The sequence below is a fragment of the Trachinotus anak genome, unplaced genomic scaffold, assembly GCF_046630095.1.
Source record: "Trachinotus anak isolate AG129_WGS33_773 ecotype Australia unplaced genomic scaffold, CSIRO_AGI_Tana_v1 ptg000014l, whole genome shotgun sequence".
NCBI lineage: Eukaryota > Metazoa > Chordata > Actinopteri > Carangiformes > Carangidae > Trachinotus > Trachinotus anak.
In genome coordinates this window covers 14,449,199-14,556,482 of record NW_027273865.1, presented here as the reverse complement: position 1 = coordinate 14,556,482, position 107,284 = coordinate 14,449,199, and the positions used below count along the sequence as shown (strand labels likewise).

The following is a 107,284-nucleotide window of genomic DNA, read 5'->3' as shown; positions in this document are numbered from 1 at the left end:
TTTCTTTTTATCTCCTTCTACTTGTTTAGTTCAGGCAGCCCCTCCCCACACCCCCACCCCCTCCCTCCTTCTACCTCTCACGGTTGCCTCATTTCACTCCCCCTTTCTTCCTCTTCACCCACTCCCTCCCTCTTCTTTCCCCCCACTATCTCACCCTCTCTCACTCTATCACTTTCTCACTAGATTACCCCATCTCTCCCTCTCTCCCTCTCCCAGCCTCACCTACTCGATATTCCAGCCTTGTTCTCCTGCAGTCTCCAGCACAACTTTCTGACCCACTTCCTCTCCCCTCCCTCGCCCCCTGATCAAAGCCTGCAGGACGGCATTGCCTTGGGCAGAGGAGAGGGAGAGTGCGAGATGGGGGGATGAAGGGATCCGCGCCGAGAGAAGAGAGGAAGAGACAGATAGAGGAGGGATAGAGCGGCACGAGAGAGAGGGAACAGAGAGATCACAAGGACGGGAAGAGGAGCCAGGTGCCCTCTCAGCCCAAGGACAAAAGCTCTTCCTGGCTGATCACACACACACACACACACACACACACACACACACAGCGAGTCCTGTCAGCGCCGTCATTCCTGGTCATGTACGTTATGTGTGACGACGGCGTTGACATTAATGTGGTGTGATAAAAAATATCATTTTTTTCCTGCAGCTCGATCCCCGAAAACAGCTCAACTTTACAAGTGATGGCTATTAAAATTCAACAGGATGTTTAATAAATTACACTTTCAGATTACATGTTGTCCCATCTTGTTATTCTGTTTTGCATCCAGACGTTGCACAGGTGAGCGCACTGACATTGTGTATCTGTATCTCGGCAGGTGTCACTCAGGGTGTAAACCCTCTTTATTATTAAGTCAATTTTGTCTTGAAGTTTTATTTTCTTAAAACAAGTGAATGAATCTATATGTGAAGTAGGATTTTTTTTTTAACTTTGTTTCAAGTAAGCTGCATTTTTCTTGATTGTAGTGCAGAAAACAAACACTCACCTTTAGAAAATTACTACAGTTCATTACGAAATGATTTGCACTGACATGTTCTAAGGTATATAGCTTGTGTGTTTTAGGACTCAGTTACAGACAGAAGTAACTTGCTAAGATGGAGTTTTTTTGCAGTGTACAGCCTTCCTCTCAGTGGAGTCGTTATAATTTTAAGAGTCTGTGTCTGGGTTGGGGATGTAGGATCTGTCCATCCCAGTGGCCGTGTCGGTTGGGCAGTCAGGGCGGGCAGAGAGGATAGAGGAACACCAGCCCATTTGTACCCAGAGCGAGGTGGCGTGTAGCTTAACATTCCCAGCGCATCCCGACAAAGAGCACTAATTATAAATAAATTAGGGACACGACACGGTGTGCCACAGGGGGACCAGCCAGAGCAGTCACAGAATAGAGAGACTGATAGAGAGAGAAGAGGGTGTGTAAAAGAAACAGAAAGAGGTTGGAGGGAGGGAGAGGAGAAGACAGAGAAGAGCAGACAGGAGAGATTTGGCAATGACATAGAGGAGCAAGTAGGAGAAGAAAGTAGATAAGAAAATAGAGGAATGGAGCATGGGGAGGCCTGGGGATAGAGGGAGTGGGGGGTGGGGGGTGTAAGCGAGCGGGTATACAAGCCCTGAATCCTCAAAATATAGCCTGAACAAACATCTACTGCCAAAAAACTGACAAGATTCTCTCTAGATGACAGAGGCAGTGCAATATGTTTGAACAGAGATAGAAAAAGGTGGCAGGGAAATTAACAACCAAAATGAAACACGGAGGCAGCGTCCCAAAAAAAAATATAGACCCGATACAAGATGAACTCTACAGGAAAAGCAAAATGGAGCAAATGAATCTGCTCCGTATCTGTTATAAATACATTCCTGTTATTTTAGAGGTAAATAATAAAAATTGGATTAAATAAATACTACACAATAATCATAAGGTAGCGATATCTAGCAAAGTGTTCTACACACACTAGTAGTCAACACTTCCTACCTGTCACTCAAGCTTATCTGAGATGACTTGTCAACCAAGCAAGTGCATGCCAAGAGACTGCCGTGTGTGTGTGTGTGTGTGTGTGTGTGGGTGTGTGTGTGTGTGGGAAAGGAACAGAGATCTGTTTCTGTGTCTTCAAGTTCATGTACGCACTGGTGTGTGTGTGTGTGTGTGTGTGTGTGTGTGTGTGTGTGTGTGTGTGTTTGCAAGCACACAAGTGCTCTCGCCTGTGTTTGTTTGTTGTACGGTGTGTGTTTGGAGGAGGTGTTCATGCATGTGTACGTGTGCGCAGGGAGAGCACCTCACTGCTATCTAAATGGATCACACTTCAGAGTGTGCCACCATTTTTCAGAAGCTGCCATCTGACAGACAGACAGACTTGGGAAGGGGGGAGGGTAGTGGGTGTAGGGTGGAGGATGGAGGGGTGGGGGGGCAGGCTCAGCCGACTTGCTCCACTCAAGGTTATGTCCTGCCTGAAGTTGAGAACTGATGACTGTCGCCACAGTAGGAAAATGTGTTCAAGAGGAAAAATAACCGTTGTCTTTACTTGGGGGCATTTCTCCGTGGGATGCGATGTGATGTGAATGTCTTAAATGATGGAAGAACAACCTGCCAGGACGATAAAGCCTGGGGACATTTATCGTCACCAAACAACTGCTTTGTGTCTCCTGGTCGGGCTGTGGCTCAGAGCTGGGGGTCAGAGGTCAGCTGACTGTGACACAGACAGAGAAAGGTCAACTGACTGACCTGTGATTGGCCCCTGACATGGCGACCCCCCACTGACATCATGGTAGCCATGGCTACTGAGCTGCAGACAAACATGATGTCAGTATGAGACTTGGGGTGGAGGGTTGGGAGGGGCCAGGCGAGGATACACACGCATTCACACAACTAACCTCCCATTAAAATCATTATCTTGCATTGAGAAGGACACTTGCGGCACCTGATTTGCAGAACCAACATGCGCAGACACATCTGCAAAGTGCAAATAATATAAAAGCGTCAGGGTCCCCATTATCAAAGTCTATGCTTGTGTGTATAGTCTCTAAACTTTCTGCACAGAGGAGAGTTAAAGAAGAAGAAAGGTAAAGAAGGGAGGGAAGACAAGAGAGGAGCAGCTTGTTGCATTAGCATTCCACCAGCAGAGAGGCTGTCTGTTTGCCTCTGGCAGCAGCCGAGAGAGGGGGACACTCTCTGCATCCTCACACAGCCCGTCTATCTCTCCCTCTGTCACTGTCTATCTCTCCCTCTGTCTGTCTCTGCCTGTCTCTCTCCCTCGCTCTCCCTGAGACTGTCTGTTACATTTCTCCCTCCACTCTGCCACTGCCTGTCACTGTTTTTCTCCACTCTGGACAATTTTCTCTGCAGTCTTCTTGTATCTCCCTATCACTCTATCTCAGACTGTCATCTTTCCGTTTAGCTTTCTCTCTACTAATTTCTATTTTGGCCCCTTTTTCTTCACCTTTTCTTTTTAATTCATGACCTCATGTGCCCCCAACAGAATCTCCTTGAAATGATGCCATTCGCTCCTGAGACAACCAAACAGCTTGAGTGAGTCATGAAGCTATAAACTGTATCATGAGGTTGGCACTTCAAACAAGTTTTCCATAATAAGTAACGTACACACAGATGTATCTATTAATAAAGGCAGACAGCAAATAAATTAATACATATTCACACGTACACAAATAAGCATTTTGTGCATAGTCTGCTGATATCAAACACACACTCCTACAGAGTGTTATTATCACCTCATTAGATGATTCCATTAAAATGCTAAATTTCATGAAGAATTTGGATTTAAAATTAAATTACATGACAATGTCGTCGAGACACACAAGTGTAAATACAGTCATTCAGGTGAGTGTATCAGGACGTCAGTCAAGTGCAAAGACGACCTCCCCCCTCTGTTGCCATGGTGATTTTCATCAACACAAGCCTTGACCATTCCACGCATGCAGATACATCAAAAGCAATCCATTAAATAGTATCATGTTCGTTTTCAATTATTCATTGAATGTATTAAAGGCTGTATTTTTGCATTCATTATTAAATAGAATTCCTGATGTAAATGAATACAAGGAGGACAAATGGAGGAGCAAAGCCAAACCAAACTGTTCAATTTCATCTTCTGTACAACAGCCTGAAGAAAAAAAAAGATGTTCACTCACTGCCTTATCTTTATTGGACGATGACAGCGTGGGGATAAATGTACTGTGCAGTCCATAAGTAGTAGGTCAGTGATTACATTGTTTTGGTTCTCTACTCACAATTGGATCTGAAATGAGGTTCAACTGCTGACCTTCAGCTTTTAGCTTCAAGTTTGTTTGAAGGTGTTTACATCTATATTAAATGAATAGTCCAGCAATCGTAACCATAATACCACAGCAACAAGACTAAACAAACAGACAATGCAAAGTTTGTTAAGGCAAACAGTAGTGATTTTTTTAGTTTCCCTTGCTGAAGACCAGAGGCCTGTACTATGAAACAAGTTCAACATACGCAGGATATCTTTTCATTATCTGGCTTTACTAAGCCTAACAACCACAATCATGCTAAGCGGTCACACGACATAACTGCCCCATCACTAGGGCACAAGCAGATCTGACTATAATTACATCTGTGTATTCCATTAAATGAATGTTAGATGTTAATGCTTAGATGTATTCTCTTGGTGTGAATGACAATTTTAGGCTCATTCTTTCAGCTGAGCAAATAAAAAACAAGCCATAAATGGGCTCAACTTTCATATTGTGTAAGTACATCAATGCCTCAATCAGTCTCTGTTGCAGAATGATATAAGTGTACAAAAGCACAATGAAATGGCTTTGACATTGCTTGTAGCCAACAGGAAAGAAAATGAAACGAAGGAGACAGGAGGAGGTCCTCTAACACAGGAGTACGCTCCTGCTGAGGAGCTGGCCCTCTGCAATAATGAGGGTCGCGCGTATAAAAAAATCGTCAGGGAAAGCCAAAGGGGTCCACCGGTGTCTGAACACTCTTGCCCTCCTAAAAGATCCTCTCACAATCTGTGCAATGAGCTTCAAGCGATCCTCTATGAATGGTGATGCTGTTTTCCAAGAGAAGTGATTGGTCAGTAGTCTGCGCTTTTATACGAGTTGATCTGTTATAATATAAACTCCAGAGGAGGTTAGGTGTGCGGCATAAGTCACCATGGTGATGCAGCCCAGTAGGAAGTGAACCAGCGTCATAACCCTGAAAATCAAGGGTTAAACCTGAAGTTACTTCACTATCCCCCAAATCCTGCTTCGTAGTAGAGGCCTCAGACTGAAATCCGAAACCTCTGAGACGAGCAAAGTGAAGGTGGATGCAGTAAATTTGTTAAATATGATGATTTTATTCACATTTATTTTAAAGTCTCCCACCACTCAAAAATGTGTTTCGCTTACTTCACTTGAATATTTAACCTTCATGGTGCAGAATGATATATTTGCTGAGATTTTTTTGTTTGTTTGTTTGTTTGTTTTCTGTGCTTAAGGCGTGTGCCGTACAAGATAATTTTGTGGCAACACAACTAGTTTGGAAGTGGTCCAATAGGCAGCTTGAACCCTCCAGTGCACAAACAATGAGAACAGAATATTCACAAATTCTAGGGAGGGAAGATGCAGTTTTAAGAGTTTTTCACTGAACTTTTTGTTGAAAAACTGCATCTGTACATCTTAAATCATGTCTACAGGGGATCTTTAACTTGAACTTCTGTCCACCACTAAACAACTACAGTATGTTCAAGAAGGGATACAGCTGTTGCACACCTAAACACTCAAAATAGCTTTGATCAGATAGTAGAAAGATTTAAAAAAAAAAGAGAATTAAATCCAATTTGCTGTATTAAGTAAGAAAGTGAGTTTAAAACAGTACCTTTCTAGATCAGTGTCACCAGATGCTTTGCAATAGAAGTAAGAGAAAAAGACATATAACTCAGACACAGCATAAGAAAGAAATATAAACAAAAAACAAAAACAGTGCAGAGCCCAAACAACAAAAATATGTCACTGTCCTACAACTTACAGACTGAGCTGTTTGTACAAGCGTGTGCACCCATTTGACTTGAATTGTCAAGAGAGGAAAAGTGCTTTTCAACTTGTCAAGATCCAGCCTGTCTTCTCTGCCATGAAAGAAGTCAAACACTTGGAGAACTCAACTTTTGTCAGCATTTTCTACCGGCATGTGCAAGAGTTGTGAAAATCCAGCAGTTTACTGTCATCCTCCTCCTGTTTTGCGATCAACCGCACACTGCAACAAAGTGAATGCAACTTAAAACACATTCAGACATGAATGAATGCAAAAAAAAAAAAAAAAAAAAAAAAAAAACCCTTAATGAAAACATTCAATTGTGACAGAACAAAATCACCATATCAGTATGATGAGTACTCGCCCTAATACTCTGATGATTACTCTGCTTTATCAAATTTAATTGGATTATAAAGGCTAAGCCTCCAAATAGCTGTGGGTAAGTAAATCACATGCCGTTCAGGGGCTGAGCTAAAGCCAAGCCAACTTTGTACTGTAGCCACCGAGACAAAATGCATTCAAACAAATTAATAGTCCATTAAATAAAAGCAAAACTCTGGAGACTAATAGTGCCTTAAAAGCATATTAGCATTAGAACAGAATAGAGACTCATTTGTCTCATAGGAGAACGTTTTAGCAGTGAGAAACGCAGGGATGAGCTAGCAGCCTTGTGATTCTTTCTTTACATATATGAGACATCTGGTGGAGGTCTTTGGCCCAACAATGCTGTGACTGATGGTTCGACCTAACCCTGACACAATCAATTCCTTCTTTTTTCCCCTCTTTCTTTCCTTTTCCTGCATTGTCACTGAAACTCATCCTTCTCATTTAAAAGGTACTGTATTTCCCTTGTCTCAATTAATCTCGCTCTCTCCCTCTGTTTGCCCTTCTGCTTTTCCTCTCCCCGCATCCCTGCATCCATCTTGTTCCTGCCCTCCCCCTTCCCTCAGGCCCAGCCACCACTCTGGTATTCCCAAAGTCATCTGCAATCAGACATCTTCAGTGGATTAATTACACTGTCCTCACACAGCTTGATTGAGCATCTAACATCTACACCCCACCTCCTCAGACCCCGATGCTCCCTCCTCACCTCCACCCACTTACAGACCTCGAATACTTTCTTCTCACCCTCTTTTCATCTCTTCAATGCCTCCGTTCCCTCCCTTTTTCCACATTCTCCTCTAAACCTCTACCTTCAACTCCAGACCCCACCCCAACCTCCTGTTCTCTAAAATGACCACAGCGGTCGTCCCCCTGTTCTCCGGGCTACGGAGGCTTGCTAATTGGACATCGATTGGCGGGGCCCTCTCCATGATCTCTCCTGAATATCGGGATCACGCTAATTGAAGAATTAACTTAGGTGAGAGTTGGGCCTGGAAAAAGGAAGAGGGAGAAAGGCAAAGACAGACAAAATGCTTCAGCTTAAAGAAATACGATATGAGACACACAGGGGTGTTTCCAGGCACATGCACAGGCACTGACGTACAAAATGAGGAAAAGACGTGTAAGGAATCGGAGCTCCTTCAGAGATAAATAGGTATAGACATTTTGCCACATGGCAGGACTCACTGATCATTATTGTCTGATTCAGAGTAAGTTTAGCCAGCGGGGAGATCCCATTAGCTTCCTTAACAAAGGAGGAACAGTTTAACTACCAGCCTATCTTTACTTATCTTTAGCACACAAATACACACTCTTTTTCACTCCCCCCTCCAACACACACACATTCACTTCACATCAATCATGGATCCTAGACCATAACCCCAAAAGCAGAGTGCTGCTTTGAGTCATTCTAAAATCATGATGGATGACAACTTCCCAAAGCAATCCCTCTGCGTGCCAGCATCATTTAACTAAAGGCATCAACCTGCCCCAGCCAATACCACTCCTCTGTTTCCCCAGCCTGTGAGCGCCGGACTCTGCCTTTCAAACCCCCGACATGATTCTGAAAAAAAGTCCTCCTGAGGAGACATATGACGGCTGCCACAGAAGAATGAGCTTCACCTATATTCCCGATCATGAATCTGTATTGTTTCCGCCCCCAGCATCCCTCTTTGGCAAGCAGTAAAGATGACGAGAGATGGGACTGCGAGGAGGTAAAGCTGACCCCAGGCTCACGCTTTGGAGCAGGCTTACCCTGGAGTGTGAGATGACAAAACATTTAGCCCGATCTCACTTGCAGCTCACTGACAGGCTGAAACAAAAGAAAAGCCTCGGAGGAATTCAAAATCATTGAATGAATGTCAATTAATTTCACAGGACGGAGTTGAATTGATTAGAATATAAAACAATCTTTCTTGAAAGCAAAAGGGAATTGAGGTCCAAGGCCTTCAAACAGTGAGAGTGGGAAAACAGAAAAAACGACTAAATGAAAGAAAGACGGCTGATTTTGCGTGTATATGTGCATGTGCTTAACAGTGTGTTGTGCCCAGGTGTGTGTGTGTGAGCTCAGCAGTTGTGTTGCACGCTTGGTTGGCGGGGTGTGTGTAAAGTAATTAACATGATAGCCTCCCTCTCAGCCTGATAGCCTGTTCCCTGCAGCGAGGTCGTTCAACAGACACCAACAGACACCTGAGCTGCGTCTTAGACACAACCCTGGAGCGCATCTCTAATGCAAACACACACACACAAACATGTGCAACCTACATATGCCTGGCCCCAACAAATACCGTGAACATACAGCTATCAGCAGAAATGACATGGTACAGTCGCATATTGCTTGATAGCTGACAAGCAGTTTATTCAAAATAAACTGACATTTATTAATTCACCTTGACAACCATAAAGATGCAGTGTAAAAGATATATTTAAGAGACAGTGTGGAAGCAGGAAATAGAGATAACTGCTTATTCAGTGACTTCATACCACTACCAAGGCTGCACAATGCTCTAAATATTTTATTTTAATAACAATGTTAGGATGTTTTTAAATGTGCATCTGGATCTAAAAAACATTATGATACATGTCTTGGCTATAATAGACATTTTTATTATAACATAATGTATCAAACGTATCAAACGACATTGTGGAAACTATGTGACAGTGTGAAACAGGTCGCTCATAGTGATGAACCTACAGAGAAATAGCACATGAATTTGCTTCCTTCAGCTTTACAGCTTTACAGTGAGTTCACTGTCCGCCCCAAAACTTTACTGTTTGGGTTCACTTTCACCCCTCTGATAGCAGCAGGCAGCTGTTTTCAAATTAAAAAAAAGAAAAAAATTTAAGGTAAAAAAATTTTGCAGCTGAACAGCCAGATCACAATCAGTACATAGTGAAAGGGGAGGGACCACCAACATAGTTTTACACTTGTAAAAACAGCAACCAAGGAAGGAGAATAAATCGTCAGTGCTGATGGCGGCTTAATTTACATGTCCCATGACACTGTGGGCATAGATAGGTAGTAAAATGCTTAATTTAAGTCAAGTGAGCAAAGGAAACCAACAGGAGTGCTGTGTACACATTGTACTACATGTGAGTGTATTGACTGAAATATCTGATTTGAGACACGGCAAAAACCAAAAGGGTGGGAGCCAAGGGAGAGAGAGAGAGAGACAGGCTGACTGCCACAAGCTTATATAGTGCAGCCGGACCAGGTGAGAGAATCTCCTTGACGACTGAACTCCGCCCATCAGGCTCCTACAGGTGGACGTCTGCTCAGGGAGGGTCACCACTATATTTACATCAGGAGTTAGTGGATAGCAAATGGCCAGACACACGACTCCAGACTAATAGTGTTGTTTGGCAACTCCTGAGTGTCTAAATAAGCAACTGTTTAACAAGTTAAAACTTGCTGAAACTTATTAACTTGTTAAAGTGAACTTCTGCACTCACAACTTGTTTGTTCTTTTATTTCAGCTTTAAAACATGAGGATTTTTAGAGATTAGGCTACCTAAACTGTGCTTTACTGGGGCTTTGTACAAGGATGAATTATGCCAAGTCGCACTCATGACCGGTGAGTTATTGATGGTTAACATTAATTTTCCTTAAGAGCCAGCTACAGATGATATCATCAAATTGTGCAGCATTGCTAAGGGTTGAGATGTTCACATTTTATCCAAATGTGGTTGCAAAAGAACGATGGGGTCAAAACGTTCAATAAATGTCTACAAAAAACTAATTCGGCATTGTAATAAATATGAAATAAAAGGAATAAACTAATCACTTTTTAAGCATATATCATGCTCTAAACCTGCTGAAAACTGTGTTCTGTTCAGGTTCAATACAGAAACCTTTGTCTTGTACCAAAGGAAAATAAGAATTTTGCTTGTTCACTTCAGGGTTCTGTACTAAGGTTACAGTAGTTTATAAATGGCCATGTAGTGGACACCAAAACACAATAATTCTTTTTTTGGACTACAATATAACTACCAGTGTTGTTGAAATCTATAAGGTATATTTTAATCTTTCTAACTAAAAAAACAAACAAAAATGAGGGGACTAAAAACATGCCTTGTTAACTCTTTGGTAGAGGTAATAAGACATCTCATATGACCAACCACTGGTGGCCAACAGAGACCTGACAATATCCTTTCTTTTCTCTCCCGTACAATCTATTGTTTTCCTCTTCTTCATCCTTTATAACCCTAAGACCTTCACTCTGGTCCTCTAATCCTAAAACTGTGGCTTTGCAAGACCCCCAAATACCCCCTTCAGCCCCACACAGCCCTCATTTGCTAAAGGATTAGAGTGGGGGCACCAAGGTCAAAGTAAGGCCACCACCAGAGACCCTCAAAAAGAAGAAATGCACACACACCGGGGACCACAGAGCCAGGGATACACAGGCAAACACACGCACATTAGCATTATGTGAACCCTGCACACACAACACTGCTTTAAAGCACACACAGTTTGAGGAGCAGAACTGCATTATGTATTCACATACTGTAGGTGTGTAGGCAGGACCCACATCGCCAGACACGAACAGAAACAGAGACACAAATTTGCATGAGCATGTGCAGAACTAAATAAATTGACCTTAACTCTCTAACTCAAAAAAATACGAATACATATTTGTGCGACTTTAAAAAACCAGGGTCAAATAACAACTTCAGAGAGAGTGGGAGGGTGCTGATAAATCGTAGCAGCTCCAAGGCGGCATGAAGCACACCTTCGAAAGAAGTTTAAGTGAGAGAGAAAGACAGGAGGGAGAGTTAGCGGGAGAAGAAAAGTGATTGTCAGGGAGAGAAGAAACATCACTCTGAAAACTTCTAAAGAAGGCCCTGCTCTGGGTTTTAAATGCTCTCCTCCCTCTATCACTCCCTCTCTCTTCCCACTTTCCTCTCATCCCTTTCATGAATTAAAAGCACGGCCGGTCTGTGGGGAGAAGCATAGTTAATTCCGATCAGATCTCCTCCTCCCCTCTCTCCGCCTCCCCCAACCCTCCTCCTCTCCTCCCTGGGCGACGGTTGCCGTGCAGTCTGACAGACGGAGATGGGATCTGACAGTAAACAGGCGTGTGGATGCCCGGCGCGTGATTGACACGTAGGCAGGTCGGCGGGGGCCCGCCCCCCTCCTAATCCTGCCCTGTCAGCTCTAATTGGGGAGGTGGGGCTCTATGTCACCAAGGTGACTGATTGACAGGACCCCAGCTTTGCATAGATATGAGGGAAAGGTGGGGAGGTTCACACAAGGCATAACACTGTTAACACTGCTATACTGCTAATAGAGATATGTGTGTGTGTGTGTGTGTGTGTGTGTGTGTGTGTGTATGTGTGTGTAGCTGCTGATGCCCAGATGCAGGTGAACACACTCAAGAACATGGCTGAGCACACAAATAAACTGACAGCAATAACCATGAGCAAAATCAACATGCATACAAGATGTCTGAATGAAATGTGCATCTACAAACACACACACACACACAATCTCTTGACATGCTGTGATGAAGAGCAGAGGTTGTAAAAGCTACAAGTGTTGAGATACAGGATGCAGGATTCAAAGGTCTTCACTGTGTCGAGGCCCATGAGCGACAGGGCAGGGGTTAAACACTGTGCAATAACACTTCAAACTGTGAAAATGCAAATGTGCGTGAAAAACTTTGAGTATATTTGTGCATGTATGTGTTGGGGTAACGCATTTTGGACACATTTGATGTTCTGTAAGACAGTGGCTCCCATCTTGGGGGTGATAATATGATTAACAATTATTATTAACAAGACAGAAAGTAGAAACAAGCCATGTTATTACTCTCAGTGACAATTTTAACATGCTGACATTTAGCAGGTATAATGTTTTTACCAGATCTACGCTACTTTGGTGAGTTAGCATGTTGACATTCGCGAGTTAGAACCAAACACTAAGTACAGCTAAGGCTGATGGGAATGTCAGTTTTGCAGTTTTTAGTCATAAACAAAATTATTGGACAAATTGAAATGCTGACCTGGTGATGGTGCAAGAGGGAGAGTCAGGAGTCTTTTCATCCTCTGGGCACAGTGAGTGTTTGTGCAAAGCAATCTGTCCAGTAGTTGTTGAGATACTTCAGTATGGATCATTACATAATACTTCTGTTTACCAATTTAAAAGAAGAGTTCATTCAAACTAATGTGGTCTCATACAACAGCCTTGCAATGAATTCTACTTTCATGGGTATAATGTTTTAGAGATGTGTTAATTTGACTTTACGAAAATTTTTGAAGCAACTGAATTGTATTGAGTTATATTTCTATTGTCTGTTGTGTTTTATAGCACACTGTCTTACTGAAAGAAAGAGGGTAGACTTAATGGATAACAAGGTGTGCCTAATAATCTGACTTATTTCTTCTTCTCAAAATTCAGTTTATTTTTTTAGACTTTTCTCTTTGCTGTTTTCTTTACATCCTCAAGCCTCTAAAAATGAAAATTTTAAAATCTGAGAAGGAGAAGTCGCTCTGGTTAAGCTCCTCACAATCTCACAGACAAGTACAACTTATGATGAGTGGTCCCAAGTGCACATTGTTTCATTTTAATTGATAAAGGTTGGGAACCTCTGCTGTAAGAGACTGTAAAGTGATCTGCTCCAAGGCATATGAATTTGTTTCTAATTATAAATTGTTAATTGTAACACAGCTGTTATCTTTATGTATGAATTTATGTTAGTGTTAGTGTGTGTGAGTGCATGCGTGCACGTGAAAGTGCACGTGCATGTATGTGTTTTGTGTGTTTTGATTGACAGCTGCCACTGACCTGTGCCAGCCAGAGTGCCATGCTGCGGGGCGGTGGGGTCGATCGCTACAGAGACGACCTTCGCCCTCATCTGCATCCTGCCTTCATTAGCAGAGCCAGGCAAGGAGCATAACAACCCAATAAATTAATAAAGAGAAAGAGGGAGAGAGGGGAGGTGGAGGGGAAGGAGGAAAGGAGGGAGGGAGCGGACAAGAAGAGAGCAGGGAGAGCAAGGGTAAAAGGGAAGAGAGCGCGAGGGAAGGAAAGAAGCAGGCATGAGGAAAGGGCAGGGAAAGAGCGGTATGAGAGAAAAGAGCGACGCACTGAAGTATAGAGGGCTGGGAGCGAGGACATGGAGAGGAAAGCTGCAAAAATAATGTGTGTGCACACATTAAGGCTAAGGGTATGCGGTCAGCTCAGGTAGAAAAAAAGCTAATGAACAAGAAGTATAAAGAGACTGAGGAAGATGGGCAGAGCGAGTAAAAGGTACATAAGTATTTCATTTATCCTTAACGTTAAAATCAAAATGTGGATAAAAGAGGAATCCACAGTACTACAAACTGCGATGAACCACAAGTCAACTAAATTTGCAAATTTACCCAAGAAGGGCTAAAAACTGATATTGCCAAAAATATCTCTGGGGCTGATTTCGAAATGTGGCTCTGAGCCCTGTTTAAACAGAGTATTGATACATTACCATCTGTACTGGCTCTTAAATGCCAGTATAGACAGAGATGCTCTAACTAGTCCACAGACCAGCATTTTGATGGGGCCAAATGTTCCAGATTTCCCCACTCTCATTCATGATTGGCTTGAATTCACCATGCCAACCACATAACAAATGTTTTAATCAAGTATGAGATTTAATCATCTACTACTGTATTGAAAGCATGGCGTTGCAACAGACAGAGGTGGAGGAAAATACCTCTCAAATACCTCTACACTTGCAGTAAAACACACACAGCAGAGTCCAGGGGAAGCTTGCAGTGTAAATAAATTATGAACAAGTATGTTACGCAGGATAGACTGTTGGTTGGGAGCTTTCCCAGGAGGAATCTAGTAATGATGCTTTCTCATCTTCCAGCAGAGTTGTATAGCATACATCGCTTCCCATTACTCCATCTTCATCACCATGATGGGTGGAAATATGGCCTATCCTTAAATGCCAGGAGATCTGTGTTTTCCTTTGATCAAATAGGAGTTATTTCCAACAATGAATGATAGATTTCAAACTTATCTGATGTTCTGCACAACAGAGCAGTGGTGCTTTAGATTTTTTTCTCTGATGTGTCCCCACAGACTTCTAAGATCAGTTCCAGTACCCTCACACTGACACTACCAGTCTTGTTCTAAATGTTTATTTTAATTCACCTTAAAGTGATTATTTAACACTATTGACTATATAAAATTGGATAATGTAGCAATTATTTTTCATGCAATTTCATTTTAACGTTTAGTTTGATGTTACCGTCTGGACTGAAACGGGAAGAAGTTTCAACCACCTCTCCATTACTTAGCTTTTTTAACTGTTTAGACTTGCTTGCTAACTGCAGTAGGTTTCCCACACTCTTAATCACACCATGTTGTGTTCAGGTGTAAATTCTATTGTTCCAAATTATTTGAACCACTCTGCAATCTTTCCATCTACCCCCTGGCAACTGCAGAAGCACCTCCTGGGGTAATACCCCTGGTTGGGAATTGCAACAGTAGTGGAAGAATACAACAACACAGAGATCTAGACCAGCTCTGACTGCACCTTGTGTTAGAAAAGACTTTATAGACCGCTCAGTTTGAAACATTGAGAGATGTTCGCTGAGCCGATCCCAGCCAAGTCAATCTGAATTTGGAGGGGCAACAACACCAGCACTCTCAGGAGCGACGTGCAGCCCACTATAACCACCTAATAACACACATCGCATGGACATGACCCATCTGTTGAGAAGACACAGGTAATGCGCCCGGCCCTGTTTTTTTCTGTCTCTCGAACTGAGAAGTGCTGGCTGTTCAGGGTTGAGGAGCGTGAGCGCAGAGGAGCAGGGCCTGCTGTGCTGGGGAGAAAATTCTCAGGGCGATCGATGAGGAGGATTAGGGCCGGCTTTGGGGCTCAGAGGCCTGGATCTGAGCAGTATTCTCAGTGGGGCCCCTGGGAGAACTGGAGAGGAGCGCTGGAGGGGAGAGAAGAGGAGGGCCAGGAGAGAGAGGAGAGAGGGCTAACCTGGAACTGTCAGGAGGCTGAGACAGGGTTGGCCAGGTTGGGAATAGAAGAACGGCCGGGGTCCCAGTTGACATTATGAATGGCACTGAATTCCTGCCACCCACGCAGATAAACACACGCTGGCCAGTCAGATTGGATGAGCTGCAGAGCACAAGGGAGAGAAGGGGAGATTTAATGTAACAAGAGACAGAAAACAAATTTGACAAACATGGATGAAATTGGTTATTTTGCCTCCTTACACATCATCTTTTAATTTTCTTCAGGCCAAATCGGTAGTTGTCTTCTAACTTGATGAGTGCAGCGCACAACAAAAGGCTCCCTCCGTCTGTGTGTCTGCCTCTGATGCTCATGATTGGTCAGCCCATTCGCCAGCTCGCCGCTCTCCCCCGGGTACAGACGGTTGGATCCATGATTCATTTTGCAATGAGGAAAAAAAAAAGGAGAGAGCGCATGTGAGAGAAGAAACAGCCAAGACCACTGGGAAATTATACGGTGGAGCGGCGTGGTGGATCTGGAATTAAACGGCATAATTAATCAAGCAAAAAAACAAGCACGTTGCTCATACATTTATTATTTGCATTTTTTCCACTTCAGGAGATGTAATCAGCAGATATACGTTGGGGCCCCTGATCCCCGTCATGGGGACCTGGAGGCCGAGCGCCCATTTCGACCACTGACCCTAAAAGCGTAAAGTGGGATCAGTTCTGCTCAAAGCTTTACTTTTTTCTGACTGACTATTATCTCCACACAATGCCCTCTGCCTCCAAAGTAATCTCCACAACAAGCAGAACAAGTCCCACAGAATCATGTTGTTGTCTCCCTGTCCTTTAAATTAGGGTGTCTGCAAAATTGGGTTCACAACTCTCTGCTCTCTGTGGAGTTGTTCTGCATTATGCAGTGTGTGCACTTGACCCATTGAAAAAAAAAAAAAAAAAAATCACCAGCCGCTTTTAGAAAGATACCACAGAAATATCACAGAGATATGATCAGACAGAAGTAGAAGGGGGCTGACAAAACCATGTAAAGACCCCAGGGAAACCTTTATAATAACTAAATCATCAGTGCTAACACAGCTACAAAGGTCACATTAGGTTGCATGTCAAACCCCAGAACACATACTGGATCTGTATGACGGCTGTTCATCCTTTTGGTTGCCATGTTTCTGTGCTTGGCATACAGTAGTGATCATTTTTGTGTGTGGTTCACTCTTAATATTTTTACATTTTCTTTAACAATGTGAAAGTTGGGCACAGATGATTTCATTTGGCTTATTTGAAGCTCTGTTAGCTGCCTCAAGTTGCTTTGAAAACCCATTTATCAAAGCACAGATTGCCAGGTCTGGTTTGTAGAGTTTTGATCTGAAGCTGGCAAATGCTGCTGTTCGACATGCAAAATATCCGACCTGATATTTGTAGTTTTGATGTTTTGACTACTTCAAAGTTTTAAAGTCCCTTTTCATGTGGTGTTTGTGTGGCTCTGAGTGTCCTTGTGGTCATTTATGCTGTGATGCTTTAAAGGTATTGTAACAAAAAGTGCATAAAAGCACAGTCAACTACTTTAAGGAAACCCGTTAAACACCTTTAACGCCCAGTATCCCTCTTTACATGTTAAGGATAAATCAATGAGCAGAAAATAAGTATAACTGTGCGCTTGCTGTGTCTTTCGTTTTCCTACCTTTCTGATCATCTCCCATCCTCATAGATTTGTGTTGTGACACATCAAGGGTTCAATCAGAGACCTAAAAGACAAGGACTCTTTTTACACGAGGCATTAAGTAAATCCTGTAGAAACAGTTTATGCACACTACACATCTAGCTTTCCAACTTTGACTTATTAGTAGTTAGTTGCAGCATATGTTGTTTTTTTTTTTTCTACGAATCTTGGCCTATATTAGACCCTCCTCACTGGTCTGTTTTTGTGCTGCTGTCATACTTAATACTTAAGTACATACTTAATTTTCATCTTCTTTTAATGTCTGTGCAGCAATCACACCATCTTGTTATAATAAGCAGGAATTATCTAAATTGGCAATGGCAGCAGTAAGAGTCACAGGTTGCTCTTATTGGAGGAATAGTGATATGATTTTCCCCTCATTTCTGAATTTACTCGTAGATTATATTTGCTCATCATGCACTGCATCTTTCACCAAGATCTCTGCTTCCCGCTACATGTGTCTAACCCTCATTATGTCCATTATGCATAAATGCATCCGCCAAAACGGTGTAAAAACCTATCACTTTCCAGCTGGTCAATATGGCTTGTTCCTGGAGCGCCGTCATCAATCGAGGTATCAATATGGAAATACCACTGTGACCCAGACATTAATCAATGGGCTCCTTCGGGAGGAAAGGGAGGGCAGGGGCACCTAAAATCATCAATGAGACGGATCAGCCCGCAGTCAGACTCGGACAGTCCGTATTGATAAGAGCATTTCCACCTGTAGCGGCCGGAGCGGAGAGACGGGGCGCATCTGAATTCAATACCCGCCGCCGCAGCTGCGAGCTCGAAGCCCAGAAAGACACGGTTGAGCGGAGATACGTGCCTCGACTCATCATAAGACCGCTCTCTTTTTCTCCACATATGCCCCCCCCCCCCCCCCCCCTCCCCTCTCCTCCGTCTACCTCACAACTTTCTTTTCTATTTTTTTGGTCATGCCTTGCACTAAAGAAGCACATCACGCCTTTAACACTGAGCAACAATGACTTCAAATTAAGTTCTTTGTCTTTATTCGGCGGCTTACTTTGCCGAGCGCACCCCCCCCCCCCCCCCCCCTCCACTCCGCCCGGCACAATCTCTGGAGTTTAGTCAAACCTATTTCCTCCTCCAACTTCAAACTGTGAGAGGGGGAAGTGGAGCTCGACATCAATGAGAAAAGTCCTCAGATGCATTCATCTCTCTGTGAGCGCAGGATTAAAGCGTCGCCTCACTGCTGACATCCAAATCTTGACCCAATCAATTAGGTCCATGCTCTGCGTTTGCCTCCTTTACCCAGATACAGCACAGCAGCGGCTGCTGGGTAATGTGGGATAAGTCAGCCCCCTAGTGGCGTGATCGTGTGTGCACAAGGAAAAGCAGCGAGGTGCATGTGGAGAAAACATTTAATGAAATAAAAAAAAAAAAAAAAACGGGGACTGAGTTGTGATTTAGATGGATTCATAGGCGCAGCTGTTTCACTTTGCAAATTGTGCATATTTTCTTCATGCTTGTGACTAATCCTGGCCTTCCTGATTGGTTTTTATGCACCACATTGGCCAATGAAGCAATGTTAACTATCCCCATATTTGACTTCCAATGACTTCCAGTCAAACCCCGCTCCATTCTGTCCCCCATGACACTTCTTAAAGGTTAGAGTTCAAGGGTCGTGTGTCCTGTGTGCACACAGGCCTGCCCTTTTCGTTCCCAATCAGCTGCTCTTCTTTTTTTTTTTTTTTCTTCCTGTGCCAGAATGGAGAGATGCACCACAAAGGTCATGGACATGGATTTCCTTTGGTTTGACTCAATGAAAAGGTCAGATTAGGGCACTATTAAATGGCAGTGAGGCCTTCACGTCGCCCTCACAGGGACCAGAGTCCTTACATCACCCTGAAATGGCACAGGCTGGGCCCAGGAGGGTCTCGTGGGCTGCTGTGACCTCGTCTGGTCCCCCCTGTGGCTTCGGTGTCCCTCAGCAGTGTGAAGAGAGAACAGAGCAACAAAGCGTGGCACAAAGATTATCACGTGTGAAACTTTTCGGAGCACAGTGTGTGTATTAATGAACACAGCTTCTCATGTTAATATTTCTATCTACTGTACATTATGTACATTAAAATACAAGATACTTCACTAACAACAGTGTCATACAAACTGTACTAAACGATTATGGAAATTGCTCTTAACCTTCTTTTCTAGTATCCATTATATGTGTGTGTTTGTGTGTCATAGCTTTTGGGTTGGTTATACGCAGATTGGCCATTAATTGTAAGGTCTGAAGGGATCCCGCTTTCCTGTGTGGAAGTGTCCTCGAGCAAGACAAGGAACTCCAAATTGCGCCCAGCATACAGTGGCTTTCGAAAGTCTTGAGACCCCTTCACTTTTTACACAACTTTATTTTGTTGTGGATTTATTTGTCATTTTGCCCATCATTCTGCACTCAATAACCCATAGTGACCAAGTAAAAACTTTATCTAAAATCAAAAACTGAAATCTCTCTTTTACAAAAGTATTCAGACCTTTAATTCAGTACTTTGGCAGCAATTACAGCTTCAAGTCTTCTTGCATTAGTGTTTACACACTTTGCCCAGTCAAACTCTATCAGATGGGATAGGAGGCGTCTGTGAGCTGCCATCTTGAGGTCTCTCCCCAGATGTTGTGTGGGGTTTGAGTCTGGTCTTCTGGCTGGGCCACTGAGAGACAGTCAGAGACTTGTCCCAAGGCCGCTCCAGCATTGTTTTGGCTGCATGCTCCAGGTCATTGTCGTGCTTAAATGTGAACCTTTACCCCGTTCTCAGGTTAAATGCACTCTGGAGCAGGTTTTCATTAAGGACTCCCTATATTTTGCTGTATACATCCCTCCCTCAACTCTGACCAGTCTCCCTGAGCCTGCCACTGAGAAACACCTCCATAGCATGATGTTGCCACCACCATGCTTCACTGTAGGAAGTATCATGGTATAAGCTCTGTGATGAGCAGTGCCTTGTGTTAGGCAGAGATAGTGTTTGGAGTTCTGATAGATGGGTTCAGTTTTTGTCTCACCAGACCAGAGGATTATTTTTCTCATGCTCTCTGAGTCTTTTGATTGCTGTTTGGCAAACTCCAAGCGCACTGTCATATGCCTTTTTCTCAAAGTGGCTCCCATCTAGCCACTCTACCATAAAGATCTGATTGATGGAGGAGATGGTCGTCCTTCTGGCAGGTTCTCTAATCTCTGCAGAGGACCTCTAAAGCTCTGTTAGTGACTTTTGGGTTCCTGGGCACCTCCCTGACCAAGGCCAGACAACCAACCCTGGGAAAAGTAGGTGGTTCGAAAATTCTTCCATTTCACAATTATTGAAGCCACTGGAGTCTGTGAAACACCCAAAGCTTTAGAAATGGTTTTATACCTGCCTCACCACAATTTTGATTTCAGAGGTCTACAGAGAGTTCCTTAGACTTTGTGGTTTGACCCCATAAGGGGTCACATTATAAAACTGAGGGGTTGCAAGACAGGACAGGAATAAGAAAAACATATTATGTTAAACTTAAAAAATAAGTGTTATAAGAATTTCCTCTAATTGTTAGTTTCTTTCTAGTGAATAGCTGGATAATTTTACTTCTTTCGGTCGTGAGAATATTCAAAAAGTGAACAAAACAAGGAAAAACACACTTTGGTTAAACTGGTAACAAATAGACATCACAGGCAGAGGAGATGCATGTCAACATCTAACTATTATTAAGAAACTGTCTACAGTTACTGGAATGAATGACGAAGAATTAATTCCAGAAACTGCAAACTGTGTCTGGTACATTCACTTTTCTCCTCAAACTTGATCAGGATTTCCGTATCTGTTCCACATGTCAGCAGGTAATCACATGTAAGAAGAAGACAAGAAAAGCAGGAGTTTTACAAGATTTGATTTATTAACTATGATACAGATCACATAAGGCCTTGCTGTATACACCATTCCCATTTAGACAAATTACCATACTCAGCAAATAATGACAGTTTTTTTTTTTTGTTTGATGTTATCTTTTCAGTTTACAGTACTTCATTTATTATTTTTTTTAATATTTTCTCCCCCCCTCCCCCATCATTTCTTAATATTTTTTTTTATCATCTCTTTAAATAATGAGAGTGGTGGAGCCCTCTTCCTTGATTGGGAAGAAATCATGCACTATACTGGGCTGGTCTCTCAGTCGTTCACAAAGAAATTGTTAAAAAAAAATGCTTTGTATTTTTTTAATTATTAAAATAAAACATAAAAAGAAACTTTTTTTTTCTATCACCACTGACTAAAGGGCAAAGTGTTAGACCCCCTAACATACCAATAAACAACCATTTGAATATAGTTTTGCTTGTTTCTCATTTTAACTTAACAGACATCTGTCACCATTGTTGCAAAAAAAGAAAAAAAAAAGAAAAAAAAAAAAGAAAAGCAATGCAGCCACATATTATCGCTGAACCAAAGTCACATTTTTAATTCAATTGTTCTTCTAAACTGTCACTTTGCTTCCCATCTTTACCTCGACCCTTTTTTCCACAGTCTTTGGCTGCCTCACAGTCAGTTCAGTATTAACACATTGATATACACAGGGAACGCCACTGGCCGACGTTCACACACAAGTACCAGTGGTACCCTCCCTTCTCCCTCCGTCTCCCAAATAATGATCCCATTCACCCATTTGCTGTCTGTCTGTCTTCCCTCCCTCTCACTCTCCCCCTTCTCTCCCACACTTTCTCAGAGGATCAGTGTGTGTAATCTGGACGAGCTAACAGGGTTACACAGTGGGGTAATGACCGCAAGGAGAACTGCATTCCTCTCCTTCACGTTTGTTTGGATCACGCTGGTGTCTGGCCGTCTGCCAAGCACCGCTTGCTAGCATGTTAGCTCAAACCCACCTAAACACTCACTCTTAATTCCTCTATTACACACACACACACACACACATACATATATAAGGTAAATAGGTAGTTTAGACTGATGAAAGCTCATTTAAGAGTTCAGTAATTGGTTAAAAGGTTTTTTTTCTTTCCTTTTGGGCAGAGAGGGCAGTCTGAGAAGACATGCAGAGATACAATTTAGTGTCAAACAGAATAAGTGACCTTGGTGAGCATCTGCTTAACATTAACACACGTAAGTTCACATGCGAACACTCTTTCTCGAGCTCAAACAAACACAGAGACACATATGCGTGCACACACACTCTTCAAAAAGCTTCGATCAGGGCTCAGCAATTCTCCTCCAGTCCCATCTTGCTGGTTTCTATGGTAACCACAGGCCGGGCCGAGGAATTCTGTGATGCTCCATTCCAGTCATGCAGACGGATGAATGGACTGTCTGTTCTGTCTGCTGTCTCTCCCAGACCCAACTGTCTCTCTTGGACAGGGAATGACTAGGGGGGAATCTGGTGTAGTGGTTACACGCTTGCAAATTATATTTCGAGTCCGCTGAGAGCAGGTTTGACTCTCCTTTCCAGAGGCATAACGCTGTGTCCTAAGAGGACAGCATGCTGAGGCCTAGAGTGGTGGTTGCCAATTATTTCCAACGATAAAAAGCCTCCTACCTGTCAAGACTTGAGCCTCTTTTCCAGCTCTTACTTTCTGGCCTGTAATGCTACATTGTGCCACAATCTTGTAAGCCATAATTTCCTCATCTTGGAGGTGGTATGCATTCCTTTGCAAATGACTGGGTGCTTTGGTGCACACAGGGAAGTGGAAACTAATAACAAATGACAGAGAGGCAATTTCATTCACTGCATGTCTAACCAACTGCATTGTGGCCACATGCTTTGCGGCAACAGAGCCCGGATGTATACAATCTCAGCTGATGTGCACCAAATTTAAAACTGCTGTTTTTTTGTTTTTTTTTTATTTACACTCTTACACCTCATGAGCTCTAAATTTAATTTTATCAGACATACAACGAAGATGAATCTTGACAATTACACCTATAAGAGAATCTGATGCTACAAAAACCACAGTAGGAAAATGGTGCTACGCCCATGCAGCAGTGGAAGTGAGGTTATGGCTGCAATATTAATTTCTTCCTCTAGATGTCAGTGGTGTGCTCCCAGAGAGAGAGAGAGAGAGAGAGAGAGAGAGAGAGAGAGAGAGAGAGAGAGAGAGAGAGAGGGTAGGGTGGACTGACAATAAAGTGAACTGTGGCTGTCATGTTATGGCAGCTCCAATTTTAAATGTGCCTTCAAAGTGCTCAGAAAAGTGCTTTTTGAACAAGGTCCTTGCTATGAAAACTGCAGCATTGACTCGCTTGTAAAACCACCACAGCGTGAGTGAAGCAACATGACAGGTGAAGGTCCAACACTGGAATTATTCCCACTATCTGCCTAATACAGGTAAATTCAGGAAAACAAAAAGGTATGGATACAAGTGCAGACAGACAGATCGTCAGCCAGCCAGACACTTACACACAAGTCCATTCATTGACAGAAAGGCTCGGGTTTCTGTGTTTTCTCAAATGAAGAACATAACAGAAAATACATGTGGGAATGTGAATGTAGAATCAAGATTTAGACCAATTAAAAAATCCACTTTTTAAGCTGCTTTCCTTGTTTGTTTATAAAGACAGGGCATGAGGTCAAAGTTCAAACTAAAAGAGATGGAAGGAGTCAAGGGTGTGAGGGTACCCATAATCCTTTGTTCCAATTTGCTGCCCAGCAGATCCGGTCGGTTAAGATTTTTGTTTTCTGTGCTTGGCATACTACGTCAACTGAAACTGATTTTGTCTGAGTGTGTGTGTGTGTGTGTGTGCGCGTGTGTGCGTGTGTGTGTGGAGGGTTGACAGATAGGAATGTGAGAGTCGTGGAGGACAGAACATCCTGTTGGGTGAGTAGTAACACATGTTTCTTGCTCAAGTCCTCTCTGTACAGTGGTGAAATAAACAAACATTTTCAGGACCCGCTCTCTGCCTCCACTTTGTCTGAGCCACGGCCTCCAGGTAAGTACAGCAGGTAGGTCCGTTTGCAAAAAAAAAAAAAAAAAGTGTCCCGGCCAACAAAATTCCCAGTACAGTTAGAGGCTAAGGGATTGAGGAGAATGGTTGTTGGAGGCACAATGGCCACTGGATGTTTGTGTCAAGTGTGCGGCTGTTTGTGTGTGTGTGGCAAAGCAATCCCAACATGTCACAGTTCACATTCTCCCTGCTCCTTACTTCAGAGTCCCTCCCTGAGTCCCTTGAGCAGTTACTGGCAACATCTCACTCTTCATTAGTGTGTTTGTGTGTAGGTTCTCTATAAGGCAAGGAGGGCAGGTCTAGATGAAGTGAGACTGAGAGACAAAGGGATAAAGTGGCTAGGAGGGAGAAAGATCATACTGCCAGTTCAGAGGCTCTTCAGTGTTCCCCTTTCCTACCTTGTGTGTGTCTGTGTCCATTTTTCTAAAAGCAACGGAGGCTCAAACACCCCCTTCTTCTCCCAAACATGTAGATTTCTCCCTGTACATACTGCAGCTCACTCAATCCCCCCAACTTCTCCTCCTACCTCCTGTTCTCATTACAATTTATCTTCTTCAGTCCCCTCTCAAACTTCAAGATCTCTTATTCTGAACCCTTAAACCTTTCTGAATCTTGTTATCTTCTTCGTTTTTTTTCTTCTTCTCTTTCCCTTGATCCCTGGTTCACAGCGTGTGTTGTTCCGTAGGGGGGTGATGAGGATGCAGAGAGGGCGGCAGCAGGGCTGGGATTGGGGACTGGGGAGTTGGAGGTGGGGAGTGGGGTGGGGACTGATGTTGATGAAGTTGATGGTGATGGTGGTGGTGGTGGTGGTGGTGGTGGATAGGGGGCCCATAGTGTGGAATGACAGGAGGGGTGGCAGGGAGGACGTAGGGAGTCGGGGACGGAGTCGGTGAGGATGAGTAGCCTCCAGCCATGCAGGAATAGGCAGAGGTTCCTCCCCCGGAGGAGAGCGTAGAGGTGGGGGAGCCGGGGAGGCCGTCTGCCAGAGGCTGATTGTAGAAGAAGTACGTGCACTGGTGGATGAAGCTCTCGATGATTGTCTGATAGGTGCGGGTGGCCGTCAGGGCGTCCATGGTGGTGAAGTCTGGTCTCATCAGTGTGGGCCAGAAACAGATGGACAGGTTTTCACTGGTCATCAGGTTCACCTTGTTGTTCTGACTCACCCTGGCAAACAGAGAAATCAAAAAGTGAAATTAAGTGGCCACAATTCATTTCTTCAGTTTCCACAGGAAACTTCAGAAAGTGATGCTTCAAATGATCTGCTGCCAAGAAAACCTGAAGGCGTCCTCTAAATCTCCACATAAACCAATTTACAGAACATGCAATCAAAACAGCAGGGCTCTTTTCTATGACTGTCAGAAGAATCTACTGAGGTGGGTACTGTGTACTGTGGGGCTGCAATCAACAATTTTCATTATTGATTAATCACCCTAGCTGATCATCATCTTGTTTTGTCAGTCCAAAGATATTGGGTTTACAATGAAGCAGAGGGGAGCAGAAAATCTTTACAGTAGAGAAGCTGTAACCAGAACTTTTTTGCACTTTTGCTTAAAAATTACTTGACTATTAAAATAGATATGTATTAATTTCTTTGCAAGTGACTAATTGATTATTGCGGCTCCACTGGCTCTACTTTGGTACAGCAGTGCTGTAAGCTAAATGCTAACGCCAGCATGCTAGCATGCTCCCAATGTTTATGTTGATATTTAGCAAGTGCAATGTTCTCTTAGTTTAGCTGGTTAGCGTGTTAACATTTGCTAATTAGCACTAAACACAAAGTACAGCTGAGTCTGACAGGAGAATAACTAGTTTTGCAGGTATTTGGTCATAAACCTAGTCTGGACTAAAGCAGTGGACCAGCTGACCAACACTGCCATTCCCAGAGCAATGTCCTAACCTGGCAAAAAATGTCCACTGCTTAAGATATCAAGTGCTTTTTTTTTACCTTTGGTGTCTCCCCAAAGTTCACACTTTCATCCTGAAAAGAAGACTATAAACTGTACTATATTTAATCTGTTACTGTGTTTTCCAGTCTTTTTGGTTTGGGGCACCTTAAGATGACGCAATATCTTTTTATTGTAGACATAAGTTGTGAGCAGCTGAATTGTCTAATAATTGCTGAATTTTATTAGACAATTTAAAAAGCAAAAAAAAAAACAAATGTGTAACATTTTTTTCTCTTTTCTCTTTCATGTGAGCATTCAGATTTATCTTAGGACCTCTTGGGGGTCCTGGACCTCAGGTTGTGAACCACTGATTTATACCATTTCCTTACGTTTCGGAAGCGCAGTAGTCAATTTGTCATACCTAAGTTGACATAACTAATAACAGAGAACATCCAGATACAAATAGAGATTGAATAACCACTGCATTGCCACAGATCATGACTCAACCTCTATTCAGTCAGTGTGCTGGTTTCGGTGATGTCACTGCTAGGTCACTTGACCGGCGGTATAGTCAGCACGGCTGTGAGAGGCCGTCTATGACCACATCACTCACTCACTTGTTCAAGTGGCTGATGACATATTTGAAGACCTCGTAATTCTCCTTGGGGAAGCGGCGTAGAATGTCCTTCATCGTCTGGAAGCGCTGCTCCCTATCGTTGATCTCTGAACGGTGGCAGAGAGAGAGAGAGAGAGAGAGAGAGAGAGAGAGAGAGAGAGAAGACAGGTTAGAGGAGGGAAGAAAAGTGCCTGAAAGAAAAGATTATGGGAATCTGAGGAAAAGATGTCAGGGGAGTAAGAGTGGAGAGTAAAGAAAGATGAGGGACGGAGGGTGAGTACAGTGGAGAAGAGGAGAGTTTGAAGAGCATAGTATGGAGCATAGAGCATAGTGAAAGCAATTGGATTCAGCTCTCACAAAAATCAGTGCAGGACACAGTGATTTGATTCTACAATAGTATGAGTTTCACACATCCCAGTGACGAAAACACACAGACACACACACACACACACACAGACACACACGATTCAAAATGACTCCATACTACAGCTCTCAGAAAAAAAACAATCAAACAAAGACCACACACATTCCAGACGAGAAACATACTAAGCATCCGCCCATCACAGTGTCCTGCAGATTACAGCAACTCACACACAAACACACACATCCACTGGGTGTGTTAAGCCTGATGGCAGCGAGGAGTGAGTCAGAAGAGCTGACGTCACCCGCTAACACAGTCCATCCTGTGTGTATGCGAGCGAGGCAGAGAGCAGCAGTGAGAACAGCAGATGTTCTCCTCCACATCACAAACATGATTTACAATCAGAGAATTTGAGTTTGTTTCCCCACAATGAGGTCAGTGTGGATCAAAAACAGATTTGAGGCTGAATGACTTCACCCAGCCTCAAGTCCCCCCCCCCTGCTGTACGTCCATCATCAGTAATCAAAACTTAACTTCCTACAGCTTATTTAAAGTAATGTCACCATGACAACAGCTTCCAAAATCCAACTACCCAGCTTCTCCTAAACCTCCCTTTTTCCTCCACGTCTCAGCCTGGTAACAGTAAAATAAATAAATAAATAATTAAAATAAATACAATTCTGAAATGCCATGCCCAATTTGCTATTTCCTACCAAATGAAAGCTTTCTTGTCTCTAACTCCACCTCACTTTTCTTTTTCACTCTCTCTTTTTTTCCTCTGTTGCAGCGCAGACTGCAGGAGCTTTATCAGGTCTCTGTCACGGCTGAAAGGTCTCGCTGGGGCCGTTAAAAACACACACACACACTCACGCACACACGCCTAGCTCGATGAGTGACAACCTCACAGCCCAAGGGTAAATCTCTCTGGCAAGATGCAAGACTAAGCTATGCCTTAAATCTCCATTCCGACAGATTACAGGACACAAAAAGAAAAAGAGAGGAGGTGAAGAGCGCAGGAGCACCCTCATTTATCTAAAATATGACTGTTTTCTCAAGACTTCATTCAGACCGCTGTTATCCATAGCGCTCCTGCATCCCTCCATCATGTGCAATCATCCCTACATCCTCCTTCTTGTCCTTAAAGCCTTAAACCCTGAAATATTCTCTCCTCCTTCCCTTTCTCCTCCCTTCCCCAAGTGGCAAATCCAATTCTCCCCATGGATGGATTTGGATTGCAAGAGTTTTGCTTGTTAGGTTAAAGAAAAGTTACAATGAAGGGAAAAGGATTTCAGGCAAAATCCAATACACCTCGGGTTTTATTGAACAACTCTGCCCCCGTCCCTGTGCCCCCTCGTCCCCTCACACCAGAGCCCCAGGACTTACTGAAGGCCTCCACCAGCTCTCCCTGCATGCTGTAGGGCACCAGAGGCTCCGGGAGCTCTGAGAAGAAGGCCTTCATGGCTCCTGCTACTGTGTTGATGGTGAAGTCTTTCTCTACCAGGTCCAGGTTGTGGTCTAGGAAAAAAAAAAAAAATGAAAAGGACATTTGAATCACACATCACAATTTTACACACATGCAGTGTATAAGAGAGGAGGCCAAAATAAACACCTTATAAACACTTTCCACAATAACAGCCCCGTAAAAATACTGCTGTTGTGAAGCTTGCTTTGAAAATGTTGAGTCACCCACAGACTGGGCTATAAATTGATACAAAAAGGGACAATATACATTTGTCAACCATTAGAAATTGTGTTGTACTGTTGCAACTCAAACTTTTTTATTTTATGTCCACTCAGGTGGATAATGTCCCCAAAGTTGGACCAATACAAAGGTTAACAGAAACTTCAGATGGCAGGGAGAACTCACCCGTTCTCCCTCCCTTGACTTTTCTTTCATATTTTCTCCTTTTTTGTGTCGCAAAGTGTCACAGTTTACCTGAACCTGGGTATGGTGGTAGGCCTTGCTTTAATATCTCTGGTTTTATTAGGCCATCATAGGCAATGTTGCAAATCAATGAACAGGAGTGTTTTATGCAAATAATGGACTATATCATTTATGAATCACGGTGATAAAGTACTTATTTATTTGTCAGGTACTACATTGTATTTTCTGGTTCAAAAACAAGACTATCTGGTAATTGATTTTCCAGAAAATGTACTTAATCATGATATATGGAGACATTACAATGTAAAATTACATTTACAGTGTTAGAGGGTTTATCCAACATTTATCTATATTTCGCCTATTTATAATTCACTGTTTGAGGTCGTTTTGGATGGTGCGCACAACTTTTATACAAGCCTGCACGAACAGGTCTGCCCTAGACTTCTCAATTAATCATTGAATCAAAATGAATAAATAAAAATAGCATCTTTGCTGATGTACCATTGGAACATTTCTGTTTCTTAAATAAAAGTAGAATGAACTGTAGATAAACAGAAAGTGCATCTGAGCAGAGAGACACAGCAGAGCCTAAGACAGCAAAACCACGAGAGCACCACTCTTGTGGAAAGAGTATGATCGTGTGTGAGAGGCCTAATTAACTTTTTTCTTTCCAAAGGTAGTATGTGCAGAAAGAAAAAAGTAATACAGATACGGTTAGAGAGATCTCCTCTTGTCTGAGGAGTGCTCCCACGTTGAGAGTTTCCAAAGTGCGGTGCTTCTGCTGCTGCTTTCTCCTGCAATGAGTTACCTGAATCTTCAGGGAACTTATAAAGTGCCGTTTTCAGTACATCGATGAGACACCTGTGCTGTAGTTTCACCTGTAATTGTCTTGTCCCATTGGCCTGAGGCTCAGAATGATTCAACCCAGGGCTTCAACTCTGATTACCTGAGCTGGATTTAACCTCAACCGTGCGTGGACACACACGTACACACACGCGCACACACAGGCCATCGGGCTCTGCTATCTATCTCGGCAGCGACATGCTTCATTAACCAAACCAATCTGGAGGTAATTAACTGCCCGCACCAGACAGACACACGCATGGAGACACACATTGAGAGCACGTGTGAACACGTGCACGTGTGAACATGCACACGCACACAGGAGCAGGTAGACGATTGAGGAGGCAGCTCTACTGTCTAAAAGGAAGCAGAGGCCAATTCCCTGGCTAGAATGAATGCTCCCTGGTTAATCAAGGGGATACAGGCTTGTTATAGATAGGAGCAGACATACACACACTCGCTGCTTTTTCTTCACACCCAGACTGTTAAGTGTGCTGCTGAAGCAAGAACAAGCACATGTACACATGTATGTGTGAGTACTATAAGTAGAGAGTAACACACCTTGGTCAAATTGGCGCTGCATGCTCTCCATCTCTGCCTTGTTCCCGCTGACCCTGTAGATGCCCTCTGTGCTCAAGCCTGGGGGAGAGAGAGAGAGACATGAGAGGAATGTTATGAGCATGTTATTAGCTATTATTGCATTTCATTTGCCAAAAGTATCAAGTATTCATAGTAGCTGGTGAAGTCTAACATATATCCCTTTGATAAATCATTATGGAGGTATACAGGTTCATTCTGAAGGGCTGACAAAGAAGAGCTACTGCCGGCTGCTCTAATGGCTTCTCCCTATGTCCTCCTCCATCTAAACACAGTATTAGCACTATTTATTAAACCTATAAAGCACTCCTACAGGCCTGCTAAGAGCCCGCTGCTGCACTGGGACAAACTGAGGATTTCTTAATGCCACACACTTTAAAAACGGAGTGGAGAGACCATCTGGTAACAACTTCAATCTTAGGAGGTTATTTACTTAGGATCTGCAGCTTTTCTTTAGACACTCAGACAGTCAAACTGCATGCATATTTACTGAAGTGTCACACCCAGGTTTTGTGCCAGAAAAGAGAGGAAAGGCAGAACCACTAAAATTTGCATGTTTGAGCTCTTGTAACATGCATTTAACGCATTTCTTTTTTAGAGGTACAAAATACACCCACTGAGAGCAGCAGAGCAGAAGAGACTGTTTGAAATGTGACTTCTGAGGTGTAAAGTCTGTTTTACGGAACACACACATAGGGAGTCCATCACCACATTTATAGATGAGTTTATAGATAACTTTGGTCCATCGAACTTTAGCAACAGCAATAAAGAACAACACAGCAAATTCAAAGATGCATACAAGATGATTAACGAGGGCCCTCCATTCATCACTACTACGGTACAAGACAGAAGAGCAGGAATGGAACAGTCTGCTGTTTTTACTTGCATATCATGCCACTTACATATGTAGTCTTAATAAATAGCCCACAAACTGAATCAAGTGAATTGCGGTTGTGAAGAATCGTGCACCCTTGATAGTAATTTGCAAGTAAACTTGGTAATGATCCCCTTCAGTCTTGTATTTTAGCAGTGCATCCACGTACTCAGGCAGCAGTGCATCCACGTACTCAGGCATGAAAAACACAAGCAACCGAGTCAAAGCAGGACAGTGACAGAAAGGAAAGGCACACAGGTAAGTGGTGTGACACACAGCTCACTTCATTTTGGTTCATTAATACTTTTTTTCCAGTCTACAAAAAAGATTAGATTTCCCCTCCCATCCTTGATTCCCTCTTCGTTCACACTTTGCTAGCGATTCAGCGAGACAAAGAGCAATCCAGAGGGAGAGAGGGAGATAGGGAGTGGCAGAAAAAGAGGGAGAGATAGAGAGAGGCACGGAGGAAATGAGAGAGCTCTCAGTCAAGGCATACGGCATCGATCTCCTCCTTCTACCAATCAATTATCCACAAAAGCTTTTCTAGCCAGACACTAGGAAAACAGGGATGGGAGGACAGATAGGGAGAGGGAGAGTAGTGTAGCAGTGCTGGGGGGAGAGAGAGAGACAGAGAGAGAGAGAGACAGAGAGAGATAGATAGTGGCGAAGAGGAAAAGCACCCAAAGATGAGAAAAGATAGTGGGGGAGTGAGAGGACACATAGGAGTCAGGGTAAGACCAATGAAAGAAAGAATGAGAAAAAATAAAGGGATTAAGATAAGGTGGGATATATAGAAGGGTGGGATATGTGCTTGAAACAACACACAGAAAAGATAGAGGTTACAGGAGAGTAAAAAGAATGGAAGAGGAGCCTCAAAGCAGTAGGAGTGGAAGAACAGTCAGTGGATAAAGAGTTTTACATGATAGCTTGGAAAGGTGAGCTCTCCAAAACAGACAGCAGCATCCTCTTCCTCTGGGGTCAAACAAAGCACTAGCACTTCCTGGGGTCAATGTAAATACGAGCACTTCCTGCAACAAACAAATGTTTCATCTGCATCCTCCTCTTTAGCCCTGATGAAAAAACGTATACAACTTCTACTGATAACTTTCCATTCCTGTAGGTTATCATCAACGCATACACCAGCACATATTAGGACCAGTGATTCAGCGTTTGATGCATTTATCCTCATGGACTGCATACATACATAGGAACCTAAAAAGATACCCCATCTATGGTGACTTCAGAGCATCCAGGAACACTAAAGTGGCCAGAAAGACACTTGTGAACCTGCAATCACACAAAATATAAGAGTGCGATAAATGCTCCAGCAGTTAGCAGCTGTGCTCCTGTCTGACAACACTCCAGCTGATCCCACATCAGCCCAGAGCCCAGCGTTTCTCTGGGTTCAGCAGCCCAGAGGCTGATTTCATAGTTCACCATGGAGACAGGCAGTTGCTGGGTGCTGCCCTTTACGTCGCTATGGAGGCTCCTACGGCCAGCAGATATGCCCGCACACGCTAACACACATTCATCACCTCGGCACCCAAGAGCAGAGCGCACTGCGGCTACCACGCTGGGGGAAAGACAGAGCTGAGGAGAGATAACAGCAGTCACTGTGGATTGATTTTATATAGCTGCTTTTCCACAAGCTCAGAATGCATGAAAATAACACAAAATACCACATCCACTCCCATTATTGTCAAGGACAAAGGGAGTGAGCTATGAAGCATGAATAAGAGAAGAAGAAAAATACTGAAAGACTTTTGAAAGCAGAAAAGAGAATTTCTCTTTGGTACATTACACATGTACTGCCAAAATGTAGATCACGTGTGCATCTAAACACATTCAGAATTTCACAACTGGTATTTTAACAGTTTGACTTGGGACACAACATCGACATCTGGACAGATAAGAATAAAGACAGGATTTAAGTTAGCTGTGTGTATTTTTGTCTGAGGTAGAGGTTAAAGGGAAGGATGTAGGTCAAAGTTGCAGGTCCAGAGTCAGCCTCACAACGTCACTCATTATCAGCTCACACTATAGTGACAAACACAGTGTCAGCGCTGTGTGGTCATTTCCTGTGTGTGTCATTATATGCACAGATTGTAGACGCAGATACAGGATAAGTAACGTCTGACTTACAGAAACTACAATCGACGCTCAGTAACACACTGTAACTCATTTCCCCTTCCAGTCACAGTGATTCTCTGTCTGGGTCTGCCATTCTGCACCACATGTGTTAGCATGTAAACAAAATAGTTCTGCGCGCGTACTCCTACTGGATCTGACTGTAAGATGTGTGAGCCTGCACTACTCGCACTTGCATACACACACAAAGAACACAAGCACAAGCTAAACACACATAGAAAAGAGCTGAGCCCAAACGTTCATCCAATTTCCTACCTTGTGATATTGATCGGACAGAGGGAGCTATGGGGCAGAACATTACCTGGCAACCCCCTGGCTAAAACACACGAGGACACACACACACACAGCATGGTGACAAGAGGAAGAAGAGAAAGCAATGAGGGGGGGGGGGGGGGGGGGGGGGGGGGGGGGGGTGACGATAGGACAGGAGAAGAAATAGAAATATAGGTTAGGAGGATGATGAAAGAAATCACATCTGACAAGTGAAGGTACTGAGAGAGACAGAGGGCAAAGAATGAGCGGATCAGGAGAAACAAGGACACACAAAGAGAGGAGGGGAAAGGAAACAGGATTAGGAGAAATACTGAAGGAGTGAGTGAGGGTAAAAAGTGGAAAAACACCTCTGAAGGAGCAGTGCATTCATCTCTCTGTGCACATATGCACACACACACACACACACACACATACACAGGGTGTATGTATAAAAATGCATATTCAACCAGTTCTTCTCCTTCATCCAGAAGTAACTGCTATGACTGCTCCAGTTAACATCTGAACAGGCTGTGGTGAAATCTAACGTGATGCCTTGTTATCTAGAGCTTTGCCCCTACACTCCTACACAGAGGAAGGCAGTGGATGTTTTGCAAGGCTGCAGTAACCCGCAAATACTGGCTCTGTAATCAGGACAGAGATTACACTGGAATGCAATGGCATGTCAGTAAGCAACAGGGATGTTTTGACAAACTCACTCACTCAGATGCAGCTCACATCATGGAAGGTAATAAACTGAGACTTAAATGCAATGAGTGTGGACATTTTTATCAAACATTAATTAGATGTATGCTAAAGCCACATTAACCACATTAAGTTAGCTTTAAGACATGCAAACCCAAATACCAGGATAGTAACCACCACTCATGTCATGTCCTCTGTATTTTTCCTGGGAATATGGGGGGTTTAGGAACCATGGGGAGATTTACATTTTACAGATAAACTTGTAAATTTTGATAGGCCGATTTCAGTATTTTTAGACCAAATATTATTTCCAAAGTTGTAATTAAAAAATCCAGTTCACATTGTCTAACTTGGAATAAGCAATTTGTTTGTTTATATGTGTTTAAGTGCTAGATCTTCATCAGACAAATTGTTTTTGACAATTAAACCTGCAAACAATTACATCACCACACGAGCAATAGAAAGTTGTAATTATCATCATTTCAATTCACTATATAACAGTCTCCAATATCATACAAAGTGGTAGAAAGTGTACCCTTACATTTTTTCCGCACTGAATAGGTAAATTACTGTAAAATGATAAATTAATGCTTAAGGTGCATAAATTACATACTCAAAAAATATATTTATATAAAGATCCATCCCCAAATGTTACAGGTTACATTTGTAGATAAACCTGTGTGGATTAGTAAATGTTATGTTATCAAATATACCTCGACTGAATCATGTCTGCAAGCGGGTCCTCATAAAAAGAAACCAAGTGTGTCTTCCTGCTCCTACAGACCGGCCTCACTAAATAGATGTGAGACCCAATATCTTTGAAACCAATCTAAATGACAAAATAAATAAGCAATTCAGTATTACTACATATGTTCTCTAATAGTAGGTATAGGTAAAATTGAAAATATCTGGGACAGGTCTTTTAGATAGGTATTAGTTCGTTGTGTTGAGTTTATAAAGTGTTGTTGATTTCCAGGGGAACTGAAGAACACATACAAATCCCCACCTTAAGTAAAAAAAAGCAGAAAATACAATTATATTTGGGGGGGGAGATGTTTGAGGGGTGGGAGACTGACTCACGACATCACTATTTCTACAATCCTGGTTAGAGCCCAGCCAAGAATAAAGAGACGTGTGCTAACATCTACACACATACATTGACCCTTCACTAAGTCGCTTCTGGTTTAGTGTAACAGCTGGTGGAAGGGTGAGGGGTAAGCTGGCAGTCCTGGGGCAGTGGGCCACCAGACCAGCCTGGCAGGGGGTTTGGCATCTGGGCAATAGGGTGCCAAGGCACATCTGTGCTCCCAGTACTCCCAGTGAGGAGAGGAGAGGAGAGGAGAGGAGAGGAGAGGAGGGCAGAGGAGGAAACAAGAGAGGAAATGAGAGGAGAGGAGAGGAGAGGAGAGGAGAGGAGAGGAGAGGAGAGGAGAGGAGAGGAGAGGAGAGGGGGTTGTTGATGGTTGGTGGCAACAGACCTGTTGGCTAAACACAGCAAACCACCAGCTAATAGACAGGTTAAGGTTAAGCTACAGTATTTCAGTTAAATACATACAACCACTCTAACATTACACTCCATGACAAACGTATTTGTTGCTTCAAATCCTCCTTGGCTTTTCTCATCATCCCATTCATCTGAATGTGGCTCTGATGACTCACTCTGAAGCTAGCACAAATTACTTTGACTGTAACCACCGGAGACAGTCAGCCACCATGAACGGCTATTACTTAGACTTGGAGTTGAGGAGTTTCCACACAAACCCTAGGTAATGACATTTATGTAATATGCAAATGCAAACAAGGACTTTGCTTTATCACACTTCATTTTGCTTTCATTGACTATTAAGGTTATTGAGACGTAAACTAACACCCAAAACCTGGTTCATGTCCCTGGATGTGCCAACCTGTAAAGCCTACAGCTCAGCCAAACACTACCACTTATCAAACCTGAACAAAGATGGTAGGTACAGTAGGTAACAATCCCACCTGGGAGCAGGATTAAGATAAGAAAAAAATGCAGCTAAAAGAGAGTAAATACGGGAGGCAGGTACAGCACACACAGAGGCAGACAGGTAATTCTTGAATGACTGCAAACAACAGTCTGTGCTGTGTATGACTGCACGGCATTAAGCATCTGTGCGCCTTAATATGTAAAGTAGAATAGATTCTTACCTGTTGTTTCAATGAAACGGATGCACTTCTCAATGAAGACTGGGATTGGCCTCTCAGGGGTGACCACGGTGGCCAGTTGCATGCCGAAGTAGTTGCTTTCATTGGGCTTTGAGATGGAATGCCTTGGTTTCGGTCGTGGTTTCTGGGACAAAAAAAAATAAAATAAAAGACAGACCAGATTGGTGGGAGCGCTCAGAGAAAAACATCAACATTATTTGAGCCTGATTGACATCGATGCTGCTGACACAGGCACACATTTCCAAAATGACACTGAGCCTAGAGGCATTGTTATTGGCATGACTTGATTTAGATGGAGAAGACCATGACCTTATTTTAAGGTGACTGTTATTATGTTTGAATCTACTTAAACAAAAAGGCAAACACTCACATGCACTCACACCCATCCCGCACATTCTTTCAAACCTTGAACTGACAAGTAATCATACATTCCTGTTTTGAGCCCTGTTGCATGCATCAGTGAGATATATATCAGTTCATGCATCACTCCAGTCTCTTCATCCTTGCCCTGCTACCTTTAGCAGTCAGTGTTTCTCTTCCGCTCTCTCTCCATTGCACTGCAGCTATTAGATAATCAAACTCTCTTATTCATTGTGAAATTACTTTCTAATTCGTTATCCTCCTGTTAAGAGATCTCCAATACACTCCTGCAACATTTTCTGCCTGCTTCCATATGGCTGAGGCATCAGCCGTAATTGTACTGTTTTAATGGTGTTCAGTGGGAATGTTTTAAAGGCCCCTGAGGCCTGGATCTCTAGTAAGTCTGTCAGCCCCCCGAGGTTCTGCCCTGGCAGGTTGGGTGGTGAGGGAAGGATGTATGGTTGGCTGGGCACATAGACTGTGGGTGCAGTGCAGGGCTGACAGACAGACACAGGAAAGGAGCAGGAGTGCTCATTAGAGAGAGGGGGAGCCTGGCGTGCCCTCTGCTCCAGATACTGGCCTCACTGCACTCCACCAAACATGTTTGATAACACATATACACACACTCACTTGCAGCACTACTCAAGGAAATAAGCAGGGAAACACTAATTAAAACTCAGCAGATCCACAAGGGCTCATCTGGGCTTTTTCTGCACTGTCTGAGAACTACTGTTATTTTACTTGTCTTTCAGTCAGCTCAATATTGCCAAGTTATCATCTTTTATTAAATGTCGACCTAATAGAGCCTGTAGGATACATCCGCAGGCCTATATTATTGGCTAGTATGTGCAGATATATAAATATATGGCTGTGAATCATATGTCATATCTTCTTTATCTCCAATCGAAAGATCAAGTGTCACATTTGGGAGGTGGTATTCTTCCACTGGCCACTGAGGTCGGTCAATTCAAAAATGTCCAGGAGAACTGGACATTTCTATTGAGGGAGTTTTTCAATAATAAGCTGTAGATAAAAGGGCAGTGTCACTGTGTCACCTGTCAAAGAGATAACTCAACAACACTGACTGGCTTACTGGAAGAGTCTGCACCTCATTCAACAGCGCCAACAAAAGACCCAGTACTGAGATGTGTAAGTTAAATAACTAAAGGCTTTCCCAGCAAGTCAGTTACTGTTGCCCGGTTATCTTTCAAGTATAACCCCACATGAGCAAATTCCTAACTGGAAACTCCATCACTTATCGTTACCTCCCCCAATGCCCGGCCCGATCCCTCTGTGACACCCCCTTTCTCACATACAGACATCTTTACACTAATTTTAGCTGAAGATATGTGCATATAGGCCTATGGTACCTGTGAAGTGTGCACTCATGTGTTCACACATGCACAAAAAATCTCACATCACTATGTAACTGAATGAAAAGGGGTAGTAATAATAGACACAACGCTACAAGACTCACTGGCAGCTTGGTTTTTAGCTCCAAAGTAGCAGCTCATAATCTATTTGTGTCCTGTCACACTGACTGTGCTGTGTATCTGTGCCCTATCTCAGTTTAGCAGACTGTCTCTATATACCCCCCCCCCCCCCCGCCCTCCCCTTCCTACTCTCTCTTTTCCACCCACTTTTCTGTCTTACTGTCTTCTCCCCCTGCAGTTTTGCCTTCTGGCCACTCCTTTTAGTTGCTGACTGAGACAGGATATGTTGCCAGCGCTGAGAAGACAAAACAGACCTCTACCACAAAAGACAAACAAAACAAATCCTTAATAATAACATACAGACACCATGGTGAGCATTTATATACACTGCACACTGTAGGACACTGAAACAAGAAGCCACAATCCATTAAAAAAAAAAAAAAGTCATTTCTAACATATCTCTAGTTTCTCTCCAGCTCCATTTTTCTTTCTGAGGTTGTGTTTTCTACTTTTTCTTGATTGTCGCCCTCCCTCTTATTTCTTGCATGAGGACACTAGACTGGAACTAGGTGACTGAGGAATTTGAAGCATTCCTCTTGCTGGCTGAGGAGGTTTGAAAAAAGCTGCAGGAGAGAGAGAGGAAACATTTCCGGCCTCTCGTGGGGGGCGGGGGGCAGAGACACAGTTGGTCATTGCCTGAGGTAAAGCGGTTTTAAAATGGGCTCAGACTTTCAATTATTTGTCCCTACCTGCCATGACTCAGATTGGTTGACAGTGCCCTAAGGTTCCAACCAAGACAATGTTTACACTGCATAAACCCATACCTCCACTCTAAAGCCAACTGAAAATCAGACTTTGCATTTACTGTGACAAACCACTAACAAACGCTTGCTTCTATACCAACCCCTGGTCACTGCTACAATACATCTCCCTTAGATGACCAAATAACTCAATAACATGTCATCCTGAGGGGATTTCCGGCTGCAGCAGACTGAAAATGGGCTCTTATCTTTGAGACAGCTGCTTAGAAAACAGGTGATGGAACTCGATCACTTTGTTACAACCACAATTAAGCCATAATGGCTTGTAATATGGATATCCAGATCCCAACCTGCTGTAGGGCACAAATCAGAGGCACTAATTAGAGTAATGATGACGACACTGATCTAAATTCTGCTGGCTTTCATTTTCTTGGGGATTTGTTCTGAAACATCTAGGCTTATAATGTGTCATGTGATACTTTATTGATCCCCCTTCGACTAGCCCCCCTCTGAGTACAGGGTCAGAGCACGGGGTCAGGTAAAAGTCAGTGAAACTGGAGCTTGTGTACTTACTAACATGGGGCTTGGACTGGACTGGTAGTAAGTTTGACCAATAAAATACCCTGCTGCCTGGCTTTTTTTACACACTTTTTTTCGGAAAGACAAATGAATGCACTATGAGCTAAGTCGGTTAATGCATAAAGGAAATAACATAATTTAGGCAGTAAGGAGCTATGCAAGATGACAGCCTTCACACAGGTACTTGGACATCACAGCTGTGTGTGTGAAAACATTAATCATCCCACTCCTGTTCCACCCTACTGACAGCCATGGTAATTATCACAGACACACGAGCACGGCATACACAGCTGTAAGTCCTTTTCAGCTGGCACTTCTGTGCCACGCCATGTGTTTGAATGAACAGCATGCCAGACTGATAAGCCTAACAGTGTAAGGTCAAAAGTATCACCACAACACATGTGAGAGACAAGCACAGAAATGAATGAAGAGAGGGGTAGGCAGAGGCTGGGAACAACTGAAGTGGGAATGTGCAAAAAAAAAAAAAAAAAAAAAAAAAAAAAAAAGCCTCCAGCAGAAAAATAGAGAGGAAAGATAGATATGAGGAGAACATAATGGGAACAGAGAGTAAGAGTGTGACAGGAATATGAGAAGCAGAAAGTATGAATCAGCAAGAAGGGAAGACAAACACTGTGAATATGAGAGAATAAAAGGAAGGAAGCAAAGAAAGCCAAGCTGACATGGAAGAATCGGGAGGCACATACTTCACTGCAACACCCTAACAGTGAACAGTAAACAACACTGCCTTAACTAGATGATCCTGATGTTGATCATTAGGTCACTACTGGTATATGTACTGCATCCTTTGGCAGTTATGTTGTCAGTGCATGTGTCATCCAGATCATAGGCCATTCTACAAGTGAGGCTGAAGGCAAGGTGGTTCCACAATCAGGCTTTGTAAATTACAATTAAAGAGTGAAGGTTTCATTTCTGAACACGTGACTCGTGCTTTTTATTACTGTTAACAGTTAATGTGCTGAGTTATGACATTAAGTTTAATTTCTCTTCATGTGCCGCTATAATAAGAATTGTAGGACGGCTAGTGATGCTTTCAAAATCTTGGTGAAATAAATGTCAAACATTATTATGTCAGCTCTCGTATATTGGGAAACCCGATGCAACCAAGCAGACATACACATGTGCATGAGCAAAATAGCACCGTGTATACTGTGGCTCTGTCCCTATTCATTAAGAGTTTCTGCCTTCTGGTATAGAAGTTTAGTGACTGGAATTTGTCTCTTTTTCCTCTGATGATCTGGCTAGTTTAAAGGGCTCCCACAGAGCAGTCAGGGAAAAAAATGTGGCAGAGATGCTTTCAGAGGAACCCCTTCAGTAAGGCTTCTCTGAGCTAAACTGGAGAAAGTAGAGTGATTATAGTGAACTCATTTGGTATTCCTCAAACTTAGTAAAACACATAGTTATCCACCAAAGCAAACAGGTGTTGAATCTCAGCCAAGGACCAATTATACTGAGGATTTTGGACATCATAGCCATTCTGTCCACAAACAAATACATGTGCATACATATTGCAGATAAAGCGGTACAATATCCTGTATCACTGAAGTAGTTGCTAACTTGAGTTATTCATTGGTTAGATACAATTTGCACAAAATGTTTGGCTCAAAACTCAAATTTCTGCTATTAAAACAAATGATATTTTCCCTGCCAAAATATTTAACTATGGCGTGGTACTTTTCAGTTGGGAGATTATTTTGAGCTTTAGGTAAGAAAACACTTAAATTTTTTAATTACTAAGTGATATACTTGGGCAATGGGTGTGTTCCAAAACAAATATGCAACATTTGGAAAACACTTGTTAATTGTTGTGCTCAGAAATAGTTAAATCAAGTAATTCATTTTAGATGTTCTCAATTTGAGATTTAAAACTTTTTTAGTTACTTCACATAGTTTAGGCATATTTAACCCATATATCATTCATATTTAATATAAATATATGGAAGCATAAAGACTAACCTTCGTATTTCTGCGCAGGCTCTTAAGGATATTTCTCCTTTTGGGGTCCTCACTCTCCTCAATGGAGTTGTCCTTTTGGGCTCCTCCATCATCCTGGCTAGCCTTGGGTGGACCCCCCATCTCATCATCACTGCCTATAGAGAAGCTTGTCCTAAAACTGCTGAACTTGCCAAGCCGTTTGGATCTGTCTCTGTAAAGCTTAGGCTTCACCCCAATGGCGGACAACTTTCTCCTGCGCTCCAGTGAGCTGCTATCAGCCTCACTGTCTGACCCATTCCCCCCAGCACTCCCATTGGAGTGACCTTTGTTAGCGTTGCGTATGGTGATAATCTTTCCTTGTGTGCTGTCATGAGGGACAGAGTAAATATTCTCCTCTTCTGTGGGTCGAGGTTTGCTCACAGCATCCATGGGCTCTGCATAGTCTGAGGGGTCATAGCCACCATCGCTACCTGGAGCCCAGGTGACAGCTTGAGGCAAAGAGCGGCGGTTAGTGCCCCCTTGCTGATCCATGTAGGGGCTGAGATTAACTTTACGAACAGGCTTGGGCTTCACTTGAGGAGGAACCTTGTTGTTAAGCTTGCTCTCAAAGGTGCTAAGTTCAGAAATGACAGAAAAGGTATCGCTTGAATCCAGATCTGGCAGCTTGAAGCCTCCAAGGTGAGAACTCAGACTACCATCCTCCCTCAAGGTAGGGTAAGGAGGTGATGGGTCGATATCATCCTCTGAGTCCATAAGAATGTTAACTGGACTAGGAGAGCCACAGCGAGGGCTGATGCTCTCATTGGTACATGCCTCAGCCACATGATCATACATGTGTGTGGCCTCAACAATAGTGCGCTTATCTACCACCTCTTTCAGGAAAGGTTGGAAAAGGTCTATCTTATGAAGCCCCCCTACTACCCCACCATGTCCACATATTACTGTGTTAAACCTGGCCTCTATTTCATGGGCCAGTTCATCTCCCTGACTGACCTGCTCCTTAGCTGACTCCGAGTCTGACAACTCCATCTGGCTCTCTCCTACTGCTAGCAACTGGACTGGGATGATGTCTTGGACCTCACACAGGAAAGCACACAATGTCTCCATAGAGGCCTTGCGGCGAGCAGAGTAAACTGCAATGTAGCCGTGGACCAGCCTGGTCTTGCGGAGGGAGAATGAGGAATGGAAAGAGAGTATTGACAGCTCAATATTCTGCCTTTGACCTCCTATACTGAGCTCCAGCAGAACTGAGGTGCCACTGCTGAGAGTAGAGGCAGGGCGACAATGCTGGGGCAACAGGAAGGGAGCAAGGAGCTGGTCTAGGTCGTATGTGTCTCCACACATCAAGCACATGACTATCCTCAGGTCTGCCTCTAGCACTGGCTGGGACTGAGAGTCTCTGAAGGCAGAGGATGGAGGGGGCAAGGGAGGGGAGCTGCTCCCTATGCTTCTCCGTGCTTCTAAGAGTCCCTTCAGCATCTGGTTGATCTGCTTCTCACTGACATTGCGAGTATAACCCATACCCGGAGAGGCAGGGTCTAGGTATGCACACTGAAGCTTTCCAGCCACCTGCTGCCCTTGTTGGATAAGAGTTTGAGCTGTCTCCCCCCCAATATCTCCTATGGATCCCACCCCCCGCTTGGTAACCAGAAGGAGGGACAGTGGGAGTTGGGCTAAGCTGTTTTCCCTTTCCCTTCTGCTTATAGTTGACTCTCTAAGCTTCTCTATACTCTCAACAACATACGAGAGGGATTCCTTTGAGTTGTACAAACACAGGCAACCATGGGGTGTAAAGGTTGGTGTGTGGAAGGAATTGACTGGCAGACGTACATTGCCCTCAATGGGACGAAGGGTTAACTCATATATCTTGCCATCTAACACGTACCGGTCATCACTGGTGCACAAGGCCCTTATCTCATTTGCCATCTCTCTGGCTAGCCCATCTTTCCCTAGGATGACAAGATTTATCCGTTCAGCCCTCCCTCCATCCAGTCTTGAACTGTCTGATGATGGGTAGCGGGTAGGGAATCTGGAGGCCAGTATCTGCTCTATCTTACTGTCCACACAGTGGGGGCTGTTGGGACAAGTGTCCTTTGTGGGGTGGTAGACAAAGTGGATATGTTTCAACACCAGCGCATCCCTTTCTGCCTGCAGCTTCTGCAGGGCTTTAAACCTTTGCTCCTCCCCCAACACCTCCTGAATGGCTCCCATTTTCTCTTTACTTGGCTTTGCATCCACTTCTAGCTCATAAAAGAGCTCAGAGTATTCAAGAAGCAGTTCCTGAAAGTCCTCTTTGGCTCTGTCAATTATTTCCTTCTGGTGTTTATTGTAGATATCCAGATATTCAGCCTCATCCAGCCACTGGTAGAAGTCTTCATTCATGATGAAACTTCGGGCCTCCTCCCAGGGTTTCCCTGGGGTGATGAAAGGAGAGACACTTAGCTTCTCCTTGAACTCCCATCTCATCTCAGCCCGTTTGCGATCATCCCTTAGCTGCTCCAGGTGGGTCTCATAGATAGTTTCAGCTGCAGGGGTCTCCAGGAGGTCCTGGGGGATTCGGTCATCCTCCATGTTATCAATGTGTGGTGTGGTCTCCCAAGGGGTGTCATCTAGCACTACAAACCATTGGGAGAAATCTCTCTTTGTCTCAAGGACTTTCTGAACTCCAGACCAGCTCAGATGGTCTATCTCATCCAACTCTGGTAACAGTACAGATAGGGCCTGTGGTAGAGTAGTTAGATAGGCCTTCCTGCGTTTCTCTATATGCTCTTGTTTAAGTCTATGCACATGCTGCTGGAAGAGCTTCTTGGCTTTAGCTGTCCCCTCAAGGAAAACATAGTCCTTGTACTCTGGGGCAAGCTGCATGCGGCGACTGACAGTGGGCCATGTCTCATTGTGGTTCTTCACAATTCGGTTGACCAGCCATTCATAGCGGTCTTTGGCTGAGGCAATTTGTTGACTCTGCTGTTTCAGTGCCTCAAAGTAAGGGATAATTTTGGGCTTTCCCCTACTCTTGTCTATTAGCTGAACCAGTGTAAGAAATGCTAGGTCAACATTGACATTAGAGCGTGCTGATGTTTCTACCACCTGTAGGTTCTTCTTGGCTAGGGCAAAGGTGTGTGAGTCTTTAATATAACGCTCAACTCCTTCATCACATTTGGTAAGAACCAGTACCACAGGTTTCTTCGTTTTGGCTAGTTGGTTGTACAGGTTGGTGACAAACTTCATCTGGTCTTCAAAGCTACGGTTCATACCCCTGCTAACATCCACACAGAGTAAGAAGCCATCTACCATAAGCTTGCCTTCAGGCATCTGTTTCTGCTCAAAGTCCTGCTCCAGCCCCAGCTGATCTGTGCAAAAGTACATCAGCTTCTCAGCCGAAGCCAGCTTGGTGGAAGCTGCCCTCTTGATGTAGGGCTGGAGTGCTGTGCTTCGGTGTGGCTGGAACGTCTGATCATCAATGAACTCTGTCTGCTCCACCACATTCATACGGCATTCTGGCCCCTCCTCCATCGCCCGCCCGGCCTCTCCCCAGAACAGGAAGTGGTCATTATTCACCACACGGCCTCCAAAGTCACTGGTGCTGAGAACGGAGGTGTGGTCTAGGTAGAAGTCATCTGCACTTGGCCGGACAAAGCGGTTACACAGGCAGGACTTGCCCACACCACACTGGCCTTTCTCCTTCTCCGTGCCGGACAGCCCAACCACGACCAGGTTGTAGGTGGGTGCCCGGACATCTTGCTTTTTGGCCATCATCATCGCTGGCAGAGGCTCATCCTGCCATGCTGGCCACTAGCTCTAGGGAGAGGAGGAGGCTGCCAAGGAAGGAGGGTTTCCATGCAAGGGGAGCTCAATGGGCTGGGGTCTGGCCCTGCAGGGAGAAAGAAAGAGAGAGAGAGAGAGAGAGAGAGAGAGAGAGAGAGAGAGAGAGAGAGAGAGAGAGAGAGAGAGAGAGAGAGAGAGAGAGAGAGAGAGAGAGAGAGAGAGAGAGAGAGAGGAGATATAATTAATCTAGAGAAACACAGAAAAAACATTCCATTCCAATGACAGGCTTTATTATTAGAGAGCTATTGTGTCTCTCATCTAAATTCCTACTGTGTGCCTATGTGCTGTTAATAATGTTTAATCTGTGATCCTATTTCTCCACTGAATGTTTCCTGAAAAGATTGAGGTCAGAGGCAAAGCTGCTGGAATGCTGCACATTACTTAACCCAGCTGTAGCTGCGTAAAAGGCAATATTTCCCCATTTAACTCATTTAGTTTTTAGACTGCCAGGACTGCACTGCTTACACTGGGCCCTTCCACATTTCATTCCCACGTTATTTGAGACTCGATATGTGTTTTGGCTTATTATCTGACATCTAACAGTATGGTTTGTCGTCTCACTGCCAGCAGCAGCAGAATAAAGTTATGAAGGGTTTTCACTATCGCAGAAAACAGGCACATGAATGTGCAAACACATGCGCACAGGCACCATCACATACTTTTGAAAACAGGCACACTAAGCACCCTGCACCCCAAATGAAAGACACACACAAGAAGATGAAAGCAGATAAGTGTTCCAGAGCTAAAGTTACTAATTGGCCAACTAGGGAAAGCCATCTGCATTTAAAAAGGCTGCACTGCCTGTTGGCAGACTCGTCTCCATCAAAAACATGTTTTCCTATGTTCCTCACCCAATAGCACTCTGCAAACAGATCAGAGTTGGCTGATGTACCATCACTAATGCCTCAACATATTTACTTACAATAGATGCAACAATTTGGTGCCATGCTATCAAAAAATAGCACATATACCTAAGACCAAACATAGAGGCTTAGTTGACCAGTAACAATATAATTTATTCCATTAGTAGATCAGACCTATAAATAAATTATTGAGATAGAAGACAAGGGGTGGGGGGTGCTCTTTATGGAATGGCCCTCTTTGACAGCACAATTTGTAAGGAACAAAAATCTTCTTGCAGTATGAGACCACCCCCTCCCTGTCATAACTGAGGCGTTAATGTAGTAAAACAGACATTAAAACCACTATTAATCATGAATAGCTCTTTTGACAGAGCGCACAAAAGCAGACAAAGCCTTCATTGCTGCTGAATTGAGTTTGTCAGACAACAGAGAACTGTGGATGTGCAAAGATGAACTTCAAAGTCTAACACTGCTACACCAGGGGGCTAGACAGCGAAAAGGAAGCAGTAGGAGGAGAAAGAAACTCACTGCAACACATCGTAGATAAAAATCAATCCCACACCTAACATGTATCAACTATTGCATATAGTGTATATTTCTGAGTTTTATTTGAGAAGCTTAGTGCAACTAATTGAAGTTCAAAGCTGACGGTCATAGCAAAGCTTTGAAACACTGAGTTTCTCTAAAGCATATTCAAATCAGGCTATGAATTAACACTACAGAGACAAGACCTTCCCAGCATTTCACCAGGTGTAACACCAAGTGCCAGCAGAAAGGGGAGTCAATATCAAAAAGAATGTCTTGTTTTTTGATATTTGTAGAGGAAACATGCATGAAAAATGTATCAAGGTGCAGAGACACGGAGACCTAGTCCCTGTAATAATAAGGTGTGGTGTGTGTTGTTCTCAGCCTGACTTGCCGGTCGATACACTTGAATAGGTGTATGACCTGGAAAATACGGTTCATGCGTGGCCTTCTCCTTCTGGACTCTCTTGTAAGTATTTTTACTGTGTATATGTGTATTAGCTTGTCTGTAAATAGTTAAAGCAGTGCAGTGTATATACAGCCTTGACTGGATGAGAAAACTGCAGGTGCGGAATCTATAGCGCTAGAGTCAGCAGGTTAAAAGCGCACACCTGTGTCCTGACCTAGTCATGTTCACATTACAGAGCAGACAGCCTCTACTACAATCAGCCATAAAAAAAAAACATGACCTGCTGTCCCTGGATATGGTCCACTGGCTAAACAGAACATGTATCCAGCCTGCTAATCATCTTTTTTTTTTTTATACTGTATCTGCATGATCCCCTACTGCACTACCCAGTGACCCTGCTTCACCCAGCTTCACAAACATAATAATCAAAGGTCACATGTTGAATACCTTCAATAAGAAGTCCACTGATAGCCAGTAACAATTCTCTAATAAATGCTGTCTTTTCAATTTTGTGCTATTATGATTAATAGGGCAGGTGTCATTTACCTTATTCTCAACTGTATATATTTTCTTTTCCATATATATTCCATATGGAAATATATACTCTTTCCCAAAAGAGATTGTAGGTAGGTTTGTGAGCTTTGCTCTTGCAAAGGTTGCTGTGAACTGCATCTCCATGAGCTGTTGTGACATGCTTGAAGTAGCTGCCTGCTGAGCTGACAGAGGGTGTTACATTAACAGATAAGTATAGAACTCATGGTGCAGACCCACATTAGCACCTATGACCTATACTGTATGAGCTTACACATAGAAATGCACACACACATGTGCACACACACACTGACTACTCACATTCTATCCTATCCACCATCCTGGTGATCACCGTGTCATGTGTTAAATAGGTCATTTGTGACCATTTGTGAGGGTGTCTGGATTAAATAAAGTCAAGGACTCTTAAAGTCCCTATGGAGCTGGAGGCAAGCCAGGCTCAGTGCTCTCACAGATGCATTGCTAACATCTGCTTCAATGACCCCACCTATCTTTTTCTGAGAATGTCCTGATGTGTGCACTGTGTATGTGAATCTACAAGTTCATACACATTTTGTGAAAGTCAACTAGTGCTGTACTGCACTAGAGTGCAGGTTAGGTGTGTGGGTACATGACAAAGAGCTGTGGCATGTTTGCAATAACCTCAAAGGGGATTGCAAACAAAAGAGACATATTGCAGTTTTTTTTTCCTGGTTTGTCCGAGTGGCATGCCACAGCAAGAGGCAAACAAACAGCTCAGAAAGTGATGTGAGGATGCAGTGGAAGCAGATGATAATGGAGGAAAATAAAATGCCTCATGCTGTGCCCAAGCAAAACTGGCAGAAACATAGAATATACAACCACACAATTCAGCTTGTTGCAACAGCCTGTCTACTGGCAGTCTAAGTGCAGCATTTCATACACAATAGATCTAGTCATTTAGGGAATACACTTCCTCTTTCCGCAGACCTATAAAGACACCGCTGCCTGTGCTTGACTAGCCTCAGTGCAGCAGTCCAGTTGCAGAGCAGTCAGGCAGCCAGTCTCCCAGTTTACCCTGAGGCCTGGTGTCTGGTGCGCATGTCCAGCCACATACCATTGTCTCAAGGCCCAGGGCTGTTTAGGGCTGAGGCAGTGATAGGTTAGGGCCTGCGTTGCATCTGCCTCTGAACCCTGAAACATGAGGATAAGCAGAAAAGGAGAGGGATAGAGAATAGGAGGAGGTGGAAGAAATGCAGGAAGGAGTGGAAGGCATTGGGGGAGGAGACAGGGGGTGGGAAGTTAGTGAACACAGAGAGGATGGGGGTATAGAGAAGAATGGGTACGAGGGGAGGGGGAGAGAGGTCAGTGGCCTGGGTCATGTGAGCTGCACATTGGAATCCCCTCAGGCAAGAGGGGCAGGGTGTGGTGAGGCCTGGATGAGTTGTCCTGATGAGAAGATAGGATGCATCTGTGGGGTACTGGAGTGCAGGCTGAAGCTAACGCTGGGGCTGCAGGGCGTGAAGTTCATCATAACACGTGCTAAAAAGGGCAGCAGGGAAGAGGCTGTGTTCACTGCCCATGAAGAGAGACCATGTAGCTTTCACGGGGTGGTTGCATTCCTTTCATTACAGAGTTAAGAAGAGCTAGCAAGGGAGCATTGCCCAGGAGTTTTAAGTATTGTCAGTCAGGCCTGTTTTGATATACCAAAAAAAAAAATCCTTACTGCTTTGATGCATTAGACATGTGATGTAAAAGATAAGCAGTTTGAAGATTATATGAATATTATGTGCAGACAACAAAGAGTTTTTGTAATACAATGCAAATGAGGGAGTGAATCTGACTCTAATATTGAAGGGGGTACTTTGGATATGCTCTTTATGGCTTTCCTTAACAAAGTGCAAAATGTATCAAATATTTCTAACTGACTGCCACACAGTTCATAATGAAAACTGCTAAACAGGGATAAACAAGGAAGCCCGCTTGCATGGTTTCCCAGCAAGCTCTTTGGTTGTACAGTATTATACAGTCAGGAAGACTGGGAGTTGACAGAAACAAAGGTCATGAAATAGTCATGAAGCAGTGTAATGGTGATGATGATGACAGAAAGGCAGCAGGGAAAAACTCTTTCTCTCCCTTATTCTCTAAGATACAAGATTGGCTGTCCCTCCCTTAGCTTCAGTACAAAAATATAAATGTTTTCCCTCTCTTTTTCACTCCTTTTGCCAGATGTTATGTCTGCAACCAGTCGTAGTTCCGCTCTCTCCTTTTCTCTCTCTCCTGCTCTCGCCCACAACATAATCGTCATCATACAGATTTCCCATCCCCATCTGTCAAGATTTTTTTTTCAATTTTAACACTGTCTCCATCAGTGTCTCCCACACTCCTCTTCCCTCCCATCTTCTCACTCTCTCTGGAGACTTGTTGTCCATTAGTAAGAAACTGGGGTCGTGGGCAGAGTACTGAGTTGTGGGTGGGTGGAGGCAGTCCCTGCACTGATACCACTTCCTGTCAAGCTCTCTCACTGGACACTGGATGAATACACTGAATAAAAAGGTGGTAGATGGGGACGCTGATGAAGAACCCGAAACAACGTAATGCAAATATATAGTGCGTGAGAAAAGATGCACACATAGATATGTGTTAAACAATTACTCAAATAAATTTATCATCATATACAAATGCCGCCACCCATCACTGTCAACGCACTTTACATGAAGTGCTCCGTGGTTCAGTGTATGAAACACATTCACTAAAAAAGAAGTAAATTGTCTCTTCCATGAATGCGGCACATCTATCACTCACAAAACAGGAAATAAAAATTTCCTTGCTCTTTCCACCCACTGTTTGTGTTCACACACCAACAGAAAACACTACAATCACACCATTGCTAATGCACTTCACATGTGGCCAGGCACACAAAATACACCAACCAAACTGAACAAGCAAATCCAACAGTCATGAATTATTCCTACAAGAAGAAAACACATAGACTAACCACAAAAGCTCAGCACGGTCTGAACCAATCCACCTACATCTCCGTTATAAACAGTGTTAAAAATCTCATCTTTATAACACACACACAAAAAAAACCCATCTGTGTACAGTATTAATGCAGCAACCAACCAGCCATCACATATCCAGGTCCTGATCCGGCAGGGCTGGTCAGTTGTGACAGGGATTATGGACACTCTCTGGATTAGCTGCGGCTATTTGCATCTTTCCATTTGCAAGATCACAAGTGGTGGTGCCTGTGCATTAGCATGATCTGATGGCATGGTGATATAACCACATGAAAAAAGACCTGAGATGCACATAACAAATCCTCCTACGGGTGCTCTATCACACTGCACATTTGCACACTGACACATGTGCACAGGCGCACAGTCATGCTGACACAGAAACACACATTCTGTATGGGCATGAATGAAATGATTCGAGATTCCATATCCTCTAATACTGCACAATTGTACATATGATACACATTACTTGGCCTACATTTATTGCTCCTATGTTCCAGGTGTTCAGTGTATTATAGCCTTCAGTCAGCTATTGCCCTGTAGTATCACACTAGGCTCTCAGCTTTAAGTTCACTTCCACTTCCTCCCTCTGCCTGGCACTGCGGAGATAGAGAGCTAGCTACTGATAGACCCCCTAAGGAGGGAGTCAAACGGACAGACAGAGGGAGGAAGGATGCAGGATAAGAGCAGAAATAAGCCACAAGAGAGACAAAGACCATAAACAAACACCCGACAATTGAGAATGAGAGATATCAGTGTAAGAATAAGACAGAAGGAAGAGGGCAGAGAAGACCATATTCACAGGGCAATTTGAAATTCAGGACTATAACTGAACAGTTCAAGGAGCGAAGACAGAGAAAAGAGCAAGGTTTAAGTCAGATAAAGAAAGGATCTCAAAAGAATGGACAGTCTATTTAGAGAGTGGAAGGAGAGAGCGAGGAGGGCAGAGAAGAGTGTGTAACTGTGGTTTAACCTCTTCAACTGCGCCAGAAGGCCTCACTGATAGCACAGCTAAATATAAAGTGCTGGAAACATGGACAATGACAGCTATAAATTTGAACTACTACCACATAAATCCGCTCCCACGTGTGCACATACACACAAGCACAAATACTCACAGTGTGGTACCTTCTTCAATGATAAGGTCATTTCTCCCAAAGCTGACAGCGAAGCGAGTGAAAAGTGAGAGGCTACAGTGTTTCTCCAACACTGGCTCTGTGACCTTCAAATATGTTTGCTATGAAGTTTCCTTTAACTTCAGTCCCTTTAATTCATTTATCCAGCAAAAACTCCAAACACTCTGATTTATGTTTCTGTTTATGTGCTGCTTCTCTCCATTTTATGTCATTGTAATTTGAATCCATCATCTGCTTTTGAACTGTCTGGTCAGACAAAAACAAGCTTTTTGAAAGCTTCACCTTAGGCTCTAGGATCACAAAAAAAAAAACTGAATGAAAATAATCTTTAGTAATGACAGAACTGACAGGGACTTTAGGGACCAAGCACTAAAACCTTTGCACTCAAAGGAGACACTGTGGTACATGGAGACATTTGTTCCAGAAATTCCCTGTTCATCAGGTTACATGACATTATCAACAACAACAACAACAACAATAACTGTTGCTCTACATGCAAGGGCAGACAAACAGACAAGCCAGTGTTTTTCTTTGACACAAAGGCTCATCTGTGGGCCTCTCCTCTCCCTCCCTCTTAATTCCCTTTGCCAGGCATGAACTGACTTACTCCTCATTTCGTTCAGTGCCCCCGGCCCTTGTCTAACTCTCCCAATATTTCCCTCTCTCTCTATCTCAGCAGTCTCCCTCTCGCTCTCTCCCTCAGCCGTCTTCTCCTGCAGTAGCACCTAACCTCGCAGCCCAGCCCCTGTCAGACTAGCAGACTGTCTGCTGGTGATATTAGCATGCATCTGATCCCTGCTCCCCCTGCCAGAAGGCTTGTCAGCATCAGCACAACTGTATACACACATTCAGACACCCAATACAGCTGTCCTGTCCTCCCAGCCAAACTGGATGCAACAGCACAAACAAACAGCTACAACACAGGCAGATATAGACTGTACGCAAATATGTTCAACACAATCAGCAGGAGCAGGTATTAAATGCAGACGGGGCATGGACATACATACACACACAGTATGTAGCAGTGCTGTGGTTAAATATGACAGCATTTTGCTCTCTTCTTTAAGGAGGAGGATTGGGAGGAGGCTCTTCAAACCCAGCTGCTAATCTTCCACCTGAATAAGCCTCTAATTCTAACTGCTAGTGTAACTGGTTTGGCAAATTGTGTGTTTGTATGTGCGTGCGTGTGCGTGTATGTGTGTGTGTGTTTGTCTCATTTCAGAAATGGGGACACCCTTCAATACTGAGGGCTGGGTATCATTTGAAGAACATTTTCATACCTCTGCTAGTTTCTCAAGCAAATCAAATATCCTACATTTGTCTGTGCTGGACTTGTTCACGTCTTGGTGTATTAGTGTAAACTGAAAATTGTTTCCAGCACATCCTCACTGTTTACAAATAAAATCAGGCTGTGCATTATAGATTTCCTCAATAAAAAGAGCCCATAAACCAGAGAAGCAGTTGTTGGAGGAACAGTACAGCTGAACAGTTGCTGAACAGAACTTTCTCCTCTTTATTTCCAGAATAACTACCACAGATCACTCTGCACCCTGACCTCTGAGTAGAGAGGCTTCATGCTGGAAGATCACATCTTGATAGAACAAATATTACGGTTCTACATCTCTTTGGTTTTCAATAACTCGACTCAGTGACTCATGCTCCTTCAAAACCGCAGTCCCTGTCCCAGGCAGAGAAAGTATCCACATAAAACACTAGGATTTGTGAATGACAGACCAACTGCAGACATTACCTTCAATGTAATTGTCATTATTAACCCATTTTCAGTGGAGCACTCATCCTTAGCTAGAGTGGCTTCCTAATAGATGTGCTGGGTGTGTTTTCCAGATGGTGAACGTGATGGGAAAGCTGTGCACACTCACAGAGCAATGCTGCTGCCACCAGAGTTTAATTTTTATCACTTTATCTACTGCTGCGAAGATTGTGACGGCCAGACTAAACTCATGGCAGTCTTGATTGCAACAATTGCTTGATTGCAGCCACACAGCCTGCACTGTTTTGCCTTACTATGACAAAGTTTCCATCTGGCAGCATATGGGCTGCATTCACCTGTGTCTTTCATATCCCCTGCTTCCTCCTTCAGATGGGTAGAGGAGGGGGGGGGGGGGGGGGGGGGGGCAAAATGGCTGCTGCTGGGAGATTTGATTTCAAAAACCATATTTCACTTTCATTCATTGGCTAGCTGGAGAAGTTCTCTATGTGGTATCAATATGTATTGTTATATATCAAATAGAGGGCCATTAAGAAACTGCAGCACTGACTGAAACTCATCATCACACAGGATTCAGAAATACGTAGCTGCCAAGACTTTTACATTTGAATATTTTTCACAACACAATAGTTTTCCCTCTGATCAGCCCTCAGACTACGAGGATAAAGCTGCTAAACTCTTCCCATCTGGACGTGTAACCTGCAGGCATTGTATATAATCAGGTGCTATGATCCCAACAGGGAGAGCTTACATCAACCAGAGATCACCCAAACTGTTACTAGGTGACAGCTGGTCTTCACACACACAAAAACAGCCACCCAACACCTACGCCATATGCTCCTACATAGATACGGCACGTTCTCATCTCACACAAACACATGCCCTCTAACTCGCCCTGCACTCTGCTTAAATAGCGAAAGTTTAAATAAATTGTGTTTTTAAAGTCGTTTTTTTTCTCTTCCTGGCCAAGAGAAATGTTCACGCGCTGCTGAATCTTGAGACCAATTAAATCTGAAAATGACAGAAATGAAGGAACAAGGATGGGCCGAGAGGGAAATGCAGGATGATATAAACCAGTTTCTGCAGAATGCTGGAAAGTCTCAGAAACATAAAGTGCTGGCTGTGAAAGTGCCGCATGCAAGCAGCGACGGTATATCTCTGCAAGGCTTTGAATGCCAAGCTCCTGTCATGTTCTCATGTGTGGAGCCTACGTGCTAATGGGCTGTCCCGGGCAGCAGCATCCTTAACAGCATCATCGCACCCTGCCAGTAGCACAAGAGGACAAACTAGTCAATAGGTGCCACTTCCACTCACATCTCCAGTCAATCCTCTCAATCCTTCCCTGCTCCGTGAAAGGCTAATAAAGCAACCAGCAGTAATAAAAGGTACGCCTGGACTCTGCACTGCCAACTGGTTTTGACAAGCTCTCTGATAGTCAGAGGCACAACCCAGATTCAAACAACAGATGTAGACAGAACACCCGAATACTGGCTTTGTTTGTGTAATTATTTTTTCATTGAACTGGACACTTTTTGCACACACAAACTGATCGACTTTAGGTAGTGATGGTGGTGAAAAACACCTTGTAATTATAAAATGGATTTGAGAGCTACAAATGGTTTTTCAAGACTTTTATTGTTTGTCGACAACGAAGCAAAACTGTGTTTTTCATTTTGAGTGGCTCGGAGAAAAATTAATTCGTTTCCATCAGCAAATGCAAACTTTCAAAACCTCGGGTGTTCCACGCTATAAAAGAGAGATGAAATAAAACCAAACAAAAGAACAAAAGTTTGTTGGCTGCGGATGTGTTGCGAGGGGTAGATGAGTGAGTGGGGCAAAGTGAGGTAAGATAGGGGGAGGGGGAGGGAGAGAGAGCTAGTGTTGGGGGTGGAGAGGAGGAGGTTAACACAAGCAGCTTCTGGTAAGTGCTTAGCACTTGTGGTGGGCTAATGGTACACAGACAGGGCTACTTTACGATCGCTCATCTGCACTTCTTGCTGCCGCTGTGACAAGCCTCAACACGAAAAAAATAAGCCCCTGTTAAGGAGGATGGACAACCACTTTCTCTACCTCTTCGCCCTCTCCACCTTCCACACAGGTGTCTCCGCTGCCGTTCAGCTTTTATGTTTTTGTCATTTTCCTCTTTAATTTGTTCTCTCGTCACCTTTTACTCTTTCTGTCACCATGTCATCTGTCCATACACCTCACCATCTGAAAGCACAGTAGCATCATGCTGCAAGTCCTAGGAACGGGGAAACCTTACGGAGGGAGACAAGTGCTTGAGATCACACACACACACACACACACACTAAATCACCCACTAAGGAAGCTAAAAGAAAGGTACACAGCAAAGTAAAAGAAGAAGAAGAACGACACAGAGGGGGGAAAAAAAAAATGAAGAGCCCCAGAATGAAGTGGAGGACCAGTGCCAAAGATGGGTGAGTCACTGCAGAGAGAAAAAAACTAATGATACAATTGAAAACACCTGAACCTGCCACAGTGTCAATTAAAGATAATGACTTTTTATTGGTTGCCACAGAAACTAACTGTTGGCACGAAGGCAGTTGGCCGCCCAGGCTTCCCCACCCCCCTTAACGTTCCTCCCCACCCTCTATCACTTTCATTCTTTCCAAGAGCTCCCCCCTCTCTTTCTGCCCTCCCACGAGCTCCGCCAAAGTGCAATTCATGCAGGGGCAATAGACAGCCAAACAAATAAACCATTTCCACGCTTTAATAACTCCTCACTAAAATACCCTCTGCTTTGTCTGTTCGGTGACAAGAAATGAACCAGATTCAGGTGCAGAGATGAATAAATGAGATGGAAACGTGGTGAGCAGGGCTAACTAGAGTAAATCTCCTGCAGTCTAATGTAGCTCTGACAGAGTATGCATATGTAAACACATCATCTTTTAGTGCTCTTCTCGCAGTGCTTGTGTGTGCACATGTGGGAGTGTCACCTCTGAGCTCCTTCTGCAGTCTGAGCGGAGGAAGCTGTCAGGCTCTAGGGCAGCTAGTCCAGGGGTTACAGGGGTTATGCTTGGTCATCCATTTTAAATCAGTCTCCAGACAGACACTAGAGCGCCATTACAGCTCAAGACTTTGCTGCTCTGCACTGATCTGCCTGCAGCTGCAGCATTATTAGTGCCCAAGGCCAAGCTCTGCCTGCCGAGGCTCACTTACTTGTGTTCACTGTGCAGTTGGTCCTGTCTACAGCACAGCTAGAGGAGTGTAGCCTCTCTGAGTGAGGGTCAGCTATAACCATAGTGAGATAAACACTTTGCAGCGAGGTAGAGTGTTTTGTAATTGTCTCTTTGTGTATGTTGAACCACAAAACAGCTTCTTTAACCACTGTCTTATTTTATATTCTAGTACATACATGACTGTGACAACTGTGGTCACTGTGGTCACTCTTTGTGGTTATCACGTTATCACTACAGGTCTTTATGCAGTAACGTGATTTGTACATGAGGGCAGAACTGAGTGGAACACAGCAGAAGTGGAATTTGTAACAAGACATCACTGATGACACTTTTTATTGTTACAAAATCTCATTTTCTGGAGGTATATGTGATTGTTTAGTGTGTTTTTTTACTATCTTGTGTTAATGCTAAAATATCCGTTATGAATAAGAACAACATGTAAGGAAGTTTTTCCACCACATAGCACCGACTCGACATGACTACACTTGCTGTTGGTATCAGGTACTTCTCTTTCCACTGCAGATAGTACTCCCTTGATGCAGTGTCATTACTATAACGATGCTGCACAGAGCTATTGTGACCTCATCTTCAGTGCGATACACACAAACAATGGAGGACATCAAAGGGATAACAAACATCTACACCTCCTGAATTGGTTTTGCAAGTTGCCATACCTATAGTATAGCACTATAACTAACAGAAATGTAACAGGCTATCATGAGCAGTGTACAGTTGCTTGGCTGTTTACAGTCTACTGCGCTTTCACATCACCTCTTGGTGTCGCCTCAACTTACTTGGAACCTTGGTGGAGGTGAAAAAAAACAGTACCAGGTACAAGGTACTATCCACAACTTTTCCCGAATGGGTAAACAAAAAAGGCGAGTAGAGTCAAGTTGATCTGGAACCATGCAGTGGAAAAGGCCTATAAGACACTGCATAACTACAACATTATGCCACTTGTAGCCAATGCATCCAATAGAGGTGCAGAAATCCATTCATAATTTACAAATTCTACTCGTGTCTGTTTGTTAATTACAGAGATCGAGTCTTATCTTAGCTTAACACAAGAACTGGAGGTAGGAGAAACAGGTAGTTTGTCTCACTCTTAAAACCACAGTTTGTCATTTTTTTACATTTATGTTTGTGTACATGTTAAACAAAGAAGAAGCAATATGTTAATTATGAACTTTAGAGGTCAGTGGGAATATTTTTGAACTTTGGACAGTCAGGCTAGCTGCTTCCCCATGCTACCATTCTTTATGCTAATTTAATCTAATCGCCCTCTGGCTCCAGCTCCATGGTTAGTGCACAGACATGAGTATCAATCCTCTCTGCTAGAAAGCAAATAAGGGTAATTCCAAAAATGTCAAGCTACTCATTTAATACTGCATATATTTCATATTTCTTCCTGGGCTGGGGGGGCTGCCCCTCCCAGAAATCTTTGCTTGTGTTGAGAGTGGCAGATGGAGGCTACAAGGGGTCTACAAGTGTGGATCTGTTAAGACAGGTTGCAGAGTAGATTTGCAGACTGGAAGATAAGTCTGAAGCTACACTCTGCAATGCTCTACAGCACAGATGCAGCAATATAGAAGAAGAAAAATCGATCTTGACTCTGTTGACCTCAACCTCCTCCTCATTTCTAAAAGCTACACATGTTCTATATTGTTTATTATTCTTAATATTATTTATTTATTCTTCAAACTAGTTTCGATGCACTGCTCCTTCTCCAGGCCCACAGGAAGAAAATGTCTCAGGAAAAGGCAGGGGGTGAGAATTACACCATTCTCTCTGCTTAAACAGGAAAGGAACCAGGTTGGATTTTACAGCAGTTCTCCTGGCTCTAATCCAAGTGTTAACCCCCAACCTCCCACCCCGTGAACACACACACACACACACACACACACACACACACTATTAAATTCCCATACATAGTGATGATGCCAAGACTGCTTTCCACTATTCCCCTCCTCTCTCCACCCATCCCTTCTTTTCCCTCTGATTGGCACTGTTGCTCCACACTACCTCATATCCCAGGGCTCTCGTATGAGCCCACTGGCCAATCACGTTACCTGATACTGTTCCAAGTTCTCCAGGAAGGCAGAGCAAGGATACCAGGATGAAAAAGTGTGCAGTCATTCATGCTGTGTTTTGGTCTAATACCTCTCTCTTCTTAAAAATACACAGGTTAAACTAAACCTGAATCTTCTGGTAATACTTTTATAAATGGATTGAACTGATAAACACTGAAAAACTACTACATTGTCTGCTATAAACAATTTTTTAAGTATGTATATTTTCCTCAGAAATGCTAAAGAGGAGGTTTAAAATAAAGTGTTTCCAATTTGGTCAAAAAAAAAAGGGGGAAAAAAAACAATCCTGTTTTCAAAGTTGTGTCGACACCACGTGAGACTATCATGACTTGCAGAAACGAAACCAAATATGTTCTGGTCAAAACTTCCCATTCGCAGTACTGTGCCAGTATTACAGCAGCCTCTGCACTTGAGAGTGTTTCAGATGCAACACCATTCTCTTTCAGTGCCGACGTCATCTTAGATAATACTCACCTCACACAGACACACAAATGCATGCACCCAGCTAGGCGTACCATCTTTAAGCCTTTCTAATCCTTGATCTCAGACAAAGGAGGGGGGGAGGGCACTCCCCCTCCCCCTCCCCAAGATGCAAGTCTGCCTATTGATGAACGCAGGCTAAGGTCATTACTGTGATTGTCAAGTTAAGGTAAAGAGGGATTATTTTGCCAGTGCCCACTCAACACACATCAGGGGACTTAAGGTTCTCTCTTTTGTATTTATCTCTCACTTTCTCTTACAAATCTCTCAAGCTCACTTTTCTTCTTTTTCCTCCTCTCCTGTCTCCATGGGGATTTGAGCGGGGGGCGGGGGGTGAGAAAGGGGAGGGGAGGATGTACAAGCCAGTCAACAAGTTTCAGCTTTTTGTTTTTTTGTTTTTTCTTTTTATATCAAGAGATAGAGGAAGTATGTGCGAGCTGCATTTGCAAAGCCGTGACAGGCACAGTGACCAAATGACCTTGAGTGGGCTCGTTCATAAAGCCGACCTACATAGCAGGGGGGCACAACTAAACATTTAAAGGCGATACAATCTTCTGGAAAGGGTAGGGGGTGGTTGGGGGTAGGGGGGCCGGAAAGAAAGGAATAAACGAATTAAGCCAGATAAAGCCTTGTTCCTATTGCACTCTGGAGACTTGCAGCCATGGCAGTAGAAAGGGAGGAAGAGAAACCTTTAGAAGCCGCTTGGATGTTAAAGAAAGGGAAAGTTGTTGACTGAAACCTGCTACTACAGCTATTCACAACTTCAGCACAGGAAAAAAGAAAAGTTCTTTTAGATTAGCCAATACAGCAGCCACAAACATTTCTTCAACTTTTCAATTAATAAACCACACTGATTTAAAAGAATGTACCTACATATTAGTTCTTGCCTCCAATAACCTTTAAAATCCTTCAGTGGCTGCGGCACACGGCAGCGGACTGCTCCTGGCTTCCATCCCACAATCCACTCTGATGTTTAGGTTTCCAAGTGAGGCTCTTGCCTCAGTAGAAACAACCTATGATGGAAGCTAAATCAAACTCTTGGCACAATCAGGGGAGTATGATAATCAATGAGCAGAACTAAATGAGAAGAATTTAAAGACAAATGATACGCTGAGGAACGGCGAGGACAATTTAAACACAATCTGACATTGTCCAGACTGGTAAATATTGCCCTGTTAAAATAAATCTACTATTCTTTCTCAGCTGCCTATTAAACCCTATCCCTTCATCTCTCCATTAACTGCCCTGTCAGATTGTCTGTTTGCCAGGCTGCTCAACACAATGACATGTTTACCCCCAGTCAGATTCCCATTTAGATCCTTGATGAAGCAGAAGGAGGTGAGAGTGTGTCTGTGTGTCCAACAATAACATAAAACCCTGCTGTAATTTTGCCATCACCTCCTGCGTTTCTAAATGCTTTTCAAAATAAACAGTGGAGTGAGTTAGTTTAGTCTGACTCCTCCTGTCTTGTGCCAGAATATTATCGCTGAAAATAAAATAAGCTAAAATGAATTAGGAATGAAAACAACAGTGGTTTGACAGAGTAAAATGACAAGTATCCTGTTTTGTGATCGGTCTAGCAGGTGTGGCCCCTACACACCGGCTACACTTACACCATGCAAATTACCCTGCTCCACATCTATTGAGCAATCCTCCACCTACTCCAATGACACCAGCATATTCAAATCCAAGGGCATTAACACAATGTTGAAGAACCTGGAACACTGTGAGACCAGTGTTTCCACTATACGCACTTCATAATGGCGGCCTGCAGTGATTTCCAGAGAGTTTGAACTGTAGGCTGTAGCACATACTTTATGTGTCATATGACCAAGGAGCAGAAAAGTCTGCATCATAGCATCCAACATCAAACTTTTTAAGTCTGCGCTGGTCAGTAACATCTCTATCACGGCCAGACAGAGGGCGGATGCACAGCAGAGAATAGCTGGAAACCCTGCAGAGCATGAATCCACAGAAATAAGGAGTCTCGCTGAACTGGAGGAGACTCTAACCCTAAACAGAAACATTTAACCTAGAGTATCCATAGTCAAATCGTCCTGTTGTCACCCTGTGAAATTGCGATATGATTGCACGAGGGGGATGACAAATACATTTTATGGCTGTGTTAAAACTAAGCAAAACTGTCATCACAAACAAAGCATTAAGTATTTACATTTCATAATCGGAGCATTCACAATAGTCAGTCAAAATCAGCAGGGGGAGGCACATAGAAACAGCTGTTTATGACTTGCAGTTCTTCTATTTACAACCATTGAAAGCAGCAGAATAAGACACCAAACTATAGGACAGGTTTTGTCTGTCTGTCTATTGAGCTCCTGTTTAATCACAGCATGGCACCTACACAGAACAACTCACCACTGCCCCTAGACACTCAGAGCGACGCCTTCCAGACAGTAAATCCAAGCATCTATGCATAGAAATGCAATATTATAATTGACTCTCCTAGATATTACAAGTCATTACTGGAACACAGTTTCCTATAGCACTGTCGGTACACAGCTCAGCAGCCATAGAAAATGTTACCAGTGATGTTACAGACAACGGCTCTGACCAGACTGCCTTACTGCAGAGAAAAAGGCAGTATATGATCAGCCATGATGGAGGAAAATGTGTATGGTGCTCAGAGTTATCGAGAAGTCATACCTGCCATGATAAATGTTTGATCAAAATAGTAACATATCAGTCTTAGATGGCACTCTGTTAACTTCTTGCTTCCACATCCACTCAAGAGAAATCACAGTCTTATTCATCTGCATAAAGCAAGTTCTCTACTCTCCATGAAAAAGTGTGTGTTCGTGTGTGTGTGTGTGTGTGTGTGTGTGTGTGTGTGTGTGTGTGTGTGTGTGGTGTCTCTTCCAAGAGAGAGCCCAGTGGGACCAATATCCATGTGTAGACCAGCAGGGAAAAAAAGCCCTCTACACTCAGCTATGGATTTTCTCATATCACACACAATCTGTAAGTCATACAGCCAGTCTACTGGAAGGCAAATTTATGCACACACATCACCGTATCATGAATGTGTCTGCAGGCAAATTTTTTAGCTTCTGCTTTGACAGCATTTTCTCAGAGCCCACTACTCACACACTGACATATCAACATGCTGGCACAGGAGACACCTTCTCTTAACGGCTCCAAGCCAAAGACACACACACGCTCTCATAATTATCCATGCAATGTGTGTGTGGTGCAATCACGCGTCCACACAGGTGCATGTCTGGTGTTCTACACATGGCTTACACACATCACTCAAACATCCTAACTGTTAACACTTTGTTCACACACGGCACGCCAACATCTTGACACCCTCACACGAAAGAATTGTTTAATCCAAGCTACATTAACACGAAACCCACCCACGCTCGCTCCAATGTGCAGACACACTAAACATGCAGTGCTCGTGGTATAATAGGAGAACATGCAGCATAAAGACAGCACAAAGAGCTGGACCTGACTAGTGACAACACTCCCATTCATCACCATGCCCCTGGAGACTCTACATCGCTTCACACTGACAGCAGTCAGCAGAGCACGCACACACGCGCACACACACACGCGGTTGTGTTACCAAGAGCACAGCACAACGGCCCATGTCAGCATCACCACCAATCGAACAGGGTTACTTGTGTATGTGTGTGTGTACGTGCTTGTATTCACATATATTATTCATCTGCATGCGAGCACATGAACGAAGTGTCTCTGCTAGGAGAGATAAGGGGCTTCTTTATTTCAGCCCTTTGCTTGTGCGTGAATGAATGTGTGCATGTGTGTGCTCTTCCAATCGTCTATTAAACAGACCATTTGTAAAAAAAAAAAAAAAAAAAAAAAAAAGGGAGGAGTGGAAACATACAGAGATACTAAGGAAGGAAGCAGGAGGGTTTCTAGGACAAGGAAAAATAAGAGGAGGCAGAAAAGAGGGATCAATTATCCGACAGAGGAATACGAGAAAGTGACAAGAGAAAGGCAAAGACAGAGGAAGTGAGGCTTGGAGATGGCAAAGAAGGAGCTCAAGGGGGCTTATCGTCATCAAATTTTCATTTTAGTGTACAACCTTGAATTTATCAAAAGAGATTTGCAGAATTCAGACCCATACAGTACACAAAAACACTGCCTTCCCATTCTAGCCCACAGTACTCAGCATTCATCCACCCCATCGGCGCTAACAAGCCAACGCTGTCAACACTCACAGTGGGCTTTATTCCATCTACAATGCAGTCTACTTTCACAAAATCAAACATACACACTGGCACAGGCATACGGACTTGCACACATATTCTCACACAAAAACATCTCAGGAAGAAAGGCCTGGAAAGCACAAAAATCATTCTTTTTCTTACTGAAATGAAAAAAAATAACCCCAAATTTTCTGGGCTCTCTAATCATCCTCCATCTCTCTTTCCCCGGATAATCTACTGAGTCTAGTCATCAGACTGGCAACAGACAAGGGACGGTATGAGCTAGTTTTTGAGGCTTTAAACCCTCTCCTCACACAGATACAGATACATGCAATCGAAAGCAAGGGCCCAGAACGGCAACTGAATCCTCAACTGTGCTCCAAGTTTCACCCAGGGACCTGTTGGAACAACTTGGCTGGGCTGAATGACAAATTGATTTTATATTGAAATTGTGAAAGACTGCAATTTTTAATTCACAAGAGCCGAAGTTTTAATTATAACTTACATAATTAACAGCGTCTTAACAAGCTGTTGGAAATTCAAAGTTTAAGCCAACAACTGTTGATTACAACGGCTATAATGACAACAGTTATTGGCACATTTACTCAGCTGTAACTAATTCATGCTAATTGAGTTACCCTATGATACACTGTTGTGTCATTATAACTGTCTCATTATAATTATAAAAGGCGCTCTATACTTTTCACCAGGTTGTCGAAGAGGAATCTGTCTGTTTAATGTAAAAAATCAGGGAAGGGGTGTTTTCAACACTAGCAGCTAGCTGGACAGTGGTTGAGTGTAAATGACAGACAGCTGGTAAAGGGAGGCATCGGACTGCTCTGCTGCTGCAACGTTTTTCCGGCACATCGCATCATGTCTTTAAGCTTCTCAGTTTAAAAGCTCTCCCGAACTCAGAGCTGTGAAGCAGCAGCTCGACCTGTCAAGTCCATGAGGCCAACGTTAGCTAAAGCGGCTACAGTGCAGGGTTAATTATAGCATTAAGCATAGTCTGTTATTACCACGACGGGCCAGCAATGCAGCTGTTAAATCCGAATATTATTGAATAATGTCAAACATATCACTTGCACTGTTTCATTTGATTCTGAAAACAGAACAAAAGAAGTTTATGCTGATGTGAGCTACAATCATTACTGTTCAATATTTTGTCGACGGCAAGTAGAGGCCTGTATTTTCATTTATAGAAAATTGTTGCAGCGGGGCCCCTCAGCGACCACACCCGCCACCTACAGGACCTGCAGTGTGACTATCAGAGCGTTCAATCTGACTTCTTTAAGAGCTCAATGGTCCTGGTGCCTCAGGTTTACAGAGGAGCTACATTTGGTGTATGTGTGTACGGACATCGAAGGAGAAACTACCGCACACAATTCCTTCCACATTTTACAAGAAAAGCTATTAAAGCCCACCATGCATGTATCAAAGCATTGCAGTGCAGGGATTCAGGGATTTGTCGTGTCTGAGTATTAACATTTTCAAGCACAGAAATCTCATGCTATCTTATGGGCTGAAACAAAAATGGTACACTAACTATATGCATAATAATGCGTGTGCACAGCGACACAGCTACTCAATCTCACACACACACACACACACACACACACACACACACACACACACACACAGGTAGAAAAACACACACATAAGCACACAAACACCCACAGCAGAAAGTCGGTCAATGAATGGGAGGGGGCAGGCAGACTAGCAGGTGCTGTGTTGGTAGAAGATATGGCTTCTGTCCACCTCAGCATTTCTAAACACTCACAGTTATCTTCCCTCTCCACAGGAGGAGAGGTCATTTCTTTTTTCTTTTCTCCCCTGCATCACCGTCCTCTCCTCAGTTCTGCTTTCCCCCTCTGCGCCTGCCTTTTCTCCTGTCTCATTTATCTACTCCCCACCTCTTCTTTTATATCCTTCCTCCTTTGGCTTTTCTCTCTTTTTTCTTTAAAGCATTCTCCTGCTTTTCCTTTTCCACTCCACCCTTCTCCTCTCCATCCCCTCTTTCCTCCACTGCTCTTCGTCATCTTCCGTGCTCTCAGTGGAACAGCCCATTCAGCAGCAAAACAAAGCTGCCTAAAGCATCACATACTGGCTAATCAAGCGAGACCAGAATGCTGCAACCCTCAGATCCACTAAACAGCACCATGATACTGGACAGCACTGGGACCCAGCAGGGGGAAGGACGGATGTTTGTCACATAAGGGGGAGAGGCAGTGGGAGACAGAGACTAGACTTTGAGGAGAATAAACATGCACAGGACAATATTACCTGTTAAGTGTTTGCCGCTGATAAGAGTTAAAAAGCTATTTTCATTCCAAAGGTTCAGGCTGCGTTTATATGTGCCTCATCTAAATGAATTTAAATACACACGAACACATGCAAGACACAGTGAGGAGAATGAGTTTGACAGTACAAAAGGCTGTTAGCGCTACAGGTAAAGGCGAGGTGGGAAGGAGGGCAGAGGGAGGGCACTGAGGAGAGGCAGGAAGATAATGGGGTGAAGAAAATTCTCTGACAGGCCATCACCAGTGAGGCAGGGCATTCATGACGATGATGAAACCCAACAATGGTCAGCTGCAATCTCCTCCTGGACAGAGGATGAGCGTTTACAAGCTAGCATGCCAGCCGTTTCTCTGCGGAGGAAAATAACTGCTGTTCAGCTTCAGGGAAAACTCAAAACATGACAAAGAAGCTGGTCCTGCCAGATACTGAGATAGGAGAGATATGTAAACACGCCACAGCAACAACAGGGGGGCCCATCAAAAGCTGGTGTAGGAACAAAGCGTACTGTAAGCTGGCGAAATCTCTCATCCATCTACAGATGCATAGTCGGGACACAGATTTATCCCGTGGTTGGATTAGGGGAGAGAAGTTTGTTAGTGACATGAGAAGCACATCCTCCTCTTACTTCGAGAGGGAGAGGGACAGCCTGAGAACAAGGGCAGGGAGGAGTGTGGAAGCAGAACTGTCTGCTACAGCGATGGAAATGTGCGAAGATACAGCATACTCTGGCAAGTAACCTGTGATAACACTCACCACTTCCCTCTGGGCCTCAGTCTGGCTTCAGCCTTTTGAATTTTGGTCATAGTAAGCCATTAGTGCCCAACCTCAGAAAGCCCTCGTTATATTGTTTTTTGTGCCTCGCTGCTTATCACAGAACTGTGAGCTCAGATGTGAAGGATTCCTTCTCCTTCATGATAGCTAGTTACCCCGAGCAACCGGTGTGTAACTTTTCCTGCTTTTTTTACATACAGTACTGTATTGGTATTGTATGTATGCTATCGTATGAACATTACAGAACCATACTCATACATGTTCACCACTATAATTCTCCTCAGTTTTGAATAAACTGTAAAACTACCCGTCTCTCATCTTGATTTTAAAAACCGGCTTGTAAAGGTACATCGAAGGAGGGATAAGTGCTCCGTGAAGAGAGACCAGCCAATTAAATATAAAGCTGCTAAGCTAATCAACTGCTAGATGCTAGCTTCATATTTATTGGACACATTTGAGAATGGTATCAATTTCCTCATCTGACTCTCCCAAGAAAACCTATTTCCCAAAATGTCACACTATTCCTTTAAAAGTGAAAATCTTACCCATCTCAACGAGTTTCATTTTGAATTAATAATTTTCAGAGGGCTTTCCTCCTGCTCAGGAAATATACCCCTACATGTTCACAAGAGTTAAGATCACAGGCAGAGAGGGTTAACTATGAGAGGTTTAATAGTCATGTACCTTAAGCAGTCATGTCCGTATAGTTATGTCCATTTCTGGGGTTCGACATGCTACATCTGCCTATGACATGCTGGTGCTAAAGAGTAACAAACCACTGCTCTAAAGAAACAATGACACAGCAGAGTGCAGAAACTATGAGCTGCTGATAACGTAGTTTGAGGTGTTAGTGGGTTGTAATGTAGGCAGGACAGTGTTTGGGTGTGATGGAAGACATTAATGCTGTTCAAAGGAAAGAGAGGGGGACAGGGCAGATTGTGCTGCGAGGAGGAGAGAGTGTGATGGCAGGTAGCAGAGAGGAGAGTGTAGTGATGAGACGGAGAGGCACGAGTGATGGTGTGGAGTAGAGGAGAGCGTGATGGTAGGATGGGATTTGAGTCTTTTAACTTCATTAGTTCCGCCTCAGTCTGGGGTCTGTAGATTATGTCTAATTAAGCAGCTTAACATGGCTTAAAGAGCACCACACAGAAAGCACAAGAGCCTTATCTGTCAACCTGCTCAAACGATTCTCCGCTTCGGCTTTTCTTCCCGTGGCAGACTAACATAAATTCCCTTTGCATGGCCTTTATGCAAGAGAGATTAGAGGCTCTGACATTGGCGCGAGCTGGATAGCTAGCAGCCGCAGTGATAGCAGTGTGGGCTGTGGGGAGAGAGAGAGAGAGAGAGAGAGAGAGAGAGAGAGAGAGAGAGAGAGAGAGAGAGAGAGAGAGAGAGAGAGAGAGAGAGAGAGAGAGAGAGAGAGAGAGCATGTGTGGCGAGCAGTGGGGAGGCAGAGGGGCAGGCAGATGCTTCCTTTCAGACTGCAGGGGGAGAGAGTCAATAAAGAAGGGTGGGGCTCACCAAACATGAGTCCCCCTGTCATTCTAATCATTACTGGTACACGCCAGAATTTGGCCATACACGCTCTGATAATGAGCAGAGTGTGTAACAGGGCATGGCCAAACAGACCAAGACCAGGGGGGTTCAGGTAACACAAAAAGGAGCAAATATTCCCAACAAACTAATATACACACTAGCATGCCGGTTATGGTCAGGATATGTACAATCCAAACTGTGGTATGGTAAAAATGGAGTTTATGTTAAACAAACACCTTATCCTGATTTCTGATCACTGCCATGTGAGCAGACATGTCCTTCAGTTGTGTAGTTCTTAGTAAGTAAAACAAAAAAAAAAATGCGATGAGAGATAATAACATGGTGATTAGAGCCAAAAAAGATCGGATGATCAGAACAAAACATTTGACACATCTCTGAGTAAGAGACAAACTGCTCCACCTCAAATGATGAGAAACCTGGGTCATGTTGTGATCTGCACACAGAGATGTGAATAATCAGGTTTTTCATGTTCTTTGTGAACATCTTTCTCCAAATATGATCAAAACCAGCATAAGACTCAAAACTGGGATACTGCTGTGCATGTAAACACACTCATTATAAAAGAAGTTACAACGGCAACAACAACCTGCAAACATATTTCTGCTGGGCTGGGTTACTGTAAATCTTCCGTGGTGAATGACTACATCACAGAAGCGCAGCAATAAAAGACACTTTACATGAAACGTGCGTGTGTGGCCTCTCCACCTCTTCCTATACACCACCTGTAAATTACAGAGCCGGAGTATCGTCACGGTGACAGCAGCACTGTGTGACATCAGAAATGCCTGGCTGCCATATGTCAGCACAGAGAGACTACGCTGGCAGTTTTACGCAACTGAGGAGGAGTTAGCGGTAGCAGTAACAAAAACACAGGAGGTCACTGAGAGTTTGGCTTCACTCAGCCTTCTATGCCAGGCAGCGTTCTCCACCTCAGGGGAGTGTGTGCTCAGACAGTGATTTAGACACAGACAAAAACACTCCCGTCTTTTTCAGTCTCTATCTCACTCCCTTATCTTCTTCATTTCTGCCTTGGTGAAGTTATATCTTTTGTGCTACAGGTATGCAAAACTAAAACCACCCGCAAAAAACAAATTCCCTCTAATCCACAGACACTATCTTCCAGGTCTCGAGGCAGGATGTACAGTATCGTATCTTGTGTGATTTCAGACTGGGCAAGGCAAAATGGCCGCCCTCGAAACAGGTCCATCTTGTTAACATGCACAAACACAGCAGGGGATAGTGGAAACTGTTCACACACACGCTGTAATGCGCTGATGTTGATGAGTGGCCCGGGAGCAAAAGCCACAGAGCTTCTCTCTCTGACACCAACTCAGCCCACTCACTCCAAATCAGGTCTACTGCGGACACACAAAGAGGTGCACAAAACAATGTCTTTACATGACAAAAAAAAAAAAAAAAAAAAAAGAAGGAATGAAAAGAAAAGAGGGAGAGAAGTCGAGGACAAAAGATAGAAGAAAAGAGAAGAGAAGAGGACAGGAGAGCAAGGTAGCGATAAAGAGATAAAGTCAAAGCCTGACTGATGTAGTGAAGAGAAAGAGAGTGCGGGACTCGAATGGAGGGAGAGATGAAGAGAGAGCTGCTATCTGATAGAAGGGATTTGCCCTTCCCTGGAACAGTAATTTACTAAAGCCATTCTACAGAGGCCCATCAGTGGCGATCTGCTGGCAGATTAGGCGACAAAACCTCATCCCTCGCTTTCCCTCCAGCCAATCAGCATCAGGCAGCGAGCACAGGGCAGAGGATGAGGGGAGGACAGAGGAGGGGAGGGTGCAAAATTTCCTGTCTGTGTCCGTTGAATTTAGGGAGGCCACATACACAAACGTAGTCACACACATGCAGAATACATACAGGAGATTGGATTGGAGCTGGAGCTATTACTGTTGCATTTTCCCACCCTCAGGACACAGCAGCTAACACTGTTTGGTTGCAAGAGCTGAGGATTTGTCATTTATAATCAGTTTTCTGCTCTTGTTTCCCCTGCACTCACTTGTCCTTTTTGCAGTTTGTATCTTGCCCCAAAGGCCCTCGCAGCATTCCTCTGCTGTATCGGTCCACTCACTCTCCCCTTCTCCTCCCTCTCCGTCTCTCTGTGTCTGCCTCCTCCCCATCGCCTCTCTCCATCTCCCTCTCTACATGCACTGCGGAGGCCCGTAAAGTGTGCCCCAGCTGTGCAAGCAGTGGGAACTGTTTACCATGGTACATCATCAGGGAGCCCCGGGAGCACCGCCCCACATGCTCACGGGGCTCTCACAAATGTTGCAGAAGTGTTTAGCACATGATGTTGAACATTATAGACCCTCTGAACGAGTCAACGACCCAGCGTGCGCTAAAACAACCTTTGCTTGGAAAGTGGCAAACTCCCACAGCGTGAAACGCAAATCTTAACTTATCGTATTCTTGACGGCTACTGTACGTAGCAAAAACAAGCAGAGGAGAAACACAAAATACTGCACAATCAGAGCTTGAATTCAAATCTGTCACCTTGTATCATATGGTTCCAGCTGCTTACAGACAAAAACACACACGGTCATGAATGAGCTCTTCTTGGCGATAAAGCCCTAACCATTGACATCCTGTGTCTCCCTCTTTAGCACTGAGATGTGAAAAAACAAACAAAGCAGAACAACAGCGGGCTGTTCCTTCCCTCTCTCTGCCATCGCTGCTTCCCGTCTTCCCCTTTGCATCTGCTGCCCAACCTCTCAGGATCCCTGAGGACCCCCCCCGGCCCTCCAAGGAGAGGCCTGACATCACCCACCCATGTCTCCTGTCAACTATGACCTCTGGAGGAGCAGGCGGAGGGAAAGGAAGAAAAGGAAAAGGCATGGCCCGAGATGTAAACTGTGCTCTGTGGTCGAAATGCCGCACGTGAATTCTCTCAGAGTTGCACAGTTTCCTAGAATCTGATCCACTGTGGCCAAACACTGAGAGACGAGGGGCAGAGAGAGGGTATATTTACATGAGTGTGAAGCAAAAACGGAAATATTGAGAATACAAGACTGTTAACGTATGAGTATGTTGAAACAGAGTCTGACTGTGTGTTCATGCGTAATACCTTGAATTGTGGTTCAAGGACAGGTTAAACTAGTCTCAGGCACTTGTTCGGTTCATTCTACCAAAGAGTACACAAACAAGAAGTACCATGCAATCAAAAAGCATGACTCAAATGATCTGACACGTTTAGGTCAACACCTAAGCTGATGGCTCTGATATATTTTTTTCTTTCCATTCTTCTCCCAGTTTTTTAATGAAGTCTTTTTTATGAAGTCTTGCTATTCCTCCCTTTTTCTTTCTGACTCTTGATCTCTCTGACAACCGCATACACATTTTCAGAATATATACCCAGCAGGTGGCAGAAATAATAGAAGCATCAGCATCCGTAATATATATATATATTTTTGTCATTTCTGGCAGATATTTGACGGGAAACTCATAACAGCAAGGTAATTGACAATTACTGCTATCAAGATTGCAACGACGGTGGAAAAAAACACTTCAATCACAAGTCCCAGACATGACCAGAATCAAGCCTGGCTTTGTTTAGAATCATCATTTTAAAAGCTACTATTTGCTACATTGTGTATTTCACTAAATTAGGATCACATTTGTCAGAAAATCGCTGTTGCTTTCTGTCACAGAGGGGATGTTTCCACCGTTCCATCACCATTTGTTGTGTAATGGTGGTTAAAAGTAAAACATCTTCCAGTTTCATGTTGTAAAACAATCTTTCTTCATACCATCACTCATGCACGATATATGTACGTACACTATAACCTGCTAGATGCTGTTTTTATCCTCTGTGACGGTCTTGTTTGTTTTCAATTGTTATAATAATGTCTCACAACTGATGTACCACTAATGTTAAATGTGGTGTTCAATCCATGCCTCATTGTTAAAAAAAACATTAGCACTCTCGCACAATAATTCAGTAGAGAATTAGAATGGATTTCCACTTATCAGCTCAACTCATTCTTCTCAAGCAGCTATAATTATTATAAATTACTAATTTTCAATTGTGCATATTTGAAGTTTTAAAACTTTAGATGGATCTTCTTGAAGGAAGCTGCTAATCTGTGGACGCGATAGAAGCTCTGGACTACAAATCTGAAGGCTTGACTGTAGACTAGAAAACTAGCAATGCCATTAGCCTGAGTTTACAACAATCTTGCATTTGTATTAGGTATTTTGTCCAAGCCACAGTTTAAAAAGACGAGTAGAAGACATCACCTGTCTTTGACCATTGACCAGTAATGATCAACAACTGAGAACAAAAGAAATTCTTAAACAGCATTTACCACAATCACTGTCGGATGACAACACATTAGTCACTTCAAGACATAAGTGATGAACTACTTTGCCGTTTGGAATAACTGCATGACTGAAAACTGATAACAGCCTGCATGAACACTCAGATGAGTATGAGGGACAGTTTCCCTCTTGGTTGGGGTCTACTTAGAACTGGCAGGTCAGGTTTAGTGTCATTAGGCAAGGCAAGGCAAGGCAATGCATCTTTATTTATATAGCGCATTTCATACCAAGGCAACTCAATGTGCTTTACATAAAGACAAGGACTTTAGGACTGCAGCTAACAATTATTATTTACATCATCAATTTATCATTTGGTGCATAAACTGTGAGAAAACAGTGAAAAATGTTTCTGGGAGTCCAAGCTAAAGCTTTCTAAATGCTTTTGGACAATATAATAATACTAGTGCTAGTCTACTAATATTATAATAGCCCATCTCTGTAGCTTCATTTAACTAATTCATTTAATTGTTCTTGAAAAAGGTTTTGGTACATCTATTATTTATAACCATAATTTGTTTTTAAAAGGGACACATGGAAAAGTCCTGGCTGCCATATGTCAGCGCAGAGAGACTGCGACTAAATGTACTGGTCACAGGGAGAACTACACAGCCTGTAAATGAGAGCTAAATAATATTTTCTGTGCCTCTGGTGGAGCTTCATCTGATAAGTCTGACAAAATTACTCACACAAGCTTGGATCCTATTGAATTATGGGAAATGTAGGATCCAGTGTTTTTGGCGCTCACCCTATACCAGAGACAAAAAGTCAGTAACTCTGTTGTGAAAATTTGAGCATTCTTTTTTAAAAAGTTGAAAAAAAAAATAAATCTTTAAACATGATGGAAATGAATTGCCTAGTAGTGGGAGCACCTTTTTAATGGATGTGAATCATTTTCTCATTACTTGAAACGGAGCATTAGACATTTCATTTGAAAAGCTCACTTCCAGCTGTACAAATAGCAAAATCCAAATGTAAAGAGGGAAATGCTGCCTCCACTCTGCAATATGAACTCCCAACTCTGGCATTACACTGGAGGATAAGGTGTCTGTGGAAATCTAAGACTGCATTGACACTGTAGCAGAAATAACAAATTAACATCCAATAAGTCATCTAGAATGATGACAAGAAGTAAATACATGAACTGCAAACACAAATGGTCTGCCAAAACAAATTTGCCCAGTTGAGGTTCTCCTTTCTCCATCTCATACTCTTCCTGGCAGTCGCATGAATTTAAGCCACAACAGGCCCGGCTCGTCCTGACCTGACAAACTGCATTCCCAACAACCTTTTCCCTCATTGGGCAAAAAGGTCTGCATTCTCCTCTCTCCGACAACTGTGACTAACACGAGCAGTGGTGTGGTGAAGGCTGTCCTCTCTCAGAACAACCCTTGAACCAAAAACAGCTCTTAGAAATGTTTACATTCTTCACCCATGTTTCCCTTACTTTTATCTTCACAACTTATGGCAGACATGGAAGTCCGCATAGCAACAAAGAAAGAGGGAGGACTTCAGCAAACTCGGGATTGCAGATTGTGGCCGTTTACAACCAAAGATGATGTGTGTCTGGAGAAGTGTTATTAGAAATAGACACATTAGCAAAACCTATTGTGAGACTGTCATTCTAAAACATTTAACTGCCTCACTTTTGTGACTCATGAACAGTAACTTTAAATGGCTGATCTTACACTGTATGTACCATTTCACATCTCTTCTGCATCTGTCATACTGTGACCACTTACAGTGTACTCCCTTTAGCTCAGTTGTGAGGAGTCCTCTCTGACTTTCTTCACCCTGAACAACACTGGTTGAGTCAGCTGATCCTGGATTATTGTAAACTATGAAACACATTTCAGGAGTTAAAAATGAACTGAGACACATTTCTCCAGTCCTCATCAGTAATGTTACAAAATGGTGGATCCTCAGGAGCTGCTGGAGCACTGCAACAGGAAATGAACTCTGACATAAGAGCTATGGACCTTGGGGCCCGTACTGCATCCTGGGAAATTATGGCACTGAGAAGAGAAATGACCCATGTCACCCCCATGAAAACCCAACGCCGAGCAAAATCTATGTACAATCCCCTCAAATGACACAGTGAACATGTATCTTGACAGTATTCACAGCAGCAGTTTCTAATTGCCTCTAGATTCAAGCATTTAAGGTGATTCATCGCTAAGAGTATTTATTTAGCGCAAACAAATGTGCTGTTTGCCCAACAGTAACAATCAGTGTAACAAGGTCAAAACCAGGCCAACGCAGGGACTGGCAGACTGTCGGAAATTGTTTCTTCCATGCAGACGGTCCAACCGGCATCACAATAAAGGCAGCCAACGACAAAAAGAAAAGGGAGGGGGCAGAGACAGAGAGAGTACAAGCAGTAATAAGAATGACAGTGTTACCATCCTAAGATAACACAGCACCACTTGGCTCAGGCTGCTTTGGGTGTGCCTGCTCTATGGGTAAAATCCATCTTTCCCTCTGACGCCACCGTTAGTCGCCTCTCTCTGTTTTATGGCCATTTTCCTAGCCGTGAGACAATAGTATGGACATCATTAGCTAAGTGGTGGCTGGATGACAGGCAGTGGCGCTGCGATCGATAACGGCAGGCCCAGGCCAGCCATCTGCAGGCTGAGCCGTGCTTACTCATCAGCCCTGGGCTTGCATGAGCCTTCACTTGGGCCAGAAACTGGGACTGGGCCAGATAAGGGATGTGGAGGTGTCAGGGGCTCGCTGCCTGTGATAACAAATGGCTATGAACAGCCACCTTATCTTCTCACCTTAAAGAGGATATGATGTCCGCTGTCACGCAGCTGCCTAACGGCCAGAACCACTCTGACAGTTATGTTATGAGGGTGAGGAGGGGTCAGCTACTGTTGGTCGCATTGTGTGTAGAGTAGTGTACATAATTTTTCAGGCCGTTTTAGTGCCCTCATGACAACAGTTAGCCATTTCCACTGCCAATTTCCAAACTTTCAAAGTTGAGTCACATCAACCATGAATACTAAACAATAACAGCCAGGTAATGATTTGCAAATGCTAAAATGCCTGGGGCGAGCTCCAAGTTAAGAATACCTAATAACAACATTGTAAAAAAAAGTCCCTTGTCCAAATACAAGGGTTCTGTGTGTTCCTGTATGAGTGGGAGAGAGACAGTGTCAGCACATGTTCACTGGGGAGATGCCAAAGGCCACCACAGTGGTGGCCAGATCCCCCTGAAGTGGCATGTGAGACAAACATCTAGTGACAAGGTGGTGCCCTTCCTGTGTCCTTAACCACAGCTGACAATAACACCGCACTGCGCTCCAAGGACAGAAAAACTGAGGGATGGAAAGAGCCACGGGAACAGAATTAAACAGAACCAGAAATGTTTTTGGTGATAATGTGAAAAAGAAAAGACGGAGACAAAGAGGCAGAGGGGAAGGAAGAGTGATCGATAGAGCTTAAGAGGAGTTTGAGGAAAGTAAGAAAAAGCAGAGGTCAAGTGAGGTTCTGTCAAAGGCCTCTGGTTGTCTGCGTCTGCGGGCCTTTTCCCTTCCCTCTCCTCTCTACTTCTGTCCCTCTCCCTCTGCTCTAATGCTTATCAGTCTGTGATTAAATCTGCCAACTTTAATTAGAATACGTTGCAAGTAGAACACCTCACTGCCTCCCACTCTCCACCTCTCTCTGCTCTGTCTGAGTGCTGCAGGTGTACGAAGACACTTCCAATAAAGTTGTCAGAGCACCAGGCAGAAGCAGCGTGTTCAAGACAAGAGAAGATAAATAGACAACATGCTGAGATAACACACAAACTAAACATCATGTTCTGGCAGTGTCAATTTGCATTAACCATGAGCTTTCACATACACATACCTAAAGCAGTTATATTTTGACAAGACACAAAACTAAACCAGAAGAGACAGTGATGACTTACAGTAGAGTGCCAGAGACTATATTTAAGTATCGCCACAACCTCACTTCCTGCCTCTGCACACAGTTCGCAGTTTGAACACTGCCAAATACTGAAACCATCCCTGCACCATAATCCACTAGATGACTCATTTTATTATGGCTAATGTGTAAAAATTTAATGAAAAAGCAAATAGCTGTAATTAGTCACACAGTCTATTGCTTTTCAATTACAATCTTTATAGAACAGTTTGAGCAGAGAAAAGGAGCTGAAGTGAGGATGCTAGGTTTTGGCTGGTCTGCAACAGCAGGGCCAGCTCTATGAATGCAAATGTTACTGACTGACTGAGTGATGAAGTTATACCATTGGTCAGCCAAATGCCGCATGACTGAGTGATATGGTTGCACCACTGGTCAGTCAGCCGAGCGCTGGAGTTCCCCCAGTGGTCGCTGGTCTTTCCAAATTATTTGGCAAGGTCGGCTTTTCCCTCCACTGGCACATGTCTAAGTTGACCACACAGCAGCTGATCTGAATGAGCTTCTAACGTTCTCTCTGAGTGATTATTTTACATGTAAACATAGCAGCATGGCCGTCGTCTTCAACTTTACGTGTTTGTTGATTTTGTCAGATGACGCTGGGGTTATAAAATCTGGATTTCAGCAGTGCAAAGCAGCAGCTTGGAAATGGCTTGGAAGTGACTGCTGGTTAACATGGAGGCTTAATGAGCCGCGTTTTAGTCACTATTTCAATAGGCAGAACTCAAATAGCACACAGTCAAACCATATGCTAGGTTTTGACCTTATCTTGTTTTCAAGTTGTAATATTACACCTGACACAAGCAGTTTACATGTACAGCCAGTCTTCACAGATAACATCTGACCTGAGAGTCTCTCAGTGGCACACAAGTTGCTGCCTTTATTTTTCCTTTCCCAGTTTCCTCTATTATACACAATAAGCTAAATCCAGCACTCTAGACATGGACTGAGAGATTAGCACCATTATCATTTAACTGCTGAGCTTCCTACTGAACCAACAAGTTGTATCAGACTACACATAACTTTTCCTGTAGCTAGAAGAAGGTGTGGCCCCATGGCACCTGCCCCAAGCGTGTGTCGGAAATTATAAAGAAAACAGACAGTAACTAGAGACAGCAGTTACATGACAAACTATCATCTTCAGGAAGGAAGTGTTTCATATGGAACAGGCTAGTTTATTCAGACTGGGTGGTTACATTGCCTATTATACTGATTATTAGAAAAACACTAGACAAAGCAGGGATACTGGGGTCCAAGGACCAAGGAAACACAAAACCAAAGGTGCACTGTCTCAGAGCAATCAGGAAGACGAGGTCAACACTGAAAAGGGCTTAAAATGGTTTAAATATGCCTTTATTTGTATGCTTGGGCAGGCTGAGATGCCCTGCAGTACACACTGCCAAGATCTGTTCCAGCCTTGGACTACAACAGCAGTGGAGTCCAAGTCTGCACTGAAACTAATCTCAACAAATCATTTTGCATCTCATTCACATGTGCCGACGTCTCTCCTACTCTATGTACCGTTCTCTGCAACAGGTAAAAATAAAATGTATCTATCAAGTTCTTTTACCTGTTAACTGATTTGTATTTTTTTTATTCACAGTAGAAACAATCAACAGATACATGAATTATGATGTATATCCTTTTTTCAAACTAGAACTACATGATATAGGACAAAGTATTATCTGCAAAAGGAAATGTTTCTAATAGCATTGGCTAATTCATTCTGTTCAGGGTGGTTATATGGGCCTTTTTCTGATTTGGCTATTATTCTGACTATAAGTAGAATAAAACAGACTCCATTGTTGCCTTCTTCTGACTCTTCCCCTCACCTTTGACCCTTAGCTCTCCTCTTCTCCTCACCCTATTAACTTCTCCTGGCCTCCCATTTTCCCCCCACACAACCAGGCATCGTAGGTGGACTTCCTACAGGAAACTCTGGGGCGCCACAAGGGAGAATCTCCAGAGAGAAAGTCAAACAATGACACACAGGGACTTCTCCTCTTGACTCAATCCCAAGTTAGGCAATGAAGCCTGGAGACTTGCAAATAAGATGAGGGTAGGTCAGCACGACAGGTTGGGACAAAAATAAAAGCTAAGTGCTGGGTTAGTGTGGGAAATGTGTGAGTGTGTGTATGTGTCCACAGAAGACAAATACGCTCAAAGTTATCCTTTAATACTTGCGTAGGTGGATTTCAGGGCAGTCTCTTTGTCTCTGAGGGTGAGAGGTTTCCAGTATCTACAGCCTTTCAAAATCCCAAGTACAGTCAGCATAAACACTGAGTCACTCGAAAACAATCAGAAGCCATTATACCCTTTACATTACAATGTGATGAAGCGTTGTCTGTATTGATGCATTACAAGCCTCTCTTTTCAGAGCAGTCCTCGACACAACCCACAAACTCGGAGAACTTTTGGGTTAAGAACCGTGCTGGCAGCGCATGTAGGTGGGACAAACTTTGTGTGTGCGATTACAGAAGCAGAAGTCCAACCTATTGAACTCTGGGCAGTGGCCTCATTTCACTGGCAGCGACTCAATCATAACATCTTATCTACGGACATGCTGAGTCATGGAATTCAGCTGTGGCCAATAGCCAAGCAGCAGGGTTACTTATGGCTGTCATTGATTGGTCGATCCCTGAGCACAAAGCTGAAAGGGCACATACCAGGAACACAGCCTGAAGCAGAAACTGGCAGCAGTTTGCTCGCGTTTTACTTTACTCTCTCATTCTTGTAGCTTTTTTTTTTTTTTTTCCTTCAACTGACTACCTACTTTGTTGTGTCACTCTCTCACTGTTCCTAGCTCTAGTTTCTCCCAGTTCTCCCCTCATGTTCCCTCTCTACAGCCTTTCCAAATTACCATAGCCCATTACCCTTGTCCCTCTGTTGTGTAATTGTATCTGGAATAGCAAAGCAGGGCCGCTCACATCCAGAGGTCACCATTCCTCTGTGGCTTACATCCTGGTCCTTTATCTCCATGGTCACCATGCTTCCAAACAGTGTCAGTGTCTTTTACAAAGAAATGAATGTGAAATCTGGTTTAGAACTATCTCAACAGAGCCCTACAGTGACCACTCAAACCATTAATCATATTTAAAGCCATTACTTTCCACTAGCCTTATACATTAATAATGCATTTGTATTGGAAAAGCATTACCATAATAAGGTGAAATCAGGATAGAGAGCAAATGCAATCTTTGTTACTGACGGATTTCATAGGTGACCCATTTGTTATAAAGGGCTTTTGCCCTCAAACATACACTATGTACAGCCAGCATTGCTGATTTGGGGTCAGCTCCCTCTAACATAATTCGGTCATTCAGGATACAGAGTTAAACTGGCTCTAAAACAGAATAGGGGCACACTACAGAGGCCTTTATATCAAGCTGCCCCCATCTGCAAATCTGTAATGAGCAAGGGAGCTGAAGCAGAGGGGAGAGAAGAGAACCTCAGTTCAACTGAGGCAGGCACACTTTCTAATGGAAATTCAGATACAATCATCCCAGAATGCACTTCTCTCTGCCTAATAATCGGCCACTAGAACAAGGCAGCCATTGAGAGGAGAGTGACTGTAATCTGGTCCACCAAACTCCAAAGCTGCCCGCTATAATTAGCTCCTTTCTCCATCAAACACAGGCTTACACTGACTCACAAGCAAGCCTCTCCTGTAATACAAGAGAGAGAAGCAATTTAGTGATTTTCAGATGAGCAGGGACATTTTCCATTCTCGGCATATGGAATCACCCTGCGTTGACAAGCATGCTAGCTGTGAAATTTACAAATAGGCAGGTGAGAGTCCACTGTTTCATTCAGTGGCACAGTGGTTTGTGGTTTGTGGGTTGACATGGAAATAATATGGTATAGGGCAAGTTTTCAAAGTGAGTGGTATTATAAGCCAGTAACACACTGTTTTTTTTATTAAAATAACCTGCTCACAGCTGGGTTTACTGATTCAGGGCATGTTTCAGACTAAAAAGCTCAACTACTTACCAATTACCTTTCTCATTTGATTACTGGTCCTGCTTTGAGGAGTCAAGTGAGGACTCAGAATCAGATATGGGGAACAAATATCCCTCCGCTGTTTCTGTTACAAAGCATGTCAAACCCTGTGTTTATCTGTCCACATAATATGGGACAGATTCTCACTTCCAGTGTCCTCATCAAAGGATGTATCCGCATCTCTGACCTACATCCTGACGAGCAAAGCCTGCCTTCCTCTAATCCCAGGAACATGTTCTAGCCCAGGGACTCACAACACGATCCGCAGCCCAGAGGCGGGCAGGCAGACAGACAGGGGTGAGTGGGTATGCTGGTAGCTAGCCTACTGCCTGGGCAAATGGCACAGCTATTAGGGGAAGAAGAGGCTTCCTGGAGAGGTGTGACTGCACTGCAAAGGGCCCAATCAAGCAGAGAACAGAAGTGCTGACAGCTGCTAATACATTTACCTGAGAGCAAGGAGACTGTCTTACCAAGAAAGTGTCTGTACGTGTGTGTGTGTGTGTGTGTGTGTGTGTGTGTGTGTGTTTACTTCCACCTTGGCATGGTCCTCCCAATAAGGTTAATTAAGAGCAAAGGGAGAGAAACTCATCAAAAAGTACTCAGCCAGAGCACTGCCAGCAAACACAGGGTTATGAGTCAACTCAGGCCCTGTTCACACCAGGCACTATCATGTGTCCTGGGCGATCCGATCACAAGTGGACAGCTATGAGTACAGGTGTGCATGCCCCCAAGGTGCACTGAGGGCCCCCGTTGAGATCTGATTGCTCAGAGCACATTTGGAAGTGGTCTGGGCCACACTGGCCACATTCTTTTAGCAACTTGTACACAAATGTGTGCTGGGCCACACTGAAGCCACCTACTCAATTGACATCCTCTGCATGAGTAGAATACGTAGTCATTCATGCACCAATGGTGTCATATTAAAGTGCAACAAAATGGAAAATTTAAACAAAAAACTATTCAAAACCCCCATAGAGATATATTACAAGCATGGGTGATTTGGTTTGACTGGAACATGCTAAGGAATAGACCCAGTCTGATTTCTTCTTCTTTTAATTTCCAGCAGACTATGCACAAGAAGTGCATTGCTGCCTGCCGCCGGTTAAATACCACAACGCATTTGGTCTTTGCAAATGAAATTGATGGAAGTGTTTGAGAGCGGGGAAGTGAGATCCGATCACAAGTGGTCACTCGAGACGCATGCAAAGACGCATTCTGATTCCAGGTGTGAACCGATGTACTTAGATCACCCAAGACACATGTTAACGCCAGGTGTGAACGGGCCTTATTTGCTTGAAAAAGCATAAGCCTGCTTGAAAAGACAAGTTCCTCTCCCTTCTGTTTGACAGTGACACAGCAGTATCCTCTTGCTACGCAATTCTGTGTTAAGGCCACATCACAAACCCACACAGACGTTCACCCACTTATCTCACCCTCTGAAACCTTTCACAGCCCATCTTAAATCAATATTTCAGAGACAGGTGGAAAGATCACTTCTGAAATAAAAGTACTGGAGTCTAGCGGAAGGACACTGACAAAAAGGGAGTGGCTGACAGGGCAATGACCACTTTGCAGTAGCAGTGAGATTAAGCTGTGGCACACCGTGACTAGATCTGGCACAAAAACAGATTATTGGTTGTGTTAGCTGTTACCATCAGGTCAATCTAACCAGCCTATCTATGGTTTATCTTACAGCATAAAGAGGTAAGGAACAGTGGGAAGGAACAGGAAAGGCAGAGATCAGAGATCAGAGATTCAAGGTAAATAGCACTACCTGAGATATTTAATTGGTGGATAAACAGCTAGGCAGCTAATCTGGAGATATTTGAGTCATTTGTGTGACAGGTACAATTAAATGAAAAGGGAACAGAATAGAGTTACAGGGCGTATACACACTTGGCAACAGTGACACCAGGAAGCCCTGTACAGGCAGCTTTGATGTTTTCTAAGTTTCACATGAAAGAAAATAATTACTAATTTTAAAAAACAATATTCTGTTTAAGAGCTGATATTATGACCTCAATCTCAATCAAGGGTTGTGGCTTCTAAAATGCTTAACATGTCAAATAAAAGCCCAGGCTGTTGCAATACGGGATTTAAAACCAAGAAAAAAAAAAAAACAACAAAAAAAAAAAAAAACAACTCATTTGTAATCCATTTAACTGTTATTTTAACCAGGACATGATCAGCACATTAATGATCAAGCAAAACATGCAGACACGGCACCAAACAGTTCAGTTGCTTGACAGTCCTATAGTCCAACACAAACATCCTATTTCCCCTGTAACAATGCAAAGTCCTGAAATACAAGGTATACTGTGGAGTCTCTCTAGACCTGACAAGACCAATGCATTCCAGGTGTTGTTCTATAAACAATTTTAATGTTTGGACAAGATCCATCTTTATGACCCATTTTACTCTCTGTAAACTTCCCATATTAACACGCGCAGGCTACCCCTCACCTACAACAGAGCCGCTCTATTTATTTATTTATTTGTACCCACCCATGCATCATCAGTAAAATAATCATAATTATTACTACTAAGGGCTTCAAATCACACCAGCCCTCAAAGAGTGGGGGGGGGGGGGGGGGACCGGGGTTGACTCCCAGTTTCTTGTTATTCGCAGCTATTTCTTATCAACCCGAGCTGCAATGTGTGGAGAAAGCAAACGCCTTAAAAACAGCTTTCCAGCACTGTTTCGCTCTTCAGGTTGCCCATTCACACACTCACATGTATCATCTGGCGTAAAGGGAGAGTATATTCTACATACCATAGCATTCCTCCCTGTCCAGCTCTGGTCCACTCCTTTTCTTTCTCTCTCTCTCTCTCTCTCTGCGACTCACAGCCGGTGAAAGACTTTTTTTTTTTTTTTTTTAAACAGACAAAAAAAAAAAAAAAAAAAACACTCCCTACAAGCACTCACATCGATTATTTTCCGCTTCTTCCTTTCGTAAACGGGCTGTCTGTCCACTGCTCTCCGCGTTAAGTGCTCGTTTTCATCAGCCCGAAGTTTTCAGATGCACATCTCCCCTTTTCTCTCTCTCTCTCTCTCTCTCTCTGCCTGAGGAGAGGAGGAAAAAACAACTAAATTCTCGTCAAGAAAAGGAAAAAAAAAAAAAAAAAAAGCTGTTCAAACTCGTCTTTTCACCACGGCTGGAAACGAGGAGAAAAGGGGGGAGGCGTTGGAAAGCGCTGTTTCGGTGTGTTTTTCCTTCTTGGTTCACCACCACGTTGTTTTGACCAATTATTATTTCCTTTGTTGTGTCAAAAATAAAAGAGTCCGCGTTGAAACGCGATCGCAGTGTCCTGCCTTCATTGACAAAAGCGATGATTTTCAGTGCACAGCAGCTCGTCGGAAACCGCCGCGTTTTCCTTTCTAACGTTAAGCCCCTTACAGGCTAAATGTGTGACGGTGTGCATAAGTCTGTTTTTTCAGCTTCCCAATAATGGCGGACCTTCTCCCGAATCCAGCATCTCCCCCTCTACTGCCAGAGAACAGAGAGAGAGAGAGACAGAGACAGAGAGAGAGAGAGAGAGAGAGAGAGAGAGTCTCGCCCAGCGGTTCATGGACACAATTACAACACACGCACGCTGTTTGTGAAACCACCGTTCACTCTCCGCCGTAAGGTGTGACAACGGCCACTATTAAGGCTTTTTTAATATATATATTATTTTTTGTTTTTTTTTTGTCTGTTTACAAAAAAAAAAAAAAAAAAAAGAAGAAGCTCTTGTTCAATGTATTTTAAACATCCCAAGAGGATACAGGCTATATTATTCCAGTTTTTCTTTACTTCTTTACTTTTTTTGGTGGTTTGATATATTAATTCATTCAAAAAGGAAATACATATCTGGATGTGTAATGAATACAAAAATTTATTTAAAATTTTTACTGACTTGATTTATAGTGAGGTGTACTGCACAACAACAAAAAAAAAAGGGGGGGGGGTAAGGAGGTGGTAAAGGTGGGGGAGGCAAACCAACTGCCATTTTCATTTTTTACAAATATCCATTTTTCACTTTGTCCATCTCAAATAGATCATTTTTCTCAGTCTTACAAGCACAGTCAGTGGATCTCACCCAACAGTGTTTGAGGCGGTGAAACTTCACCTGAACTAACTACGACAACAAAATGCTGCTGGCATTAATGATAATAATAATATCCAACAATATAACGATCTGACAATGGCCATGATCTGTAATGACTAAAGTCAAGTAGATTTTTTTTCAAATCAAGTAATGTCTGAGAAGGATTTTCAGTTCACACTCCTCAAAGTTCTTGTTAGGTTGTTTTTATTGGTGGTTGTTTACCTTATGATGATCGACTGCTGATCGGAGTTTACTTGCTTTTTATGTGCTACTACATCACTGATGTCAAGCTATGCTGGTCTCTTCTGTTGGAACACTGTTTCCGAGCTACAGAAAAATGTGTTCATGTCATCAAGATTGTAATTGAAATTTATTTTGGTCCATTTGCCCTCTTGGCCCCATGTCTTACACATCACTTCCTTGCACAAGACATCACCATTTCCCTGTAAAAACTCAAACATTAGTCACTGACTAACAGATTGTAATTTTCCATGGCTAGATCATGTGTAATAGATTTGTTGTGTGTTCACCTCAGGACTCCAACCCAAAACCTTATCGATCGGTACGGAAAGGAAAATATTTATTTACTGAGAAAATCAATGATCTCAAAGGTTAGTCTTAATTATACAGTATGCATGGTCCACTGAGTCACCCACTTGGTAAAAGAGTTCCTGTGTCCTTTGACGATTTCAGCCACTCTGATAAAAAATTTAAGCTCTTAAAGAAGATTTCAGACTTTTTTTTTTTTGTTTGTTTGTTTGTTTTTTCAGGAAGACAATGCAATTCCTTCCACATACTTGGAGAAATGTCTACGATGTTGTACAAGACAACTGCCTGTGCTAACAGCTCAAACAGATGTTCAGTGTCTTGCACTGGGGCTTTCTCCTGGAATTCTCTCCTCTCTCCTTGTTAGTCCATTCATGAACTTCCTAGAACATGCAGTTCCAATCTGGTAATCTAAACTCTGTGATATGAGGGCTGTAAAATCCCAATTTATTGATTTTGAAATGGAATTTGACACTTTAGGGGAAATTTAAAACTGAAACACCACACCCTTGAAACAATACAGACATCATGTCAGAAGCTTGCTCTCAAATTCCAGTCAAAGAAAAAGCTATTATAGGACAGAGTATTTGTACAGTTAAATAGCAAAACCAAAACATAAGAAATAACATTTGTAACTTTAAGTTCTATTATTCCTACATGAGCTGTACAGTCATCATGTACAAAGTGCACTATATATGCTTTGACGGTTTGAAATGTGACCCACCATTAAACACACAGCCAGAGAGGGTTCAAGGTGCACTGCCCTCCGTTTGAATAAGTCCACAAGCTTCTGTCCAATCAAATTGGTCCCTGTGTTCTCAGCAATATTTGCATGACCCCAATCACACAGAGCAAGATTAGCAGGGGTCAAAGTTTCTGTTGAATAATCTGCCTCTGTTTTACATCCCATTCTTCTACCACTGAGACAGGCTCTATCATACAACTTTTGTTCATTTATAACACCCATTTGTGCTATTTCATTCTCATATTAAGATTACCACTGGGTTGGACACAGCAGTATGAAAACACAGCTGCACGCATTATGTAGAAGAAAAACTCTACACTTATCATTTACTCACTGGTTGGTTTTCATTTTCATTGTATTTCTTTTCCCATCCCACCTCAACTCTCTCTGTATTTGCAGCTGAAATATTTCTGGGTCCCAAGGGCAAGCACATTCCTCCACTCACAGTTGTGCAATCCCTGACAATCACAGTTCCCCCATCCCCCTCTGACTCCCTAAACGCCCTGAACGCTGAGAGGCGAGCTGTCCAAGCTGTCTGGGCAATGTTCTGCGGTGACTTGGCTGCCCAACCAGACCCGTAAACAAACTCTGAGCCCTGACTTTGCAGAAAACAACCACAAATAATGTAACCTCAAGAGGCTGGAAATGTGTATTGTTAGTTTCTCATTCTGTAGTGTGTATGAAAATAGTTCTGAGGTGTGTCACAAATGTGGTACATGTAACCACACACACAATGAAACACAAGCGGCTATAAGACTATTTTTGAGATTTCTTAAAAACACTTTTTCTTTTTAAACATTTCATATGTTATATGTAAATACTGCTGTTTGTTTCATGTAAGAAAGCTTAATGTTACTTGTGCTGCACAATCTTGTTTATTTATTTTAAATAAAACTTTTAGTTTAATTTAAAAAAAAAAAATGCATGTGCTTAATCAGATTCAGTCATGTTAAGTGGTACACAATGTTTTCAACGCTTGTCGTCGTTATCTATTATCAGAGTTAAATTCGTATTAAGTAACTACTTTTTTATATAAAGTCCGTGGTAACCACACATAAAAATGTTTATGCCTCAGAAAACAGCAGTAACGTCCGTTTTGCTTCTCATGTGATCCAAAGCATGAGAAAACGCCGAGGGACTCTGGATCTTGTAGTCCGTATTATCTTCAATGGGTTCTAAATGTGACAATAAAAACTACAGCCCCCATCATGCAGCGCAATTTAGCGTTGCGTTGCTCTTCCTGTTAGCTCTGGGAAGATAGCGGACGAGCGGTCGAAAGAAATTACCGATGTGTTTATATAAAATCGAAGCATAATTGTCCAGGATCGTGCTGTTGAGGAGTTTCTAAGGTCCATATTTAGGAGTCGAAAATGGTAAGTATGTCACAGGTGAACACTGCTCTGTGTTCTTCTCATAACAGTAGCGCCTTAGCGCTAGATAACCACTTCATTCAGTCAGTAGGAAACGGTAACTAAAGCTAGTTAGTTAGCTAACTTACCATAGCAGGCTAAAGCTACAGATTTGAAGTGACGATGTTTTACCACAGATACTAACGACCACTTCGCTGAAATAGATCGCATGCCAATCATTTCACCCTGTCAAATGTCTTGCAAAATAAATGGGTGTGGTTAAGCTAACGATAGCTTTCACGTTAGGTAAAGCTAATGCTAACCAGTATCTATCCGCAATTAAATAACTGTACAGTTAGCTGAGTGGCTCCTTAGATATCAGCCTGTCTGGTTGCTATTTAGTAACGCCCTTTAATCTTAACCAAAAACAAACGGATGATTAGTAGGGGCGAATAAAGTAACGTTGGATAGCCTCGTCTGCTCAATGAATCCTCTCTATGTCACATTCAGAAGTGGATGAGGTAGCTAATCCGATCTTTTAATTGAGTACAATTACCAATACCACAGCTTCAGCATACCTTATTCCACATAAAACTACTGCGTTCAAAATCTCATGTAAAATGTGTAATTATGATCAGAGAGTGTACTTGAATGATCAAAAGTAAGACTACTCAATGCTGAAAAATAGCCGTGACTGATATGTTGCAAATCATGTTTTAAAGGTTCATATAGGTCTGCAACTAATGATTATTTTCATGATGTATTAATCTGCTGATTGTTTTCTTGTTTTTCTTACCCTCTACATGGTGAGAAATGTTCACCGGGAATTACACAGAGCTCAAACTGAAACCTTCCCAATGCTTGTCCAAACCTAAATATGATTACGGAAAAATTTAAGTAAAATAATTAAGGTGAACAGCAGCAAATCATGGCCATGAGAAGCTGGTACCATGAAGAGTTAAACAGTCATGTCAAATAGAGGCGAAATCTGCCAAAAAAATCTTAAAAAAAAACCAAAAAACAAAACGCTAATCTTTTTGTAATCTCATTTTTTCTTTCTATTTTCTTCTATTTTTATCGCATAGATCCGCTTTATCCTCATCCAGAATCGAGCAGGGAAGACACGACTCGCCAAATGGTACATGCAGTTTGACGACGATGAGAAACAGAAGTTGATTGAGGAAGTGCATGCTGTGGTGACTGTCAGGGATGCCAAACACACCAACTTTGTGGAGGTAAGGGATCAGTCTGTATCTTACTGTATGTATGGCTGTATGGTCCTTTGTTTTGTTTTTTTCTGGGTGGTTCAGTGACATGCCCCAATTTGTTTCTTTGTTCAGTTCAACCAGAACTTTTTTCTAAATCCTATCAAGGACCACAGTATAATGACTGAAACCCCACTGTCATTAAACATCTCAGTTGTGGTTACTTTACAGTCAAATAAGCAGGTGACTCATGTGTGTCCCATATTACAAGCTTTTTCCTCTCTACTCATAAGCAATTTAAACAATTTCTAAAGCTATTTGAAAAGGAACCCTTACAACCCAGTCTGCTCATCAGTGTCATTATGCGTATTGTTCCAAAGTTATTGTAGATACACAGAGGTGTGTTTTGTCCCAGGGTGGGAGCTTAAGCCCAAGTAAATCTGCTGTTGTTGTCATAACATGAGAGCGACAAAATTGTTGAGGCTTTATCTGTGTTGTTCTCACAGTTCAGAAACTTCAAGATCATTTACCGTCGTTATGCTGGTCTGTACTTCTGTATTTGTGTGGACGTGACGGATAACAACTTGGCATACCTCGAGGGAATCCACAATTTTGTAGAGGTAACTGAGGCGCACAACACATGATATATAGATGTAGTAAATGAACTATGATGATTTGGTTCTCATGGTCTGATTGTTTTCAGGAATGTCTGTTGATGATCTGTCCTCTACTGTTCTGCAGCTCCTTATTACTGACCCTGTGTTATTGTGAGAAGTATGGACTGCAGTCTAAACGGAAATCAATTGTGTTTTATTTAGTTCTCAAGTTTACTAGTGATAAGCCCTACATTAATAGACATATAATGCGTTTTCCACAGTTATTCTATGATTTCACAGTGGTATTTAAATCACTGTGATAAATATCACATAATGTTTTGTCTGCAACAGAATATGGGTTATCAGATTGTTGCAAGGCCAACAAATGAGTCACAGTTTAAGCGTTTAACGTGACAGTCCATTTCAGTAGAAATAATATACAATCATATTTACATTCTTATGTTCAGGGTGTGCCATTATCGACTTTGATAAGTGTTACAGAATGCTAGGTCAAGTGATGCTGTAAATAAGACAACAAAGCAATAAAACAACAAATTGATCACTAATTATAAACTGAGTCTGACATCACAGACATTGTGCAAACACTGAAATATCTAACAACAGGCTACTCAAGATTACAGATGGTGCTGATAGCGATGATCGAATCATTTCAGATTTGGGAGCTAATGATTTTATAATGTGGAGGTATTTTGGTCAGATAAAAACTTTGCAGTTTCCTAATAGTATGCGTGCAAGCTACTGTATGACCTGCCTCAGCACATTTGCCTCCTGCCAGTGCTCTTGTTGGCCAAGAAGCGCTACTGCAGCTTAAATGGCAAACTACATGCATTTTAGTATTTTCTGCTACGCATATTTACAGATGTTACTTGACAGCAGATCAATTAATTATTCATTTTTTTTTTTTTTTTTTTTAACAAATAACAGATATTGCATCACAAACATTGCTTTCCAAAGCTCTGTTTATGGGTGCATGGGAAAAACAGGGAATAGTTCCAGTGTATTTGATCATTCAGTCATTTCAAAGACTAAAAAGTTTCTAATAGCTGACTTTAAGGATAAGGCTGGTGATACTCTATATTTTTCCTATTGTTAACAAATCCCATGAAAAGACATGAACCAACAATGAACTAATCCTATTAACACGTTTTCTGTGTAGCCACAGTTTGATATATCATCTCTTCTCTGTGCTGTAGACCTTCATCATTTTCTGAGAGGAATAAAAGACATGTAAATGAGCTGCGCTGGGTGACATTGATGTCTGTAATACAATTATGGTGGACACTTTTTATTTTGTGTCAGTCCCACACACTGGTGTGAATACTAAGTGTATTAATCTGCTACAGAAAACTAATATATTACTTGCTCCCATTTAAGTGATGTTCGGTAAACACTACAGTGCCTAGCTGTTTGAGGAAATTACTTAGTCTTTAAAAAAATGAAACTCTATAGTTGTCAGTCTCCAGTAGGGACTAGTGGCCTTAGGATTAAGTGCCCGAGATAGACCAGGGAGGTCAGAAAGTATTGAGAGACAGACTGATATATTGTTGGTTTTGGCCTTTTCGTGAGATTTGTTGACAACAAGAAAAAATATAGAATAAAATCAGACAGAATAAATAGACCTCAGTGAAGTGAGTCAGTGTAGCTGCTTTTATTTATGACAAGTAAATCAATGAAAGTTAGATGATATTTGATGGTGATGGCCCTAGCCCATATTTTGACCCAATACTTTTTTAGGTGAACAGGCTTGTGACTCAGCTCACTGAGGGAACCAAAGACTGTTGACAGTGTGGTTTTCTTTTTAAAAAAAGATGTGGAACAGCAGGTTACATCAGCTTGTATTGACTTTGTTGCTCCAGCTTTAATTTGTCATTGACACAACAGTGGTAGTGTAGTATTGCCTGCCAACATACATACGTATACCATACTAAGACAACAGTTTTCTCCTGTGATGGACATATCTTTTGAAATAGAACTGTTAATATTTAACACTTAATATTTGCTAATTAATATATTATTTATTTTAATCAGTGACTCAATCAGCATAACTGTAAATGTTTATTCTGAATCTTACTGATTATGCGGAGGCATTAGGCAGCTCAAGTGTCTCTCATTCTGTCACTTAGTTTGTTAATTGCTGTTTAACAGCTTTTTATTTTTCTAATCACATTCACTTTTAGAACTCAAACAGTACCAACTTTAACTGTGATCTTGAAGTATGATCTACTGTTTGTGTAGGGCTCAGACAAAAAGTAAACCTTTTTCTATGCAGAGCCCTCAAGAGTGAAGGTCATTTGATGTAATGTTTGACTATGAAGGAATGCATCTACATACATTCTGAAGTACACAGCGGCCAGCATTTGTACTTTCTAAGCTTGTTGCTGCATATGGTCACATGCTTAAGCAGAAATGACCAATTTAAAAACAATACACTTCAGTTTCTTTTTTTTTCGATGATTCGTTTTCTTTAGCCCCTGTACTCATGCACATGTTAAGATAAACCAAGCTGAACTGCACATCAGCTCTCACAGTACTTGTTCGAACATTCATTGATGCAAATTCTTAACAAAGGGTCAGTAATTCTGCCACCGTGAATGACACTGCATCACTGCTTAAAATGATCTGACCACATACATTTGAATGTGGTGTATTTTAGATAGATGTGATTGCAGAGAAAATCAGCTTATTACATGGTTGTTAAGTGGCTTCTGCTGCTTTTACAGTGTCAATAAATTTCTGCACTAATGCATCACATTAAAACATACACTTACCATATATCTATGTTTTCTTAAGGTCAACTATTTGCTTGGCTGCTATGTGACTGAAGTAAAGGTTTGAATTTTTTGCTGTTCCTCTCTTTTCTATAAGGTGCTGAACGAGTATTTTCACAACGTGTGTGAATTGGACCTTGTGTTCAACTTCTACAAGGTAAGGACAAGGAAAGATTATCTTTGCCTTGTGAGATCTTCAAATTACTTTATAAACACCTGGATCAAACAGAGGAGGACAAAAGGCAGATGAGAATGTTTCTCTCATCACGCTGCCATGGCAACTGATGTAATATTTACAACTAGAGCAGTCATTCAGTGAGATCCATCTAAATGATCTTATATATTTTTCATAAAAAGAAATGCTAAGCAACAAACACCCCTGCACTGCCTCCCCCAACATGCTGCCAGTGTTCTTGCTAATTAGCTAAGGTGTCTGAACATCCGCCCACATGCTTTACTTTAATGAAGCAAAAAGCTGTTGCAACCACAAGTTGACAGATAGGAGCAACCAGCATTTTTGGACAATGTGAGGAGCTTAACCTGCCTGTCCTTCCCATCCACTGATGTACTGCTGCTGGAAAAAAAAAAAAGTTTCAAAAGCTCAGTCACCCACTTCTCTCAGGTGTGGTGCAAGGTGGACTGACTCATCCAGTCATGTTTATCACGTGTGCTAATCTTAGCCACTCTGTGTGTTTAGTCGTCCGGTGGTTATTTCTATGTTTTGATGACACTGGGTTGAGTAATGATGATCACAGTTTAGATGATGACTCGCCATTGTACAAGACAATTTTCCAGAAGCCCCAAACCTTTGATGTGTAGGGAAGAAGATAATGTCCTTTTGGTTTCAGTTTCAAGAATGCCACATGTGGTTTGTGGTATTTGTACTCTTATTTTAGTCCATAATTCCCATAATCCTCTCAAGTCTTTTGATCACAGCGTTGGGCCACGTCTGCCGTCTAATGCACTTCCTCTCTCTGCACTTTAAGGTGTACACAGTGGTGGATGAGATGTTCCTCGCAGGGGAGATCAGGGAGACCAGTCAGACCAAGGTCCTCAAGCAGCTCCTCATGCTCCAGTCGCTTGAGTAGAAACCAGAGAAGCATCCGTCCTACCTGCCCAATAATCTGCTGCCCTGGCACCTAAACCAACCTGCTCCTTGCTCCTGTCACTCTGGAAAGGACCCCCCTAACATTTTCTAGCCTCTACAGAGCCAACACCTACAGAACTTCAGGAGGGGGGGGGGTGTTTAGAAATAGAATATTGTTTACATATGGATATATAATATAGAAGCTCAATTCATCTCTTTGTCATAGCAGTCTATATGTTACAATATTCTGTACCTGTACTGCTAATGAAGTCGCCCAGTATAAAGGCTGTACATTTCAACATGTTGACAGTTCATAGACCACCTAAGTTACAGTCAGATTTATATTGTGTTCCTTTTTTTTCCCCAAAGCCAGAGGCTGCAGAAATGAGTTCTTTCATGTAGGTAGTCATCGCATTCATCTCCATGGAGCATGGAAACACTGAACCACCAGCGTCGCACTGCTCTCTCCTGCGCTCCTCCTCTCCTGTTCATTAAACCTCGACATTCATTTAATGGCACTACTGTAACTAACAAGTACCATATATAAAGAGAGACATTCTATAACGATCCAACGTGCACTGACAACTTACAACAGCCTTTCAGCCATTTCTATAAACTCATGTAAGGAAAGACCTTGCAAGTGTTGTGGTATTAAACTCACCACACTGCACTTTATATCTGGGTCACAGTACAAGCAAACTACAACTAGAAAGCCCTTTAGAGCAATTGACCCAGCACGGCAAGTTGATAATTGAATGGAGTGTACTTAGGATGAGAGCCATTTTGTCGGTGTGTTATGGTAACCTGTGCTGTGCCAGACATCCTCACAGCTGATGATGATGAACGGTGTAGGTTATGTTAACTCAGATGGCTTCTGTAATCATTTAAAAAAGAAAAACCTCATTACATTATATGGTGCTTGTTGGTCACACCTAAAACACTTAAAACACAAATGCACTCAGAGGAAGACCTGGACATAGAAAGTATATTTTACATAAAGCAGTACTGTGAAGTTTGCTTTGTGTACACACAGTGTGTATCTTGTGTATGTTAAATATTGTGAAATTAACACAGTCATTCCAGAAAAAGTGGTTCTTGCTCACTATGTGGTCGGAGCAGTATTTACATGTTTAAGATCCATAAATTCCTCTAACATTGCATAAAATAAATTAAATTCCTCTTACAAGCCTCATGAACTTTGACAAAAGAAAAAAAAAACAACACTTTGATTAATTTCCCCTTGCTGGACTTAAGTGTTTATGAAATTACTTGTCGTACTCTAACCATATCCAGTCATGAAGGTGGTTTCAAATGTTACTGTTGTTGAACGTTTGTATTTTTTTTTTATTTTTTTTATGCTCATTAGGCAATAGTGAAATATGTACTGCTTCCCTTCTTGTACACTTGTGAGTTTGTTGTTGGAAGACGTGTATGTATTACTGTCTCCAATTCAACCACCCACGTCAATATGTCCCATTATATGTAAATAATAAACAGATGAAGTGATACATGAACATCAACTGTTTCTCATTAATCCTCTATGAAAAGGGAATTTTCTACCTCTTCCCACATATCGTTATTACCTGGTATGTCTTAAATATAGATAATTTCCTAAAATATCTGGGGGTAAATATTCTTTTTTAAAACATATGCTAGTTTGAGTATTCAGATTGCATTAGCACTAACAAGACTACATAAAACAGTTGACTGAACCTCACCTCGAAGTGCCAGTCTTAAAAAAATCAGGAACTGGAGATTTTTCTGTCCAATATTTTAGCACCATCTAGTGGTAAAACATCAGCTCTTCAACAATAAATTATGCAATTTGGTTATGAGGTCACTCCAAGAGCCTGTCCTGGATCAATAAATCAGTCAATATATCCACTTCAGCTACATTAAACCACTCTAGATGTTACTCCATCGACCTAGGAACATAAATCCAGACAAGTGGACAAGGAGGGCATTTACTCTTCATCATAGGAGTCCTGATATCCTAACCTCACCCTGACTGACTTTGAGAGGAATAAGAATGGAAGATAAGGCAAATGAATGATGTGCATGGATTTAGGTATAAAATTGAAGGGTCTGTTAACACAGCAGGGCTATAGACCTGATGTGTAATAAGTTGTTGCTCACATTTGTGCACACAGGAGAGAAGCACGTGAGATTCCCAATATTCAAGATTAGATGCTCTTTAACTACCTCGAGCAAAAAGACGACAGGAACCTGCAGCAGCTTAGAGAAGAGACACATATAAACATCAACATCCAGAAGACAAGTGAAAGGCATCAACTGAAAAAACAAGCAGTTTACTGGGAATTGCATAATCATTACAATCAATGAGCAACACTCACCCTCAATAGACAAATCTTATTTACAGCGTAGGTTACTTGAGATGTACAGTAGTATTAAGGTTGATTATACAACATTAGTTACTAAACAACAGCTGAGTTCGACTGTCTTCATCATACGATTGAATCCAAAGTAGAAGATGTGAGGAAATAATGCTTACCATATGGCTATTTGTATGAACTGTACAATAAATGCATACAAATGAATGCAAGCTCACTCTGGTTCATCATGATTCACCCATTGAGATGACCTGATTACTGAATACAGATGATGACAGAGCTTGTGACTATGAGTGATCAGAGTCACTGCTGATGGCCTCCTACAGCTCCGGAAGTCAACATCCTTTCATCGTTACCTCCACGTCAGCAAGTGTGCAACAAACAAATCAAACTTCAGACAACAGTCTTGCCTCGTGACAGCGGAAACGAGGACATCGAATTAAGAATCTCAGTTGTTATTTAGTAAGAAATTAAAACATCTACAATAAAATCTTTATTACAGTATACAGTTCAAGTAAAATAAAATGTACAATTCTATAGTTACAGCATATAAACAGAACAAAAATGAAAATTCAAAAGTAAAAGTGCACTTGCAGAAGGAGACAAACTATCACACAATGCCAATATTTTATGAAAACATTTTTTTGACCATCTGCCTTGTGATATCCTATACTATCTCATGTTTGCACAACTCGCCATGTCTCTCCCCTGAGTGTGCTGGCTCACTCGAGCTTAAACACATATGGTTTGTCTGGGAGGCCATATGCTAACATTTGAGGAGAAGACATGAGAAATAGGTTTGCAGGCAGTTTGTTTTGATCTCCTCTCGGCTGGGCCAGTATGACCTGCTCTCTCAGTGGTTCAGACAGAGGCAGTGCCTTTGACTCAACAGCAGGGTGGGGAGTTTTGGTTATTAACTTGCAAACTCATTCTCCCCCAGCAGCACCACAAGGCTGTCAGGATTGTATGAAGAGAGGAAACCATGTTTCAGTGGAAATTCCCTGTTTCTCTCTAGGACAACACAGGGTCTGCTCTAAGGACAAAACATCTGGGTTGGCTCGACAAACTCGCTAACATTTCGCAGCAGAGCTACTTCTGTGCTTGAGAAACAGAAGTGAAACCTACTTGGAAGTTTAAAAACAGAATCCTGACTTTTATCAAGACACAGCCTTGCATGATCAAACAATGTCAAGCCTCTATGAGGGAACTGGGTGGGCGGCATGAAAGTTTCCCAAACATGGCACTGAGGCAAAACCAACTGTGGTTTCCTGTGACGTCCCTTATGCAGTATGTGCATGTAGAGCAGGATGAATCAAAGGGAGGTCATGGAGAAAAAAGCCCAGCAGGAGGAGTCAAAAACATTGTTAATTTTGCAAAGATTGTTGACCTTTTCTTAATCTTTCACTGTGATAGGAGCAGAGACACAGGGACTTGGACATGGTGTGAATCGGATAATACACATCTACAGACTTTGGGGCCTTTGGAGTAAAATAAAGAGCAACATTTCTCTTTTTTGTGCTTTCAACCTTGTCTATGTGGATGTAGAGTGGAGTGACTGGATCATTCCCTTTGACAGTTCAGAGACATGATGACTCAGAATAATATACTGTAGATCCACAGTATCAAGTATATTACTAAGGCCAATACTCGACATCGTAACAGTGCATTTTAAGGCAAACCAAAAATGTATAAGACTTGCTGTAACAAACATTTCAAAGTGACTTAAAGTCCTGGGTTCTACATTTGGGCTCGTCTGACTTTTAAAATCTAAAATACAGTTAAATCTGCTGAGTAGCTGCTTCAATTTTCGGATCAGTCGAGAATCATTCATGGAACAACTGCAGAAACCTTTGTAAGATTTCAATAGCTTCTGCTTTAAATTTTGATGAAACAATTATAACCCAAAATCTGCTTAAGCTGACTTCATATAACGTATAAGAGGTCACGTTTAGACTGTTTATCACCTAGTCACTATCAAAAATAGGCTGAATTTATGGGAAGTTCAGTCAAACAATGGATGATAAAAAGCTAAATACCAAAGGGCGCCTTCATGAATATTAAAATGCTGACCAAACTAATCATGGATCCCATCCAGATAGCCTGAACGAGGAACAAAATATTTAATCAATAATAATTTACAAACAATGACGTGCAAACGCAGGAAGCATGTAGGTTCTACTAAAACCAGAATGAAAAAGCATAGATAAAACAACAGTAGGGCAGCCCATACACACAACCCTTCACTTGTCTGGTGAGTAACTGAGAAATTGATTTTTGAAGAAGAGGATTCCTCTTCTTTATGATCCCGGTGCGTTCACACTGAGGGGTTTCCCTGTCCAGACGCAGGTGCAAAGCTGACCCCCTTAGGTAAGAAGTAGAGACTGTTACCAGAGGTCAGGGGTCAGGGGTTGCAGTGATCTACACGACCACTCATCCAGGTGATCCAAGGTGTGTGAGACTGCAGAGAGAAAGGTCACACACACCAAAAAACACCTGGAGCTGAGATGTGGGGAGAGAAGGGAGACGAGAAGCTGATCACTGACAGGCCCACATCAATATTGAGGCAATTGGAAAAAAAAACAAACAAAAAAAAAAAAACAAAGAAAGAGATTTCAGGTAAAGCCTGAAATACAGCCTAAGTTGAGGACACACCACTGACCTGTAGGGGATGTCCTGTCTGTTTGGGCCTGTGGGCTGAGGTGAGGGTGGGGCCCCGATCCCTAGCAATTACACTGCTGCTTATTCTGTGTGGTGGTGCCTCTCGGCTGTCGCAGCTGCCTCAACGAAGCATCTCCATACTGGATACCTGAACCCATCCTCTCTGGGTCCAACTCACCTTTGAAACAAACCACAATGAGATGTCAGCGATGCAGACATACGCAGACAAATATCATAAGTACAAACGTTTGCATTCTCTCACACAAACACCCACCGTCATCAACAAAGAAATGAAGTGTACCTGAATCTATCTTGTTGAGGATGGTGCGAGCGCACTTCAGAAAACCCTCCTCGACATTCTCCCCTGTCAGAGCACTGGTCTCTAGAAACATTAGCTCTTTATACCAAAAAAAAAAAAAACACAAAAAAACCAAGAAACAATAAAAAAAAAAAAAAAGAGAGGAGAAAAAGACAGGATTCAGAAGCATTAATGAAAAGCAAGTGGACAAAATAATACAGACAGAAATGTGTACAAAAAATGTAACATCAGTTACCGTTCTCCTGAGCGAAGCGTGAGGCCTCTAGGAAGGTCACCTCTCTGTCTGCGTCCAGGTCTTTCTTGTTGCCACACAGGATAATAACAATGTTGGGGCTTGCCAGTGTCCGTGCATCTGTCAGCCAGTTGGTCAGGGCATTATATGTCTCCCGGCTGTAAGACAGGACAGGACAGATGGACACATATTGGGACACAATGGCCAGTTTACTGTTGGGGGTAAAGGAAACAGTTGACAGTTTACCAGTGACCAGTTTACTCACTTTATCCTGTTTCATTGAACTGAAAAAATAAATTCTGATGGTCCATCATCTTAGAGTTTTGTATACCACATACATAAGCTAGCTGAATGTTAAATCGCAATAGAGGAAAAAAGATTTCCTGTGGTTGAGCTAGTTTCAAATCACATATTTCAATACATTTAATTCACAATGACTTCATTAAAGTAATTCCCGAGTGAAAATGGACAAGAAAGCTGAAGCAGAAACAAAATATTTTGCTCATAAATACTGCGCAAATGTTTTGCAGATTTTGTTATTAGCCTTTAAACTTCAAGCCCTTTAACTTCACTGTTTCTCTCGTTACTGCCTTTTGTGAGGCCACGTTGAGCAGCATAGATGGAGTCACACAACTTTTATGGAGACTTCTTTGTGTTGACGCCACTGTTCACCATGGAGACAGGACCCTGGTGTCCACGGTAACATGAGGCCAGTGAGGTGAGCAGAAGGGTGTGGGTCAGCAGAGTGAGCACAGAGATGTTTAGCAGCTGCTTTCACAAACAGCCAAAGAATGACACAACTCCTCATCCGCACACTGATGGGGCCAAGCGGCTCAGCTGCAATCTGGGTCACGTACTCTCTCCTTTCAGCTACTTTCCTGTCCATCTTCCTGCTAACCTTTTCACCTGTGAGAAGTGATACGTGTCTCCATCTCCCACTCACTCTCTTTTTTTCCCCCATCTGCTCCTCGTGTCCGCCCCCCCCTCCCACACACACAGTTTTCTCCCCCTACTCTCACTTCTTTTTCCCCCTCAGGTGACACTTTCAGTGATAGACTTTTGCTTTCTTGACTGCTGCTGCCTGCCAGAGGATGCCTCTATATTAGAGCTCCTGCCACTCTGCACTCCACCACCCCCCTTCTACAAAAGACCATGCCTTCCCACAAACACAAACTGTATTACATTCCTGTCTCTCTGCATTACTGCATTCACTCCGTCTTGATTTCACAATCCCTCTATTGCAGCCCAAAAGCTTATGAAATACAGGCTGGTGATTGGGTTCTGGTGTTTCTATCTCCCTGTATGGGTCTCAGCATTAAATCCTTAAATTGTACAATTTCTGGAGGTGGTATGGACACAATATAGTTTTTCAAACCACACAGACAGAAAAACAATTATATAGTATACAATATGAAGTGAGTAAACCAAGTAGTGAAATACTCTTTACAGTTAAGCTTCATGGTTCAATACATTTCAATTTCAAATTTAGCCAGATCCAACTTCAGCAGTTCAAAATATTACTGCTGTGAATAGCTACTAGTATGCTCCTCTAACTACAATGTTGTTGTACTTTTTAGTAGTTTAATGATTATTTTGTCATTTAATGAAAAAAGGTAAAGTCTGGGAGATACTGTGGTATGACAATATAGGTAATGTGCTAGTATCTATACACCAACAATATAGAGAAAATAATTATTTGTAAATGTTAATTCTGTTATACAAAAGGAAGAATTGTTTTACCTGGTAATATCATAGACGAGGAGTGCTCCAGCTGCTCCTCTGTAGTAGCTGCGTGTAACAGAACTATGGAGAAAAGGCACAAATCTTGGTTAAAATGATGCATTCACAGTGTCAATATCAGCCAGTGAGTTTTGGTTTGGAAAAATGAATGAGAAGCTGTCCATTGCCTTTAACTATTATCATTAGTTAGGCACTTAATTAAGCATCTCCCCATGCAACTGTGGGTAACTGTTTGAAACTGGACGTTGCCCAAAGACAGCGTGTATGCTCAGTAATTCATGTTAAGCTTGTATTTCTAAAAACTTTGGCAAACCCTTAGTGGGAAATATTGCAGGCTGTTACCGGAATCGCTCCTGCCCAGCGGTGTCCCAGATCTGCAGTTTGACCGTCTTTCCGCCAACGTTGACCACTCTGGAACCAAACTCCACGCCGATGGTGTGGTTGGAGTCCTGTTTGACTGCAACAGGAACACAGAGAGCAGAGGGTGAAAAATAAGAAACGTGATGCAATAGTAAGACAGAACAACTAACTGCTGCACAACTTTTGTAGTAATGCAATTATGTATTTTTTTCTTACAAGATGATGAAGTGTTTGAAGATGTGCCTTTCTATTTAACCAGCAGATGTGCACTACTATAAAGGAGATGTTTGAACTCTGCTCCCGGAATCTTTACTTCTAATCTATAATATGTTGGGTTTTTTTGTGCTTGTTTAAAAGACTTGAGCTGTTATCTTCAAACATCGTATCCACATTAGAGTCTAGATGAGATTAACACTGTCAACCTGCCTCCCATTCCTCTCTTCCTCTGCCAGCACAGGGACCTAACACACCTTTTATCAAGTAAATACAAGCATGTTTGCCAGTGTGTGTATGTGTCTGTTATTGTTGTTATGTTTGTTTGTTATGTTTTCTCCTAAAAGCAAAACTGTGGATTTTTAGACAACCACCAGCAAATATCACACTGATCATTTTATTGCATAGACCACCTGCACATAAGAAACAAGTTTTCCTCAGAGCCCACTTACTTACTGCTTCATTATTAACATCTTTACAGTTTTTTTAATGGATCGGTAAAATGTTTTTTAACTGATACACTTAATTACAGGCTGATTGCATACACATATATAATTTAATGTGATCCAATACAACAGCCCTACAATAAATCCTGATTTTGTGAAGATTATGTTCAGTTTTGTTAACACAATGTCGGAGAGGTTTAGATGTAAGTCAGAAAACTGTAACTGTCATGTAAAAAAATAAAAACCTACAGCTGAGATGACGCATTGTTTCTTCACGGTACCCAACTGACTTGGTAATTATCTACTGAGAGTTGTAGGCATCTAGACAGGCACAATTCATCCATTCGCTTTAGTTTGATTCCACATGGGAGCCAATGAGTAACTTTCTCTGGAGGAACTTAGAGTGTAACCTCTCAGGAGAGAGAGAGAGAGAGAGAGAGAGAGAGGGGGTTTGTTTGATGTGTGTGAGATATGAAACAGCACAGGAAATCAACAGCACCAATTACATAACCGTGTACATTTCTGTGTGTGCATGTAACAATTATGTATTTGCATACTCCTGAGGTGACTTTACAGAGGGAAAACTTACACTTGTTCTCTATGAACTGGTGGAGGAGGCAGGATTTCCCCGTCCCAGCACTGCCAATCACCAGGAACTTAAACAGGAAGTCTGTAAGCAGAGGAGAGGAGGTAGAGATCAATGCAACGCCCACGTCAGGGGAGAATCTGAGTCTGCTGCTCTTTGCACTTCCATCCTCAAAGACAATCCTGAGATTTCCTCTTAATCCCATTGAGCCACTACTTTCACAGTATTCAACAACCTTAAATTAGCCTACTAATCACAAAGCCTTGCATGTAATCAGGACAACATGCTACTTGTGATTCTAATTTAATATGCTTGTTTGTCTGAGGTGGAAAATGACTGTGTTTGAGGCCTTGAAGAAGCAATGGCACATGATAACATGTGTCATCCAAACGAAGCCAGAGCCTTCGAGTTATTAAACATGGCTTAGGGTAACTGACTTGTGCAATGATTGAATGACCACAGCCAGCAGGTTGCACAGATGTTATTGCTGTGGAGCATTGGGCCTTGCTCTGTAGAGTTCAACCCAACCTACGCCTATGATATAAAACGACTTGTGCCCCTGACACGCAAGGCCAGTACAGACGGCCTTTGTGTGCTGTGACCAAAGATAGTGCAGCGGGTATTTAAATACGTAGGCTGCACTGCAGTTCTGACTAGATTCATGAGACATGAGACAAAGAGATGACTGAGGACATGAAACGTGTATGTGTGTGAGAATGCTAAGTGAGTCTGTGTTAGTTACTGATGCATAGAGAGGTAGTAAAAGAATAACAGGAAATCCAACAGTGATGGTGTGTTCCTAAGGCTGCGCGAGAAAATAATGATTGCAAACTACACCTTTCCTCCTGAGAGTCTGCTTCAGTTGGAATTTGAAGGCAGTGTGCAATTTTCGGTTTAAGCTTAAGCGCCAGCTCTGCAGCCAGAAGTGCTGGCGTGGAAAATGATTAGTGACTGCTTTTGAGATTACCACCCAGGTGAACTTCCTGTGAATATTCAGCTCCACACAAGGTCAACAGACACAGTAGTTCAGAAAAAAAAGGGGCGGATGACAGTGATCTTTAGTTCCTGTGTGACATTTAAACTAATTGTGCTAGTGCTTTTGGAGCCACCTTCACCGGTCAACAAACACACACACACACACACACACACACACACACACACACACACATACACACACACACACACACACACACACACACGTAACAGAACAGCTACGGCAAAGCAAAGCTGCATTGCCCACAAGCACTTGCAGTTTCCTTCAGCGACAGCAGTCAGCGTTACATCTCCACCACACATTGTCAGTGGCCATGGCAGCAGAACTGACAGATTCAAAGGCAAACAGCTCTGTTTTAAAAGCTTGCCTCAGCTTTTTAGTGTCTTCCCAGACATCACTTATTCCCATGTGAGATCTACATACAACAATCAAGCTGTCAATATGCCAAAGCAATGAGGAGCCGGGAATGCATCGCTGCCCTCTCAACTGGAGCCCTTCAGGCTATTGTATTCTTTCACATCAATATTAAATAACCCCTGAGGGAACAGACTAACACTGTTATCTGCATTCATTTACACTGTGACGACACTTAACGCACTCAGGCCCAGATCTACCTAAGGGCTATGTCTGGTGTGTCCTCTAATCTACTGACAAATTGCAAAGGGTGATTACACTTTAAGTTACAGGAGATGTTTCCTTACTGAATATTTATCTGTACTCAAAGAATACAGGGTGAGACGGAGGGAAAATATGGAAACTGGAGACATTAGATTGAATTTCACTTGTAAAATGATACAAAAATGTCATGTGTAACCATGGCCAAAAATCAATGCAAAGCAACACAACTGTCTTTTCATACACTGGATGAGTGAATCAATAATTTGATCAAAAAGAAAAAAAAAGAAATTTAGTTGTCAGCTATTTTTATCATTGAGTAATCAATTCAGCAATGTATTAAGCAAAAACACCAACATAATGTTTTTTTCTACCTTTTTCTACCTCTATATGTATGTGTGTGTGTGTGTGTGTGTGTGTATGTGTATATATATACACACACACACACACACACACACACACACACACACACATACATATGTTAACTGAATATTTGGGGGTATGGACAATCAGTCAAACAATTTTTCAAAGCATTTTCAAAGCAGGCTCAGTGAAATGCTTTATTTCTGAATCACTCTGACTATCTGTTCCTAGTAATATTTTCTTATATACACCACATTCTGTAACTATACAAGATAAACTACTGAAACAGTGCCATGCTTAAAAAGGACCCAATGAATGAAAAATTTAATGAATTTCATCTGGGAACTATTTAACCTGCCCATGTATTTATTGTATTCACTAGGGTTGCAACTAACAATTATTTTCATTATTGACTTTTCTGCTGACTGCAACTAATTGTGAAAAATGCCCAATATAATCACCCACGGTCCAAGGTGATGATAGGTGAGCTAATTAGTCAACCTTTATATATCACAGAGAAAAGTAGTACATCCTGTCATTTGAGATTAATCAACTATTTTTTCAGCTCTGGTATTCATATACTTTTAATCAGTTCCACTACTGGCCCTACAGAGAAGCAAAAGCACAGGAGACTGAGACAGAAATCAATAAAAGGCTATTACAGCTACCATTAGAACAGGCACATTAACATAAACACTGCCCATTGGGATGACGTTTCATACAAGGAATGATGGAGAAAGGAAACAAGTGGAAACAGACAGAAAGAGCGTGTTTGAGAGAGCCCGACAGCAGAAGATGATGGTGTGCCATTTCAAAACAACTGGGCCTGTGGTGTCTGATCAATTGTGCTATCAATACTATCAGGCAGAATCTTTTTACATGCATTTATGTGGATTAGTAATTTCTGTCAATATTACTGGTGATCTGTCATAATCTGTCATAATGCCCACAGACAGGTTCAACCATGTCTTCTTCCAGCATTTATTTGTACAGTAGATTGTCTGAAGTAAATAGAGAAGTGAAGTTACTCTCAGGATGTGAACACACGTGGTTTACATCACTACATACGTAACAGCTGCTGGATAGGTAAGTCAGGAACGATCAGTCACAGCTATCTGACTTCCTCAAACAGGCCCTGTAGCTAATGGCTACCTTTCAAGTATAAATACACAACACCTAGGACTAAAAACAAACAATCTTGCCGCTTGCAAGGTCATCGAGTCTGCTTCAGTTTCAACCAGCTCTGGTTCCCTCGGCGTCTGCAAACACATCCTTCATGTATCAACATGTTACTGAAGCTTTGTGTCTCAAGTTTGGCCAACTTTTACCTGGGAATGTATCACCATCTGTTAATGGCCGTTAAAGGAAGCGATATACTCCGCCATCGCATGACAGAGGTGTCAGTTAATACACAAAAAAAAAAAGGCGCTTAAGCCACATCTGTTTCTCTGAATAAAATGCCAACAGCAAACGTTAGTTATCACCACTAAAACCCACAGACATGATGAGGTGGCAGGTTACCTAAGCTAACCATGTAGCCAGCTAACTAGCAGCGTTGCTAAAAACCAGTCTATCGCAGCAGAGCTAGGAGCGGCTAGCAAGCATGAAATTACAGTGTGCCGCCCCGGAGCAACGTACCGTATGTCTCAGACATGTTGACCCTTGTTGTATGGAGGACTCAGACGGGCCTTTTTTAATGTTCTCTCGGTACTGTGACAGCCGTGGGCTCGCTGGGTCCACACCTCTTCAGGGTGTTTATCTTTGATGCTAGAGGTTTCCTTGATCCCTTCCTTGCCTCCTTTGCTCCGATCACAACCAAATATAGCGACTGCGTGCTACGTCATTCGTTGTCTGGCGTGGCGTTCAGGTGTTGTTGGCCATGTTGGAGTTTCACAAGACCAACCCTACAAAATTGAACGAAAAAAAGTTTAAGTTTCTTTGGAATAATTAAATTCTGATATGTTGTGGTTTGTACACGCCTTGTATTTGGATTTAATGTCGTATACATAAACAATAACCTTTTCGATCGCATGGAAAATTCAATCAAATTTGGCTGATTTATCAATGAATTCGCACTTGTTTTCTTCAGCTTGTTAAAATGTCTTCCTGTTAATTTCAAATGAAAAGAAAACATACCAAAGGTTATTTTACTACAGTTTTAATTTCATTTTGTCAGTAATTGACTTATATTCATGACAAATCTTTATGAGTTGTGAAAAGAAAATGCTGATTTAAAGAACGTGAAGGCAGCCTTATATCACCACCTTTGCCCAGATATGTCTCACCCAAAAACAAAGCAGCATTTATTCAGAAAATGCAGTGCTACTCTAGTCCGAATGATCTTAATAAAGAATAAAACTCTCTCAGTTATTGTCTAAAATTAAACATCAAGGATATACTGTCTGTAATTACAACAACATGCCAGAAGGTGGCAGGCAAAGATAAAGAGAATTGAGGACTGAATTTTTCCAGAGGTGATACATGTAGTATAACCTGGTTAGATACTGAAGCCTCAACATGACGTGGTATAACATGACCTCAAAATTTTAGGTCATTTTGTTAATTTTGTAATGTTGCACTGTTGTATTTTTAAATATCTGCTATGGAAACTGATATATATGGGCCATTCTGCTTGTACAAACCCCCATTTCTTTGGCCAAAAAAAAAAAAAAAAAGACAAAGCAATCAGTAGATAAAGATGTAGTGCCAAATTCTTTGGGAAATTATGCATAATAAAGGGAGTTATGCATAAATGCAGTATCTTTGGCAAGCAGAGGACTACTTTCCTCTGAAAATAATTGCTCAAAGCAATGTCCTCTGAGGTTTTAGAGGAATGAGGAATGTCTGTTTTCTTGTTCTTTCCTTATTCATTCATCACCTTTCCATACTTCCATACACATTCAGACACACAAACTCACTCAGAGCCCAGGGCGTGGAGTGCAGGGCCGCCCAAGGGCAACAGGTGATAAATTACAGAGCCTTCCACTCTGCTACTATCTCTCTGAGTTCCTCCCTGCCTTTGTTCTGCTTTGGCAGATCCCCTCATCCTCCCCAGTCTTGTTAAAAGCTCTTTTCACTAAGATTAAAGACAGAAGGAAACTCAAGGCTCAGCGTCGTGTGGGGGCACGGATGTTTTCCTAAGGTGGGCTACAAGAAATGCTGGCCTCAAAGGTGTGCAGCGGGCAGAAAGAAAAGCTCTTCCGCTAGGTGCTTACCTTTGTGGGTGTCTTCTTGTTTCTTTGTCCTAATTCTTGTCCTCTTGTTCATCGCAGGTGTCATCAGAGCAGACATTTGTTTGGACTGCAGGGCAAACAAGGTGCTTGTGTGTGACTGTGTGTGGGTTGTTTGGGGATTTTGACCTTGGACTATCCTGTCCCCAACAGTCCAAACTAGCAGCAGGCAGGCCTGCTGGATTCATGTGTACTTTTAGAAAGACATGTCAAATAGAAAATAGCTATGAAGGGGGGGGGGGCAGAAATCAGACCCTTTCATGTCCTGTTGAGACAGTTTTCAACCTAAGATCAAAACAAATGTGTTCATGATGAGCACATTGGGGAAGCCCCCACAGAGACCCAACACCATTCGCAATGTTTAGTACAAACAATGAGTCATTTTCCACAGGATTATTTGAGTGAATCACTTCTTGGGACAGGTGAGCTCTGTGGTTGGCTGGCATCACTGTAAATATTAAGGTGTTTGCCACATCA

The 107,284-nt window shown here is 42.6% G+C and overlaps 3 protein-coding genes and 1 long non-coding RNA gene across 6 annotated transcripts; 1 reads left to right on the top strand and 3 right to left on the bottom strand.

Moving 5' to 3' along the window:
• Positions 1 to 14,316: 14,316 nt before the first annotated feature.
• Positions 14,317 to 18,344, bottom strand: LOC139632191 (uncharacterized). The gene is made up of 3 exons (XR_011693519.1): positions 18,173 to 18,344; positions 15,601 to 17,099; positions 14,317 to 15,502 (listed from the first exon to the last, which is right to left on the bottom strand). It is a non-coding gene; the product is annotated as an uncharacterized lncRNA (long non-coding RNA).
• Positions 18,345 to 20,937: 2,593 nt separating this feature from the next.
• On the bottom strand, positions 20,938 to 83,892 carry arhgap35a (Rho GTPase activating protein 35a). 2 transcript variants are annotated; one of them, XM_071495705.1, is made up of 7 exons: positions 83,221 to 83,892; positions 41,468 to 45,317; positions 36,343 to 36,484; positions 30,159 to 30,236; positions 28,253 to 28,384; positions 26,510 to 26,615; positions 20,938 to 25,170 (listed from the first exon to the last, which is right to left on the bottom strand). In XM_071495705.1, the coding sequence occupies exons 2-7, from the start codon at positions 45,203 to 45,205 to the stop codon at positions 24,669 to 24,671; spliced, it is 4,698 nt and encodes a 1,565-aa protein (XP_071351806.1). In that variant the 5' UTR covers positions 45,206 to 45,317; positions 83,221 to 83,892; the 3' UTR covers positions 20,938 to 24,668. The 2 variants fall into 2 exon arrangements, with proteins under 2 accessions (XP_071351806.1, XP_071351805.1); XM_071495704.1 differs by having other exon boundaries at positions 83,068 to 83,891.
• Positions 83,893 to 86,888: 2,996 nt separating this feature from the next.
• Positions 86,889 to 94,214, top strand: ap2s1 (adaptor related protein complex 2 subunit sigma 1). Its single transcript, XM_071495940.1, has 5 exons — positions 86,889 to 87,047; positions 88,109 to 88,258; positions 88,735 to 88,848; positions 91,711 to 91,770; positions 92,600 to 94,214. The coding sequence occupies exons 1-5, from the start codon at positions 87,045 to 87,047 to the stop codon at positions 92,699 to 92,701; spliced, it is 429 nt and encodes a 142-aa protein (XP_071352041.1). The 5' UTR covers positions 86,889 to 87,044; the 3' UTR covers positions 92,702 to 94,214.
• A 779-nt stretch (positions 94,215 to 94,993) lies between these two features.
• Positions 94,994 to 106,920, bottom strand: rab4b (RAB4B, member RAS oncogene family). 2 transcript variants are annotated; one of them, XM_071495939.1, is made up of 9 exons: positions 106,793 to 106,920; positions 105,216 to 105,481; positions 101,609 to 101,689; positions 100,343 to 100,457; positions 100,001 to 100,063; positions 98,264 to 98,418; positions 98,011 to 98,106; positions 97,711 to 97,887; positions 94,994 to 97,550 (listed from the first exon to the last, which is right to left on the bottom strand). In XM_071495939.1, exons 2-8 carry the CDS (start codon positions 105,229 to 105,231, stop codon positions 97,772 to 97,774), a joined length of 642 nt encoding a protein of 213 aa, XP_071352040.1. In that variant the 5' UTR covers positions 105,232 to 105,481; positions 106,793 to 106,920; the 3' UTR covers positions 94,994 to 97,550; positions 97,711 to 97,771. The 2 variants fall into 2 exon arrangements, with proteins under 2 accessions (XP_071352040.1, XP_071352039.1); XM_071495938.1 differs by lacking the exon at positions 105,216 to 105,481 and having other exon boundaries at positions 97,323 to 97,550; positions 106,793 to 106,877.
• Between the last annotated feature and the right edge of the window lie 364 nt (positions 106,921 to 107,284).

Bases quoted from the DNA above. Each gene is read 5' to 3' on its own strand.
- ap2s1 (XM_071495940.1), top strand. The intron at 88,259-88,734 runs GTAAGGGATCAG...TTGTTCTCACAG, and splicing joins AACACACCAACTTTGTGGAG to TTCAGAAACTTCAAGATCAT. The intron at 88,849-91,710 runs GTAACTGAGGCG...CTTTTCTATAAG, and splicing joins GAATCCACAATTTTGTAGAG to GTGCTGAACGAGTATTTTCA.
- rab4b (XM_071495938.1), bottom strand. From the start codon at position 106,868: ATGTCTGCTCTGATGACACCTGCGATGAACAAGAGGACAAGAATTAGG. The intron at 101,690-106,792 runs GTAAGCACCTAG...CTCTGCTTACAG, and splicing joins ACAAGAAGACACCCACAAAG to ACTTCCTGTTTAAGTTCCTG. The intron at 100,458-101,608 runs GTAAGTTTTCCC...TTCCTGTTGCAG, and splicing joins CCAGTTCATAGAGAACAAGT to TCAAACAGGACTCCAACCAC.
- arhgap35a (XM_071495705.1), bottom strand. From the start codon at position 45,205: ATGATGATGGCCAAAAAGCAAGATGTCCGGGCACCCACCTACAACCTG. The intron at 30,237-36,342 runs GTAAGAATCTAT...TCTCTCCCCCAG, and splicing joins CCGTTTCATTGAAACAACAG to GCTTGAGCACAGAGGGCATC. The intron at 26,616-28,252 runs GTAAGTCCTGGG...GCCACCGTTCAG, and splicing joins AGAGCTGGTGGAGGCCTTCA to AGATCAACGATAGGGAGCAG.